This window comes from Castor canadensis, chromosome 10 (assembly GCF_047511655.1).
Source record: "Castor canadensis chromosome 10, mCasCan1.hap1v2, whole genome shotgun sequence".
NCBI lineage: Eukaryota > Metazoa > Chordata > Mammalia > Rodentia > Castoridae > Castor > Castor canadensis.
The window spans coordinates 100,066,342-100,210,520 of NC_133395.1; the positions used below are offsets into that span (position 1 = coordinate 100,066,342).

General features: G+C 39.3%; 1 protein-coding gene across 4 annotated transcripts; it reads right to left on the reverse strand.

The window, feature by feature from the left end:
- Window positions 1–15,377: 15,377 nt before the first annotated feature.
- On the reverse strand, window positions 15,378–115,297 carry Lrrc3b (leucine rich repeat containing 3B). Of its 4 annotated transcripts, XM_020184466.2 has the most exons (3): window positions 114,819–115,297; window positions 25,758–25,891; window positions 15,378–19,840 (listed from the first exon to the last, which is right to left on the reverse strand). In XM_020184466.2, exon 3 carries the CDS (start codon window positions 19,678–19,680, stop codon window positions 18,901–18,903), a length of 780 nt encoding a protein of 259 aa, XP_020040055.1. In that variant the 5' UTR covers window positions 19,681–19,840; window positions 25,758–25,891; window positions 114,819–115,297; the 3' UTR covers window positions 15,378–18,900. The 4 variants fall into 4 exon arrangements, with proteins under 4 accessions (XP_020040055.1, XP_020040053.1, XP_073899884.1 ...); XM_020184464.2 differs by lacking the exon at window positions 25,758–25,891; XM_074043783.1 differs by lacking the exons at window positions 25,758–25,891; window positions 114,819–115,297 and adding an exon at window positions 114,347–114,805.
- Window positions 115,298–144,179: the final 28,882 nt, after the last annotated feature.

The window sequence follows — 144,179 nt, forward strand, 5'->3', positions numbered from 1 at the left end:
TGCCACGAGAAGAGGAAGAGTAAGCACTTCAGCCCATGTTCAGTCATCTTTGGGGAATAGACATGAGCTTTAACTTTAAATAGACAAGAACAGGGCAGGGAATAAAAGGTTCAGTTAAACAGTCCTTGCTACAGGTTTGTTCTGGTGGTCAGGTTACTCATGTGGGGCCTGTTTAAACATTATCTCAGTCCTTGTTCCTCAAGTATTCCAGAGAAGCTGTTATTGCTATCATCACTTGAGAAGAGCTATCAGGTTCCCATGAGATGATTGCTCCTGCTCCAGGGTGCAACCTCATCATTATAAATAACTGTCCTCATTTAGAGGGGTGGTTTGTCCTATAAGACCCTACTGTTCTTTAGGGATAGTTTCAGTCCCTTGTCATAAAATGTCAGTGATCATTCTTGTCCATCCTTCATTTCAACGTGGCTGCAGGGAAGAATGACTCAGAGCTAAGGACAGCAGGTACAAAATGGAGACAGAGATTCAAGTTTTTATTCTGTTTTTGGTTAATTCCTGGCCTAAGTTAAGGAGTCAGTGCTTTTCAACAAACCATTTTAAATTACCATAACAAAGACTCTTAAATACAAATCACATATTCTTAATGCTTAGAAAACACTAGTCAATACTACCTAGAAACTTTAGAAATAAAGTTTCTAACTAAATGGAAGCATTACATGGTTCAGGGTTTTTTTTAGTGATTATGAAACATCAAGAGAAATTGATCAGACACAAACAGATTCTACTATTCATTGGACTAGAAGTGAAGTCTCTAATCCAAAATAGTAACTAGGAAACTGTGTGTAGATATGCATGTGTTGAACATCAATAGCCAGCAAAGCCAGTCTTAACAAATACAAGAAAATTGAAATAATCCCCTGCGTACTGTCTCACTACAACAGAATAAAACTAGAACTCAACAACAAAAGAAACAGCAGAAAATACTCAAACACCTGGAGATTGAACAACACATTTCTCCATGACCAGTGGGTCATCAAAGAAATAAGGGAGGAAATAAAAAAGTTCCTGGAATCTAATGAAAATGAATACACAGCTTATCAGAACCTATGAGACACAGCAAAGCCAATGCCAAGGGGAAAGTTTATACCTATGAGTGCTTACCTTAAAAACACAGAAAGATGTCAAATAAATGACCTAATTGTGCATCTGAAACTTCTCAAAAAACAAGAACACACTAAACCCAAAATCAGCAAAAGGAGAGACATAATAAAATTAAGGGCCAAAATCAACAAAACAGAGATCCCCCCCTCAAAAAAAAATACAAAGAATCAGCAAAACAAAAAGTTGTTTCTTTGAAAAGATAAATAAGATTGTAGACTCCTCACAAATCTGACTAAAATGAGGAGGGAAGAGACCTAAATTAATAAAATTAGAAACAAAAAACAGGGGATATCACATCAAACTCCAGCAAAATCCAGAAGATCATTAAGGAATAATTCAAAAACCTATATTCAAATAAATTGGAAAACACAGAAGAAATTGGTACATTTCTGCACACATATGACCACCAAAATTGAACCAAGATGATATGAATCACCTAAATAGATCCATAATAGGTAATGAAGTTGAAGCAGCAATAAAAAGTCTCCAAAAAAAGAAAAACGAGGACCTGATGGAGTCATTGCTGAATTCTACCAGACTTTTAAATAAGAACTACTACAAACATTCTATCAATGATATTTTAGTATCACACTGGGTACACTGCACTTTATAAATGTACATTCAGAATTGATAATGTTGCTGTTCAAAAGAAAGCTAAATGGGGCAAAATTACTCTCTTTCTTTTCACTAGAAATCCTTTGATTTAATTTGTGTGAAAGACTGTCTAGAAGGCTCACAAGCATTTCCTGCATGACAATATGAGCCTGTTCAGCTATATTTTTACTGCCTTCTTCTTGAAATACTGTGCAAGAAACATGTAGGATATTCTTAAGGGGGAGCACAGGTATTTACTCATCGCCCCCCCCCGCCCCCACTGTTAACTTCTTACTTTGTTCTCAATCTCCTTTCAGATCTTTTCAGAGTCAGCTTCATTCTTTACCTTCTTTAGAGAGCTACAAACAACTCTTCTGTCATACAATAAGTCATCTTTGCTTCACTTGCCATTTGGGTTTTGTCTCCTCAAAAACAGCATAATTTCCCTAAGTGTTGGGACCAATTTTATAATCTTTGCGTTCTTATTGTCTTAAGGCACATAGCAAATTTATTCAATTTGTTAATGTACATTAATGCAATCATTACTTCATTTAATGTATGTTTGTTGAGAGTCCTTCAAATATTGCAATGGGTCTCACTTAAAATTAGAAATTTAAAGAAGCCTGAATTTTTTTTCTCATTTACAGCCATTATCCTACTACACTATTTCTCCACCCAGCTTTCTACAGGAATTCACTGAAAATGGAAAACTGTGCTCTGAAGCCTTAGCCCCTGAGGTCAGGAGAATTTAACAGAACCCAGAAAAAGCAGTTTGTCATTTATCTGTCCTCCAGACTCCTGCCCCCAGCCTGGCTAACCCTCTATATGTATGCTTCTTAGCTTTTGCTCTGCCTGAATGATCCTTCTATAAATTGTAACATTTCTGTGAGTGTGAGAAGGCAAATTAGCTGCCTTTCCTATGTGGTCAATCTGCAAATAAAGATTTTTCTTTTCAGCCAGGGATGGTGGCACACAATTGTAATCTCAGCACTCAGGAGGTAGAGGCAAGAAGATCACAATTCAAGGCCAGCCTAAGCTAGACAGAAAGACCCTGTCTCAATAACAAAACAAATTCATTCTCCTTTTTATATTGTTTTTCTCTTTCTCCCAATGTAGGTAGACAACCAAATTCCATTGGTTGGGAACCCCAGGGTTAAGCCTCTAGCTAGGGCCCTAAAACAATGAGGCATCATTGCTGAGTGCTGGGAAGGAAACTGAACAAAACAGTTACTACATCTGGTTCCAAGCTGAAACTTCAGGAAGATGTATTCCTCAGGAAGTAGTTGAAACCAGTGACTAATTATGAGATATGTCCATTTCGCCCTCAAAGGTCCTCTTTGAGCTCAAGATTCTCCTCATCTACTTGGGCCATATATCCAACTCACAGGCCAGGAAGCCGCCAAGATGCTGACACATAGCCAATAACTTTGACCTATCCCTGGGATGATCCCATAATACCACAGCAGGATGAAAACCTCTAAAGATGTTGAAAGCATTGTGGTTATTCCTGGACCTGACTTTTTTTTTATCATTCCTGTTTCCTTGACTTTGTGGACCATGTCAAACAGGAATCATATTGTCCAATAGCCTGTTGATTTTTCCACAGTTGTGGCCTTGACTCATCTCCCTGAGTCCTAGGATCAAATGTGAATTCTGGGTAACCAAAGGCAGCAGCTGATAACCTTCTGCTTTGAGGAAAGTCAACTGTAAGTTGATCTCAGAGAAATATTAGGATTTATTTTTCTTGAAAATTATAACATCATTTACATTTGTTGTTGGTATGTTTAGGTATTTGCTTGGCCCATCCTTCCTCACCTCATTATTAAGAGAGGGATTCCTTTGTTAGCATCATGTGGGTGCCAAACACACAGCACCTTACCCTGGAAAGATGAATGGACAACCATATTGGTCACATCTACTTATATCCCTGGGAAGGAGAACACCACACACTAGAGAGACACAGGTGTTGCATTCAGGACCAGGGTTAACAGCTAGCAGCTATGGGAGGCAGCTTTACCTGTGGTACCAGGAGGATGATGTGCCCCTGGTTGACGTGGGAGGATATGATTAGGTGTTTTTGAATAACTCTGCAAGCTGGTAAGAAACTGAAGCTTGCTCCCAGAGATTAAAAAAAAGAACTATGCCTGGTCTCCATAATGAGGAAGGTTGCTTAGCTAAGGGATTATATACATGGAAGTAGGAACAGAGAAATTTGTAGTAGACCATTTGTGTTCCTTACAGTTGCACCAGGTGTCAAAAGAGCACATAATACTGAACTTTAATTTGGGCTCTTATATAGCAGTACTGTAGTATGCATTTTGCATGCATTATCTCATTTAAACTTCTTAATAATTTCACTAGAGAGTTATTACTGCCTCTCATCTTATAGTCAATAAAACTGGAGTTCAGAGAATTTAAGTCACCACAGTAAACTTTCCTGTAAATGGAAAATCCAAGATTTGAACCTGGATATCTCACTGTACATGTCTCTGCTGTGACATGTACAGTGAAGCAGAGTGTGATGTCCTCTTTGTGAATCATACCAAACCACATTTTCAATCAGCAATACATTTTAATGTTCTTTTATTAGCATATATGCAAAATGAAGGGCTTCATTGGAACATTTACATACATGTGTAATGTACTTTGAGCATATTCTCCTCTCCCACCATTGCCCTCTTATAGCCCCCTTTCCCATCTGTCTGGTCTCCTTCCTCTTCCCAAATAGTCCCATTTTCTACTTTCATATCCTTTAAAAAAAACTGTATTCTGTGTATGAAAGAAAACATGGTATTTGTCTTTCTGAGTCTGGCTGATTTTGCTTAATATGATGATTTTATCCATTCTTCTGAAAAATGACTTAATTTTGTTCTTTATGGCTAAATAATATCCCACTGTGTATAACACCACATTTTCTTCTTCTACTCATCTGTTAGTGGGCACTGAGGCTGATTCCATAACTTGGTTATTGTGAATAGTGGCACAATAAATGCACCTTCCTTCAGGTCTATATCCTGGAGTGGTATAGCTGGATCATATGATAGTTATAGTTTAGCTTTTTGAGGAATCTCATACTTATTTCTGTAGTGGCTGCACTAATTTGCATTCCCATCAACAAGGCAAGGTTTCCTACCACCTCCTCACCGACATTCGTTTTCTTGATGACAGTCATTGTGACTGAGAGAAATGGAATCCCAATGTAGTTTTGGTTGTATTTCCTTAATGCCTAAAGATGTTAAACATTTTCCCCATATATTTAGTGGCCACTTAACAATGCATTTTAACACAAGAATGTGTCAAAAAATGGGAAAGTGGGGTAGAAATTCTTGATGGTATTGCCACTTACTTAATGTGCTTTCAGTGAGCTGCATTGCCTGATGGGAAGCCCGTGGGTACAGCATTTGGGCAAAGGGATGGTAATCTTGCAAAACTTCAACAAATTAAATTTCTTTAGGTTATGAGTCTTTTGGGCTTTATCAAGTTTTCAGGCCAATCTCAGGGAGCCATTAAAGTGGATTAAAATGTAGATATGTTCTAATCAAACTCATTTATGGCAATTTTCAGAAATGAGCTGAATGCGAACTGCTATTTCATGCCTACTATCATTTATGTCTGACGTCAAAATCAGACTGAACACAAGAAGGGCATTTTGATATTGATGAAGGGTTTTCCCAAAGAATTTTATAAAGGAAGAGTGTTATTTTTGTCTATGAAAATCACAAACATAATCTATTTCCTCTTAAAATAAGGTGATTGTACCCTCCAGGCTCAGATGCAATAGTACTAATTACCTTTTCCTTGTTGATATTGGGACTGTTCACTCATAGCATCGGGCAGAATCCTTAACTGCACTCTTGTTCATTCCCAGACGCATGTTAGGCTTATTTGTTATGGATTACTGTAGTTGTTATTGTAGCCACAACACTGCTTAACAAGCAGCCTAAACATCTCAGTGGCTTAAAGGAGGACGCAGTTATTTTTCTTGTTTACTGTTCTGACAGTCAACATTGGTGTCTGTTGCCAATGGTCAGTTCAGGGATTCAGAAGGTCTGTGTATGGGTCTCTGACCACCCTTAAATCAGTGGCTACCCAAGATGTGCTTTTTTCATGACAAATAGTGGACCCACAGGAGGGAGAGAAGAAGCTGATTGTGCTAACGTTCAGTCTCTGCCCTGTGGGACTTCAGTCTCGAGGGAGGCACGGCAAATCCTCAGGCAGGCACTGGCTTAAGGAATGATGGACAGTCACTATGGGGGCATTTGTTTTCCTCCTATCAGATCTTTAATTGTGCCCCTGGTTCTTCTTTCTGTATTTTTACCTCTATGTCTATATAAAATCACTGTAAAGAGCTATATGAAAAGATACTTTAAATTGTCACTTCATGTAGGCAAGAATAGACCCTAGGAAAAAGAAAACTAAAATTATACAGGGATTAGTTCATCTCCAAAGTATATGTTTTCTCAGCTTTTGATTTCTTTTTTGGGATGAATCACAATGCCATATTTTGGATATATCTGTCTTGTTTAGGAAAAAGTTGGAAACTAAATTTATTGCATGTTTTCTCAAAGAAAAGCACATATGTTATGGCTAATGCAGCCAATTTATCACAGAACAGAGCAAAGTGAGCATTTATGAATTGGGTTCAGCATGCACCTCAGTGTGAAACATTTTGATTCATTGTCTTAAGTGAAACTTTTACCTTTACTATAAACATTGACTCTTAAAATGGTTGGTGGGTATTTAGCACTGGCAGTGTGCTGCAATATGGGTGAAAATTCACGCACTTTCTAAATTGTTTAGTTCATTACTTATGATAAACAAGAGTTCCTATCCAATCATAACAGCTTGGTTAAAACATACATAATTAACTATGATGGAGACCAATGTCCCTTAATTCACAAAACATCCACCAGCTGCTCTTCCCAGTGACGAGGACATCTAAGTCCAGACTTACAGCACATTTTGGCTCAAGGTGAGATAGCAAAATACACTGTGCATCAGAGATGGAGGTCATGGCCCCCATTGTGCCTTATGAACATAGAGAACTTGTTGGTACACTAAACGTTTTAGGAGATATAGGTCAAAAAGGTATCAATGTGTGATTTTAGGCTTCAATGAATTAACCCCTAGTGTTGATAGTCACATTGATGAAATGCTGGCATGGAGCAGCATTGTGAAGCTGTGGTTTGCTGATGTGGCCTCTGGAGTCAGATTGTTTGAATTCAAATCCTTGTCCTATCATCTGAAGAAGGTATAGCCATAGGTGAGTTTAGTATCATTTCCTCAACTGTAAAAAATGTGGGTTGTAATAGTATCTACTTGAGAAAGTTGTGAAGAGGAAGGAAGGAGAGAAGGAAGGAAGGAAGGAAGGAAGGAAGGAAGGAAGGAAGGAAGGAAGGAAAAGGGCTTTGCATGTACCTAGCACATTGTAATTGCTTAATAAATGTAATCATCCAAAACTGGCCCTTTTCACTATTTTGAAATGTGTGTTGATACATGCAACACAAAAGTGCCCTGGAAAGTATTTTATTATATCAAGTCTTCAAAACAATGTATTCTATTTTATTTTGACAATCAGACATCAACCCTTCAGAATTTAACATTTTTTATTATTTTTAGATTCCATGTGAGACATGTGACGTCATCTCAATCACTCTGGAAAGAATATTTATTTGCTTTCATCTGTCCCTAAAGAACATCTCTTCTGGTGAATTCACAGCATAACATCACAAGCCCTAAGCTCCTGAACAAAAAGTGTCCAAGGTTTCTAAGAAACAGGTGCATACATGTCTGGACCTGTGGAAGGAAAAAGAAAGGCAGAGATTCTAGCTGATGACAACTTTCAGGTCTAGGATTAAACAAGAAATTTAATAATATTTAATGACATGAGCTCAGTCGTTTTTCTGCAAGGTGACAAGTAGTGGTTATGATTAGAGCCTTCATTAAAAGAGGTCTTCAAGTTCATGGACTGGCAGAATTAATATTGTGAAAATAACTATACTGCCTTAGGAGTATGCAGATTCAATGCAATCCTCACCAAAATCTCAACAGTGTTCTTCACAGAAATAGAAAAATTAGTCAAAACTCTATGGAAGCATAAAAGACTGTGAATAGCCAAAACAATTCCGACCAAAGGAGCAATGCTGACTTCAAATTATACTACATAGCCATAGTCACATGGTACTGGCACAAAGACATCCACACAGACCAATGGAATGGAATCAAAGATCCAGAAATAAACCCAAACAACTAAGCCATCTGATCTTTGACAAAGGAACCAACAACATATCTGGGAAAAGGGACAGTTTCTTCAACAAAGGGTATTGCAAAAACTGTATCCACATCTATAAGACTGAAAATGATCCCTATCTCTCACCCTGGGCCAAAATCAATTCAAAATGGATCAAAGATATAAATATAAGATCTTAAACTTTGAAACTACCATTGGAAAACATAAAGAAAACACTTGAAGATATTGGCATAGGCAATTGCTTTCTAAATAGGACTCCAATTGCTCAGAATATGAGTAAGAACAGACAAATGGGATTATATCAAATAAAAAAAGCTTCTGTACATCAAGTGAAATGATTTCCAGAATCAAGAGACAACCCAAAGAATCAGAGAAATTCTTTGTGAGCTATTCATTGGACAAACAATTAATATCTAGAATATATAAATAGCTCAAAAAATTAAACACTAAAAACCAAATAATGCAATTAATAAATGGACAAATAAATTGAACAGACAGTTCTCAAAGGAAAAAAGTGCAAATGGCTAATAAATATATGAAGACATGTTCAACATCATTATCCATAAAGGAACTATAAACCAAAACAACACTGAGATTCCATCCCACCACAGTAATAATGGTTATTATCAAGAAAACAAATGCTGGTGAGGATGTGGGGAAAGAAGAAATAGAAACACTGTTAGTGGGAATGAAAATTTGTACAACCACTATGGAAATAAGTATGGATGGTCCTCAAGAAACTAAAGCTAGAGCTACCATATGATACTGCACTCTTGGGCATACAGCTGAAGGAATGTAAATCAACATACAGTCACATTTAGAGCAGCACTATTTGCAATAGTCAAGATACGAAACTAACCTATGTGCCCAGCAACCAATGAGTGGATGAAGAAAATGTGCTACATAAAAACAATGGAGTATAAGTCACCCATAAAGAAGAATGAAATTAGGTCATTTGTAGGAAAATGGATAGAACTAGAGATCATCATGTTAAGTAAGATAAGCTCAGCTCAGAAAGACAAACATTATGGTTTTGCTCATATGGGGAATGTAGACTTAAAATAGTAATAATATGTGATGATTGTAAAATGAAGAACTGTTGGCAAGGGGCAGAGAATGTGAAGAGGATGAAAGAAGAGGGTGACAGGGAGTGAATATTATAGAAGTACATTATATAACTGTATGAACATTGCATAATGAAACACTAAAACCTGTTAAAAAGGAGGAAGAGGGAGCATGGTTAAAAAAGAATAATATAGATGGGATGAATCTGATCGAAGTATACAATGAAATCTCTGCACAATTAATTTGTGCTAAGAAAATCTCTTTTTTTTTTTTAAAAAAAGAGATCTTCATGTAAAATTAACCCCATGCTTTTCTGACAACCACAAGGAAAGATTTAAGACCATTTCATCCATGTTGTCATTTAAATCAAACTTATTTTTGGCTAGATCAGGTTGAGCTTGACAGTGAAACCATGTTGCATGGATAGAACAATTAAGCTAGCTTTGTGAAGCCTCATCAGTTCCAGGTAGTATCATCTCCTACTTGGAACTCTGAATTTAGAGGATCTTGCAGGGCAGGAGTCACAGTTGAATTGAAGATAGGACAAGTAAGAACCTAGTGGGTTATGAGGATAGAGACAAGAGACCATTCTGGAAAACTGGAGAAGTTTGAACAAGAAGGGAAAAAAATTGGGGGGTGGTGGGCACTAAGGATTGAACCCAGGGCCTCATCCATGCTAGGAAAGCACACTACCACTTAAGCCACACCCCAACCCTTTTGCTTGTATTTTCTTTTTGAGATAAGGTCTCACTGCTAACTTTGCCCAGGCTAGCCTTGAATTTGTAATCCTCCTGCTTCATCCTTCAGAGCATTTGGGATTGCAGATGTGCACCAACCACCATGCTCAGATGGCATGAACATTATTGAGGGACTGTTTGCAATAGCCAAGAAATGGAAACAAACTAAGAGTCTATCAACTGACAATGGATAAAGAAAATGTGGCATATATACACAATAGTATACTCTTTGGCCATAAGAAAGAATGAAATCTTGTCATTTGCAACAACATGGATGGAGCTAGTGACCATTATTTTAAGTGAAATGAATCAGACACAGAAAGACAAGTAGCACATGATCTCACTCATTCATGGAATATAAAAAGCTTGATTTCATAGAAGTTGAGTAGACTATTGGGTACCATAGAGAGTGAGAGGAGAGATGCACGGGAAAATGTTGATCACTGTGTGTTAAGTTTTACTTAGATGGGAGTCAGAAGTTCTGGTGTGCTATTGCACAGAAGGGTAACTATGGAAAATAATAGTAGAATATATTTCAAATAGCCAGAAGGAAGGATTTTGAATGTTTCACTACAAAGAAGTGATCCGTATTTGTGGAGATGATGTTATTATTCTGATTTTAGCATTACATAATATACACATGTATCAAAACATCACCAGGTGACTCATAATTATCTACATTATTTAGGGCTTAATCTATCAGTCAAAAAATACATGTATATTTTTAAAAAGAGGAAAAGGCAATGAAATTAAATATATCTGAACAACATGCATAATATATTCTTTTATATGAAATTTTATAAACCTAGGTACACAGGGAGAGGTGGAGAAGAAAATTAGAAACAGAGTGGTTATTTATGAGTGGTGAATCTTGAAGAAATTTATACTTTCTTCCTCATGTTCTCTGATACTGCTCTGTTTTGACATGATTCCTTATCTTCAGGTATTTGAACTTTTTTTTATTGTGGAAACAAAAGAAAACACTGGGTCACTTGTGGGTCCCATGATAAGTGGATGTGGCACAATGTACTTTTCTAAAAGGCTTCCCATGGTCTCTGGATTCCAAGTTCCCTGTCTGCAGAAGTCTGTGTGTGTTTTGCTGGCAGAACCTGGCTCCTGGTAGCTGAGCAGAGGCAGCTAAGCCAGTCCTAATTACAGTGTTTCTGTTGCTCTTTGAGGGGTGAGAGACAAGAACTTCATTTACAATCTTGGCCAGAGTCCTTAAAGCCCCTAATCAGAGAGGTGATCATTGGAGTTGTAACCTGAGCTAGTCTACTGTGAAAATTGCTGGAAAGGAATTGATAAAACCTTTTCATTTTAAAGTCCTGGTTTATAAGGACAACTATTTTAGTGGGATCCTTGGGATTTTTTAGCTCTGAGGAAAATTTCTAATGAATCTGGGACAGAAGATGGAACAAGAATTTGGAAGTAGTTAAATATGGGGCATACAGATAATTATATCATCCTTCCAATTAAGATATTTTATTACCTATGCCCATTTTCCCCCTTTAAAATAGTTCTCTGGAAATGAAGCCAGTAAAATCTGATCATACGTTCATTTAGTCTCTTTTTTCCCATAGATATACACAAAAGCCCTCATTTCTCAGTTACTATACTTCTCAGCAGAAATCATTCCTAGAAGAGGCAGATCTACTTCAAAAACAAAGTTGTTCCAGAGAGCTAAGGGCAACACAGAAAGATCCAGGTATGGTACCCAAAGTGTGATGGCACTTCCTTAATTTTTCCTATATTCCCTCCCAATAAGGCCTCCAAACTGCTGTTTAGTCATCAGCTTGCTAGGCCTGTCATCACAAAATGCCACAGATTGTGTGACTTAAGCAGAAACTCATTTTCTCACAGTGCTGGCGTCTAGAAGTGCCAGATCAAGGTGTTGGTAGTTTTGGTTTCTTCTGAGGTCTCTCTCCTACAAATGACCACCTCGTCACTAAGTCCCCATATGATCTTCCCTCTGTGTATTCCCAATGTCTCTCTGTGTGGCCTTCTCTTCTTAAAAGGATGCAAGTCAGATTGGACTATAGTCTAGCCTAATGGCTTCATTTTAACTTAATTATCTCTTTAAAGTTCCTGTGTCCAAATATAGTCACATTCTGAGGTACCAAAGTTAGGACATTAATAGTGAACTGTAGAGGGTCACAGTTTAGCTGGCAACATATGGCATCATTATGAAGAACAAAGTGAGAAAACAAAAAATAAAGCAGCTCAAATATTTCTTGTTGTCTTATAATATTAGAAACAATGGCTAACCATTTTTTTATGGTGATAAAGTTACATCAATTACAATGTCAAAGAAGTCTTCATCAGCACAGGATGGCCTACTGATAAGTGTTACTATCTTGACTGGTCATCCTCAATCTCCACAGAAGGAGAGGACTAGTGGAAAATCCAGAGGCCTGAGCCCAACCTCCAGAGATTCCAGTTCAGAAGATAAGGGTAAAGCATAGGTAATCAGTATTTTTCAAAAGGTAAAAATCATGTAGGTAAAATCTTCAAGTATCTTTGTTTGGGTCCCTTCCATAGTCAGATGCTGAGGTCAGGATTTGAGTGCAGAGTTGATATGGAAGGTAAATGAAACACCAGTAAATGAGTGGAGACAAGGGAAGAGAGATAGCAAAACTAGACCTCATGAATTCCCTTACCTTGATAGGTGAGAAAATCTTCATCCTCGTGGGGGTACTACAAAATAGGGCAGGATTCATGCTTCTGAAAATGAGGGAGTTAAGTGCTTAAATTCTAAGTTCTCAGTTGTCATTGGTTGAGGAATGTTCCTTGAAAGTGGAAAGGTCCTGGCATCCCCAACCTGTGGCAAAGTATAACTGGTATCCAGAGAATGTCCTCAGGCAACTGCATACAGGAAGAGCAGCAATTTGACCAGGGCATTTAGAAATGGTTGGAGTGAGGGCCCAATTGATGGCCATTGAGCAATCCATTGACTCCATCTTCACTACCATCCCTGGAGCAACTTTGGAACCTGTGATCATCGTTCTCATGGTTAACATGGTTGAGAGCTGTCTACACATCTTCCCCACCCAAGACTCTAACTTATTTCTCGTATATATGATAGTCAGAGTTGGGCATAAGAGATGGATGTGAAAAGGGAGCAGACCTCTGTTGTCCCCAAAAACCAGGTCCTGCCAACTAGCTGAGTGAGCTAAGGCTTGTCTTATTCTTCAGAATCTCACCACCCTCTTGTGGTAGTTATGAAAATGTCTTTCCTTATCATCTACTACTTATCATCAATATGAGAAATCATAAAATTAAAGATGATGCTTAAGTAGACCGTGTGACATGGGAGGACCAAAGAGCCTTGCAGATGGCTGACCTGGCTCCAAACAGCATACTAGCTTGGTTGGCTCTGTTCTGGGTCTAAGTTTCCTCATTTGTAAAATGGGGAAATTGCAATATCTACTTGCAAATAAATGTTGTGAGAAGTAGGGAAAGGCAGAACAGAACCTGGCACGGGGCTAAGAAAATGATGACTATTTTTAGGGTAAGGTGGAATTACTTGCCATAGCTGTGATTTATACATAGATTCCTTAGTCTGCATTTTAACATGAAGACAGAGGTCTTGCCAAATATAAATTGATGAAAATGTCATTCTCAGTCTTGCTTGTCCCCTACAGCCTTCCTTCAGGTAGTACATCACCAAAAATTTCTTTATTTCTCCTTACATACTCTTCTGTTGTCATGGTTGTCTGTGGGATAAAAGACTGAGAGAAAGTCAAAGACTTTCATATACTTTCTTTCAGAAGAAATGTAAACCATCCCAATGAGGCTGGATTTGTGCAAGTTAGCCCCATCCTATTCCTGATGGGCGATTTTATTTGAAAATCTGTTCAACAATAAATGGTATTAGCTCAATGAATAGTTTGATAATCTTAAACCAACAGCCAGATTTCAGATTGCCTTCCATTTCACAAATTCTTCTCTAAAAGAAAAACATTAAGAAAACCAAAAAAAAAAAAAAAAAAAAAACCCACAAGGTTTTGGTTCCAACCCTTGAGAAAACAACATGTACTCATTTGAGGCCTAGCTTCAAAGGTCAGATCCAGGGAATGTGTGGATACCTGGACACCTGCAAAGAAATGAAGCAGATGTATTGACTCTTTTCTGAAGTAGTGAGTAAAATGCAGAACATTTGTCAGCCTTAGAACGAACACAGTCATGTCATTGATCAACTCAGCTACTCTCAGTGGCAAGTACATATGTTTTCACTGAACTTGAGGACAGCTTTAAAAGTACATCTACTAATTTCCACAGAAATCTGAAGCCTAGGTCATTGCTAGAGCAAATTACTGACAGGTACACTTTGTTTTCAGTATTCCCACTAACCCTTTTCCTGATGATTTCAGAATTCAGTTATCCATATTTCATAAATATAAATGTGGACACAGATATGTATGTGTGCTTCAAATGATTCACACTGAGTTTGGTACTTTTAATGTTAAGGAAGCTATAGACATAAAAATCAGTGACTTTCTTTTTTACCGTCACTTGTTCATGAAATCATGGCATTCTATGTCTATCTTGTGGCCTGAGGAGTATCAGTCTCCTGAGTTGGAAGGAAAAGGTCTTGGCCCTCAAGGAGTGTCTCAGTTGAGTCTGTGTGACCTAGCAGTCATTTGGTGCATTCTCACCATCCATGTTGAGTGTGGGCCAATGCAGAATGAAGAATGCAGGTCTTTCTTTACCCTGAATTCTGACTCACCTAAATAGATTTGGGAAAGAATTAGGGAAAGCAATTACAAATGTGTGTAACTGAGTTTGCCTCTGGTTTGCTTTCTCGAGGTCAGATGCAGCTAACTGGATGAATCAATGATATCTTTTTAAGAAGCCAGGCTGAAAAGAGCACTGGACATAGATAACAGCATCAGTTACGGGGCGTCCTTCTCTGCCAGCAGATCTGCACTGCAGTGGACCACCGTGGTAATGTCCTTACTTAAGGAAACAGTGCTAATCAACTCCCTCTCCAGGAAGCTGCACAAGGATCATTTTGTCCCTCTCTCCCCTGGGAAGCCAGGCCATGCAAAACATTGAAAGAGTTATCTGGAAGATCTTGTAAAGGCAAACAGATCCCCTCATTTTATTTTGAAGGAACAAGAGTGTCTTTTAGAATCATAGGTATTCTTTATGATGACTCTGTGGCATTGCAGGAGTCTTTTGAGTTCTTAAAGAAACTTTCTGATAGACACTGACATTATCATGGAGTATATTTGTTCTGTTTTCTGTTTCTTTGGTGATTGTGAAATAATTTATCAGGAGAGGCAATTGGTATCCTGAAAAGGACATTGGATAGGAAATAGGGACACATAAATGTGAATCCCCAAGCTATCAAGGATTTCAACTTCAACATATGTAAAATAAGTGGGTGAGATCATCCTTCCTCTGTCCTCAGCATTCTAAGAGCTCACATATCTGCTGTAACCTGACCATTTAATCAAGCAGAATTTCCCATCCCCCACCTCTGCCAGCTACAGGAGAAGCATCCTGTATGAACTGAAAGTCTTCAGTCAACAGGGATAACTTATCCATATCCCAGACTGCCTTATTCTTGCTGATGTCAGAACAAGAACTACTGTAGGGAATCAAAGAAGGACTTAGAAAAGAAATGTGCACCTGGCAGTTTTGGTATGCCAATGCATTACACTTTGCCCAAATGTTATTGAAAACTAAATCTTCCATTACATAGCTTTTTATCACTTTCTAAAAAATGTTCCAGTTGGGTTGGTATATTTTATAATTTTTCTTGCTTCAGAGATAAGCACACTGTCAAAGATTACACTAAAAAATTCAGGTTTTTTTTTTTTTTTTAATTTTAAAAGGTCGAGGTTAAAGGAGAGGAATGCCAATGGAGCAGTTTGAGAAAAAGTGCTTATTTGAAATATTCTAGAAATAAGAAGGTATGTGCCTCAGATCATGAGATGATAGTTAATTTCAAAAACTTTCCAGTCCTAAAATAGGTAGCTCGCCCTGAACATAAATATCTGCAAGCGTTTGGAAAATGAAGAAGCAAGCTGGGATTGGCACTGGAGGCTGCCTGTTGGGGATTTCACTCTATATATGAACATTTCTCTCCACTCCCCGGCACCACACACTATTGCCTAGTGGAGTAGAATATCCTTACAAGCAAGCAGGAAGATCATTTCCTCTCAGATCTGGTAACAAATGGACCCAGGAATGTATTTTTATTTGATTTTATGTACCAATGTTCAAATTCAATTAATACCAACATAAATTAGTTTTTTTTAAAGCACTGAGGGTATTGTTAAATGATATTCTACATATAGAATTCAGGGAGAGGAATAATTATGAACCTATAACCCACCTCTCAGCTCCATGAACATGGAAAATTACAAACTAAATACGTAGATATTTAATTTTCTTACATCTGAACAAGAATGTGACTATCCTTACAAACTTCTCAGAGATTTTTCCTTTAGATGTACTTCAACTTTACTAATCCAATTGTCCATTAGGAAAATAAGCATTTTTTGGAGTCAGGATTATGATATACAGCCCATGATGACCTTGAATTTACAATCCCCAAGGATATAAAGATTATTTTGGGAGGAACAGCCTAGACTGCATCATCTGATTTGTGAAAGATATTCTCAGCTGAATGTGACTCATACACTCAAACACAATATATTTCATTTTTAAGGCATTGTGTTAGTAAAGACTTAATTTTCCTGTTTTTTTGAGGGGGAGAGAAGTATACTCAGTTGAGTTAGGTGTCTTCCTATGGTAGTACTTACAGAGCTGTATTACAATGCTGTCCTCCAGGGGGCGTCAGATCTTCAGCAAAGTCCCAACTTCGCTGGAAGACACTCAAATCCAGTCAGCAAAAGCAAACAGTATGGCTTACTTCTGACTGGGATGCAGGAATTCTAGGACCCATATCCCAAATTTCACATTTCGGAGTTACCACAGGCTTTTGCACTAGACTTAACAGTTCTTAGTATGGTTAAAGTGGGTGTGAAAACACAGTGGTCCTGGTTGCATGCCATGAGCCTAGCATAGTCACTTTGTTCTGCATGTCTTGCTATAGGTCTTGGACAGCCCAATATCTCCAGTAAACATTAGCTAGACTACTGAAACAGATCAGAACCCTAGATCCTTCCAAGGGTGGAAATGTGATTCCTGGAGTTCCAAAGATAATTTCAGGTCAGAGAAGGTTGAAGAAGACTGTGTCTCAAAAGGTGGCCGAGGACCCTTCTTTCCTACATAAGCCTCACAAAGGTCTGTTTTTGCTATTATTTTGAAATGAGTTTGCAAACTCGTGGGTGTGAGGAACTTTATGTAGCAAAACCTGTGACTGTAAGGCAGTACCGTGCACTGGCTCCAAGGCCCAGAGTTTCTAGAGTTCAATGACCTAGTGCAGTATCTACTGAAGATTTTATAAGCTCTCAAATCCTGAATCAATTACTTCACTCTGTGTCTCTGATTCCTCATCTTTTCTTCTTTCTAATTTTTTTTATTGTTGTGTTGGGTGGGGGTACATTGTGGCATTCATAAATGTTCTTACAATATATCAGACATATCATATTTGTGATTTCTCATCTTCAAAAGCTATCCTATAGTTGTAAGAATTAATTAAGACAATCCAAAGAAAGTGCCAGGTGCATGATATTTGATATCATAACAAATTACTGTAATTTTTTAGCCTGGAACAAAGACCCCTGCCTTATGGTGCCAGCCTTTTCTCTCACTTCTCTGAATAGTCCCCTTCATCCTATGTACCTCCCTATACCTTTATCCTTTTGCTCCCCTGATTCTATCTTTTTTGGCCTACACCCTCATCTCATGAGATTCCTCCTAAATTCTGAGGATTATATGTATGGCATCATAAAACAAACAAATAAACAAACAAACCCATCATTCCTGACTCCAAGAGCCAAATGTGATTTCCCCTGCTCTGACTAATGACAGGGACACAATATCTTCATTGCATGGTAGGTTCGCAGGTGTATACATTTTTTCAAAACTCACAGAACTATATATTTAATGTGAGCACATTTTTAAATATGTATGTTATACTTCTATATACCTACTCAGTAGGGCTATAGATTAGATCAGTTTTTGGAGACAGAAAGACATGGTTCAAATTTAAGTTCTGCTACTTTCTACTTGATAAGTCATTGAATCTCTCTCATGTGTAGTCTTTCTTCACATAAATGGGGGTGGCAGTCACTTTCTCCTCTGGTAGTGAGAGTTTAGAGACAATAATAGTATCAAATTCCTCACACAGTGCTTTTTCATAGTTGAAACTACCTGATTATTAAGTCCTTCCTTTCTAGCATAGCTATTTCTGTATTTGATACACACCCCTGTCCACCAGAAAGCAAACTTGAGGATATAGCATGTCATCTTTTTCTTTTCTGTTGTGTCTAGCATAGAGTAGAAGCATAGTAAGTATTTGGTCTTTATAGCTAAATGTACTTATTTTTGGTGGGGACTGGTGTTTGTACTCAGGGCTTTGTACTTACAAAGCAGATCTCTACCATTTGAGCCACAACTCCTAAATGTACCTATTTTGAAGAGCAAATGCCAAAAGGCATTCCAGTATGAACATCTGCAGGATGCCATACTTTTTTAACCATGTAGGTTGGCTAGAGCTCAGTATTTTATAGTCTGGAAGATACTTAACTTGATCAGTTATTCTACCATGGCTCCCCAATGTGCAAGAAGTCTTAACACACCTTTCATCGGATAGTCATTTAGACTCATAGGGTTGTCTGTTTTTCTCTAAAGTAACTAAAATGATGATACTATTTTCTTGACCAATAAGTCACTCCATTTTCCATGGTCAAAGTTAAGCTTTTATTTGGTTTTAAATTAAAAAAATAAATTTCATTATTAAATAGTGAGATGGGACTAACTAATGTTTAGACAGTAGCTTACTTAGGGATATACCATCAGGGGCACAATGAAGGGGGTAGATCACTAAACTAAAATTATTTGTTATGTTGGAGTGTTTGTTAAAAGTTCAATAATGGCATATTTCAAAAGAAACTGAAATACAAAGTTTTAAATGTTTACAACGAATGGAAGAAGTAAACCACTTTTTCTACTGAAATTGCAAACTACTTTCTTTCCCAGTGCCAGTCAGTTTAGACATTATACCACAGTGCTAATGTCATCAGGTTCATCTGCTTTCTTTTGCCTGCTTGGCAGGGATTTCAAGTATTCAAGGTGTCTCCGGGCATCCTCCTGATTTTGCCTTACATAATAGACCACATATGAGATCACCATGGTGAACCAGCCAAACATGGTGACAAGCATGGCATAATCAGTAGTTTTTTTAGGGAGGTTACAAAGGTCAGCATCGTTGGCAGCATTGAGGAATGGCCTTCCTGCGTGCTCATCCAACACGGAGGTCTTACAGATCACGTTGTGGGCCGTCTCGTGATTGGATGCCATGCTCCTCAGAACTTGCTGTAGAGTACAGTCACAGTGCCAGGGGTTGTTGGCAATTCTGGCCCTGGCCTTCAAGTTGTTGAAGGCATTTTTGTGCACGCTTTGAATCCTGTTGTCTGACAAGTCCAGAGTCTGCAAGGTTTCAGCTACTCCTTTGAAGGCATGCTCATCAATAAACTCAATGCCATTTTTGGACAGGTTGAGAACTCTCAGTTGATGGAGGTCCTTAAAAATCTCATTGGGGATAGATGTAATCTGATTGGAGTCCAGATACAGCAAGACTGTTTCAGGAGGAAGATCCCTAGGTATTTCCTTGAGATTTGCATTGCTACAGGTGACATTTAAACCCCCAGAGGAAGAACAAAGACAGCCCTTGGGACACATACTGGCAGAATGAAAGCACAGTATCATAAGAACAAAACTTTGTAGGAGGAGACACATGGAGAGGGAACGGGTTAACCACAGGTCTACCAGATTCATGCTGGAATGTCAGCATAATCCTAAGTCCATTCCTCATTTACTCCAACAAGTGTGGCAATGGTTCCAGCTCTGTCCACACCATTGATTTCCTTCTTGTGGGGTTTAAAAGGGTACAGCTAGCACATGTGTGTCTTCATTATTCCTGTCCTTGCTTGGGAACCTAAAGGAAAGGGAAACAGATGTAATTAGCTCGTTTGCAAAGGGAAATACACTGCAATTAAAAGTGCTCTCAGGTGTCTGGCATTCAACGCAGGCAGGAAGGTTACTTATGCAGGTAATTTCCATCGACACCACTGGGAGTTACCTGTGTAGTGGGAATCTCCTGCTTAATTCCCAGGTGCTGGGGAGAGGACTGACAATAAAAGCCTTAGTTTCCAAATTCTGTCATTTTGTTTTGAGTTGAGTAGAATCACAGCAAATAGTCCCTATTTCTCTCATCTCTTCTATTTCTCTCCTGGACCCATTCTTAATTCTACACCAACAAAACTTAATTATGTCTTTCACTGTTCCTATAGTAACAAATGCATTAATGCAAAATTTAGCCCTGCACTTGGGCAGCAATGAGAAATACTATTGATATTTCATGGTTAATGACCATAGAATGTCTGTCATGGCTTCTGAATAGATGCCCAATTTGAAGCATTGTTTCTAAAGAAGCATCTTAACTTGAATAAAGAATTGATCAAATGCTTTCCAATTTTCACCACAAGAGGTTGCTGGGAGCAGACAAACAAGAACCTCCAGGAGAGTTTCTTACCTTGTGACTTCCTGAGATTATATTATACCTGAGAGATTGCTTGCAACTGAATTTCCAAAGTATTCTCTATTTTCTATTTCCCTTATCCAACAGATCTTAAATATGATACACACTTATATGAAAAGGATTGAGAAATATTAGTCTGTAAGACTTTCCCAGTAAACTACTTTTTCTTTCCTGTATATACAGATTACAGGGAGAAATATGTTTCTATCTAATTACAAAATCAAGTGATACAAATAAGATAAAAAGCTTACTCAACAGCAGAGACAGAGATGAGAGTATAGATTAACACTCATAGCTACCCTCTGATGTAGAGAGGACAGGCACAGTTTTGGGACCAGTTCACAGAGTAAGACAGTGGATCTCAGAGAGATTATGTGATTTGTTCAAGGTCAAACACCTTGTAGGTGTGCAGACAGGAATCCAGCCAAAGTCTTTGCTCTGACTCATTAATCTCACAACTTTTTCCACTACTCCCACAGCTCTCTTCCAATCCCATCTGCTCTATGAGCACAGTCAGGATGCAGTGAGCACTGCTTTCTGTGACTTCCAAGGCTATTGTGCTGTAGCTTAATCCCTCTTGTTGTGAATCTTGTTTCTTTTCCAGAGGACCCCACAGAGATCAGTTGAGCATTGAGGGACACTTTACATGGTAGAAAGAATCCATGCATAATTTCATAACTTTCCCTCCCAGGATCTGAGAAACCAGGAGAGCATTCGCTTCTGGTATAGCAGTGAGCATGGAACAACTTTCTGCATGAGCAACAAATGACTTTCTGCAAACTTCACTTTCATAAAGATCCCAGATGGATAAATACAGAGGGAAATGACTCCAAATGTTACCAAACTTGCAGAAGGGATGATTAATGTGAGCTGAAAACATAATGAACTGGGTTGTTAATCATGGAAAAAAAATGAGATTAACAACAGCAGAATGGAGTGGATGTGCTTTTGGAATCCTGTATCCCTTAAATGCCAGAAAATGCTAAAGAAGGACCCCTAGGCTTACAAAGCCATCCATCAGTAGCTAATTTCATTTGCAATAAAGTGTCCTGTCTTTCCATGTTTTCCTTCAAAATTACATTGTATGACATTTGGGGTTCTTTCGTAATTATCTAGATGGGAGAGACAAAATAAACAGGAATAGAGAGAAGCACAGAGAAAGAAAGGATGTGCAGGAGGACAATCCAAAGGATTCCAGGAGGAGGACACAAGAAGGACATTGGAGATAGGACACATGGATTTGGTTGGAATTAAAAGGAGGCCACATCAACTGCATGGCTTCCATTAGCCAAATATGTGCAACTAACATAAAATCTGCTAAAAAAAACAAAAAAAAAGGCAGGGAACAGCATCTGGAGGGTACTTTACACTTTTCCTGAGATTATTTTTAAAGCTTTTTGGTAGACGTGTTCACTATTTCAAACTATAGTTTTTGTGAAGGCCGGGGCTTGTTTGTGCCTCGTGTAGAAACAACAGTAAACAATTTAAAAGTAGCTCATGTAACAGCTTTGATCCTTGTTAACAGTATGCTCTGGGTAAGTTATTCGACCTTTCTAGGTCTTATTATCCTTACCTTTGAATAGACATTATAAAAATACCTAATATGAAGGTCAATTTGAGAAATCTATGAGATAATCCACATCTAAGTAGGAAGAGCTCAATGCTTGCCATCTATAGTTCTCTTTATTATCCCTGGAAACATGTCCAACATCTACTACAGTACTTGTTATGTTGTGAGAGCTAGACAAATGCCTGTTACATGAATGAAGCAATGCAATATTGAAATGTCTAGCTGTGCTTTTTCTTCCTCACGGTGACTATTTTTATTGCTTCGTTTAATGGAAGCACAAATGTAGCATAAACATAGTTAGATGATTAAATGTCTTGTCCATATTGCCTGCCAATGTGGTGGACTTTGCAAGTATGGGTGCTAGGAGATGGAAGAAAGAATAGCTCTCTCTCTCCCTCTGTCTCTCTCTTTCTCTCTCTCTCTCTATATATTCATCATCTTCACCCCCATTAGCTTCTCCCTCTCCCACCAATCCCCCCCACAGGCAGTACTCTTTTTACACTCATGGTTCATTATCATCATTATCATTTTAGGTCTAGGTTCAGCATATGAGCGAAAACATGTGCCATTTGGCTTTTTGAACTTGGCTTATCTCATTCAGTATGACGATCTCCAATTCCATCCATTTTTCTGAAAACAGCAAAATTTTCTTCTTCTTTATGGCTGAATAATACTTCATTTCCTAACCTATTTTGAATCAAGTTTGCAACAAACACCAAGCAGCAAACAAATGCCACGGTGCTTGAGACAAATGGCTTCCTTAATGCCTTAAGAATGAGTAAGAAGGGCCTGGGTCAGTGACTGTGGTGAGGGCAACAACAACAGCAGTTACTGTCTGTCCTTAGAAAAGGAAACGAACTCACTAAAGGGACAAACCAGGTTAAGCAGCATCTTTCCTAGCTCCCAACTCCCTCCCTGCAGCCCTCAGCTCACTGGACCATTTTGTCTCTATCCACAAGTTCCCTCCAAATGTGGCAAACAGGAAGTCATGGTATTCCTGAATGTGATGTGTAGGTGTGTGTGGCCTGTGTTCCCAAAGAGGACCATTTCATCCCCAGAATCATGTCACGCTTACATTTTCCTGCCATGCAGATTTATGAGCTGTAGCAATTAATACTAGGATCAAACGCTGTTTCCAGAATGAAGAAGTAAAAGGGTAATTAGCAGTGAGAAGAAAGCTCATGCAGTGGGTGACTAACAACTCTACTTTACTTCCTATTTCCTTTTTCTCATGAAAGGGGTTTAACCCAAAAAGTCATCAACCATTCTTAGATAACCGAATATGCCAATTCAGGAAACCAGGTACACCAATTTCATTCTGTACAACTGCTTTGCTACTAGACAGGATGATTTAATTAAAAACCAAAAAATAGCAAAACAAGAAAGCCTTTTAACTCAACACAAAATTCATACCAATGGGGGGAAAACTTCATACATCTAATTATATAAATTTAAAATTTCTGTATGGCAAAAGTAAGGCAGCATACACAAAGTCAAAAGACAGATGACAAAACATAGGGACTTTTTCCTTCGCTTTGTTCTTTAGACAGGGTCTTACTGTGCAGCCCAGGCTGGCCTCAAACTGGTGACCCTCCTGCCTCTGCTTCCCAGGTGCTGGGATCACAGCCATGTACAACCATGCCTGGCTTATTCGTTTCAATATCGAGAAAGTTCATACAAAGGAAGAAGAAACTGATCCAAGAACAAAATTGGACAGAAAAAACAAAATATAAAACAATGTATATAATGTACATGATGTATATAAAATAATCTGAAAAAGATTCTTGATCTAAAAAAATCCCCCAAAACTAAAGCAAAAAAGACCGGGGTCATGGTTCAAATGATAGACTACCTGTCTAGCAAGCACAGGCCTTGGTGTTCAAACCCCAGGACTGTCAAAAATAAATAAACAAATAAAAATAAAATTATGAAGAATATTTACTGTCAATAAGCATGGGAAGAACCAAATATTCTCAGATACTTGATGAGCAGATAGATTGGTGCACTGTTTTTTTTTGGGTTTTTTTTTTTAATGAGGCATTTAGGAATATCTCTTAAAATTTTTTCAAAGCAGCTTGAAAAAGGGTATTTGCAGTATAATCACATTGCATACAACTTTTAAAAAAGAGGTAAACATGCAAGTATAGGTATATAATCAATATGCTTATATATACATATAAATTTTCCAAAAGGATTTATCAGAAGGTATTAATACTGGTTAACCGAGTGAGTAGTGGCATGAAGAAGTTGTCAGGGGAGAAGAGAGTATATTATTTACTTCTGTATGGTTTTCAGTTCTATGGCCTAATTGTGAGTTATATTTTATTATTATAATAACAATTAAAACGACAATAACCCAAACAGCCCATGAACTAGCGGAAAATCAACCCCAAATTTATGCCTCAGAAAGTTCATCCCATGAAAGAGTTGTACAATGGTGGCCTAAGTAGTATAGACAAATGAGGATACAATGAATTTTAAAAAGCAGAACATTTTTCAAATGGAAGACAAGATAAATAACAATGTTTAACAGCAAAAGTCTGACCCATAACCTACAGCCATCAGCCCAGGAAGTCAAACCACCGCTGCTGGGGCAATCAGCTCAAATCTTCCAGGAATGATCAATAAATGACAATATCTCTAATTTTTTGCCCCTGTTTCCAATTCAGGGCCAAGCAGAGAAAGCCAAATGTGCACGCCTAAGTAATTGCATAGGTCACCCTGCTTCTGGTTGGCTCACCATCAGCCTCCCAGGCGCCAACAGCCTCCAATCAGGGCACACCTGGAGCCTTCCTGCTTTTCTACTATAAAGTGTTTATACCTCCTTACCTGTCTTGTAGTCTGCCAAATGCAAGGGCTGGGGATGACTCCCTTGCTATAGAAAACACTGAATAGATAATCTTTGTTCATTCTCATTTGTATGGTTTTCAGTTATCAAACCTAAAGTTGATAAACTTGATATTTTCAAAGCAGTATTTCCAAAATCAGTTTCATTAACTGGTTACAGAAATTACACACTGATTTATTTGTATGATTAGGTTTTCTATAAACCAAGTATGGATTATAATAAACTATCAATCTGTATAATTCCTGACCAAGAAAAATCAGGGAAATTGAGTTGGAATCTAAATGATTCAGGTGAGGACACTGAACAGGTGATCCTCCCACTGCTGTTCTTTGGGGTCGTGTCTGTTGATGTGACTCCTTTGCTCACATGTTTAACACTGAGCCTTGCCATGAATTTTAGTTCTACATTTCCATTCACAACCACCTGCCACAATTTCATCAGGCTTCACACTGGACATAGCTAAAAGTAAAACCACAATATTCACCCTTCAGCTCCATCCAGTGACCTCCTCCTCCACCTACTCTTTCTCTTGATTTCTGAAAAGTCTTCATTTCCATTCTCTCTTCCACTACACCCTTGCTTTGCAGTATCAGTGCCTCTTTTCACTTCACACCTCCATCATTCTTTTTTGCATGAGAGCAGAAACCTTCTTCCTGGACTGCCTGGGTGAGATTTGTTCTGCTTCCATTCTCATAATGCCAGGTTAAAATAGCCCTCGGTGCATGTCATCACTGAGAGGAAAGCTTTAATGACCCTGACTGGTTGTGACAACCTCCTCTAATCACATCTTCTGCCACACTCCTTTACACAGACATAGAAACTTGAGCTCTGTAAGCACAAGTCAAAGTGCAAAGCTGATAATGAATGACACATCATCCCACAAATATGAAATTTACCAGAAACGATCCACATGGATGATCTCCACAACATGGAGTAGATTTCCTGATCTCAAATCAAATTTTGAAGACCACTGAGTGATTTGATGGCCCACTAATAACAGCAGCTGTGATCATTCAGTAAAGGTACAAACCTGTAAAGCAGAAAGATACAGGAGGAATTGGGGAATTCTTACTTTTAAAGGGAACATAGTCTGGTGTTAGAGCCAAATTGTTCAAGGCAGGGAGTTTCTGAAATCTCCCTTTTGTAAAATCTTCACCTCTACCATATTACCATTTTCTACTTGAAAGATATCACTTTATCTTCCATATTATCAGACCCTAGATACAGGATCAGTGTCTTACCCATTTTTATATTCTACATTGCCCATGATAAGAATTTAATAAACATATATTAAAATGAATTAGGATCCAGTCTCACTTCCTCATAAAACAGCTGTCACTTCCTTGGAATGTATTACATGCCAGGCATTTACAAAGAGATGACCCCATGTAACAGGATGCTAAACTAAAGTTCTGAGTAGTTTCTAATTAAATGGATGTAGAACTCACAAATGAAGAATTAAGTTAAGCTAATGTATGATGCTTTGCTGGCATGTGTTCTGGGAATTTTGGTCTTTCCTTGACTACTTTGAGAATTAGAAGGGCCTTGAGCTAGAAATTCCATCACTTCCCCATGAAGAGAATTTATCACATGACCTCTGGAGCTGGGGTGGAATGCAGAATGTCCCAGAATAAGAACCAGGTCAACCTGATGTTTGGAGGTAACATTGGGTCACATTTTGATATGGGAGCAAGCTTGCACCCCCATGCTATACAAATAAGAATGAGAAACTACTTCTTCTGAGTCAGTTATGGTCACCAAGTGGAAAGAGGTCCACGAAGGGAGAGGTTCCAATAGGATTCCTTGGTAGGGCAGAGGGACTCCAGCAACAAGAAATGAAGGATAGGTACTTAGGGTTGGAGAAGTGGCCATGTGGAAGCCATATACTAGCAGAGCCAGTGAGCTGTGCCCCCATAGAGGAGGCTGTGACGTGAAGGAGTCTCAGGAGAAAAGCACCAGGCCCTGAGATCATGAGTCCTCCCATTCTATTGTCCCTCCAAGAACAGCTGACACCCAGTTATGCTGATCTGTAAGTGACAGGGAATGGAGCTGCCTGCCATTACTCTGTCTCTTTGAGCCTAAAACAAAAGAAAGGGGGGAATAATTGAATATTAATAAAAGTCAGTCTTTTGGTTAATCTTTTGGACTAGATCTTTAAATGGCCATATGTAATTTTTAATTTTTGTTTAAATTAATTGAGCTTATGACTATAAAATAGTGGTAGGGCAATGTCTCATTTTGGACTAAGCACAAAACTGTTAGACTGAATGATGCTTTCATTCAGGAGCCAGAGGAGGACAATCAATGCAATAGAGATTAAGGGAACAGTGGAGGGGAGAAGTGAAGTTGCATTTTATTGTGGCAACAAAGATACCAGCTCACACAACCCTCACTGCAGTCATATAGGGAGCAACTGTGACCCTGGTACAGAGGAAGAAAGTAGAGTGAGACCTACCCATGGTAACAGCTACTCAGTGACAGAAACAAGAGCTCAAAGTCAAGTCCCTTGGCCTCCAGGGTACATGTGGGGAAACATGGTGACATTCACCATTTTACAGATATGTTCCTTTTCTCCTTCTCAAGGGACTCCACTGAAACGGGGAACAAGCACCTTACACTGAGGTAATTGTTGCATATTGTAAAGAGAGATGAATGGTGTAAGAGGGGAGAGGAAAAAAGGATGAAGAACAATTGTAAATCAAAAGCTCTAAAATTAAGCAGTTGCTTAGCATTTGTGAGCTACCTGAGATGCTTGTCAGCAAGTTCATGAATATACTCACATTTGATTATGTCTTAAAAAATTCACATGCTGGACATAATCCATCCTATTTCAGTACACTAGAGGAGCTCATACAATGAGACGCCTCAAAGTCACACAACTGGTTAGCAGAATGGAACTTATATCCCAGATGTCTCCCAGAATACTTCCGTTCAACATGCATAGGTTCATGCATCTTTTTTCTTGTCACTTTTTGATATGAAGAGTCTGCAAATGTAAGTGCTGAGTTTTAAATGCCAAATCACTCTCTACAGACCTCCTCCTACAAAGTTGGGACAGTCCAGAAGGTTGCCCCCCTTTCACCTGTTAGAATCTGTTAAAGTCCACTACAATAGAAACTTTCATATAAGAATGGCATGAAATCTATTTGTTCCAGATCTCAGTCAGTTCAAATACTGCTTTTTCTCTTTTAAAACCTATTTCACAGAACAAACCATAATACACTGGAAAAAATGAACTCTTCTGAACACATTGCCTCCTTCCTACACGATCTAGTACTCATAGGTCTCCAGGGTGGATTAAAAAGTTTTTCCTACCCATGAGTTCACTGGAAAAAACAAACAAATTAAATTTAAAACCCTCTTCTTTTAACATATTGTTCGTCTCTCTGTGGGTCAGAGCACAGGATAAAGCTATCACCATGTCTTGGCTAACATCCATAATTATTATGCAACATGCTGCAAGTTTATATGGAGATTTAGTGAGAATCCATCCATCTTAGTTTCTTTCTGCTTCTCTATTACTGTTTCCTAGCAGGTGCCTATGACATTTACAACAGTGAGAGCTTTGCAAATTTTTTAAGAAATATAATCTATATAAATTCAGCTCCCAAAGATTCACCAAAATCCAAGAAACTTGAAATATGCCTTTAGAAAGCTTAAACTTATGCTGACTAAATTTAGTTGTACAGCTGTGTTGGATGAGTGACAGTTTTCATTTGGTGGTACGAGGGTTTAAACTAAGGGCATCTTACCTGCTAGGCAGGTGCTCTACCACTTGAACCACACCACTAGTCCTTTCTTTTTTGCTGTAGTTATTTCTCAGTTAGGGTGTCTCAATTTTGCCAGGGAGGATTTTGGAAAGCAATCCTTTCAAGCTTCACCTCCTGAGTAGCTGAGCCTACAGTTGTGAGTCACTGTACCTGGTCAGTTGAGTGACTTTTAGTTATCATTTGCTCTTGAAAAGACTTATCCTACTTAACCTCGCATTACTTTTCTTACACTGGACGCTGTGATAATAGTCACTGGCCTGGTAAATGCAGCACAGGATTGAGATCCAATATCAAATCTAGAATTTGGATTCAAATATCAGATTCCTAAGGAAAGAACTCCAGTAATTTGGTGAATCACTCATATTTCCATGCTTTTGCTGCCCCAGGATTAACTCAATACATCAATGATAATGCTGATTCTAGTCAAAAGAAATGATCAGGCTAATCTAGAATCAGAGGCATTTCACAGAGTGACTGATACAGACTCTTTGAAAAGATATTGAAAGAAGTTGAAAAAACAGAATAAAAAACAAAGCAAAATGAAATACAAAAAACCAGACTTTAATCTACTTCTAGATTAAAGAAAAAGAGATGTTACAGCTAAAGACAATGGAAGAGATGAGCTTCCAATCTTTAAAAAATGCTAAAAAGGAGACATTATTGGAAGAACTGGGAAAATTTGAATATAGACTTCATGTTAGATATTATGACATCAAATTTCAATTTGGGGGGCTTTATTATGATATGAGAATGATAGAGATAGTTATTATTCTTAGGAGATACATGCTGAAGTATTTGGGGATGAGTTGTCATAACAACTACAACTTTCAAATTGGCAAAAACAAACTGCATCTGTTTATATGTAGAAAGAGAGACCGAAGCTTAGTAATTGGTAAAGGGGAAGTTATGGGAATACAAGAATGTGTTGCAAAAAATTTTCAACTTGTCTGTCTCAGGAATCCCAGCTACAGTACACATTACCTCTTTATAGCTACCCAAAAGGAAACCCAAGATGAAATAAGCAGCAGCTCTCTGTGATTGCATTTCATGAACTAAAACAAGGACTGGCATGTCACTGTATGAGACATGTGCAGGTGACCTTGGTTTTAATTGGAGAACACAGTGAGATCATGGCTTGGTCACCTAATAACCATGTAACCTCTCCACCACACAGTTTTACTTATCTGAACATGGGATAATAGTGGCTCCACTCTCATAGGTTTTGATGAGTTTTGGAATAACACATGCAGAATACGCAGAGTAGCTTATGCCTCATGAACTCTCAGAAAGAGATACAATTCCTGTCAGATCCACTATACACATCACTGCTGTCATCTCACACTTGGTGCTCTTTTCTATGAAAATATAGTGCCTATGGAGTACTACTCACTTCCTCTCCTCCATTCCTATAGTCCCTTCTTCTATGTTTTTCTAAAGAGCAATTTTAATTTTCATTTATCATTAACTTTTCCATATTATTGCAAGAAAGATATGACTGGCCCATATTCAGTGATTTAGCTACAGCAGAATCGTGGAATGGTAAAGAAAATACAGCATACAATAAGCAAAGAGATGGAGAAGACTTTCCCAATGGTTATATTTTTGGGTACCTACTATGTGCAAAGCACTGGACCAAATCTTTTAATTTTGCCCCACAATGTCTCATACCCAATGTTTCCCTATATCTGATTTAGATGATAAGATGTGGGACTTTTGAGCTGATTATACTTAGACGAAATATTTGACTTTTGGGGATACTGGGATGTAATGAGTATGAATCTACCAAAGGGTAGATTGTGTTCTACCAAAAATGGCCACCAACATATCTGGGTCCTAATCCCTGGAATCGATTAATTTTACTTTTTATGTAAAAAGAGTCTTTGTAGGATGTGATTAAGTTAGAAATCTGGAGAATGATCATCTTGGGTTGTCTAGGTAAGCCTTAAATGTCTTTATAGGAAGAAGGCAGATTCAGCATATAAAATAAGAAAATATAAGCTACAAACTGGAATGATGTAGCCCCAAGTCAAGAAATGCCGGCAGTCACTAAAAGCTGGAAGTAGCAAGGAATGGATTCTCCCTTATGGTCTTTTGAGAAAGTGGGTCCCTTGAAAAGTTTTTTCAAAAATAGACTTTTGCCCATTGAAACCAATTTCAGACTTCTGCCTCTGGAACTGTAAGAGAATAGATGTGTTTCATTTTAAACATGAAATCTGTGGCAATTTATTACATCAACCATAGGAAACTAATACAATCATAAGAGGAAAAAAGAACTTGAAGACATTTCTATCCCCTTATATAGGTTAAGAGCTTTTGCTATAGTTAAGTAATTGGCTTAGCTCTGCATTTCCTGGCAACCAAAGGAAGAAAACAAAAATTTCAAGTTATAAAATGGTTATTTTCTAATACAGCAAAAGATGATTAATTATTAGCAGAGGTAGAAATTTTCAAATTTCAGAATCTTTAAAAGACCCTGGGAAAAGACTACTCTTTAACATAATGGAAGGTATATTTAACAAGTCACCATTGATGTAAATATATTCTTCTTTGAGTTTAGGCCTAAGAGAAAAATCACTGATCCAGTTTATAAACCACAAAAAGCCATTCTGAGGATGTTTATAGAGATACAGGATAAAGTCAGGAAGGGGTAGAAAATGAGTCAGAGCATGGTAGTTAGTATGTCCCTTACAGTCAGGGGGTCCACAGAATTGACTTCACAGACAAAAACACATGTGACTGAAAAGTGGTACTGTAGCAACTGTGCTGGGCAACTGGTCCAGACTGGAGTTGTCCAGGCAAAATGAGGCATGGGATCATCTCACAGGCAGCATCCTTAAGAGTTAGGCAGATATACTCAACTCAATGAGATGCCATCGTAAAAGATTCTGTCAATACCTTACTCAACTCAATGGGATGCCATCGTAAAAGATTCTGTCAATACCTGACTGAGACAAAAACAGACCTCTGTGCAGAATTCATAGTCTTCCTACGCATCAAAAGAGATTAGCTTCTGTGGACAATCAACATACAATTTTACAAATAGTATTAAACGGATAGAATTTCTTTCATTTTTCCTCTTGTACTGAAGTTGAACTCAGGGCTTCACATATGCTAGGCAAGCACTCCCACTTGAGCAACACCCTAGGTCCTGCTTTTGGCTTGCTTTTCACATAGGGTCCCATGCTTTTTGCCTGGGGCAGGCCTTGAACTCTGAACCCCCTACAGCCACCTCCTAAGCAGCAGGCATATGCCATCATGTCCAGCCTTAAAATTTCTTTTTAAATTAAGAAGTCTGTTCAGAATTCAAACACATAACAAATAAAATGTTTTATTCTTCTAGGTATGTACACACTTATCATTTTACAATTTTCATTTTAGCATACATAGCAATTTTGTGTATCTGGTTTTTTTCCAAGTTTCTAAACATCCATGACTTGTTAGAGACCCAGTAAATGGAATTATATACTATATCTATTTATGCATTATTCCCTGGTTAGATATTTTGGTTGTCTCCCATTTTTTGCTATCATTAATGATATAGAATTGAGATAATACCATTCATGGTTTATATCATTGAAAGAATAACTGGATGGCATTTGGGCAATGACTTAAACCGAGAGAACTATTTATATCTGTCTACTTTGTATGGAATTTGTGTCCACAACATGAAAAGTAAACTACAGAGCTGGGCAGGTTCATGGGGAAGTGGCAGCTTCAGGAGACTGAACACTCTCTCCTGGTTCAGCCAGTGTGGGCCTTGGTCATAATGGCTAACATCTGATGGGGACCATGACTAAGTTCTTTCCTTCCTTGTTAGACGAGAGCACAGCAGAAAGTCAGGGTCCTACTTATTTTATCAAAAATTTGTATTAAAGAAGCATGTTTATTTATAGCTCTTGTAATATTTTTCTGGCAATAGTCTATTGTTTTTCCCAAGAATAGTCACCAGGGGAAAATGATGTGATTTCCATGAAAAACTATGCAAAGACTTTGCATATGTGTATAAGATTTTTATCTTCTTGGAGACATTATTTATTATAGCAAAAGAGAAAAATGGTTTGAAAAAGCTAGAATTAATCTAAATATTCATCAAGGAATTCATAAGTCAATGTTACATCAATACAAAGAATGAAGCAATCTTTAAGTCCAGATAAAAAATGTCAAATATATATCACTACTGAAAAATTTTCAGGTATGCCAACAGAAGAAACACACGCACACACACATACTGGCAAGAGCTTTAAAGTGTTGTGGAAAAACACTAAAAACTTGACGATGGTTCTGAGACTAATTGTATACGGGAAATTTTTATTTGTATCTTATATTGTTTCCCACTGTTGCAGTTCTTTTTTGTCATAAACATGACCATAGTATGAAAGAGGTTGGGAGAAGGCATTGTCTGATAGCTTAATCTATGGAACAATGGGTGATGCAAAAGCTTATGAAACATGGTACCTCCCCTTACCAGTGAGCCACCCTGGGCAATTGTTTAAACTTTCTGAATCTAAGCAAAGTGAATAGGACACAATGATAGCCCTGAAGCTGGGTAAAACAAGGATCAGATCTCAGTTCTGATACAAGCTGGGGACCTTGGGCAAGCCAATGGACTGCTCTGAATCTCAGTTTCCTCAACTATGAAAACGAATAATGCTTATTTCATGGGTTTCTGATATGGTCTGCTAATTTTTGTCTCACAGGAGATGCTTGACAAGTATTACTGACTGAATATATGTGCAAAAAGGCATCAGAGCAGTTTTGGGATTTTCCAAGGGTCTACAGAAAGCTAGGTATTTGAGAATTCTACTAAATGACATCCTGAAATCATGCAAATCTGATAAACACTGTATTGAGAAACACAGGGAACATTAACTTGTTAAAGTTTCTGAGAATTTTCAGCAAATTCACTATTAACTAAGAATTCCCAAATAAACATGCCCCTTGCATTATTATTACATTGTAACCATCCACAGAAATTCAGATTGAATTGAACATCAATTAAATCCTCTGCCGCAAATACTCCTAGTTATCTCCCCTCACTGTACCAAAATATTCTGGAGGACTATGAGGTGACAAGTTTTGCAAAATAGAATTCCAGCTGCATTTGAGTACTACCAAGCTACATAATAGTACCATAGAGAAACACCCAGCACCAACTGATGGCTCTGCAGGTAAAGATTTAAAAAAATTATAGTCCATAGCCATCCTTAAGGGTCATTTTTTGTTTAATTAAAGTAATATCTGTTGATTAAATCCATTCGTGCCTTTACGTAAATGAAAACAAATGGACCATTGTTTGAATTTTAAACTTTCCTATTTCCTCATTTTCAGTCAACACTTCAACTTTTGAAGAAATAACTTAGTAATATAACTCTTGAAGTCCTAAAAAACCATATAAAATGGTGTGCTTAAAAAGAGACTTTGGAGCTGGGAGCTGAGACTCACACCTGTAATCCTAGCTACTCAGGTGGCAGAAATCAGTAGGATTGCAATTCGAAGTAACCCTGGGCAAATAGTTTGCAAGACCATATCTTGAAAAAAAACCATCACAAAAAAAGGGTTGGTGGAGTGGCTCAAGGTGTAGGCCCTGAGTTCAAACCCCAGAACCATACACACACACACACACAAAGAGGCTTTGGAATTTTGTCTAACTTTGTTATTCAACTAATTACTAGTTAGGACTTACTAGCTACAAGCAATTGAGTTATTTCAATTGAATTATTAGTTTTTTGATTTGGGGGGGCATGTTACTTACATATTCAATATTACCAGACTTCAATATTTTCATGTGTAAAATGAATATAATAATTCCTATTTCACATGATTTGATAGATTGTTTCCAATAATGACTTCTCTTTTCCCTCATCCAATGCTCTTTTGAAATGTGACCTTTAATCTCCTCCCATCAAGATGTCCACTTTCTACAGGGACAATAACAACACCAACGGCAATGATGGGAAGACAGAAAAAACAGGGAAACCAGTTTCCCCACAGCAAGAAATTAGTACAGGAACCAGAGGGAAATGAAGAAAACAGATACTCAGATCCAGACTCCAACAAAATGAAGATAAACTATGCCAAAGGACCCAATGAAGCCCACAAGAATTACTTAAAAGAAGAAATCCTACAGGCAATCAATGAGAATTTTATAGAGATGATACTGGATATAATCAACCAAAATGTACAGGAGACACTCAAGAAATTCCAAGACAACAAAAATAGAGAATTTGAAGATGTCCACTTTCCTACTCCTTAAATTAGACTGGCTTAGACTTGCTTTAACAATACCACTAGGTGAAATGACATTATGCCAATTATGTGTGTGTGTGTGTGTGTGTGTGTGTGGTGTGTTGTGTACGTGTGTGTGTGGTCTGTGGTGTGTGTGTGTGTGGTGGGTGGTGTATGTGTGTGTGTGTGGTGTGTGGTGTATGTGTGTGTGTGTGTGTGTGGTGCATGTGTGGTGTATGTGTGGTGTGTGTGTGTGTGTGTGTGTGTGGTGTGGTGTGTGGTGTATGTGTGTGTGTGTGGTGTGTGGTGTGTGGTGTGTGTGTGGTGTGTGGTGTATGTGTGTGTGTGTGGTGTGTGGTGTGTGTGGTGTGTGTGGTGTGTGGTGTATGTGTGTGTGTGTGGTGTGTGGTGTATATGTGTGTGTGTGGTGTGTGGTGTGTGTGGTATGTGTGGTGTGTGTGTGGTATATGTGTGTGTGTGTGTGTGTGGTGTGTGTGTGGTGTGTGGTGTGTGTGTGTGTGTGTGGTGTGTGGTATGTGGTGTGTGTGTGTGGTATATGTGTGTGTGTGTGTGGTGTGTGGTGTGTGTGGTGTGTGTGTGTGGTGTGTGGTGTGTGTGGTGTGTGTGTGTGTGGCGTGTGTGTGTGTGTGGTATGTGTGTGTGTGTGGTGTGTGGTGTGTGTGGTGTGTGGTGTGTGGTGTGTGTGTGTGTGTGGTGTGTGGTATGTGGTGTGTGTGTGTGGTATATGTGTGTGTGTGTGTGGTGTGTGGTGTGTGTGGTGTGTGTGTGTGGCGTGTGTGTGTGTGTGGTATGTGTGTGTGTGTGGTGTGTGGTGTGTGTGGTGTGTGGTGTGTGTGGTATGTGTGGTGTGTGTGTGGTATATGTGTGTGTGTGTGTGTGTGTGGTGTGTGGTGTGTGGTGTGTGTGTGTGTGGTGTGTGGTATGTGGTGTGTGTGTGTGTGTGGTATGTGTGTGTGTGTGGTGTGTGGTGTGTGGTGTGTGTGGTGTGTGGTGTGTGTGTGTGTGGTGTGTGTGTGTGTGGTGTGTGTGTGTGTGGTGTGTGTGGTATATGTGTGTGATGTGTGGTGTGTGGTGTATGTGTGTGTGTGTGGTGTGTGTGGCCTAGTCAGGTATTCTTTTTTAAAAATGTTTTTATTAGCTTATGATAGTTATATGAGGGGCTTATTGTGACATTTCCGTATATACATATATTGTACCCAGGTTTGGTTTATCCCCTTCATTATTCTCCTTGTTCCCTTTCTCACCTTCTTAAAATGACTTCAACAGGTTTCAATGCTCCATATTCACACATGTGTAGAAAGCACTTCAACCATATTAACCCTCCTTTACCGTCTTCATTTACCCTCCCCTCCTGCTGTTATCCTCCCCTTAACATGACTGTGTTACATTCCTGTCCTTCATTATTTTAGTGTCTGTTTGTTGTTCAGTGGGGTTTTGCCTTGGTATTTTACCTGCAAACATACCATACTTTAATCAGCCTATCCCTTTCTACTCTTCCTCACCCTTTCCCCCTACCCTGTATTGTTCAGCAGTTTTCAGTGCATTTTGTTGTGTATTGTTTCTACACAGATGTGATGTATTTCAGTATTATTTACTTTCTATCATTCTTTTCATCTTTTCCTCCTCCCTTAGTCTCTTTTAAGTCTCACTTTGGAAACACATTATGTACATATGTCTATGTGTGTACTTATATATATATATACGAAAATGCTTATGTTTGTATTTGGATCTATCTTCCACATATGAGGGAAAACATGTGACCTTTGTCTTTCTGAACCTGGCTAACTTCACTTAACATCATGTTCTCCAGTTCCATCCATTTACTTACAAACAACAGAATTTCATTCTTCTTTATGGCTGAATAATATTTCACTGTGTATATTCAAGGCCCTTCCACAGTGCCTTGCATGTCCCCTCTTTTCCTTTCCATGTAAAGAAGCCTGAGCTAACCTGCTGAATGAGGAGAAACCACATAAAGGAGAGGACAACTGTCCCAGCTAAAGTAGCCCAGTTTAAGCCTGGCATACTCTAGACATATGAGAGAGCCGAGCCTGGGTCATTACAGCCAGTTATGCAACCAGTAGTTGACCAGACTAATGCGTAAGTCCAGCCAAGACCAGAAGAGAACCACATAAATGATCACAAATTTATGACTAACAACAAATGCCCCATAAATTGGGGATTCTTTATTATGTAGCTAAAACTGATTGATATGCATCACTATTTAAAAACTAAATAAGTTAATATACTTATGTTTCTTATCATAGGCCTGGTTGATATTTATTTAACACATAAAAACTAGCAATGAATAAAAGAATATGCTTCATAATAAAAGTAGAGACCTCATTCAAAAATGTTGTAATTGCTCAAAGATGAAGGGCATCAGCAGTTTCATTTTCATTAGAAATCAAATTATTTAACTCAATTTGTTGACCATCACAGTCAATAATATCCCGTTGTTATGGTAACCTCCAGGCAGCCCAGAAAAGCTGGTCCACAGATGAAAGATACTTATGCAATTCTAAGGTCAAATCTAAACAACAAATTTAAATACTATTTGCTCATGTATCCCCAGTATCTAGCCCAGTGTCTGGTGTGGAATCAGGGCTCTACTGGTGTGGCCCATTGGTTAAGAAATCATACTGACACTCAGGAATCAGACTGAGAGCAACTGTCCACACACCACTCTGCTGGTGGATATGGTTTCTCTCTCTCTCTTTTTTTTTAAACTGGACCAGAGAAACCTCCAGTCCACAAAAGACTATCTGAAGTGCTAAAAATTGACACACAGGACTGTGAGCCCTATAAGAGCCTAATGAGTCCCAGACTGTGAAGAAAGGGAACAATCACTGCTGTTGCCCTCTGACCTGAGTCCTTCTGATGCCAGAGAGAGGTATCTATAATCCATTTAGGTTATTTCCTGAGGAAATACCACATAGTCCATCTCAGCTTGCAGGCATCTGATTGTACCCCCCCAGGAAAGTTTTTTGGCCTAATAAACTTAGTGAACTCTCACACCTTGCCTGGTAGGGGAGGGGCGCCTTGGCTCAAGGCTCAGCCATGAAAGACAGCATGGGTGTAGGCCAGCCACACCTGAGCCCTGACTGTGGGTAATAATAAGTCATTCAACTACCTCTGAGAAGCCTAGTAGCCAGCTGAAACTGACTGCCTTCTAAGAGAAAAGTTTTTGGCCAAATAACCTGAGATACAGCTCCCAGATGTGGTCACTGATTTCTGCTCATCCATCCACCCCCAACCCCAGACTACCTGGGAAAATCTGCAGACCCAAGCAAGCTGAACCTGACAGCCCCCTTAAGAGAAGTCCATGGCTAAACAAAGTGGAGCCTACCAAACCAGCTTGAGGAGGAGGAGCACCACCAACTGTCACTCAGCCCAGCATATCTATCCTAAGCTGGGACAGGGACCCAGAGAAAGCCCCTGTCTAAAGGGACACAGGCTTGAATAGTGGGGTGGTCAGCACCTGGAGGGGACCCAAAAAAGCTGCAGACTAAAACTTGAGGACCAGAAATTGGAAGGGAGAATCCAGTGTACTCATGAACACAGGATACCCACTCCTTTCCATAACAAAGAAGAAGTTTGGATTTAAATTTTTTTATCCATTTTTCTTTTCCATTTTGTTGAAGTTTCAATTTGTCTATCCTTCTTTGATTGTTTTCCTTCTTTTTTCATTTTCTTTTCTCTCTTTTCCTTATCTTCCCTCTCCTCCTCCCTTTTCCCCCTCTCAACCTATCTTTACCTTATAAATTGTTCAATGAGTGGTTTATTGTACTCCTCCTTGTATTGCTCCCATTCTTTTTATCCTTCCACAATCCTTGACAATAGCATCCTCCTCCACAATGACTGACCTCCACCTCTACATGCATTATGGTCTTATTCCATCAACTCTCACATCTCTTCTCCCCTTCCTCTCTCCTCTTTCTTCTCCCTCTTCCCTATCCTCTTTCTTCCTAATCTCCCCTTATGTTCCCATTATTTTTACTACCTAAGTTTTAATCTCTATGCAAAACACTTTTATTTCACCAACACCTCTCTGTTTATAGACAACATAACCAGGGGTTGTATATTTCATGTAAAAAACTGGTTTTGCAGTGAATTTGTTATTGCTATGTTATACCTCCAGATCTGTGAACAGAAATGAGACAACAATCTAGCCAACAACCATTGTAGCCATCACATAGAAATTAAGTCAAGGGAAAGATTTCAAGTAACTAAAACTCCCAACCAACCAATTGACAAAACATGAGCAAATCACAAAATAGAAGCATGGGAAACAGAAGAAGACAAGGGAATACAACTCTTCAAAAGGTAAACTACACAATAGAGGATCTGATAGAAGGAAATGAAACCTCAATTTCTAAGTTCAAAAGAATGATAATAACAATGTTTGAGGAGTTTAAAGAAGACATACAAAATCAAGTGAGTGAATTCCTAGAGAATACATATAAAAAAGCTTGAGAAGGCACAGAAACAACTAAATGAACTCAAAGAGGATACAAATAAACATTAGTGTGAAATCAATGAGAATACAAAACAAAGAGATAAATGAAATAAAGAAGACAAGATGTGAAGGAGGAGTTTAAAAAGATACAGAAAGTCTCAAAAAAAAAAAACCCACAAAAACAAATGGAAACCCTGGAAATAAAAAGCTCCTTAAGATAAATAAAAATACAGTTGAAAGCCACTCCAGTAGACTGGAACAAGAGGAAGACAGACTTTCAAAATGTGAAGACAAAATAGGTATAATGGAAAAATAGATGAACACATAAAGCAATGAAGAATTATGAAAGAATAAGCAAGAACTCTGTGACTGAGTTAAAAGACCAAACCTACAAACCATGGTCATTGGAGAAGGAGAAGAGGTATAAGTGAAAGGCGTAGGAAACATATTCAATAAAAAAATAGCAGAAAACTTCCCAAATATTGATAAAGAGATGTCCATCCTGGTACAGGAGGCCTTTAGTACACCAAACAGACATGACCAAAATAGAACCTATCCACAGACTGTTATAGTTAGAACAATAAGCACAGGGAACAAGGAAAGAATATTGAAGACTATAAAGGAAAAAGGTAAAAAAAACATATAAAGGTAAACCCACCAAAATAATAGATTTTTCCCTTAAAAGAAAGAAGGACCTGGAATGAAGTATACCAAACATTGAAACAGAATACTCTACCCAGCAAAGCTATTGTTCATAATTGAAGGAGAAATAAAAACCTTTCATGATAAATAGAAATTAAAACAATATATGACCACTAATCCAGCACTCCAGAAGATATTCAAAGGAAAAGAAGAAAATAAACATAGTCATGAAAGGATGAGAACAATTAAATATCAGGAGATAAGCAGATAAGCAATTGTAAAGTAGTAAAGAATCAATTTCACACACACAGCAATGCACAAACATACACACACAAACACACACCAAAAGCAACAAAATGGCAGAAATTACCACATATCTCTCAATATTAATATAGAATGTTAAAGGTCTCAACCTCCCCATCAAAAGACATAGATTGGCAAGCTGGATTAAAAAGGAAGACCTAATAATTTTTGTTACAAAAAACCCATCTCACTGTCAGAAACAAATATTGGCTTAGGGTAAAAGCATGGAAAATGATTTTGCAAGTAAATAGCCCTTGAACATGGGCAAAAGAACTTACAGCTATATCAGATATAGTAGACATCAAATTTCAATTAGTCAGAAGAGGCAAAGAAGGTCATTTCATACTAATAAAAGGAATAATACATGAAAAGGAAACAACTTTTATATGCCCAATGTTGGCATATCCAACTTCATTAAACAAACACTACTGGACATAAGAAAAACACAGATAGACTCCAATCCAAAGACACTGGGAAACTTCAATATTCCACTGTTACCAATAGATAAGCCATCCAAACCAAAAAATTAACAAAAAAAACCCTTCAGAATTAAACAACACCATAGGCCAAATGGAATTAACAGACATCTGCCAAGTATTTCATCCAGCAGTAGCACAATACACATTCTTCTCCATAGCCCATGGAACTTTCTCCAAAATAGATCATAGTTTAGGACACAAAGCAAGTCTTAACAAATATAAGAAAACTGAAATAATCCCTTGCATACTGTCTGACCACAACGGAATAAAACTAGAACTCAATGACAAAAGAACCAGCAGAAAATTCTCAAACACCTGCAGACTGAATAGGACCAGTAGGTCATTGAAGAAATAAGGGAGGGAATCAAAAAGTTCCTAGAATCTAATGAAAATGAAAACACAACCTATGACAACCTATGGGATACAGAAGAGGTAATTCTAAAGGAAAAGTTTATAACTATGAGTGCCTACATTAAAAACACAGAGTGATCACAGATAAGTGACCTAATGCTGTATCTCAAACTCCTAGAAAAATAAGAACAAGCCAAACCCAAAACCAGAACGAAGAGAGATATTATAAAAATAAGGGCCCAAATCAAGGAAATAAAAAGTTAGTACTTTGAAAAGACAAATAAGATTGATAAACTCTTAGAGAACCTAACTAAAATGAGGAGAGGAAAAACCTAAATTTTTCCTAGTACAACCACTTTGGAAAACAATATGGAGTCTTCTTGAAAAACTAAACATAGATCTGCCATTTGATCCAGCAATCCCACTCCTAGGGATATATACCCAAAGGAATGTGACTCAGGTTATTACAAAGGCACCTGTACACCCATGTTTGTTGCAGCACTATTCACAATAGCCAAGTTATGAAAACAGCCAAGATGCCCCACTATTGATGAATGGATTAAGAAAATGTGGTATTTATACACAATGGAATTTAATTCATCCACAAAAAGAATGAAATTTTGTCATTCTCAAGTAAGTGTATGGAACTGGAGAACATCACCTTAAGCAAAGTTAGCCAGGCTAAGAAAACCAAAAATTGCATTTTCTTTCTCATATGTAGATTATAGACATAATTCAAATGCAGTAATATTATTAGGCATAGGTCACACTCTAAGGGGAGAATGCACAAGGGAGGAAGAGGGAAAGGAAAGGAAACCTAAAACTTGAATGTGGTTGATGTGCTCACTGTAGAGGAGCAAATATAATAATCTTAGGCCACTATGGGAAGGAAACCAAGAAGTAGTAAAGAGGTCTAGCAGAGATGAACCAATGTGGGTTGCAATACACAAATGCATGGAAGCAACACTAGGAATCTCTCTGTATAGCTATCTTTACCTCAAACTAGGAAAAATGCTATGTCTTTCATATTATCTCTTATGTTTTCTGTTCATTAAAATCAGAAAACAAGAGGGCAGAACAGGGAAAAATGGCCCAAACAATGTATGCACATATGAATAAATGAATAATAAAAAAAAAGATGGCAGAACAGGTTCTACCCAGAAGGGGCGGGGGTGGGGTGGGAAAGGGCAGGAGGTGGTCCAAAAAATGTATACACATGTAAGTAAATGTAAAAATAATTAAAAAGAAATGAAGATGAGGATATCACCACAAATACCAATGAAATCCAGAGGATCATTAGGGAATACTTTCTATATTCAAATAAATTGGAAAATCTAGAAGAAATGAATAAATTTCTAGACATATATGACTAACCAAAAATGAACCAAGAGGATATAAATCATCTGAATAGATCTATAGCAAGTAATGAAATTGAAACAGCAATAGTCTCTCAAAAAAGAAAAGCCCAGGATCTGATGGATTAACTGCTTAATTTACCAGACCCTTAAAGAAGAACTAATTTCAACACTCCTCAAATTTTCCATGAAATACAAAGGGAAGAACACTGCCATCCTCATTCTATGAAGCCAATAGTAAGCTCATCCCCAAACTGAACAAGACACAATAAAAAAGAGAATTGAAGACTAGTCTTTTCAATGAGCATAGATGCAAAAATTCTCAATAAAAAACTGGCAGACTGAATTCAACAACATATCAAAAAGATCATGCACCACAATCAAGTCAGTTTCATTCCACGGATGCAGGGTGGCTCAACATTCACAAATCAATGAACAGCATATAAATATGAGGTAAGGACAAAAGCCACATAATCATCTCAATGCATGCAGAAAAAGCTTTTCACAAAATATGACATCCTTTCTTAATAAAAGCCCAAATGAAACCAGGAATAAGAGGAATGTACTTCAACAAAAAAAGGCTATATATGACAAACCTATAGACAATATCATACTATATGGGGAAAATCTGAAACTATTTCCCCTAGAGTCATGAATGAGACAAAGGTGTTCAGTTTGTCCACTCGGATTCAATAGTTTTGGAATTCCTCGCCAGAGAAGTAAAACAGGAAGAAGAAATAAAAAGAATTTGAACAGGAAAAAAAGAAGTCAAACTAGAGGGCTTTGCAAATGGCATAATCTTATACCTAAAAGAACTGAAAACCTCCACCAAATATCTTCTGGACATCATAAATACCTTCAACAAAGCAGCAGGATACAAAATCAATATACAAAAACCAGGAGCTTTTTTATATATCAAGAATGAACAGAAAGAATTTAGAAAGACAATTCCATTTATAGTAACTTGAAGAAAAACTAGAGATAAACTTAACAAAGGAAGCAAAAGACCTCTACAATGAAAACTATAAACCACTGAAGAAAGAAATTGAAAAAGATATCAGAAGATGGAAATATCTCCCATGCTCATGGGTTGTCAGAATTAATATTGTGAAAATGGCTATATTACTAAAAGAATCTACATCAAAATTCTTATGACATTCCTCACAGAAGTTGAAAAATCAACCCTAAGTTCAAATTGAAGCCCAAAAGACCACAAATATCCAACACTAAGGAAAAGGAACAAAGATGTAGATATCACAATACCCAACTTTAAACTATGCTCCAGAGCCATACCCATAAAAACAGCATGGTGTAGTACAAAAACAGACACACAAACCAATGGAACAGAATAGAAGACCTAGACAAAAATCCACACAGTTATAGACTAAACTAAAACATCCACTAGAGAAAAGACAACCTCTTCAACAAATGTTGCTGAGAAAACTGAACATCTGCATGTGGAAAACTGAAACTCAACCCATGTTTTTCACCCTGCACGAATATCAATTAAAAGTGAATCAAAGAACTTAATGTAAGCCCTGAATCTTTGAAACTACTGCAGGAAAGAGTAGGGAATACACTAGAACATATAGGTACAAGCAGTAACTTCCTAAATAGAACTCCAATGATTAAGCAACTAAGAGAAAGGATTGAAAAAATAGGACTACACGAAATGAAAAAGCTTCTGCACAGCAAAGGAAATAGTCACCAGACTGAAGCAGCAGCCCACAGAAAGGGAGAAAGTCTTTGCCAGCTATACACTAACAAGGAATTAATAATCAAAATTTATAGGGAGCTCAAAAACTAAACTCCCACAGTGTCAATAACTAATGAAGAAATGGGCAAATCAACTGAACAGAGCTTTTTCAAAGGAAGCAGTACAAATGGCAAAAAACACATGAAGAAATGCTCAACATCCCTGGCCATAAAGGAAATGCAAACCACAACCACGTTAAGATTCCACCTCACTCCTGTTAGAATGACTACCATCAAGAACTCAAAAAACAACAAATGTTGGCAAGGATGCAGTGAAAAAAGGTATAGTATGGAGGGTCCCCATAAAACTAAAAATAGAGCTGCCATATGACCTAGCAGTATCACTCCTAGGGATATACCCAAAGGAATGTAAATCAGGTTATGATAAAGACACTTGCACACTCATGTTTATTGTAGCATTATTCACAATAGCTAAGCTATGGAAGTCGTCAAGATGGCCCACTACTGATAAAAGGATTAAGAAAATATGGTAATTATATACAATGGAATTTTAATCAGCCATAAAGAAGAATGAAATTTTGTTGTTCATGGATAAATGGATAGAACTGGAGAACATCCTCTTAAGTGAAGTTATCCAGGTTCAGAAAGACAAAAGTCACATGTTATCTCTTACATGTGAAAGACAGATTCAATACAAATACATGTATTATTATATATACATATATATACTCATATATACACACACAGAAATATATACAGGACATGTTTTTAAAAAGTGGGACTGTTAGAGGAGACTAGGCATGGAAGAAAAGAAGGTAAGAATCACAGAGAGTGAATAATAATGAAATACATCATATCTGTGTAGAAATAAGACATCACAAAAGACACTGAAAACTGGTGAACAATACCGGGTAAGGGGAAAGTGGTAAGGAAGGGTAGTGGAGAGGGATAGACCGATTTAAGCACAATATATTTATAGGCAAAATACCAAGGCAAAATCTCCACTGAACAAAGAACAGACACTAAACAATGAAGGACAAGAAGGTAAAGCAAGTCATGTAAAGAGGAGGGCACTAGTGGGAGGGGAGGGTAAATGAAGAGGGTAAAGGAGGGTGAATATGGCTGATGTGTGCTTTCTATGTATGTGTGAATATGAAACATGGAAACCCTCTTGGAGTTATTTTTAAGAAGGAGATTGGGGTAGGAGAAAGAATAATGGAGGGGATGAACCAAAATAGGGTATAATATATGTATATTATATACATATATAAATGTTACAATTAAAACCTCTATATACTGACTACAAACCTCACTTCCTTTGATGACCTTGACTATTTTCATAACCTTGACTTTCCTTGATTTCTCCAGCTATAAAATGAGCATGACAGCAGCCCTTACTTCTACTTTTTATAGTAAGAATAATGTGAGATGATTTAGTTAAGGTACCTAGAATAAAACCTGGTACAAGTCAGTGCACAATAGATGTAAGCTATTTCTCTTTGTTGAATATTTTTTGTTTCCAACCTACTCTTGGCAACAGAGCCCATGTGGCAGTCCTGAGCATGTGTGTGTGCTTGTTGCCTCTCTCTAGCTCTCAGGAGCTGTCTGCAAACACAAACATCAGAGAAAACTACAAAGGAAGCAAAGGTTCCAGGAATTGAGTGAAGAATTTAAATGCCAGGTCTTGGCAATCCTTTCGATACAGAACTGAAGTAAGTAATGTTTTATTAGTTCAGACATTATGTGGATAGACTGGGGTTCTCATCCAGTGTTCTGTCTGTACAGGGCTCCTATTAAATGGAGCCAGTCTCCACTCCCCATACCAGAAGAGAGGGACCCCAGAGAGTTCTCTTCTCACCCCTACTTTAGTTTGGTCTTTTGCCCCCCAATAATCCTGTCCAGAGCTGTGGCCTCACATAAATTCTAACTAAAGTACCCAGGCTGATGACCTGAGACTGGTGTCTGGTCCTGATTTCAATTAGGGATGAGTAGAGAAATTATTTTTCTCAGCTTTATCCTTCCATCCAATGTTCTTCCTAGTCAGTGATTCAAAAATCTGGCTAGAGTTAATGAAGTGAGCAAAGGACCTGGAGTGGAGAATGATTATACAGATAATATATAAAATGAAAAGCCAAATAGTCACGAGTCATCTCATAATTGAAACAAGCCTTTGGACTCTCATAATTTTTCCTTTCCAGAACCACTGTCCAGCAAAGCAAGTGGAATTGCTATCCCTCCAATCTGTTAGCAGAAGCCCGTGTGGTCTAAGTCATCCCCAATCTTCATGGAATTTGCTTTTGATTTCAGATTTAGATTTTTCATTCTGTTAAACATCCTAATGTGCTTTTAAAAATTTCATCTTCTCCATGAGCACATGGGGGATCATGTGAGGTCAATATTTTCCTCGTTACTTCATCTTGTGATACCTATTTCTCAACTACACTGAAGTGCACCTTAAAGGAGACAAAATACGGAACTAGCTAACTGTGACGTCATACAAAGGTCTTGCCTGAGTGCTATGGATAGAAATTCAACTCTAACAGTGGGGTTACCAGGCAGGAAGCAGCCTGTTTACCTAGTCAGTGCAATGGATCAATGCCATTGTCAATTCTCTGATTTCTACCTGAGCCCTTTACCTTCTCAGTTGGACACAGTTTTTTTTTTTTTCAACCAAAGGAAATCTGCCATTCACAATAAAAAAATCTCACATATCAGAAAAGGAAATAACAACTGCAATTATGGCCTGTCTTTTCTGTCCTGTGCAGTTCATCAATTTCCATAGGGGAAAAAATGGAGGCCTGAGTTGGTTTGATTCTCCTTCAGGAATTACCCGGAAAAATTAACAGCTACCTGGGGATTTAGCTTTTGTCAACAACAAACCAAATAAAACTTTCCAAGCCCATTTAATTGTCTACATGACGCAGTAAGACTTCTCCTACCTCCCTGTTCAGACATAACATGCCAGTTTAATAAATCTGAATTGGTACTCTGCATCCTTGGATTTACTGTCTTGAGGAACCAACCAGTAGGTGAGATAATAAAAAGAGCAGGAATCTGTCCTGGAGGATCTGAGAAAGTCAAGCAGAAGAGAAAGTCATTTCCAGAAAGAGATACTATAAATTCCAATCTTGTCTCTAAATGCTTGCAGGACTTTTAAAAAGTAGACTATCATCATGTTGACACTCAGTCACAAGTCTCATTGCCCATGGGATAGTTTCAGGAATTATATATATATCTAAATAGCTACCTTATTAAGTCAATTTTGATACACAGTGAACTCAATACTCGGGATGTGTTTGGCCAATGGAAACATAGCAGAGCTTCTGAGGAACCTCACAGCCTGCTCAGGTGATGGCAGGACTCCTACCCTCACCAGTGCAGGTAGAGCACTTCTCAACTGCATGTAGTTCACACAGAAATGGAGGCAGGGCAGGAGAGAGAACCACTCACTATGAGCTGATCCTTATGCAATTAAGTTCAACATAAAAAGAGAGTCTCTCACTAGGAAAATGGAGAAGGCAGCATCCAATTCATGAACGTTGACATCTGGCCAGATCAGGAGGATGATGAATTGCTCACTCAGAGCTACCCAGAGTGTTTCTAGTCAGCAGAAGACCAGGCTCTGTGAGGGGTAGCCATTGTTCAACACCTCAGGACTGGTCCTGGGGTCTCAATGCACTGTCACTGTCAAACCTGTCACTCTAGCCTGCTTACAAGTCTCACAAACACATAGTCAAAGATAAAGGTAAAATATTTATGGAGAGCAAATGTGCCTGCATTTCCCTCTCTGCCTCCACTTTGTCTCAGGTTTGAAAGGAAAGTCAATCATCCTACACCTTTAGGAAGATGGACCATCTGAGCTCCTTGTGCTCAGCTGCTGGACCCCAAAAGTCAGGTGTACATCTGGGTTATAGGCACAAAGCTTGCCCCAGTGACACAAACAGCTGGCCCTTGTCCTATAATGGGGAAACAGAGGCTCATATGAAGAGCTGACTCTCTTACTTTCCAGGCAGTAGATTCTTGGATGGAGGTCCTGGCAAATCTGTCCACAGCAAGCAATAATAATCTACAGCAGAGGCTGTGCTTATCCTTTTATAGCCAGAATTAGGAGGGGGCACTGTTTTCCAGGTAGTGATTATGGGGGTAGGATTTGGACATTCATTATTCTTCGCTGGTACTGACAAATATTCTCTGACCAAGCTGAACTTTTTCCCTGGCACAAAGAAGCAACATTATTCTTTCTGAGGTTCTTTATTTATTTATTTATTTTCCAACTTGTAAGGGTAGTTCTTTTTTTTATTATTTCTTTTATTCATATGTGCATACAATGTTTGGGTCATTTCTCTCCCTTCCCCCCACCCCCTCCCTCTCCCCCCCAACCCCTCACTACCAGGCAGAAACTATTTTGCCCTTATCTCTAATTTTGTTGAAGAGAGAGTATAAGCAATAATAGGAAGGACCAAGGGTTTTTGCTACTTGAGATAAGGGATAGCTATACAGGGAGTTGACTCACATTAATTTCCTGTGCATGTGTGTTACCTTCTAGGTTAATTCTTCTTGATCTGACCTTTTCTCTAGTTCCTGGTCCCCTTCTCCTATTGGCCTCAGTTGCTTTTAAGGTATCTGCTTTAGTTTTTCTGCATTAAGGGCAACAAATGCTATCTAGTTTTTTGGGTGTCTTACCTATCCTCACCCCTCCCTTGTGTGCTCTCGCCTCATCATGTGACCAAAGTTCAGTCCCGTTATTGTGTTTGCCCTTGATCTAATGTCCGCATATGAGGGAGAACATACGATCTTTGGTCTTCTGAGCCTGGCTAACTGAGGTTCTTTATTTAAAACATATGCTTGGGCCTGGCATGATGAGTCACATCTGTAATCCCAGCTATTTTGGAAGATCATGGTTCAAAACCAACCTGGGCAAAAAAAATTAGGAGATCCTGTCTCAACAAACAAGTCAGAAGTGATAGTGTTTGCATGTATTCCCATTTACACAGGAGTCACTAGGAGGATCACAGACTGAGGCTGGTCCAAGGCAAAAATGTGACCTTATCTGAACAACTAAAGCAAATGAGAAATGGGGAGTATTGCTCAAGTGATAAAGCACCTGTGTAGCAAGTGTAAGACCCTACCCTGAGTTCAAACACCAGTGCAAGCCAAAAACAAAACAAAATGGAATGCCTCTTCTCTGTTGACCAGAAAAGGACAAATGACATGACAGCTAGAAAAAAAGCTATGGGTATACTCATCTCCTTGCTATTAATCTGCTTTCCATATTATGTCTTCCTAGGCATGCCAGAAATACCTCAGCCTCTCTCTGTGATGACCAAGATAGAAGTTTTAAGGAGATACCTTGGCAAGAAGAAATTTGAAAAAGATCTTTCTGATGGCTACTGGTGAAATGTCTCCTTGTTCGGTGGCTCTGTCCAGTGGCCACTGTGGAATGAAATAAGGCTGTGAGAGCTGGCAGAGTTAAGGCTAATTCTAGCCTATTTGAGGTATGGATTATCCTTGATTATCCTTTCCTTTCCATCTGTCTCCTCCATCCTGGGTCATTTTCACCAGCACCAGAGGGAAGGCAGAGGAAATGAAGAGAGAGATGCAATTCAAATGAATCAATTCTGCCACTTGTTAGCAGCTCAGCTCACAAGTGTACAAGGGGGAGGAGGCTGTAGCTCTTCTGTGGGTTTCAATTCTCCCTGCTATTCTTGTCCCCTGTGCTGCCAGGCAATATCGAGTGGGCTGTATGGAAATGATCTGTAGGATGGAAAAAGAAAGGCGGGGTGCTCTCTCTAGCAGTAGCTTCTTCAAAGAAAAGACAAAGGAATTACGTGCTCAGGGGCAGCATGCCACATAGAGCAGCCCAAATTTTCTTAAACAAATTCATGTTTGGAGGCATACTATCCCATCAGGATTAGAGGAAAAGGAATGTAAAACCATATTTAGAGTAATTATAATGCAGAGACTGTGCTGAGTGTCATAGCAGGAAAAGAAGGGGGTCTCCTTAAAAGACCACAGACAGCAAGAACAGAGGCAAGTGGTATATTAAAATACCAGTGGGTAATGCACAGACAAAAATACATAAAATCATTATTACCACTGTCTCTGACACTGGTAGAATGGTGGGTTGGGGTGGAAAGAACCTGGGGCAGACAGTGCCTTCTTTTTTCTGAGCTCATGGACTACGATCACCAATTTTCTAGACTGCTGTGTCTGTAGTAGTAGACACCTTGAGGCACTACCTGGGTACCCCTGCAATGAAAGGCTGTCTTAGCCACTGAGAAGGATGGTGGCAGAGAGTTTACAGGTATTGGCTACATAGGAAATTGTCTCTGGCTGAGAACCACTTTGCCTTCAGGGACAGTTCACCTCTAACGATGGCCATTGGAGAAGAGAAAGATCTGGCCATCTCAGCCTAGTCTGGGGCATCTCGGAAGGCTGATTCCTAGATCCTGAGCTGCCTCCAGGATAGGCTGAGGCTGCTGTTGGGTCTGCATCATAGCTTTCCTTCTCAATAGCTGCAACCCTCCTAACTCATTCACAAATATCAATCTCAAGGACCATCGGTAATAAACTCTAGCATGCCAAACCTCATTTCAGAGCGTTCTCCCCTAGAATCTCAATATGCTCACCTGACAGTTGATTTGCTCATCCTGCCTGGGATGTATAGGTCATCATTTTTGTCTGAGATGAAGATTAACTTTTATGTATGAGGTTGGTATATACCACAAGAAGGTTATGCAACACAATGAAAAAGCAATGCGAGTTGGAGAGGTAGAGGATGCAGAGAAAAAGGCTTTTGTGATCCAAATGGGAATTGAGTAAAAACACTGGACTTCAAATGTTAAAAGTATCAACGTTGATGTTACCATAAGGAACATGATTATTAAGAAGTAATGAGTATATCATTCATGAAATACTTACGCACCCATCATAGGCTCAAGTATTGGGAATAGGACAGAGAAGGGGACAGACATGGAGTTTATTAGGAGAAGGTAAGAGGCATAATCTCGGAATGTACTATGCTGTGATTGAGTCTCTTAATGAACAAGTAACCTTTTCCAGCTAAGCCTAAGAACATGGTGCGTTCTATTTGAGGGATCTGTCATTAATACAGTCTTAGAGAATGCTTGCCACCAAGGAAAGGTCAAAACTCAGAGGCAAAACTAAGTTATGCTCTGCCTCTGTACCACTGAACAGCATTAAACACAGCATTTTAGACTCCAGGTCTGCAAGGAGGAAAGTAGGAAACTGCTTGAGAAGGAACACTCATGATGCCAAGATCTTTCTGAATTCTAGAAATTTCCATCAATGGAAGTACTTAAGAAAATTAACATGTGGTCATAAAATAGAAAAGTACAAAGCTGTCTTTAAAACTTAGGTATATAATTTTATACTACATACAAACATTTGTATGTGTATGCATATACCTTCTCTCCTCTCTCCTCCATCACCACACTTAAGTTGCCCTTGTTCTTGCAAAGAGGAAGTTACCAACACCAGCTCATATCTGAAGATGTCTTAGAATTACCATGCTCCTTTATAGAGGTCAGGTCATTATCATAGCACTTCTTCTGGGGAATGGTAAATTGCCCTTTGTGACTCTCTTTGAAGTTAGATGTGGCCATATGATCTCTTTGGCTAATGAATTCTGAGCAGAATTTATGTAAGCTTTAAGTCTCTCCTCAAAGTCACCCCCACCTTCCACAGTTACTTGGTAAGTAACTAGGAAGCACAGATCTCCTTGTTGGCACATGCTGGACACTTCACGTGAATGAGAAATAAGATTTTGTCCTTTCAAGCCTCTGGAATCTAGGGCTTGTTCATTACTGCAGCAGTATTACTATTATTACTATTACAGTTGAGTATCCTTCTACAGATAAAGGAAAGAAGGTTCAAAGAAGTCTAATGTCTTATCCATGGACACATGCTAGTAAGACGAGCACTAGTTTGACAAGTAGGGATTGAGGGAAGTAGGCCATTTTAAGAAACATGAGTGCCAAGCAAAATCAAGACAACAAAGAAATGTCTATCTGACATTGTTAAGGGTTCCAAGATGTGTGGACATGGAACAACAGAGCTGCTGCTGGTAAGCTCGGTGTTCATTCTAAACTTGCTAAATGTGATACAGAGTCAGAGCTATGCCTGACTTTGAATGTTTGTCCCCTTCAAAACTCAAGTTGAAACTTAACTGCCATGGTCACTTTGTTAAGATGAGGGACCTTGCAGCCATGTGTAGACCATGAGGGCTACCCTTCTGGCTAAGAGTAATACCATTATAAAAGCACAAGTGTGGCCCCTTTTGCCTCTTTGCCCTTCTGCTTTCCACCACCTGGTGATGCAGCCCAAAAGCTCTCACCAGATGCCAACACCCTGATCTTGGACTTCCCAGCCTCCACAAACATGAGGAATATATTTCTGTTCATTATAAATTACCTAGGTATTTTGTAGCAACACAAAACAGACTGTTAAGTCATTTGCTCACTAAGACTGTCAGTAAGAGAGCTGAAGCAATGGACCAGAAATTGTCAAGAACAGACCGAAAAAAAGTCAGCCCACATTCAGCACAAACCATGGTCAAGGCCAGGACACTCAAGGTTTTCTAAGCAACCTGCCTGATTCCTGATGCTGCTTGGTTCTTTAAATGCCATAGATTGAGACTGACTTGATTTCATGAGAACAAGCTAAACAAACCAGTTCCATTAAAATCTGCTTTTATCTTTGGTTCTTTGGTCACTCTCACAAAATGCAAAGACCTTACAGAGAGGGCTAAAATGCTCCCAAGTTTCTTTTCAAAAAAGGAGGGGGATAAGTCTTCCCAGAAATTGTACAGCCAGCCATGTTCTTGAGTGAATAAGTTGAGCAAATCATCTAAATTGGCTGATTCACTGGCAGAAATGGGACAAGTCCACAGCAGAGAATTCAGCCTGAAGGATCCCAAGAAAATATTGAAAGGAACAGGCCCTGTGGACTAAGGATCAGACTCTGTCAGATATCAATATATCTATACCAAGATTAATCTGACAAAGTGCTGTAAAGAACAGAAATTCTGCTGCAGATATCTCAGAAAAAGTGGGCACCCCAGCTCTCCCCAAACAATCATGGATGGATGAAGGTGATACAGAGTGGTAATTTAACAAGGCTGTTACCTCAGACTAGAGAAATGATGACCAATGAGCTGGACAGAGTGCCAGAAGTGGTCCTTTGTTGAATAGGTAGTATTTTAGGAATGGCATCTGGGCTGCTTCAATGGCTATAAGCCTTAGGCACCAGTCTACTTTGACCCTTCCACCTCCATGTTGGACCAGGACTCTAAAATGGCTGTTTAATCCCTGGTGGGGCCTGCCCATGAACCTCGGACCCCTTCTTCATTGCCCTGGACCTTGCTAGGGCTTATGTGCTAGGCTTGAACTGATGAACCCTCAGGAACCATGACACTGCAGTTGCTCCAATCTACCTTTGCCAACATTTGGAGAGTTCAGCAACTGTCACCACAATTTGCCCAACAGATCAGACCACCATGGTTTCAAAATGTCACCCCCTAGCAAGCCAGTGTTTCCTATGACCCCACAGCTGTGATTCCCTGGCTGGGGCAGGGAAACTCCACCTAACTTCTCAATCTACTTCCTTTCCCAAATAGTGCCCTAGAAGCCCTACAACCAAGCCTGACTAGAGTACCAGAGATCTCAAAGCCAGGTGTGGTAACACATGTCTGTAATCCCAGCTTTCAGGAGGCAGAGGCAGAAGGATCATGAGTTCAAGGTCAGCCTGGTCCATATAGGGAGACTCTAGTGGGAGTGGGGAGGGTAAAGGAAGAAGACTAAGGTGACGGTATATGGTTGATGGACTTCAAATACCAATATGACACAGAACTAAATAGCCTCTTGCAATTCCTTTAAGTGGGGGGAGAGAGGGGCTGAGGGGGAGAGATGATGGAGACAATGTAAATAATGTACAATATAAGTCTAACAGGAATTGTCACTATGAATCCCCCCTGTATAATGAATCTATCCTAATAAAAATTTATAATAATAAAAATAAAAAATAAAATAAATAAAAATGAGAAAAAAAGCTAAAGAAAACCCAAATAAACAAACAAGAAAAAGGAGAAGTGATTTCAGAATTGAGCTGCGTAGGTTTAACTGGTATAAAACAAATGGAGATGGGGTTTCTTTTGCATGTCATTCTCAGGCTCTGCAGAATGCCTGTGTAGAGAAACACAGGGTGTAAATTAGCAGATCCCATTCTTGCATTGTTTTGGGCAAACAAAATGGAAAAGTAAAACAAGAAATAGAGAGCTAATTGACAGAGAAGGAAAAGCAGTGATCTTTTGACACTTCATGTGCTGTGGTTGAATGCTGCACACATTATTAGTGGGGAGGGAAAGGACTGTCCCACTGGGCTAATACCACCCCCCAAGTAGAAAACCTTGAAGGCAGGAGCTGTAGGAAGACCAGTGGTGCTTCACAGTGAACAGCAGACACCTCAGAATGGAGCTTTTTTTTTTTTTATAATAATGGCTCATTTATTCTGTACAACTTGTTTGCAATTACAGACCCTATTTTTTAATATTATTGTTGTACTGGGGGTAGATTGTAACAATTATAAAAGTTCTTACAATATATCATAGTTGAATTCACCCCACCATCATTCTCCTTTATCCCCCCTCCCATTCCTGGAATAGTTTCAACAGGTCTCATTTTTCCATTTTCATGCATGAATACATAATATTCACCCTCCTACACCTTTTCCTTACATTCCCCTCTCCTCACTGGTATCAACCCCCAAACAAGACCTCTATTACCTTCCTGTCCTGTCTTTTTTGAAAAAAGACAGTTTTGTTTGTTTAAGACAGCTACACAGGGAGTTTTACTGTGACATTTCCATGTATACATGTATTATAACCCAAATAAGTTTATCCCTTCCATTTTTCTCTTTCCTACTTTAGTCCCCTTCTTATGGTGATTTCAATAGGTTTAAAAATTCTATATTCATTCTTGTATAGAAACCACATTAACCATATTCACTTCCAGCTGAGCATTTTGTTTTTGTCCAGGCTGGGGACTGTCTTTCCAGAGGCATTTGGCCAAGAAACATATTTTTCCATCTCAATGTCAGAGCTTCCTGGAGGGAAAGGGGAGTTAAATAGCTCTTCCCAGCAGGAGCAAAGGCAAAAGGAAATATAGATTCTCAGTAAACCAGGTGACTTGACAAAGGGAAAACAATGTTCTCTTCTACAGATGACAAAGATAGTGTGTATGCATGGGAGTGTGCAGGAAGGGCAAATGAACTTGAGCTTGTTAGGGAAAGGGTGCAAGAATGAGTGACAAGCTGTGTGTAGGGTCTCAGTCTTGGCAAGGTGTAAGAAAATCAAAAAGAACATGAAATAATATTTGGACAAGAAGAGGTGCTATCTATAAAGATATTGCCAAGGCCTGAGTGATAAGAAGTTTGGGTTAAATAGCTTGGCTACGGTGAATAATGTTAATTAGCAAATCTGGTAAACATTGCATATAGTGGCTTATTATGTTAATCACTCTGTTTAAATATTCAGTTCAATAGCCTTTACTCATTTCAGGAATACTTTATTTATACCAAGTTCATCAACCATCTGGTTACTCCCATCATACCAGACAGTGGTTGTCATTAACAACAATGTAGTGATAAGAATATTGAAATTGTAGTGGTTGACATTTACTTAGCTCTTATTGCACACAGCATATCAACCTTCTGCACCTTCAGATGAGGAAATCAGAGTTAGGTTGTGAATGCAGCCTGACCTGGATCTTTGATGCAGATCTGCCAATCCAAGAGTTGGATCCCCTAAACATTATGGAAAAAAATGATGGTGAAAAAAATGATGGTATAGGAGAGTGAATAGGTAGAAATATTATGTACTCATGTCTAAAACTGGAAAAATGAGACCAGTTGAAATTGCTCTAAGGTGAGGGAAGGGAGATAAAGAAGAATGATGGAGGGGATGAATTGAACTAAGATATATTGTAAGCACCTTTGTAAATGTCAAAATGTGCCCCCAGTACAACAATATGATAATAAAAAACATAAAAAGAAATAATGAGGTTTCCGTCTAACCCTCCCTGGGAGACTGTGAGAAGGAGCGGTTTCATATTCTACCAATCCATTCTCATAAATACATCTAATTTAGCCTTAGTTTTCAAATCAATTGCCCTATTGCAACTACATATTCAATAGTACAAGCTTTTTTCCCACAAAATCTATACCTATAATTATGTTTGTTAATAAAATTTAGTGTGATCCCAAAAGATTGGCATCATGCTTTGTTTAAATGAACTTCCATAAACACAAACAGAACAATAAAAAAATCCAAGCAAATACCAATGAGAACAGAAACTACATATTAATTATCTCATCTCAAACCTTTCCTTCCTTCTGTTTTTACTCCCTCAAAAGCTATTTTTTAAAGTCTGATCTAGACTGCAGTAGCTATATTGTCTTTTGCAGTACATAAGTGAGGAAAATAAATTTCTGAGATAATGAAAAAAACAAGTTTCTCTTCTTTAATATTACCATTCATTTTTAGTTTCCAAAACAAAATCCTGAGGTTAACAACAAAATAGGAAAGATAAAGCTACCTTTCCAGATAAGGATGGTGCTGTGCAGTATTTATGTTTTAGGATATGTCAAAATAATATATTATATTTTTTTTTTGGTTTTGGATATTTTTAAAATTTGATCAAGGCACATTATGTTCACATATAGAAATATCACAATGAAACCACTTAGTACAATTAATATGCACAAATAATTTTTTTAAAAAAAGAACTGAAACTATTATTTCATAGATTGGATTGTACCCATACCACCTATAAAATATGTTTTGCCCATTTTTCATTTTACTTTTTTATTATTGTGTTATTGTTGTATTGGGGGTACACTGTGACATTTACAAAAGTTCTCACAATATATCATAGTTGAATTCACCTCCTCCCTTCATTCTCCTTTATCTCCCCTTCCCCCATTCCTGGAATAGTTTGCACAGGCCTCATTTTTCCATTTTCATACATGTGTACATAGTATTTCTACCATTTTTGCCCTCCTTCACTCTTTCCTTATACCCTAATCCCTCAACTGGTGCTAATCCCCAGCAGGACCTGCTTTATCTTTCTGTTCTCCTTTTTTTTTTTGCCAGTATTGAGTTCTTTACTTTATTCCTCATATGAGTTTGTTCTCTGATGATTTGATTCATATACCAAAAGCATATTCTACTTAGTCACAGATTTCAAATTAAACAGTTTCTCTTGTAACATTTTTTTATTCGTTTATTCATATGTGCATACATTGTTTGGGCCATTTCTCTCCTCTACCTCCCCGCCCTCTCTCTCTCCCCCCAATCCCCCCTTGCTTCCAGGCAGAATCTGTTCTGCCCTTATCTCTAATTTTGTTGAAGAGAAAATATAAGCAATCATAAGAAAGACAAAGTGTTTTTCTAGTTGAGATAAGGATAGCTATACATTGCTTCCATGTACAAATGTGTTATATCCCAAGTTGATTCATCTCCAACTGACCTTTTCAACAGTTCCTGATCCCCTTCTCATATTGACCTCTGTCACTTTAAGGTTTCAGTATTAGTTCCTCTGCAATCTGTTCTCTGTTTTTGAAAAAAGACTTTTTTTTTTGTTTAAGATATCTATTCAGGGAATTTCACTGTGACATTTCCATGTATATATGTATGTATTATAACCCGAATTGGTTCATTCCCTCTACTTTTCTCCTTTCTACCTTAGTCATCTTATGGTACTTTTCCACATGTTTAAAAATTCTATATTCACAACAAAAGTTGTTGAAGATCAAAGAGAAAACCCAGCTACACCTACCAAAGTCAATGGCTGACAAGTTTTTGCACACTACTCCTAGGTATTTGGCATTCTGAGGCATGGTACAGAGGCCACTTGTTTGGTCAGTTCTGCAGTGCAAAGTGAAAAATCATGTCTGTGACATAGGTGACAAAGAGGCTTTGGTGAGTGTGGCATTTCTGAGTTCCCTTCCAGCAAGTAGATGAGCATCAAAATCATGTCTCCAAGGTGCATGAGAAATTCACTCTCTGCCTATGGCATTAGACTTCACTCCAGACAAATTCCAACAAAGCTTCTTTTTGCTAGATTTGTGAAGCAAAAGCATGAGCAAGTCACTTCCTAAACAGTTTGCGACAAATATGCTTGGATTCCCAAGCATACTTAGAAGCTTTAGGAACATGCATTTAAGGTTTTCTTCCCTGATGAATGTTTTTAACCAGGACTTGGGACAATAATCACAGTTGATCGGCGTCTTTGGATGAACACAAGAAATAAAATTTTTGACATGGCAGGAAACCAAAGGTGCAGACCCTTGTGAACATTTTTCTGAGGATTAAGTTCAGCTAATGCTAAAGCTCTGTGCATCCTTGTCTTGGTTAGAGAAATCAATAAAAAATGGCTTTAATCATCAGGCAGGCAGATTTGACATATCTTTCATAAAAACAAAATTGCCCTCTTAGGGGTGAATCTGCCAGTCATCAACTATGTAACTTTCCTCTCTTGCTCAGTTTTCACATCTATAAAACAGAGACAATAATTGTCCTTACCTCACGGTTTTCTGGTTATTTGCTTTTACAATCATTACACTAGCTTTCCATTTTGACTTGTCTGGAGGAATAAGGACAATGGTAAAATGGAAGAGACTCTCATGCCAGGTGGGAACATGTGACACTTCATCTCATGGGACAGAAAATAGGTTGCAGAGCAGTGGGTCTTCTGGGTGTCACTTCTTCCCTGACTTCTGGCACACACAACACAGAAGCTACCTATGTTAATCTAATAATGCACCTGGAAACAATGAAGAATGGATTTGCAGGCTGTTTGCCACAGGTAGGTGGTAGCTGGTGTCTGGTTTCTAAATTGCAACCTTCATTGATAAGACTTCTGGGCTGGGCTTGGCTTATCTGGTCCAGGAGGGATAGAGATAGAAAAAGAGCTGGAGCTTTTAAGTAAGGGATACTAGATGAAGTTCAGAGATGACTTTGTGCCTTTTGAGTAGAGAAAAAAGACAGGCATAAGCACAGAGTGTGTTCAATAGACCTAGAAGGAAAGAACGTGGCCATGAGACACAGCACCCCACTCTGTAGTCAGCACAATACCTCATTATGTCTTGTAAGTGCAGAACAACTCTCTCTGAAATGGCATATCCATCTTCAATTATCAGTTATTTATTTGGAGCCTACTATGTGCCAGATACTGACTTAGGAGCTGTGACTGCAGAAAAGAACTCAGCAGAGAGCCCCCGGCCCATGACAGTGACAGGACATGACACAAGATGGCCTTCACATTTCCATGTGACAGCTGAGTCCTGTGACTAATTACTAGTGACACAGTCATCATGAGAGGAAGAAAGAACCCAAGGCTCACTGGCCTGCAGTCCTGGCTTGGTGATGTGATTTTAGGCTGATGACATAACTGCTCTGATGCTGTGCACTTATCCACAAAATGAAAGTGACAGCGTGTGCTCCCTCCTAAGTCTTCTTTAGTCTTTACCTGCTCTTTTAAATATAGAAAGAAACTATTTTCTTGTTCTGGCAAAAATGTTGAGGAGAATAATTTGTATAGGGTACTGAATGCTGCCTAAAACACTTCTTTTTTGACACTGAGGTTTAAACTCAGGGCTTTGTGCTTGCTAGGCAAGTGTTCTACCACTTTAGCCATGCCACCAGCGCTTCTTGTTTTAGTTATTTTTCAGATAAGGTCTTGCACTTTTTGTCCAGTCTAGTCTTGGGCTGTGATCCTCCTACCTACACCTCCTGCATAGCTGGAATTACAGATGCGCACCCACCACTCCCAGCTTACTTGTTGAGATAACGGCTCACTAACTTTTTGCCTGGGCTGGCCTTTAACTATGATCCTTCCAATCTCCACCTCTCGTGTAGCTGGGATTATAGATATAAACCTCATAGTTCTTTTTCTTTTTTTTTACTAGAAAAGATTATCCACTATTACATTCCACAGATCACCCAAGAACTCTGAGCTGTTTAAGAAATTCTCTAATGATGACTGGCAACAGTGGTCTACACCTGTAATCCCAGCTGCTTGGAAGGCATAGTTCAAGAGGATTGTGCTTCAAGGCCAGTCTGAGCAAAAATTTCTGGAGATCCCATCTCAACCAATAAAAGGTGAGTATGATGGTGTCTGCCTGATCCCAGCTACATGGGAAGCACATACAGGAAGGTCATGGTCCAGGCTGACCTGGCAAAAATGCAAGATCCTATTCATAAAAAATTAAGGCAAAAGGGCTGGGAAGGTGATGCAAGTGGCAGCACACTTGCTTAGCAAGTAGAAGACCCTGAATTCAAATCCTAGTACCTCTGAAAAAAATTCCCAATTGTGTTAACTAACACTGTGCCAATTCATAACCAGATCACCGAAGTGGTTGTTCCTTTTCTACTGTTAGTGCAGAGTGAAAAGGATAATAAGTAACACTTTATAAGCTGATACTAAAATTCATTAAGGAGTTTCCAAATAAGAAGCTTTTGTGTTACTTTGTAACTTCAGCAAATAGGAGACTTGTGGGAATTGAAAGAATAGAACTTCAGGTGGGGAGGAGAACCCGGAACAAGATGCTTCTTTCCACTTGAAATGAAAAACAAGACCTGGGAAAAAGGTTTATGTTAAAAATTAAATATAGTGAAAAATATAAATCCCAGAATTCCAGGCAGTCTGGATTTTGCTATTTTTTAGTTTCCTTGGTCTTTAATTCCTTTGTCCAAAAATCAAGCACAGCATGGAAGGAGATAGTGATAAAAACTTACTCAGGGTGAATTTGTCTTAATCACCCTGAGGTGGACAGCTGATTCATCCTGGACTCTCCCTCAGCCAGCTTCCCCATATTCCTTTCTGTGATTGGACTCCACTTCACTTGAGACCCAAAGGTCAGAGATAGGGCAGTGGGGACCAGGAGAGCTGGACAGTGTCTCTGCCCATGTGGTGGGCTTTTGTTTGCTGTCCTCCTTGGCCTGTGGCCCCACATTCTCAGCATCACTTCCAAGAGTCTTAGAAATGGAGACTCTCCATTTCTGCAGCACTGCTTAGGCCTCCTCTAGGGGCAGAAAGAAGAGAGCAAAGAGCTCTAGAAGATGGGTGATAGCTGATGGCAAAATGAAGCTTAAGGCTTCCACCTTCTCCTTTGTGTGGCATCACTTTCCTTCCCCCACCTCAGCCCTTACACTGTCCTCTCCCATTCATTCATTTCTCATTCAGCAAATATTTTCATTAAGAGTCCCCAATGTTCAGACACTGTTCTCAATATAGCAGTGAACATGACAGACCAGGTCCCTGCCTTTGTAAAGCTTCATATTCTGGGGGAAGACCACAGGTCAGGCCAATGACAAATACATATATAAATCACTTAATGTCAGAAAGCAACCATTATAAAGCAGAATAAGAGGATGGAGTGCATGGTGATGATGGTGCTACTTCAGATAGGAGCACTGGGTTGGAAGACTCATTGCCAAGGGAGTAAATGATCTATAAAGATCATGAGGGGAACAGTGTTCTGGGGAGGAGAAACAGCATATGCTACAGCCCTGAGATAACTCTGCTTCTTTGAAGAAGAGTGAACACTCTAGTGTGGTTAAGCATAGTGGGCAGGGGCACAATGATAGAGAGGAGTTTGGAAAGAAGTCATGGAGGTCCTCAAAAACCTTGATAGAGGGCTTGGATCTTATTCTAAACATGAGATGATCTAATTTGCACTTAGAAATACTCACTGTGGTTGCTGGCCCACACCAAGACCACCCACCATGGCTTTCCTGCAGAAGCACTGTTTCATGGTGACAGACAATACAACACAAGGAGTCTATGTCTCCCTGTTCAAATATTTGAATGAGTGGATACCCAAGACAAGTAATCTTGTGCTCTATTCACCGAGATATTTTGTTACCACTATATTTGGATTTGTTGCAGGATGACAGGTCTGTGGTCAACAGTCTACTCAACTATCACCAGAAGATTCCAATTTTCACATTTTTTTCTAATAAGAAATAACAGGAAAAGAACACACTTTTTTCTCATGGAAAGAATTCATAAACTTTTTCAGAGAAAGCTCTTATTTACTCTTTACTTTCCAAAGGCTTTTGTGCTAACCTACATCAGAATATGAATTAGGTATTAGACATCTTCCAAAGGCATTTATGTCTAGTCTTGTGAATCTACAATTTTCTGTCACTTATTGTGGTCTTGTCCCAGTGTTTCTTCTAGAACCAGCATCCTACTACTCGTGACTTTGAGAGTTTGCTGGCTCTTAGGTACTAATATTTTACATAGAAAACAACTGATTCATAGGGCACCAATACAGACCATTAATTCTACAACCTGGGTAAATGTTTACACATTTCACCAAGAAGGCCCTTGAACTTTCATATACACCTAGAGTAACTTGGCTATTCACCCATCATATTGGCAGTTCCATATTGGTTACTAATGAGAATACATGGCGTGTTTTCATGATGTGTAGTTTCTTTGGCACCTTGTCATTGCCATGTTTTCATAAACCAGTATCTTTCAAATTTCTGGAGCTTTGGTACTGGGGTGCTCCAGGGAACCCCCAACCACTGGCCCATTATCCACATTGCTTTAACTCATACAGACCATCTCTCCCTCACATTCTCCCTCCCATACACTCCAGACTGGGCTAGAGGTGTGGTGGAAGAGCCCACCCCCTGCAGGCCATGACAGAGCCTCCCAACCAGAGTTGTGACCTCTGCCAGTCTCCGTGTGTGGAAGATGATGGGAAGTGTGGTGTCTGCAGCTCACAGCTCACAGCACTGGGAGTGAAATATTTTCCTTATCATTCCCATTCCCACTCTCTACAGGAAAACATGGCTTCCTGGTATGACTAGTATATTTTTGTGCAGTATTGTACAGTTTTCATAATCCTTCACATGCATTACTTTCTTGGACTGTTAACTCCCCCTGTGAGGAAGGAGGGTAGGTTTGCATTTCCATATAGGCCATAGGGAGACAGATGACTCAATTTGTGAGCGGTCCATGATAGAGCTAAAATGAGAAGGTGCTCTCTGATTTCAAAACTAGGTTATAACCCTTAGACTAGTGCCATTTGTATTTGACAGTGACACCTCACCCAACTCCTGCTTTGCACTGTTGTTCTAAAGCACAAACACCTCCATCTTACACTTCCATCCAGAAAGTATCTGGAGTGAAGCCTGCACTTCCATTGTAGAAACCACACTGCTAGACTCACAATCATGGACAAAATTTAGGAAAAAAATAAACCAATGATTGAGATTAGGTTGCCACATTATATTTTGTCAGTCACCATTATTTCATAAAAAGAGTGACATGCTTTCCTACAAAGAATAGGAAAGGACACATCTTAGAATAGCAGCCAGTTTTTCCCATGAAACAAACACTATTGCATTTATATCATCTTATTTTAGATGATGTAAAAACCCAAATTATGTTCTCTTAACTGGGATGTGTATACAATTGATTAACTGATAAAAGTCTGTCATCTGAGTTTGTGTATATATACATATATTCAGAGATATGTATATACATATATACATGATATATACATATATGCGATATATATGATATATATGTAGATATATATACATATATATATACACACACACATATTAAGCAATGCAAGAAAAAAAAAACTAGTTGTTCCAATTAACTTCTTTTTATATCAATACCATTGTCAAACCTCCAGTTTCACACAGTTTGACAAAAATGGAAACAAAACTCACCGGGGGTTCTTCACACAGCTTGGAATATTCTGGGTAAACTGAAGAAGTTGAGAATTAATTGTTTCCATGTACCAGCCGCTTTCCTACCCTCTCTCTGGAGTGCCAGGGAAACAGTGGGTTGTTGGCAGACCGTATGTCTAGCTGAAGGTAGCAAGTGCTGTAGGAAGAGCAGTATGGCACCTAGATCCACTGCTGAGAGCCAGGTAGAATTCTTTGACTAAGTCAGAGTCCTCTGATAAAGGCTTTCCAGACACTGACCTACAGACCTGAGGTTAAGAATAGTGTACATGGTCTGTCTGAATGCATCCATTTTGTTTTAGGAAAATGATCAAGTTCCCACCTATGATATCTACCCATCTGTACATGTATCTATTTACATGCTACAAATCAAGTGGGAAGAACCATGTGGAGAAAACACTACTAACATATGCAGAACACAAAGGTCTAAGACTAGAAAACTGGAGAATGGTTTCTTGTCCTCTCTGTCTGTCTTTCCTCAAATGAAGTCATGGAACATCAACACAGGAGTACAATATAAAACTACTTTTGATCCATTTTTAATCATTTCTAAGCACATACTACTTGAGAACATTCAGGAAGAAACTTGGCCAGGCCATAATCTATCTTGATACCCAGGTGTTGAGCTGGGTGACTTCACTGGAAAGAAAACCTGGGAAAAGAAGCAGGTTGTGGGCTGGAGCAGGTTAAGCAAGGGGCAAAGATGGGGTCACTTTTAGAAATGCTTAGTGTGAGGTGCATGTGGGATTTCCGGATTGTGATGTGTAGGACTAGCAGGTATATGCAGTCATCTGAAATATTTACCTCACAGATTTACTGAATATCAAAGACTATGCTAAGTGTAAGGTTAAGAAAGATCGTAGGCCTTGCTTCCATGGAGAACTGAGATTTTAACAGCAACAATGTCTGGGCAACTAGCAGAATGTTTTTATTCTTTGAGAAAACTTGTTTTGAAATACAAAATTTGGAAATTGTAAAGAGCATCCTTCATTCATTTTTTATAAGAAAACAAGATCAGAAGCCAAGTTCAAAGTCATTTGCATAATGTCAATATTTTGTTTTATTTTGATCTGGCTAAATTAGTCAAAAGCTTAAATTTTATTTTAGTCTATTTAATTTCTTTTGTTTTCACATTCATAAGTAAATGCTTTGCTTTTGTCCTATGACAGCATGAAAAAATATTTACTAAATATTGTAATTAACCTGTTGGCTTGGACCTCCCACAGACCACAGACAGGATCTTCTCCACTAATTTACTCTGAGAGGTCCTGAGAGTGCTGCATCATTAACCCCAAAACTAAAGTCAGTCACCTGTCTCTCCTATAAAATGCAGAGAATCCTTGCGTTATAAATTTTTGTGGCTTGAATGACTTCTATCAAATCATGGAATTGGCTTAGTTCCAAACGCCTCATTTAGATTAAGGGAAGCAGAAGAGGGAAAGAAAATGTTAGCAAATGAAAAATATTCTCTCTTCAACAAAATTAGAGATAAGGGCAAAATAGTTTCTGCTGGGTATTGAGGGGGGGGAGAGGGAGGGGGTGGAGTGGGTGGCAAGGGAGGGGGTGGGGGCAGGGGGGAGAAATGACCCAAGCCTTGTATGCACATATAACAAAAAAATACAAAAAAAAAAGAAAAATATTGAAACAACTCACCTTCATATGAACATAAAATAATGTGCTATACTGTAAGCTGTTGAATATTAGGGGAATAGGATGATAGAGAAAGAGTAAAGAATGGGGTGGGAGGTGGAGTTAATTTGATTAAAGCACAATACATACAGGCCTGAAGTATCAAGGCAAAATTCCCTTGTACTATCAATATATACTTTAAAAAACGAAGGGGAGGAGGGTAAAACAGGTCTTTTCTGGGGGGTATCAGTGGGAGGGAGGTAAGCATAAGAAAAAGGGGAATGAAGGTGAATATTGTGGATGTATTTTGTACTCATACATGAAAATAGAAGAATGAAACCTGTTGAAATTGTTCTAAGAAGTGGGGAGAGGGAGTGGGAACAATGAGGGAGTAAACATAACTAAGATACATTGTAAGCACATATGTAAATATCACGCTGTATCCCCCCACAACTATTATATGTTAACAAAAATTTTACAAATCTCTTCCCATTTGTTATTTATTTATTATTTATAATCTATACCTGGTCAAGGGGTAAGATTGGGGTTTCCTACAGCCTGCCTGACTTTTCCAATGTGGTCCACAACGTACTGACCAATTTTAGGAAGAAGAAACTCACAGTAGTGAAGTGGAAAGGGTGTCACTCTCTAACACTTGTGGTGCACTGAGAAACCTCTCCTAGAGCTGGCTGACTTGTCCAGACTTCTGATGGAATCCAGGAGGCTGTTGTCCCCATGGGCTGGGGATAGGTATGGGGGAAATCTCAGAGATGTGGCAGTTGGGACCTCACAGGGCATACAACATGGAAGAAAGAAGAGCAGCCAGAAAGACCCCAACTGGGAAGCAAGACCCCGGGGACTGTTCCACTCCTCTTCCAAGGGACTGGAGCCACTAAATACTCTGTCCTGTTTTGTAGGCTGAGAATGAGACAGAAAGTGCTTGCTTCCTTCCCATCCCACTGCACTGCCCCGTTTTCTAAAACTGCTCCTCAAACTCTCCCAGAGCAGCACAGAAAACCTAATAGAAGTGCATTTTCACTGTTTTGTGGCAGAGTTCAGACACCATCTTTCCTTTGGGTCTACACATCACCCAGTACCCTCTCTCATTAGCATAGTTGGGTTTTCATCTCACAAAAGCATCTTGAAAGGGACATACTGCAGTCAGCATGGCTTGACGTGAAAACCTTAGGATAAGAAAAATAAAGTCTCAGAAGCATAGCTTCACATTTTACATGTTCTTATGTTTTAAGAAAATGACTTGTGACGAACATAAAACCAATTTATGAAGAATCTGATTTTTCTTGATTTGACATTTGTGCAAAAGAGATTGCTTGCCACTGCAACAGACTATTGCTAAGACTAGTCAAGAGTAATCCCTAAGATTGATTTCACAGCAGCAATGCTGGCATTTGCCTAGGCTAAGATTCAAATCCCAGACACTATGAGGATGGGCTAGTGGGGTGGAACTCTGGAACAGTGAGTGACCCAAGACACCACCCAGACTCCTCATCTCCCAGGCAGCCCCACTGGTCTTGTTATCTTGTTCAAGCGCTCTGGTGGAATACTAAAAATACTGTTTTTATCCAAAAATGTCTCTCCCTCCTCCACTAAAAAAAAAAAAACTTTTTATAGAGTTGTTACTGAACGAAGGTGTTCTAGAAGGACTTGGAAACATTTTATTAGAAATGTGTTTCAAAAATACAAAAGGGGAAAAGAACACTATATTTGGGACTGAAGTTATACTTGATGGAAACTGGATAATAAATTTGAGATTTTAGGGTAAATAATAAAAATTCCGTACCATTGGACTGAATGGGTAGGAGGCTGTGAGCAGACTGAATATGAACCATCAGGAAGTGGAGGTAGAATTAACATTCTCCCCAGAGTTATCACCCAAGTGAAAGGGCTCTCTTTTTTGATGCCTTACAATTAACTTGAAGTTATTGAGAGAAATTTTCCTATATCTGCACTGTAAATGACTCTTATCAAATAGTTAAGAACTGATCCAACAACTGAAGTCAAAATAGTAAGAATTTAGGCTGACAACAGTATATGGCCTGTTGCACCCTATAAATACGTGCCACCTGCAGTCCCTAGGATATTATGTGATTAAAAGGGAGTCCCCTCTCTCTTCCTTGATATCTCACTTCTGCTTTACATTTTTGAAAACCAAAATTATTCTCTTCTAAATACATATGTCTTCCAAAAATTGCTCAGTTTTAACTTTCTTCTTTTAAGAAAAGTTCTCTCTGTATTGCCCAGGTTGACATTGAATTTACAATCCTCCTGCCTCAAACTTCTGAGTGCTATGATTACAAGCATATTCTTCCATCTCTAGCTCTCAATTTGAATCTTAAGGATTGCATTTTAAAAGACTAACATTGCTTTAAGACATATATAGATAGATAGATACAAATATATAATATTATATATTGTTTACAATATAGAGAGTAATAATATTTACTTACAATATATTGTATACTGCATATGCATTCATTATAAGCAACATAATATATACACATTTATGTGTGTATGTGTTTGATATTTGTATATCTAATATTATTCCTGTGAACTGAAACATAAAAAAGGAACAGCTGAGTTGCTTCATCAGCAAGCAGGTGTTTTGGGGGAGATGGATAAGTACTTTCATTGGTGGACAACAATGTATTTCAAGTGATTGAAGCCTGGACCTGAGGGTGAGAGTGGGTGTTCAGAATATGGTGTTTTTTGAAGTCTTTAAAATGCATTTAAAATGACCTTAGCAGCGAGTCCTTATTACTTTACTAGGTTTTCAATTTTCTGTTGACTAAATAGATATTATACTTAAAATCTATAACATTTTAATTCTTGGCCCTTTTGGTAGTTTTCTATCAAGGAAAGATGTCAATGTCAAGTTTGCAAATGTAAAATAAGGAACTCTAGGAAGAAACCCGAAGGGCTGAATGTTTTATGGTTAAAATAATCTGCTTTATATCCTGAATGAGCTTCACACTGTGAACTTCAAAGTCTCCATCTGCAAAATGAGTCTAGTCTTGATCACTGTATGTATAAAATTTATTTTTGTAAGATCCGTATGAGGGTAGGTTGTGCCCACCCCTCTCATTATGCAAGAAGCATATGTGCAATGAACATGCATTTAATGAAAGAACTAGAACACCAAAATTCTCCTTAATAGTTCTTTGTGTGTAATAATAAAGCCATTAACAGTTATTGAGCTTTTGTTATGTACCTAACACCATTCTTTCTATGTAGATCATTGCTAATGTAGTAATTATGATTAGCTCTACATTATGCTTGAGAAAATTGAGACACAAAGAGGTCAAGCAACTTGCTCAAGGTTACATAGTGAGTACAACTGGAGATTCCTATCTTGACTCATTACTTGTATATAAAAAAGAAATGACTTTTGCCTTTAGCTTGTTAATAAAACCTTTGATGTGGTAATAATTTTTGACATTTTTATAGTATATATGGTATTGCATGGAACTTGCAAACAACCTGGAAATATCATTTGTTCCATTTTATAGATTAAAAAACCCAAGGCTCAGAAAATAAGATGTAAATGGCAGAGTAGATAAGAATTCAAGTCTTCAGAGTCATACCACAATGAATATTTCGCTCTATCACCAACCTCTTTTGCAAGTAATGTGTTGGCAATAATGGCGCTGATAGGTTTCAGTTCTTACTGCACCCTTAAGCTTCTGTTTTCCAGGGTCACAGTCCTGCCTCAAGTCTAGCTTGAATTCTCCTTCTGCCCCAACCTCCAATCAGCATGAACCATAAGATCCTAACCAATCAGATCATGCCGAGTCTCACTGAGGGGTATTTAAGCCCCTGCCCCTCTCTCTCCCTCTCTCCCTCTCTCTCTCTCTCTCCCTCTCTCTCTCTCTCTCTCTCTCTTTCTCTCTCTCTCTCTCTCTCTTTCTCAGCTCTCTCCCTCTCCTACCCAGCAATAAAGAATCTCTTGGCCAGATCACTCCTCTCCACGTGGTCACTTTGGGGGCCTATATTTCTAGCACAATGTACTAGTAGGAAGGTGGTAGGTCTGAAAAACAAATACCTTACTTTGGGAAATACTACCAAATGTGTTTCTTTCTGAGAGATTGCTTCAGGTCTCTCATTGCTGAAAGGCAAAGGGATGAAAGGACTACCCTTTGTGACTAAACATCCACCAGGAAATTTGCCTCTTTTCCTAAATCATCCTCATGTCTTCCCCTGTGATGAAAGACCTAGATTAACTAACAGCATACACAGGATAAAAATGAATGGAACAAAGGAGAGAAATGATTAGAATGAGATATTAAGCTGATAGCAAGCTCAATCAGGTCCAGAAAGCATCAGGAATATTAATTCAAATAACTTTAAAAAGAAAAAAAATAGGAGGGCAGAGAAAGGAGAAAGTCATTTTATTAAGCTCAAGGAAAAGTAATTAAAATTGAAAGTAATGAGATGGGTAAGGACGACCCCTAAGGAAACAAACTGGATTGAACCAGACTTACAGAAAATCTATGAAATCATCTTTCCCCAGCACACTATAAGAGAACTAAGATTCAACTTTGGCAAAAGAAAAGTAATGAAGTGTGAAATAGTTTTATTTTTTAATGGCAAATAGGAAACCTCTTATTTTCCTAATTAATGGTTTACTCTCTTCAGACAGGACAGATTTTTTTTTTTTTTACTAAGAGAGTAAATCTTAAAGAATTAAAATCAAGCAATTAGTGAATATTGGTATTCAGCTCTCAGCATCATCCTTGTACAAGAAGGTAGTAATCATTCTCTCATTTTAATACTCATAAATTCAGAGAATTTTTTTGCTCTGAAGAATCAAATATTTTATTTCCTGCATATAGCTAAGCAGTTCAGGTTTGTTCATCCAACTGTGGAAGAAGGACCACCCAATAATGTGAGTTTCTTTCTCCTTATGGAAAGGAGTCGAATGGGGAAATCAAAGGGAAAGGATACATTATGGCAGCAACTAGCCTGGTCTCCAGTGTGCTGTGGAAACAGCAATGACTTGCCAAGTCACTTAGTGGTCCATCTCATTTTCCCTTTCACCTTTACAAACACAAGGACCATTTGTAACATCAGCACATTCATGGATCTATCATAAAATAGTTGAGCTCATTTTTTTTCTTTTTCTTTTTTTTTTGGTAGGATTTGAGCTCAAGGCTTCATGCTTGTTAGACAACTGCTTTATGACTTGACCCATGCCTCCAGTCCACATTTATTTGAGGTTCACTGAGTGAAAAAAACATCGCAACAGTTACTCTAGATTCAACAGAACATTGAATGAATTGTCCTTGACTAATCTCAATGAATAGCATCTTTCATGTTTACACAACGACCATGTGTCTGTCATATTAGTTCATCTAGCCTACCGCCAATGTTTGATACATGTATGGACTCCAGGACATGTGTAAATAATCCATGATTACCCAAGGCTCTTTAGCTACCAGATGGGAACTATTGAACCATTTCTCTTCTATTAAGACTATGTAGTATAAAGTAGACTTTTAAAAGACATTCCTAGATGTTACCCTACATAATTTTAGTCTTATATGAATTGAAAAAGAGGATCATTCATTGAAATAGTAACTATTCATTGCAGACTGTCTGGTTTAAGGTGTTCATTTGCTTTGGCGCTTTCCAATTTTTCAGCAATAATTATGTATCTTTTCTGTAGAGAAAACAACAAAAAAATTAACAAAAGATTCCAATGCCACTAGATCAGGAAGATCCTAGCAGTACTCTATATACTTAAAGATCCAAGTTCTTGGGAAATGTCCCCAGGAGTTGCTTTCTCCTACAAAATGACACAGAAACTATAGAGAACCAAATGTGCATTCCAGTGCTATGGCACTCCATAAAAGCTGAGATTTTGGCCAACTACCAAATGTCCTTTACAAAAGTCACCCTGTAATACTTCTCGAAGTCTTCCTATGTCTCCCTCATTGAACAGTAGAGCAATTTAATGGCCCAAATACTTTCTGATTCTGCACCACTAACCTCTCTGGCCTTGTGCCCAACCACTCCTTAAATAACCAACTCTGGTTCTGTCATGGTCTTTACAGCCATAGTGTTCGTGACCTCTTAGAAGAGACTCTTTGTTTCTCAGAGCACATTCTATGGAACAAGGAACAAAGGCTGTCCAATTCTCTTACCAGGAATAATTTATGCAAGGAAAAACAACTTAATACTCTATACATTCCCAACCTAGATTACAAAGACAGCAACCCATTTTAAACTATTTAACTGCAACCCAGATATACTCCTATTATCTAATTATTTGAAAATTGTATCACTAAAATATTGTTTACAAAAACATTAAGGATAGGTCCAAAACAATGTTGATTTTAAAAAAACCCAATATTGATGGTGCACAGAAAATTTTTGATAATCCAATTATCTGTGTCTGTAAGTTCAGGAGGAATAATATGACACTGTTGAGAGTGGTAGCAACCACTATTAATGCATTAGTGTCTAGTCTCATCCTCTTTATGGATACAAGACATTCTAAGGCTGTTAGGCACATCACCACATACAATGAAGATCCTGTTTCCCAGCTCTTGCGTAGTTAGGAGTGCCCATGTGATCAAGGTTTTACCAATGACATAGAAAGAGGAAACATTGTGTGGCACTTCCAGAAAATCTCTTAAGAGAGAAGACATACTCTTCTCTTGCTCTGTCTGGCTTAAGAAATGCAGATGTGATGACCAAAGTTTTATCCTTGTTACCACAAATCTAAAGTACTCTTTTGGACTCAGGGTTCTAGTGGCTATCGGCTATCTGCCATCTTGGTTTGTCCCTTCTGTATTATATGGATGGTGGGGGCCATATTCTAGGGAGGGCAGAAGGGGTATAGATCTTTAAATAATTTCTGTAGCTCCCATCCTAGCACTGCACTGCATTTCCTAAACTGTCCTCAGGAAAGAAAAGAATAGAGAATTAACTTTTTTAAGTCTGTATGTGCAGGCCAATTTTTTACAGCTGTTTGTATTCACTGTGAAACTTAATCTTAAAGGATATATGGATCTTTACATGATAATCACACATTATAGCAGAATACAGAATTCAAGCCTGTAATACTCAATAATGCACTAATCCAGTAGGTGAATATCAAGTGTTAGTAATCCTTAGGGATTCACTTAGAAAGCTAGCATCTTCATCAAATCTCCCCAGGGTTGGGAGGTCACTTTGAGTGTAGGCACTTTTTCATGAAAATAAGCCTTTAGTAACCATGAAAAAAATCACAGAGAAGCAACTCACTCTGTTAAAGTGCCCAGGCATTACTGCAAAACCATGAGTTCTTATTTCTAACTGTTGTGGTAGCAAAAGTAATTAGCATTACCTCTCTTTTTAGCCAGAATCCCTGTCTTTGATGAAAATGTCATAGTTGACATATTCCTATTAAGAAAGCGAATGTATGCTACAAAGTACCAGACTAGTATTTCCCAAAACTGTCAAAGTCATGACAAGAAAAGGAAAGATTGAGAAAGTGTCAGAAGCCACAGGGGATAAGTTTGAAATGGGAAAAGATGAGAACTAAATGTAATATGGATACTGAAAAAGATCCTGGAAAAGTAAGACACATCAGTGGGGAAATTCATCATAGTTGTATAATATTTGGAGTTCAGCTGAGAGTAAACACAGCATTGGCATCTAAATTGTGACAAGCGCACCAGACTAATATAAGCCATGGACAGCAGGGGACACTCAATAGGACACACAGAGAATCTCTGTTCTGTCATTTCAACTTCTCCGCACATGTAACTGAATTCTAAATTTTTAATTTATTTTGAAATTAGCAATATATATAGACAAATAGTTAAGAGGACTGGTTTACATAACAGGTATAGCTCAGTGGGCTCATAATAGGAACACAATAAACGGTAATGTCCTCCCTTCCAAGAAAATACTTAAAATCCCACTAACTTTTAATGTTTTCTGTTAGATAAATTCTTTGATATGTACTTCTTCTGTTTTGGCATTGCTAAAAATCCCATTCTCTCTTCTTCCTCAAATCAATTTTATTACAGGAGTTCCATACATACATAATAGACTTTTAATAGTTCTATCTTCAGAGTCAGCTCCAGCCCACATAGCACAATATCCCAGAGAAACCCATTCTCATAATAAATATTCATAAATTTGGAAATGGTTATGTGTTTCCTTCTCCTTTTATTCTCTACCATTAATAATCTGCTTGTCTTCAAATTTTCCTCACATTTTCTCTTCTTTCTTCCTTGAAGAAATTTAACATTCTTGACTAAATGTAGTCAAGTTCCCAGAAAGGCATCCCACAGTAAGCTTCTTAAGGACAAAGGTCTTTTCTCCTTACTCCTTACTCTTCTCCTTTCCATGTTTTATAGAGAGTAGGTACTTGGTATGTTTCTGTTAAGTTGATTTTGAATTAATAAACAAAAAATATAATAAAAGGACTCTTTCATAATTTATGAATGATTTATTACTTTTGCAAACATTCCAGTATAATGTCAGATTTAATTACAGCACTAAACTTTCAGCTCTCTCATATTTATTTCAAAGACTAAGTTGGACAGATTTTCCAGTACATGAGCTACTCTGGTGAACATCAGATGCCTCTGGGAGCTCCACAAACTCTTTAAACAAGCAGTAGGAATTCCATGAAGGAAGCTTTCTTAGGGAAAAATAAAAACATGCCTAAGGATTAGCTGGAATACCCACAATTGCCAAAAGGTTATTCACTTATTTGCAAATAATACCTTGTAAGTAAACAAAATAATTTTTGTTCTAGGTCTTTTCCTGTTCCTTTAGCTATTTTTAGTATCTGATTATTTATTTTTTATACTATATGTTTTACAGTATGTTGCCTCAACTCTGTCTTCTATACTTGTCAATACTGAACTCCACTCCTTTCTGCCTAAATAACATTTTGAAGTTTGTTTTGGTGCAGTACGATGAAAAAAAACACACAAAAAAGTCAGCTGGGAAGAAAAACACATCAACAACACAAAACAACAGTGCCTCCAAGGAGTATTTTTAGCAGAACTGAATGTAGAAGCAAGGAAGAGAATATAGATGATAAGAAAAACATGGTTTAGTATATGTAGGTTTAAATCTCAAAAGTCAAGTCTGATTTACAAGTCAAATCTGGAGTTCAGCCAGTCCTTCAAACTTGTAATAAGATTAGGACTAGAAGAAGCTGGTGATGCTGAACCCACAATCTTGGGTCTCTTGCTGATTTCCACATACACCAGATTCTGGTGTGTGTTCATTTCCTGCTGCCTGCACCCATATCTTAATTGGAGGAAGGAACTCAGGCAGCCATAACAGTTTTTGTTTAAACCAATACTTTGTTGGCATTACCTGGAGACTTGCTGGAAATATAAACTCTTGGATGCTACTCTGGATCTATTGGGTCAGAAACTCTAGTAACAAGACCCAAGAGAATGGACGTTATTAAGCTTTCCAAGGTCTCAATTTTGAGACCCACTGATGTACACATATGAAAAGCTAAGTGACTGGGAGTTTATATGTTTGGAGAAGGCAGCCTTTAGCCAATGAGGATGAATGTGAGAGTATCAACACTCTGGTTACCTCCTTCTTGTTGGGACTGATCAGAGATAGCAGCTAACTGTTTCTAGACCTCCTTGCAGAATTTAATCAAAAGTATCTTCCGTAGGACTCTTGGTGGCACAATTTTCTTGGTCTCCTTTTTACTTCCCTGTCTCACTCTCCTGTTCTCCTGCCACTGTTTCATAGGACCACTTCCTAATAAATGCATTTCATATGCATCTTCAGCTCAGGGTTTGCTTCTAGAAGACTAACCAAAAACACTTCCTTTGGGAAAAATTCAAACTTCCTGTTATGGTCTGACAACCTAGTATCAGCAATAGCTACTAGACTTTAAGTACTACACTTTAGGCTGGGGTTAACAAGATAAATATGACTCTCTCTGCCCTCAGAGAACTTAAAGTTAGTCGCAGAAGTGGTAGAGGCAGAAATGTGACTGAATCTTGAAATTCTCAATGGTGGTAGGAAAACATTTTGCCGAAAGTTCCCCAACTGAAATTCAGTGAAATATCACTGAACAGAAATTCCTTAAAATTTCTGAACATTTGTCCAAACTGCTGGAAATAGAATAAAGTATTCCAGCAAAAACCATGAACCAAAACATGAGAGTAAGGAACAGAGAAAAACCAAGAACATCTTGGTATTGATATGCTGCTAAATTCAAAATGGAGAGGAGAAGGTAAACACAGTGAAAAATGGGAATGTTCTGTCTTTTTTAATGGAAAGTTCTAAAACACAAGAAAACTCCGTCATTCTAGTAGTGTGGGCATCTGCTAACAGGATTTAAGCATGAGAGTTACATGTTTGAATGTGCTCTTAGAAAAATTCTATGGGCCAGATGTGGTACATACACCTATAATCCCAGCACTCAGGAGGCAGAGGCAGGGGGGATCGGAGTTCTAGGACAGCCTGAGCTACATAGTGAGACTCTGTGTAAAAAATCCAAGGGATGGGTTTGTAGCTTAGTACAAGTAGCATGTATAAAGCCCTGGGTTTGATACCTGGTGAGAGAGAGAAAGAAAGAGAAGGAAGGAAGGAAGGAAGGAAGGAAGGAAGGAAGGAAGGAAGGAAGGAAGGAAGGAAAGAAGGAAAAGACCTAAAGGCTGTGGTAATCATTCAAGAAAAACATAATCGAGCCTGAGTGAGAGAAGCATATGGAACCCAGGAATTGTTTAAGAGCTGAAATTGGCAAGATTTTGACTGAATAAATGTACTACTGAATGACAGGGAAGTACAAAGCAAAGAATGAATCCAGCTCTCTGGATTGAGGAATGCAATTAACTTAGAGTCAAAATTATTTCCATTTTGCCAACTCAGAGTGAGGACTAAAACAGTCATGCTGAGAATTGCTCTCCTACCTTGGGGAAGCTAGATAGAGCTGTAATTCTAAAACAACACAGTCCATGGGAAAGTTTATCAGCATTGAAAGAGGCAAGGCCATTTTGATTAGCAAATACAGAATTGCCTGATTAACAGAAACACTGGACACAATTAATACATAAGCCCTTTCATTTAAACACACCTTGTGAATGATTAAATAAAAATTTATGAAATTTTTAAGTAATTAATAAAATTCTAAGTTTTAAGAGAATGAGACATAGAGACATGCAAAAGTTTACTAGAAGAGTACACAGTAAAATGAAGATGTATTTGTGTGTTGGTGGAGAAGTGAAAACGTAATCATTGTGAGTGTTCAACAGGGAAAATTGCAAAATGAATCCCACAAGTCACTGTATGGGCAGAGAAAACACAATACTTAACTTTGGTTAATAAGAATTACTGTGAAGTGCTCACCTTTCTCAAAGACAGACCTCAGTCCAGCCAAAAGCTGGATGCAAAAAGAAGATGCCTGTGTAAATGATTAGGAAAAGGTTTTCACGGGTGCTACTTGTCCTAGGAGGACTTACTGTGCAACCCAGTAATCCCTAGACCTCAAACCTGATGTGTTAGGGGCAAAAGTGACAGAACCAACAGCCCTCTTCTGTTAGCCTCCTAACTCCTGGAAAGGCCCCATGAGTGACACAGAGGTACATCTGTTGCATGTCTCCTTCCCTCAATGCTCCACTGGACTCCAAATCCTTGGTACCCTAAATAAAAGAACACCAACAGGGAAAATATAGTCCAGTTTCAGGTTTTCCTAAAAACAGTGGAGATGTCAATTTCTTTTATCATCCCCTAACCAACCTGAGAAAAGACTGCTTTGAACGCTGAAAAGTGGCTAGGTTAGTAGGAGCAAGAGGCTGGAATCAAGAGACACCTCATCTTAGTTACATACTCAAATCCCAGATTGAAGGAAGCACGGGTGAAGGAATCATGGGGCAAAACAGGCAGGCAGACAGATACACCACACCACACACACACACACCACACACACACCACACATACACACCACACACACACACACACACACACACACACACACACACACGACATTATCTATCTGTCTATCTATCTGGATAGCAGTCAAGCAGAATGGACTGTGCTGTAACTTCAGGGGGTTGGGAGAGGGTGGCAAATAGTTTAGAAAAGGGGCAAGGGCTGCCAGGTAAACAGGGAGTAGGAGGGAAGTAAGGAGTGAATGGGATCCTTTAAGGGGACAGAGTGGCAAAAGCTATTAATTACTTCTAATTTCACAACTGTACGTTCATACTGCTTCATATCATATGGTATGCAAGCAAGAATACTTTTCTTACATTAAAATGATCAAATCCCCAAATATGGAGCACAGTGGGGCATGACACAGAGTCTAAAGACTGTAAATGAATTTAATTGACCATAATGGTCTAAGGAAAAAAAGATAGAGCAGGCTAGCAAGCATTAGTAGTCAAAAAAAAAAATCACTCAATTATCTAACTCAAGAGAAGGACACAGAGGACTGTCACTGAAAGGTCTAAAATTCACATAAATAGTGGTGAGTTAGCAGGACTAATTTTTTTTTCATTTTTCTTTTATTATTCATATGTGCATACAAGGCTTGGTTCATTTCTCCCCCCTGCCCCCACCCCCTCCCTTACCACCCACTCCGCCCCCTCCCTCTCCCCTCCCCCAATACCCAGCAGAAACTATTTTGCCCTTATTTCTAATTTTGTTGTAGAGAGAGTATAACCAATAATAGGAAGGAACAAGGGTTTTTGCTGGTTGAGATAAGGATAACTATACAGGGCATTGACTCACTAGCAGGACTAATTTTAAGAACAGATAAGTGGAGCTGTTGTTAAGGATGCCAACATTTCTCAGAGAGCTTCAGGACTCTAGCCTCAGGGGTTACTAGGAGTTAGTGAGGGAGCATGGAGACCAGAACCTGTAATTCTGAGAACACAGGTATCGATGCAAGTTTTATGAGTAACTGCTCTTCATTCTGCACCATTCTATGATTTCCTGAACTTCCAGCTTTTGAAAGCCTCTTCAGAGACCAACTTTGAGCATTGAACTTGAGCTGGAGAAATCTATGAAAATCAAGAAATGCAGTTCAAGAAATGCAGTGAGAAGTTGAGGTTAAGGTCAGGCAAGATGGCAGATCAGAAGTTTCCTCTGTACGACTCTGTGAATGCGAAGAGTCAGGGAGTCAGAGCAATGTAGGAGAGATTACATTTCAGAGACCGAAAGAAAGGAAGAATATCGGGAATCACAAAAGAGGTAAAGGACAGCTAAAAAACATGTAGAAACAGAAAGGAAAACAGGAAACAGTATGCAGCTCCCTGCTGGCTCCCCAGGGAGCCAAAACCACAAGGACATGGTAAGCCAGGCAAATCTTGTGATGACAGATGGGTAGTCCTGGCTCTAGCATAAATCCTCAGTTCTCTGGACCAGTAGACTTAGCTCTAGCACAAGCCCACGGTTCTCATAAACCTTAAATAAATGGGGGATTGGTGTGACAGTGGTTCCTCCTATGTGGCAAGCCAGAATTGTAGAAGAAAGGTATTTTCTCACTCTCCAAGTCTTGCAGTGAGTCCTGTTGCCAGTCACTATCATTAGGTGGTCCTATTGTTTGAGATTGAGCTACTGTGGGGACTGGAAAACATAGGTAAGGATTTTCTGAATAGAATTTTAATAGCCCAGGAAATAAGAACCAGAATTGACAAATGGAATTTCATCAAATTAAAAAGCTCAGCACAGTAAAAGAAACAATCACCAGAGTGAAAAGACAACCTACAGAATGGAAGAAAATCTTTGCCAAATGTTCATGTAATAGTGAATTAATATCCAACATATATATACATAGAGGGGAACACTGTATACATATATAAAAAGACCACAATGAAATCCTTTTCTACAATTCATATATCTAACAAAAAGAGAAATAAATAAAAAATCAAACATCAAAATAACAATCCAATCAATAAATGTGAAAATGAATTGAACAGACTGTTCTCAAAAGAAGTATAAATGGCCATACGTGAAAAAATGTTCAACATCTTTAGCCATCAGGAAAATCCACATCAAACTTACATTGAAATTCCTCATCATCTCAGTCAGAATGACTCTCATCAAGAAAACAGCAAATGCTGGCAAGGGTCTCTAGGGATGGGAGGTAGAACTGTTCTTATTTACTCCTGGTGGGAATGGAAATTAATTCAGACACTATGGAAACCAGTATGGAGGTTTCTCATAAAATGAAAAATAGGAATTTGATAGATCCAGCCATACTACTCCTGAGTATATGCTCAAAAGAAGAAAAGTAATCTTACTATAGAGACCCCCACACATCCATGTTTATAGGAGCACTATTCATAAGAGACAAATTATGTAATTAGCCTAGGTGCCTAGCAAGGGATGAATGGATAAAGAAAATGTGGTATACATACACAGTGAAGTTTTACTCAACCATTGAGAAGAATAAGTTATGTCATTTGTTGGCAAAGGGATAGAACTGGAGATATCATGTGGTAAGAAGCCAGTCCCACAAAAATAAGCATTACATGAGCATGCTTTCTCTCATTTGTTCAAGCTAGGGGAAAACAAAAAAACAAGGTCATGAAAGTAAAGGTGGGTAATGGGGGGGGAACTAGCAGGAGGTGATATGGGATGCTAATATGGTTGATATGTGCATGTGTGGAAATTTCATGGTGAAATCTTTTAGTATGTACAATTTAATCACAGTAACTTTAAAAAGAAATGCAGTGTGAGAAACCAATGGCAGCTGCATAAGCTAAGGTGCAACTCTAATGACTTTTGGATATTTGGCATGGGGTAACATTAGTATGCACACGGATGATCATGGGGCAGTTTCCATGACAGCAATGATGGGGGAAATGTTTCACACTGTGAACTTAGTTAAACTACAAGGTACCCACTGAATGCTACTTATACAGCCATTGTAATGATGTTTATACAGATGGAAATAAAGATTGAAAACCATTTAAGTACAGTGAAAAGGGAAGATATAAAATTATCTGTGAAATATGATCACAACTAACAACAAAACACCTTGCAACAGACAAATCACCAAAATATTAACAGTAATTAGGTTGGAAAATGAGATTTAAGTGACCTTTCTTCATTTATTGATTTATTAGCATTTTTCCAATTTACTTTAAGCAAGCATAGAGTAACAATATGAGCTGAAAATAAGTGAGCTTTGGATGAAGTGTGGGCACTTAGACTATCTTCAGATTTCAGTAGATAATAAATATCTATTTCAGTAGATAATAAATAACATATGTTTGAGATAGGGTCTTGCTATATGGCCTAGGCTGGTCTTGAACTCATAAGCCTTCCGTCTCAGCCGCATTTATTGGCACAAATGTGGTCTTAAGAGAGAAATCTTGGTCTGTATATTGAGAGCCATATACTATATTCCACTGGCATAGGACCTTTCCTTAAACAAAGGCTGTGTGTGTGTGTGTGTGTGTGTGTGTGTGTGTGTACAAGGAAGGGATGTCAGTCAATGATATACACACCTATGAGGTCAACATTTCTATTACTGGTTTGAAAGGCACTCATAACACATTCAAGATGTTTTTTATTGCTCAATTTTCCAAGAAAAGTGACTAATATTCAGGTATAGAGAATGAGAGTGATTATTGGAGGGATTATGATGCCACACAGATTAGGTCAATGATAACATTATCTAAAACTTAACTTTTACACTGACATTTTAAAATCTTATGTAAAAATATTTACCATATGCTACACACTGATTGGGTAATCTCTAGTACAGCCCTGGAGACAGGTATGGTTATTATCTCCATTGTAAGGATAAAGAAATAGAGAGTTGAACAAAATAGGTAACTAACTCATGGTTATATAGTTAAGAACTAAAAAGGGCAGGATTTGAGCTGAGTGCTCTCTGACCTCTACATCTTTGACCTTTTAGCTGCATTTTTTACACCCAAGATATACATATAACCACCTCAGAAGTTAGTAGTCTTCAAAGACCATCCTCCTTTGCCAACATTTGCTCTACAACAATACCATAAAAGGGAAGCAATGGTCTGCTCTGGAAGACACAGATGTATACATTAACTATCCTATGCTACACTGGCATTTCAGAAACCTAAATGGACACTATTAGAGAAGACACACTTAAAGGAAATGATGCGTTGTCTGATGGCTCTTCTCTTATTAAATCAGCTTTAACATGTCATGTATGTATTTCTACTCCATCTTTGCTCAGTTTTGAATTTGATAATTTACTTAAGAGAAGTAATGATATCTAACATTAATATTTACTCTGAAAGAATTATCATGGTCTGTGACCTAAAAGAAAACAAATTCCTACCTTCCTAAATGCAACAAAATAATAGACTAAACTTGTGGTTTAAATAGTCTTGCTTTTCACCATAGTTTTTTGATCATGAGAAAAGAAAATTAATCTATGATCAGGAGACACCTCTACCAGACATAGCACCAGAAGGAAAATCAGTGGTCCTCCCTTCCTAACTCACATCCTCAATGCCCTGATTATCATAACCCACATTCTGTGTGGTCCTCCTTGTCATAATCCATGTCTTCAGTTGTTCTTCTAGTCATAACCCACATTCTCCTGTAGACTTTCATTGTCCTAATTTACATCCTCCAGCTACCTTAGTTCTTATGTCAGACAGAGTAGTTCAGTTATGAGGGGACCTTTGTATTATCTCCTGTTCACATTTGGAGAGAGAAAAAATAGTGCTGCTGAAAGATTGCTACACTAAAAAGTGAGAACTTTTACACAATGAGAAACTTGCTGGGATGAGGCAAGGCAGCAAGAAAAAGCAAGGGCTAAGTTTGAGTGCAAAATTCTATGGTGAAACTGCACCTAAGAGCTAAATAGAGGAATCATTTCTATCTAGATGGGCTATCACTTCATAGAAAATTATATAGGGAATAATCTTTCACAATGTATGAATGAACAACGTCAGCTCATGGATCTTTTATTGGTTTTTAGCTGCTACAGAACATTCTATTCTCAGAAAACCTAAACGAAGTAAATCCAAAAAGATTTTTTTTTGTTGTTTTTCATTACAGGGCCTGAGGTAAAATTGTTCCTCATGAAGAAGTAGAAAAAAATGTAGAAATAGAGATGAAAGAAAGAAAGTTGAATATTTAAGCAATTCTATTCAAATTATCCCAACTGTAGTCAAATATATTATTTACATAGTTTGAATCTATGTATGTTTGTATATTGGTTATATAATCTCACACAAATAATTTTATTACAACTTCCCAACAACCATCAGAGGTTTCCAGAGTATCAGTAAGTCCATTTAAAGTTGGCAGAACAGGGCCAGGAAGACTAAGGATTTATTCAGGACAAAAGCCAGTGGAAGCACCTGAACTTGAAACATTTATATGTGAGTCTGTGAGTGTCACCTGTAAGGCTGGGAAACCATGGTAACAGCGTGGACTCTGCAGCCAACCTGCCAGATCCAAAATCTGAGCTCTGCTGATGTACGGAGTATACCTAACCTTTTTGTAACTCAGTTGCTTTATCCATAAACTGGAGAAAGAGTAGTATGCACTTCTTAGGATTATTGTGAGGATTAAATGAGTCAAATATTTGCAAAAATCCTGGTAACCAGTAAGCACCATATTTGTGTGTGTGTGCATATGCACAGATACTTGGTTCTACTTCCTGTTTTTCATATAAGGATACATTTGTGAAGTTGTATTCCCAGCATTCATATTTGGAATCTCTGAACTCCCAAGGCGCTATGCAAAATCATTAGCAACTTAGCATCTGATCCCAACCCAGTTCTTTCACGGTCTGGATTCCCATCCATACCTCTCCTTACTATTAACCTTACCTCTGGTAGGTGATTTGGTGTAGCCATACCTGCATCACCAGTCAGATGGAATAGGATCTGTTAATTGCTTTCTCACTGTCTACACAGATGCAATCTTAGGTGCAGGGCTGCCTAAATTACAGCAACTCACACTGACCTAGAGTAAGTACTTGGTAAAAATACTATAGGTTGGAAAAACAAAAGGTTCCACTTTCCTCCTGACTGCATTTCCTTATTGCCATAAGTGCAGTCTGGTTACTGTCCTTATCATAGAGACCACATCTTGAAAACTGTTAGTATAAAGAACAAAACCTCCGAAAGATGGGGACCTGCCTCACCACTCTTCCCTCCACCTCAGTGCGTGGTGCTGCACTGGCAGCGGCATGGGAAACTTGATAGAAATGCCAAATCCCAGGCCCCATCCTACATCTATTGCACCAGAACCTGCATTTACAGAAGATTCCTCTGAGCATGAACATTTAGAGACGCAGAGTTGCCTCTCTGCAGGGACTTTATTTGTAAATTTTCTCTCACTGGAGGAGTCTCTAAGAATGATGGTCACTAGTTATTTAACGGTAGTGAAATCAAGATTATCTCAGTTGGATAGTCAGTACTATAATACAATGCAGCAACCATTCTGGAAGCAAAGGCTGCTAATCCCTTTGATTTTTCTCTCATCTCCTTATTTACTTATTAAAGCTTAAAAAGGCAAATGCAGCCTTACCTGCAACAACCCAGGAAAATATGAGTGAGTCATCCCACTGCACTGTTCAGAAGAACAGGCTATGCCTGTCAATTCATAGCTGGGTGAGCCCAGAAATGAATGAAAACCCAGGCCAGGCTGAAATGCAGCTCAGAAGTCACCCTCGAGGATAGTGAGCACTTTGGCTGGAATTAAGGAGTTTCAAGAGATTCCAACAAGGAAAAAGAAGAGCAAAAGGAAAATAACTTAATGAATCACTCTAATTCTGGAACTACTCAAGGCATGAAAGCAGGGATGATTTGCTTAAATGACTAATACCATCAATTCAGAGAAGTGACGGAGCAAATACAAAAGGTGGACTGTGATCACTCAGGATAATCTTTACCCCCGTAAAGACACATGAAAGCTCTCAGAGCTCTACATTCCTTCCTAGGGAAGTTAGTTACCACAGTATGCCAGCCACCTGGACAATTCTGTCATTGGCCAGAAAGCGGATTTTAAAACCGATTGTAATTCAATCATCAGTAAGTCACAAACTACAGTAGACGATACACTAGGGCTTTCAAATATGGAGGTGATTCAGGCTGTGCTCTCCTGGAGGAGTTTACAGCCACTCATGATGAGTGGTATTTAAGAGTAAATATTTCAGTTCTATAGCAAATTTACTATTTCCGTGCATTAAATACGCTTCTTCATTCAGGAGAGGCTGAAACCAGCTGGGAGACTGGTGTTCAGAAAGCAACTTTCCAGGCCTAGGAAAGGTTAAGCAGAAGGTCCTGATGATATTAAAAACTTTCACATCTCTGTGGCATTGCAATTGATTTGTATACTCTGGACCATATAAAAAAGGTGAGGTGAGCACATTTTCTCCTGAATTAACAGAAAAAGATTTGCAGCTCAGAGAGCTTGAATGACTGAGTGATGCTTGCCCAGCTATGAAGTGACAGAACAAAGGATTTAACTCAGATTTCCTCTCCCAACCTAGGTCTGTGTCTACTCTCCCATGCTAAGCCCTATGTTACTTTACAAAGCATGCTACATATCATATTTCACTCCAGTTTTGATCTTAAATTACCTGTGTAGTAAAAAGCAACAGGACTATTTGATTTTGATTTTCAGATGGAGAAACTTAAGTGACTCTAGCAATGGGGTCGTCAGAGCTGAAACTTTTATCTTCAGATTCCTAGTCTTGGGCATTTCTCTGGTATGGATATTTTCTTAAATCCATTCTGTTTTCTTCTTGGGTAGCTGGTTTTACTATATTTCACAGTCTGCCTTGCAATAGGTGCAGCCATATTACTGAATTCTGACCAATGGAAGGGGAGTGCAAGAAATGTGAGCCTCTTCTAGAGCTAGTTTGTAAACTCCTCCCATTCACTACCTCTACACCTTTTGGTCTCTTGGCTGGCTGGCATGGAAATAACAATGGCAACCTTAGAAGCCATGTGTATTGAAGATAACAGGGCCACATGGTCAGCCTCATTCCCTGAATGACAAAATGGAGCAAAGTCACCTTCACCTCCCACTTCACTATAAATCTCAAAGTGCCCTGTACAATCCTGTGACTAAGAAATAAACTGAGGCTGTGTTGAGTCATTACACATCTGGGCTAATTTGTCTTAGACTCTCTTAGAGCAACGCCCATGCCAGTCTCTTTAGGATAGCAGCAGCACCAGCACCAGCTGCAGGAGCAACAGCAAAAAACCTTGCTCTGCTTCACTGAGATATCAATTCCATACCTGCAGTAATTCTTCAGGGCACTCATAAATCATTGAGCCAAAATCATCTGGGGGAAACGAACAGCCAGAGAAGTAGATGAGGTCAGGCTTTGCAGTCAAACAAGCCTCAGTTTGAAGTCTATCTCTGCCATGTATTAGTTATGCACAGTCTGGCTTGTCCCCTAGCCTTTCTAAGTCTTGGTTTCCTCCTCTGTAAAAGGGAGAGTTAGGCTAATTTACATTGAAAGCAAACACATTATTCTTGGGATTGGCAAACTACCAGGAGTGCCCTTTCTTCAGGAAGACTAAGAGGGAATGAATAGATCTGAGAGTCCTTTGTGATTGTGATTTTTGCTTTTCCCAGCCTCATCCCTTTAGGTGTGTTGGCATTCAAGTTGACATGTGGCAGACTTTGGTCACATTTGGGGGGCAACACTGACAAAATGTAAAGTACAAAGGAGTCTCTGGACAGAGATTGAGCTTGTCTGTCTCTGAGCTGGCTCATTTCCATTCCCTCTTCTTCATCCTCTGAGTGGCCATCCTGCTGAGTGATGCCTTCACTTCAACACCATTGGCAAATCTCCAAACCCAAACTCAGAATCTGTAGTGTGAATATCTAAGAAATCACTTTGCTTTGTTTTTATGGTATCGATTGCTAAGGTTAAGTCTCCATTTATTAAAGAGGCTACTAGTTTTCCACTGAGGGAGTTACATAAGTATTTGATAGACAAGTAGGTAGATAGATATCTTTTATAAATAGATCTAAGTAAAAATAAGTAAGTCCATTTAAAGGAATATATTAAGACATTCTACACAAAAGTCATGGAGATAGAAAGGTAATGGCTTAAGTTAGGAATGCCATTCTAAAGTCTTATTAGCTTCCTCATGGGACATAGGTTTATAATTTCTGCTTTCTGTCAGATACTGTTTACACACTGGTGCTATGTGCATTAGAAAACAAACAAACAAAAAACTTCTTTCTCTGGTGGATAATTCTGCCTATGAAATTACCCATAAGAGTTCATTAACTTGGCATCCAAGCCCCTTTACAACCTGTTCCAACATGCTGGGAAATTCTCTCCTGTTATTCCTTTGTGCCACCAGGCAATGGCTGAAAAAAACTCTGCCCTGTTCCACTATGCTTTTTCTTTCTGTTTTTGCCTCTGCTGTCCTTTCTGACTAGATGGTCCCCCTTATAGCCTGCCACAGAAGTCTTTGCTATTTATCTTTTCTTGGAAGCACTCTTAGGGCATATAGGTATTTGTCATCAGCATTTGTTATACCATGCCTTATTTTATAGCTGTGTGTCAGAACCACCAGGAAAAGATTTAAAAACTACTGATGCCTTAGTCCCATCTTGGAAATTCTGGTTGAATTTGTATAGAGGGCAGCCTGGGACTTGGCTCTTTTCATAGTTCTCAAAGAGTCTTGGGTGTAGCAAAGGAACATCTGAGAGCCACAAATGATCTTCTATAAGCCTTGCTATTGGGAAGTCATCTCCTGTTGTTTGCTTCTCTTGCTGTGGTTAGAATGGCAACAGAGAAATACTCAAGCATCTATCTCAGTATTTTTCTAAATCCATCCTGGTCTTGTTCTAAATCTAACCATGATTTAAATCATGATTCTATTGCATGTTTGTACAGGTTACTAGAAACAGACCACCAGGAATAGGAAAACATTGCATTTGGACTGCTTCCCCTAGCTAGGATATGAATCTTGCAGGCTATTTTAAGTCATTAATTAGTCATGGGAAGAAAGAGCCATCTGGTGTCACCAGGTATGGACACACTAAGCTTTCACTCCAATATTCCTATAGCACAATTCACTTTTTTATACACTAAATGGTGATTTAGATGAAAACTGTCTTCAGTGTGGTGTCTTTCTTTCTGGCCATGCACACTACTACAGGACACATACCTGGGTATGCTCTGTTTCTCTAAAACAAAGAGCTCAAAGTGAGTTTAATGAGTGAATATGACTCATGGGAAAAACCTAACACCTGACCCTGTAATCACAAGAATGATTTAATTGCCTAAAACACCCAGAATGATCCAGAGTTGTCAAAAATCTTGGTCAGACTTCAGGTTGTCTTACTTTTGTTTAAAGGACAGTGTTGGCTTTCTTTCCTGTGAGTTCTTCCCTTTGACAGTTTACATGTTTTGTTTTATACTCCATCTCTCTCAGCCTCCCAGAGGCTCAGAGCAGTGAGAAATGGCATGTCAGCGGCTCCTAAACCATTATTAATGACAGGCCAATTTCTGCAACATCTGAACTCACATGTAGATCCAGTCTTTCTGAGGTCTTCATTCCTCTGCCTGGAGAAAAATGACAGGAATTCTAGGCTTTGTGGAGAAGGTGTTCAGAAGAGGCCTGGCTGATGTGACGTAGCTGAATTGAATGGCAGAGAGAAGCAACTCATTTTCCTAGTATTAATTCCCATGAACACTTTCTTCTTCACTTTTTCCTTTTTCACACCTTTATCTATTTATTTTTCATCCAATCTTTCATGCACTTTTATTTTCTCATCCTTAGCATCTTCCCTGATATTTCATTCACTTTTTTTTATCCTACAAACTCCATCTCAGGTTTTGGGGCCACAGAGGGGATGTTGTCATCCCCACACCTTCATTGTCCCAGGTAATGTAATGTTGCTGGTGACAGGGGAAACAATTCTCTCCTGAAATAGATTGCAGTACATAGAAGATATAGGCATCCACCATCATACAAGTGTGCATGGATATGACTAAGAACAATAAAGGAAGAATCCAAAGAAAAAGTTCAAATATTTTTAGTTTGGTAAAATTTAGGGAGATACTTTGTTCACTTTCCTCAGTCCTTACTGCTGTTATAATTTTGGTAATAGAATTTTTAAAAAGTATGCACTTTAAATAAAGCTGACTTAAAATCTCTGAAACTCTGGAAATGGCTTTAAAAAAAAAGAAAAAAAAGTTAGTGAGCTTCAGGGGCATGTGATCCATCGAGTGAGACAGAAAATAAGGAGACCCTCTGCAGAGGCATGCTTAGTATCTGGCCTAGGACAGTGGTCACATCCTTAGGGGAGGATTCCCATGCTTCCTGCCCCAGAGGGTAGCCTCCTTTCCATGCAAGCTGGCATGGTTCTGCCCCTCTGCAGCCTTGAATTTTCCTCCCCAGCTTGATGCCAGTCTCTTGGCTTCTCTCTTCTGCCCTGCTTCACAGCTGTGAAGTGACATCTAACACTTCCCTGTAGCATATGCTGGCAGGTGCAGGTGCCAAAGCAGGGAGCCTGTGAGAAGTGGGGAGAGGATCCCACATCAGGCAGAGCTCTCCTTGCGCTAGCCCCAGCTGCCTCTCCTCTCCTTTCCAGCTCAGAAACCTGGCAGCCCCAGATGATCAGTGGTGCTTCCACAGGCACATACCACATTCTTGGTGCTTGCAGAAGTCAGACATCCTCTCAGCCATCTGTTTTCCTCCATTTCACAAGAAGTGCTGTGGGATCAGGGCCTTGTACCCATATCTCCCTCCCCTTGTCACTGCCTAGCACAAGCAGGGAATGCAGCAAAGCATCAGGAGCCTGTAATAGTTAAGAGTCAGGCTCTGAAGCTCATCCTGGGGTCAAATCCAACCTCTGGTACTGCTAGTGTCAGGACCTGGAAAGTTCTAGTGTAATAAGTGGTCATTTTCTTATCTATAAAATAGCTAGTCTTAACAATTCGCTGAAACAATACACATTAAAGGATCTAACTATAGCAAACTCTTAATATATGGCCATTTTTTTGTTACAGTCACCCTCTGAATTAGGTTTGTAGGCTGAACAAACAAGTAGGATATAGAAGCAATTTTCCACCTGCTTCAAAGGAACCATGTTCTTTAGATTAAGAAAATGGTACTTGTATGACCCACTGGAAGTTCAGCTTCAGTCTCCCTACCTCTGATGAGCTCCAGAGAGAAGAGACCAGATAGAAGGTTGCTTTGGGTCTCTGATAAAGGGATATTTGAGTAGAACCTTCTTGGCAGGACGTTGTTGTTCAGTAAAGCTCACATGATGCACGGGACTTGCTACTATACATGACTCTCAGGAAAATTGTCTTTAACATGTGGCACAGTGATTTACAAAGATAACCACACAATAGAACAAGCATAATTCAGGTGCGAAGTAAAATATGCATTCACCTAATTGCATCATGTTCTTCCCAGCACCCAAATGTTAGGCACAAATGGAAATCATGAGTTCATAGAGAACAACAAAATTATTTTAAATCCTAGTCCATTTCTTCATTTTTACAATCACTGTGCTCTCATTGTTTCTTTCAAATCAATTTTTTGGTTTTGTTTTTGAGACAAGATTTGGTTATATAGCTTTGAACTCATGATTCTTCTGTCTCTGCATCATGAATACTGGGATTATAGGTGTGCCCCACCGTGCCCAGCCCAAAATAACTTTTATTTTATTTATTTATATTGTTATTGTTATATGGGGGGGTACATTGTGACATTTACAAAAGTGCTTACAATATAGCTTAATTGAATTCACCCCCTCCATCATTCTCCTTTATCTCCCCTCCCCCCATTCCTGGAACAGTTTCAGCAGGTCTCATTTTCCATTTTCATACATGAGTACCTAATATTTCCACCATATTCACCCTCCTACATGCTTTCTTTATATCCCCACCAACTAGTACCAACTCCTAGATGGACCTGTTTTATCTTCTTGTCCTCTGTCTTTGAAAAAAAGACATATTTGTTTGCATATTTCTACAGAGAGTTTCACTATGACACTTCCATGTATATTTGTGTTATATCCCAAATTGGTTAATCCCTCCATTTTTCTCCTTTCTACCTCAGTCCCTGTCTTTTGTGATCTCAACAGGCTTAAAAATTCTGTATTCATTCTTGTATAGAAAGTACATCCAAATGCAGGAATATAAGAAATACATGACTCTGATAGAGGTTGGAGACAGGACGATGCCTGAAGTAAAAAGGATCAGAGCTGCTATATTCCTCTTATGGAGTGGATAACTGAGACCCTCTCTCAGTGTGCGCAACTTGGACCTTTCAGAATTAACTTCCACATAGAATACAGTGTTTATTACACAGCAACAACAATAATAATGTGTTCATTTGGACCTTACATATATTATTAAGACATACTTTGGGGGGAAAGAGTGTTTTATCACTGCCATTGTATAGAAATACCACTGTTTAAGGATAAGAAGCAGAACCCTCATTGACAGTTCTGAGCACTCCATGTAGGTGTGACCTGTATCAGGGTGTGATGTTCCCATTGCCTGCATAACATATGCTACTGGTTGGGGGAGCTGAGTGACCCCCACCCTCATTTCCACATGGAGTATGATCCCTCTTCTCAAATATGCCCCGTTCTCTCCCTCACGGACCTTTCAGACCTTGGGAGACAGTATCCCAGAACCTGGAAATAAAGCAGTTGACACAATCACTGGAGCAGACAACAGCTTTTACTAAGTCCCAACAGTGTGTATGATGACCAGCTAAGCAATGAATGTGAAAACACATGCAAAAAAAGACATGGACTTGGATCCTAGGTTTTTTGTAATCAAGGTTGAAAGCTAAAACATAAACAAAATCTACAACTTAAAAAGGCAAAAAACAGCTGGGAGCCATGGTTCACATCTGCAGTCCTAGCTGCTAAGGAGGCAGAAATCAGGAGGATGGAAATTCAAGGCTATCCTGGGCAGTAAGGGTGGGCACAGCAGTATGCACCTGTCATCCCAACCAGGAGGATTTTGGTCCAGGCTAGCCCAAGCATAAATACAAGACCCTATTCATAAAATAGCTACAGCAAAAAGAGCTCGGTATGGCTCAAGTGGTAGAGCACCTGCCTTGCAAGTGCAACATCTTGAGTTCAATCTCCAGTATCATCAAAAACAGGGCAGAAAACATAGAGCAAAAATATTCAAGAGACAAATTTATTCAACAGAGGGATGGATTACTTTCACCAGGGAGGTCAATGAAAGTGTTAGGCTTTCTCCGGGGTCTCAAAAGAAATACCAAGGGACAAGAAAAGAGATAAGAAAAAGTTCCAAGGGGAACAGAGAAGTCAGAGTACATTAACAAGGAAAGCAGTACTTTGCATGATGTTCAAATGAACATATAGTCACAAGAGATAGAATGGGTCTATAAGGTAGCCTTCTGTGCCAGGTCAGGAAATTTGGCATTATAGATAGCTGTAACCAAATGCTTTGAACAGGAAGTAATTAGATTATTGCAATATTTTATGAAGGTGGATCTGGTGGCAATTAGAGGTGTGAGGTAAGGGCAGAGGGCAAAGGAGGAGAAAGTTTAGACAAGGCATAAAAGAATAAAGAGATCCGAATTGAGGAAACCCATCTTTGAATCTGATGGAAATATATCATTCAAACAAGGGGTCAAACACCACAAGATTGAAATGCAGAGTTTGAATTTGTTTTTAACTTAAGGAGTAAGAGGAGAAGGGTCTAGCAAAAACTAGTCACACAGCTGACATCCACAGAAGTGCTTTTTATCTTATTGATATTTCCAAAGATTCCAAAAGAAACTGGACAGAAAAGAAATCAGAGGAGCAAAGCATGTGTTTGAGCACTAGAACTCAAATCCTAGTTTCTCCACCCTCACCAACAAGCAAAAGAATCATTTGTGATGTTCTAGGAGAATTCTGTCTGGTGGTTGCCCTGCCTGGACAGTTTAGCCTCAAGTCAGAGGAGACAGAAGAAAAGGGCACTTTGAGGAATTAAAAATCTAGCCCTTATTTCACATTCTGTGGCTTGAAAATATAAATAGCTTCTATGTTAAGTACTTTTTAAAAGCTCTGCTTTAGTTCATCCTCTGAGAGAGCTGTATCTAAGAGACTTCACTTAATTTGTGACTTCTAGGGCACTTAATCTGCTTCTTCTATTTAAATAAAGCTCCCCTACAAAAATCTACAGCACCCCAAAAGAGAAAAAAGCCCTATTCTTCTTTGTGAGTTACCTGAAGTGGGAAATGCAAGCACTGAGAGTTTAAGATAGCAGTATATTTATTATCATTATTCTCAGTAATTTGCTTATTTATTTGCATAGTTGATGTAACAAATTTGGTACTTCAATCGCTCATTACCCATTCTTCAAGCTGCTCAAATTAAAAATTTTAAATGCTACAGCTAAAATATTATAAATCAAGCATCAGAATCCTTGTGGCATGCATATTTTCCCAGTGGATTGAGCAACAGCAAAAGATTTCCTGGCAGTTTAACAAAGAGACCCTGCATCCTAGGCAGTGTGCACTGGATTCTGGTTGTCTGGGGAGGAAGAGAAGAAAACAGGCTGGATGCAAAAATCCTTGTACATCAAGAATCGGGGAGTATCCATTTTTAAAGCCCAAAGTGAGTGATTTCTCCCAGATTCAAGATTTAGTTTCCTTTCCTTAGACATTTTAATTTCCCACTGTAACAAAAAAAATCTCTTTTCATTTCTTGTAAAAATGAGGCAAGTGGGATGTGCATGTGTGGAAAGGCACAGCACCATTATCTACAAGATGACAGGAAAGGTAGAGGGGCTTCCACCAAATGAGATCAGCACCAGTTGCTGCCTGATTCAGTTTCTATCAGGATGATTTTCACACTTCTAAAAAAATGCATCTTTCTAAAAACATCATGAATAATGGATTGAGATTTCTGAAATTCCCTTGCTTTCCCTCCACAATTTAAATCAAGTTCTTTCAAAGCCAACATACTGCATGTTGATTGAAGCCAGGCAAGGTTATAAATAGCAAAGGTTGAAAATTTTTCACAAAAGTAAGTAGTTGAAGAAAAACTACTCACACCATACACAGGGTGGGATGTGCTCATCATGAGCCCTGTCCTTTGTCACCACACTATTGTCTTGAAGGAGTACAATAAACCAATGGTCATGACACATCGTGCATGCTTCCAAATTCAACTCTCTGCATATGTTTCTATCTTCCCCCAAATGGGAGACATGTTGTATTTTCTCAAGTCAAACTTGGTGCAGGGAAGCTGTGTGTAACTTATATGCTAAATACAGCCTTACTCTCAACATTGTTTACATGCTGTTTGCTCTGTATACAGTATGAGATGGAAGCTCATATCTGTGAACTGTTGGCTGAGTGGCAAGTTCCAAGCTGGAGAATTTTACCCCTTGCTTTCAAATGTATGCAAGTTTCATTTGAAATTGTCACCAATGAGCTGAATCTAGAGTTAAATGTGTCAGAAACCCATGGTCTCTGAAGTGATGTGCATTCCTATAAGAATGAGGGGGACACGAGGCAGAAGCAAGGGAAACGGGTTCTTCGTGGACAAGGTGCCAAAAATTTAGAAAAGTACTATTTGCATAGTGTTTCAGAATCTCCAAAATACTCTCAGAAACCTTGTGTTAGATTACCCATTTCTTGCAGAGTTCCAAATAACTTCCATCCAATAAGTATTTATTGATCAACTAGCATGTTCCCGGTGCTGGTATACAGGGGAAAAAAGAACAATTATCAAGGTCCTTGCTCCCACAGAACTCAGAGTTGAGAAGGAGAGACAGACAATAGCCACAAAACAGACATACATCATCAGGATAGTGAGAGACACCAGAAAGAAAACCCAACCGGGGAAAGTGTTAGAGGGAGACAGAAGTAGGAAAGCTTCTTTTCACAGTGACATTTGAGCTGAGAACTGAAAGAAGTGAGCAGCAGGGCTGGGGTGAGCAGTCTGAGGAAAGGACCTATCAAGAGGAGGAAGTGTAAGTTTAGCAGTCCTGTAGCAGGAATGTGCCTGGTGTGTTCTGTACACAGAAAGAAGGCCACCATTGCTGAACTGAGGCAGAGAATGGTCAGAGAATGCTGGAGTGGTGTCGAGGGAATACCCACGAGGGTGCAAAGGAGGAGAAGGAGGAAGTCAGACTCATATTTGTTAAGTGATTACAATGGAGTAATTGTGGGACTGGGACTCGAACCAGGTTCTCTGATGACCAACCCTGTCTACCTTGTGCTACTTCATGTTGCCTTGCCCTCTCCCTGTCGTCTGGAGTCAGCTTTGGCTTTCCTCGATGGGAACAGGGAACACAGGAGGACGAGTGACATTCTATGTCTTACATTGGGTTCTATTTACCTAACAACCTATCTCCTAAGTGATTCTTGCATGATGTTCACCTTTTGCCTGAATTTTAAAAAGCTGTAATCCCCAATACTCAGAACATTGCCTTGGCTTCCTGTCCTTAATGGTGTCGGACTGAAGAATCAGCTGACTGGCTGTACACCTTGGGGTAAAAGCCAGCACTGCAGATAGAATACAATTATTAGAGGAAACTGAAAATAAAAAGATAAAAACACATTTTTATGTTTTTATTTATATTTCACTCCATTTGGAAATTAATCCAAATGGTCTTGTTCAGTGTTGCAAGGAGAATGAAAAAAATCTGTCCCCTTCCCCCTTTCTTTCAGCAAGTTTGAATGCTCTCTTTCTCTCACTGCTTCTACATGAACCAAAATTGCTTTAGAAACCTGTCATACTGAATTAGCACAAGCAGATAGTAATTCAGAGGGGTGCCAAGATAGCATTGTTGAAAATTGCTGGTTGGAAGGCTTCCTATAGCACTATTCAGGGGCTCTAACTCACTTTCATCTCCATGAGTCAGTATGAGCAAGGGATGGAATTTCCGTGGGTTTTGATTAAACATCTTTAAAAGCTGCTTATACAAATGAGAGGGTCTGCACTGTGAATGTTCCAGGAAACAGAATCCATATTCATCAGCAACAGGGAGGAACCAGCACAGAGCCTTGGGTCAGCCCCATCTTAGAATGGACCATAACCAGAAACACAGACTTGGACTGTGTTGGCTCAACAGAACAGTCAGGTTTCAGAAGACCCTTGATCTTGATATTAAGGAGAATTCAAAAGGCTAGGAGAATTAAGAATAAATAGCAGAGACACGGAAAACAAAACACTCTTCCTCCTGATTCCATCAAAAAACCTGCTCATGATTGTCCTCTGTCATGTTACCTTCAAAATTTGTTTTTCCTTTATAAGAAAAAACGTTTGACAATGTTTGAAATTTCTGCACTCATTCAATTACTTGTATGGCTACTTTCTGTACTTCACACTCCAGAATGTAACCTCTGTGAGAAGTAGGATTTGATCCATTTAACCACCAGCCCCAAGGACCAATGGCTATAGTATAATAGGCACTCAAGAAGTATTTATTGAAGGAATTTCAAATTCCCACAAAAATCACATATATCTCATTGGAGGCCATTCTGTGTGTAGTAGCATTGTTGGATTGGCTGTTACATTAAAGTCTATGAGAGCTAGAATCCAGGCAATCACCATGAACTATCCTCAACAGTGCTTACCAGAGCCTGTGTTTATGTTTCATGGCAGGAATCCTGTCTCTGGATTGCTGTAAAGCAATTGCAGGTCTCTGCACAATGCAGACATGCTCCTTTGTAGGATCAAGAAAAATTCTATCCATCTTTTCAGCACCTGTTCTTTGGCCTAAAGGATAAAAAAATTATATTTATCTCAAACTCACCTAACTAAAAAATCTAATATTTTTCTCCAACTTTATTTTTAAGATATGTAAATCTTAGCTTACAGAAATATTACAATAATTACAAGATGAACACTCTGAAATTGGCTAACTGTTCCTATTCTGTTGTGTCTGCTTTCTTTCTACATGTATATGAGTATGCAAGAATGTATGAGTCTGTGTATGTGTGTATGTCCATGCATATGCATGTATGTGTATGTGTTTGCAGATCTATGTTTGTATATAGAGGCATATGTGTGCATGTGTATGTATTATCTACACATATATGTATATATGGGCATGATATGTGTGACAGTATATTTTGGCTAAACTATTTGAATAACAGTTGTAAACACTGCTGCACTTCATCCTCAAATACTCATGCGTGAATCTCCTAAGGCCAAGAACATTATCTCACACTGAAATTATCACACATAGGAAATCTAAAATTTATAACTATCTTATGTTCTAATAAGCAGTTCATTTCCTTCAATGTTCCAAAATTGGTTTTATCGTTTTTTGTTTTTATCTAGGTCCATCAAGGATCACACATTATATTTAGTTGACATGCTTTTTTAGTCTTTAATTTAGAATGGTTCCCAAGTCCTGCTTTTCTTTCTTTTCTTTTATGACATTGACATTTTCTGCAGAGTCCAGTGCCAGTTGTTTTACATAATTTCTTCTCATTTTAATTTGCCTGCTTGTTTCCCTTAATTACATCAAGGTTAAAGTCTAACATTCTAAGTACTAAACATAACCAATGTGAAGTAGACATGAAATAACTCAGGTACCCAAAAGGGCTTTTTAGGCTGGATTATCAAACCAATAAAAAATAAAAATACTTCTGACAGTGTCACATGTTACCTGATAAGGTGGTCTCTTCTGCATTTGTTGAAACAAAAGCCTCATAGCATGAGTGAGTTAATGCCTCACACATGTCAGTCCTTCAATACTATCTTCAAGATTTTTGCTACATCAAGTTCTATCTGTATTTAGTACTCATGCAATCTATTTCTTTAAGTCAATTATTGAAACTTTCTTTTCCTAAAAATAATATCTTTATAAATGGTTTTACTGTGCTTACTATATTTTTCTAATACTTATCAAAATATGTATAAATACAAAAATTGTACATATCTGAAGCCACCTCGCCTACCAAAATGATGTGCTTTGGGGAGCACCAAGCAGACTATGGTCACATTTTGGGGGGGGTGCACGTGCATCATGTGAAGATGTGTCTGCTCAGACTTAGCTGGCAAAAAAGGCCTTCTCAAGAAATGTGGAAAAAGGAACGTGCCAAGGTTGCCATGCCAAACTGAGAACAACATCTAAACAAATACCAAGACCCGCAACTCCTGAGACACAGGGCTGCTATTTATATTTCTCTGACATCACATTATTTCCTCATTCATTTCCAAGTTACTCCATGGACAAGATGGAAAAGAGGCTCAGGAAATGCTACTCAGGCAAACTGTGACGGTGATGGAATCCCTGTGTCCTCCAGATCTTTCTATGTGGCCTGTCACAGGATTCCTCCACATTTCACAAACAAGAAGCCTAAGCCAAGAGACCCTTGGTGTATTGTCCAAGATCACACAGCTAGTGAGAAGACACTAACAGCTATATCCCTGACTCCCGATGCCCAGGCCAGCTCCTTTCTTCACACAAAGCTCAGCCCTGAACTGATGAAGTCACTCATAGATGAAACCATAAATGTAGCTAGGACATGTGACTGTGTGTGTAGTTTTAAACATATGTGCAAAACCACACAGCATACACATACACATATGGTATATGTATAACATGTAGACATATATGTATATAAAAACACATAACCATTCTGGCTTCCCAAGTCCCTCCCACATGCTCTTAAAACCCAGATGTGTCAATTCAAAGGAGAAGGGTATCCTACTGCAAATCTCACATCTGTGCTGCTCAACCAGGCAACCTTTTTTCCACATCTCTGCTCATGTGCACCATACTACCTGAGCCAGGCCTCACTTGAATGCTTCTACTAACTCTGCCCATCCTAACTCCTGCCTATCTGTGATCATGCTATTAAAAAGCCAGTCATTGTTCCAGGGCTAGACTTCCCCTTTCCTTTCCAATTCAGGTCAAAGTTGCCGAAGCAGGACACCTCCCTGGCTCACGGAAGGTTGAGACACACTCCACACCTGCACTAACAACTAGCACGTATCCAGCTTTCCATTGGTCAGGGTGTTTTCTGAGACTCTTCCCCCTCCCCCATCTCATGTCCTATTGGTTACCAAATTCTTGATCTTTTATCTTGTTGGTTTCCCTCCCATTCATCTTCTTCCCTGTGAATACTCCCTGGGGTGTGCCTGCATCTTTCTGGTACCCCTGCCAAAGTGCCTATCTGCTATGCCACCTCCACACAACATCAGCAGCTCTGAAAGGAGAAATCAGGACTCCAGGAGGTCCCCAGACCCTCTCAGGGGTTTCTGACAATGAGATCATTTCCACAATGTTATTGAGATGTGACTGACCTTTTCTATTCCTGTTCTCTCACAAGCATACAGTGGAGTTTCCCAACATGGAATGTAAAACAGAGTGCATGCAGAAGCAGATCTAAGAGTCCAACTGTCTTCTACTATGCCAGGCATAAAAGAAATGTGCAGAAATGTACCACAATCATATCTATCTTTGCAGTATATTATTTTTTGAAAATATACTTTCACAAAAAAGTGTTTTAAGTTAACATGTATTAAGTTTGTTATTGTTATTTTTAATGAGTTTTTAAGCAGTTTTACATTAATGAATTTTAATTTCTATTATGATTAATATGGATACACTCAGCATACATAAGCAAAACATTTAGGGATCCTCTAATTGTTGAGTGTCTAAGAGATTTCTGACACTAAAAAAGTTTGAGAACCACTCCTCATACGGGTATCTGAGTGATTTTTTAAGAGAACACACATTTTATGAAGTTGTTGCTCCATTTATCCACTGATATGCAGAGAATACTATCCAAAATATTTAACAGAGCCCTCAAGGCCACTCACTGCAGGTTTGCCTCTTTACAGTGAGCAACAGTTTTACTGCCTCACTCCTCTCCCCAGCACGCTCTGTGCTCCATTGATCCACCTCCAGCATAGGTCTCTAAGCCAACTGCAGTGGTTCTGTATTGTGCGTACTTAGGTACGTGGACATGTTTCCCAGAATTCTATTCCTGTGGAGTTCTACTTGAGAGAAATCTGCCTGAGGTGTGGAAACACTAACACTGATGTGTGGGCTTGCCTTGTTGCTGAGGGCAAAGGTGGACCCATATCTCAGCTCCCATTGTGTCTCTACCCTCATATTCTGAGTTTTTGTGTAACTCCAGCTCAAATGGCTCCTATTTCTTTACACCACCTGAGCTGCTGGAGCACAGGTCCAAGTTCATGGCCACAGATTCTAGGTTGCCCTGGATGGCTTCTTATCAGGTTGTGTGATGTCTTCCCTTCTGATCCCTTCTACCCTAGAGCAACTTCAGGTCCACCACCAGCAGTACAGACCATAACCTCTGGGGATCTCTCACAGCTCCCTAATGTTCCTCCACCTGGGCCCTGCCAGACTTTTGCATTCTGAGCATCCCATACAAATGTGGAGTGTACAATTCAGCAATAAATTCATCATTCCATTGTCATTTGTTGGGGTCTGCTTCCCTGCTCACACCTTGATTCATATTAAGTCTGATGTTCTTTTCTGACTGTCTGGCAGAACACCAATTTTATCCTTCCCATATCAACTCAGAGCACCCACAGCCACTCTTAATGCATTTTACCAACTCACAATCCAACTGAATATGACGCTCATCTTCCTCACTACACCCAGCATCCTATGCGGCATAGCACTTGCAATACTAGATGAGCTCAGTTTTCCACTGGACTTTCTCTCCTTTCTAGGTCTGCATGTTCTCTGAGATCAGACACAAGGGCTCACAAACCCTGTTTATATATCCCTTATCTCATTGTTAAATGACCTGAACAGAAAGAAGGCAGAATATGACATTGTGGATTTCTAAATGTTAGGAATGGGGAAGAAAGATGAATGAGAAATGATGGGATAAAGAATTTCAGCCTGGCATGGTAGCACATGCCTCTAATCCCAGGAGTAGGGGACTGAGGCAGAAGGATCTGAAGTTTGAGGCCAGCCTGGTCTACATAGCAGGACTTTATCTCCAAAGCTGGGATCATGCATAAAGCAATGGTGGGTTTTGTTTTTGTTTTGGTTTTTTGTTTTTTACTTCATTACACTTCTGAACTACTTAGGGATTTTGTCCGAAATGCACATTCCTGATCCAATACTTTCAGGTATTCTGATTTAGAAGGCTTGGGGAAAGGCCTAGAGCTCCTGTTTAACAAGACACAGGGTACTCTCATGAGGGATTCCTATGCACACACCATTAGAACCACTGTCAAAAAGAATGAGAGGACAGATGCTTAAAGAAAGGGTTCTTAAATTCTTAAATCACTTAGAGGAAAGGGTTGTGGGGAGCAAGGGAGAATTTAAAAATTCATGTTTTGGGGAACCAGTCAAAATTAGGAGCAGAGTTTCCTGTTTTCACCTAAGCATCTGACCTGGAATAGGAGCACAGCTTCCAGTCTTAATCTAGGAATCTCACTTGGAGTAGGAGTACTCCTGCCTTCACCCAGGTATCTAACCTGAGACAGGAACACAGCTTCCTGCCTTCATCTAGACATCTGACCTGAGATAAAAGCATCGTTTTTAGGTTTTCATCTGCATATCTACACACCCCTCAAGCCTTCTGCTTACAAAGCAGAGACCACAGGGTGCCCTGTATGTCAATAATGAATACATACTAACAAGGAAAGGCCCTTTTGGCAGGCCATAGGAAAGTACTCTAAAGAGTTAATGGAAGGTTTTGGTAAAATACTTGGTTAATAGGAAGACTGAAAGGATAACAGAAACTGAAATGACAAGCATGTCTCCAATCTTTTCAGAGAAGTTAAAGTCCTAAGGATCCCTCCCCAATTATTTCCCCACATAATTTAAACCTTTACTGTCATTAGCCACAGATGGTTGAGCTAGTTTGAATGAGGAGCTAATAATACTTAATTTTACTTTATTGTGATTAATCTAAATTTAAAAATCAGTGTTCAATTTCCCATTATTGGAAAATATTTAAATATGTTGGAAACAACTTGTATACATTAACATTTTCTTCAACTGTAAGTTTTATGAAACCTAAATAAAGACCAAATATTTCTAGTGATAATTCAGTGTCCAATGTATAAAGACTTGGTATGAATAAAATTCAGTAAATTGTATTTTGATTTTATGTTGAAATTTTTGCATATGCTGGGATAACATTTTGTTGAAATTAATTTTATCTTTTTCTTTTTACATATTTAATGTAGCTGTTGGAAGAAACATTAAACACATGAGTGGCAACTCTGCATTTCTATTGAACAGAGCAGTACAATTCAAGGCTGTACGGTGAGTATTGCTACCAAGTATTTTTGAAACAATTTTAGAACATTTCTTTAGAGAGGGAAATAAGTGTCCCTCTCTAGGTAGTCACTCCAGGAGACTATAAGCTGATTGTAAGGATACTATCACTTTGGAAATGCAATCCTATCTGGAGCTCATCTCTACCCAGCCCCAGCTGTGAAGGACCAGCCTACAAGGTAGCTGATGGATCTTATCTGAAAAGAAGTCTTTTGACTTTAAATCTCAGTCTGGTATCAAAATACCTTCATCACCGTCTACATTCTGTATCTTTACTTCAAATGACTTTGGCATATTCCAAACACTGACCCACCCCAAAAGACTTTCCCAAAGAACACTGAGTCTGGCAGTATAGCTCAGTGGTAGAATACTTAACAGCACACACAAGGTCATATTGGTTCAGTCCCCAGTATGAACCACGAAGCTTTAAAACAAGCTGATGAGAATAGTCAAAACATTTTTTCTCAAAGACAGCCCAACACTATTTTGAAGAAAGGAAACAGCAACTGTCTCCAATGAGACCAATTATGAAGCTATCTACATCTTTAGGCTGAATTCTGGCATGTTTGTTTAAACAATTACCAAGCAGAAAATGGCATTTCTTTAGAATCTTTAAGTCTCAGATGTCTGACATGGTTGTCATTGTCCATGTCATGAGGTAGAGAGATTCATACCTTGAGATAGATTTTTAATTAGGGATCATAGTTCCTTAAGTAACCATCACTAGAATGCAGGAGGATCTTTCCTGATTTCTTTTCCATTGAACTTGAACTGGAATTTAGCATTTCCTTCTATTTTAAAGGCAGGAGACAAGCTACATTACTACCATCAGTTCCTGTGGCATCACCAATACAAGTCACAACTTCTTTTTCATATGACAATGTAGTTGTTCAAGAAATCCCGAGATATCATTCATAAATACCATGACTTTAGAATCATGGTAGTTAATTCCTCCTGACTATAACCCTCATAACACATTGAGATAATAACTGGCCAGCTCCTCATCTGGTAGTCATCCAGCCCTGAGATCCAACTTCTCACCCTGTGACCTGGACACCTTCCTGTCTATAGTTGTTTTCATTGATTGATGAAGTCAATCATTTAAATTAGTTGCATTTAAATTGGACAGCTTAAATGAGAATTAATTCTTCATTAGCATTGTCCTCTGAAATCAGATGCATGTGAACTATAAATCTAACCCAAGAAAATTCAAACACATCCATCTGATGGTGAAGCAAACCACTGAGGTGTGTTATTTAAGGTAATGTTTTTATTACTGATGATATATTAAGCAATATCATAGGTCATGCAGAATGTTGTAAGATCAGCGTGCTTTGTATTATTTTGCTCTTTGTAATCCTATGTACTTTATCTTTTACATTTAAAAATACTCTTCTGAAAAAGTGTACACTGACTCCAACAGACTGCCAAAAGAACCTATAACAGGCACAATGCTAAAAATCCCTGCTCATCACACTTTATGACTAACCCAGGACCCTCAATGTCCATGTACTGCTACTGGAGAAGCTTGTCAAACCCATATGTAAACCCTGCCCACAGTCATACTCAGGCTCCTCACTGTACTGACAATCTAGTAGAAAGGAGATTTTGCCATTGCTGTCAGCACAATGAAAAGTAGAGGAAAGTTAAAGCAACATGACTTTTTAAAGAAATAATGGTGTACAGTTTTACCTGAAGAAGACTTAAAGGCTGATGGCAACTTTCAGGTTGGGAAGCAAACAGTAATTTCCTAGTAATTCAATAAATTACCACCAATTTTTCTAGGAACCAGTTGGCTCCTCAACCCCCAATAGGAAAAGTGTATCATCTTACCTGTTATTACTGAAACCATTCCCTCAGTTACTGGAGTACAGTATGAATGCCTAGTTAGAAACATGGCAACACTCTCCAATTAAAAAGAAAGTTACATGTGTTTATGCAGTAAAGCCAGGCTAGGGAGAAGAAAGTGGCACATATTGGAGGCTCATACTTTTTAGCACTGTTGCCCAACAGTTAAAAACACCACTGGCATAAAAGCAGCACTATTGCTTTTAGCAATCTTGCTCTTTTTTTCTTAAACACCAAAAAATGAGATTCAGCCCACCATTTAATAATGTCAATACATTTTCGTCATTACACAACTGGCATGCCAACTGTTACCTAAGCACTTCCGACGCTTCAAACCCACGCCCACATGTTCTGAACTCATCTGCATCCAGAAAGAATAAAGATAAATCACAAACTGAGGAACTCTCTTCTCCATTCTCAAGAAGCAAAAGCCATGAAGAGAGCTCCCAGTAGTGTCTGAGGCATTTCTTAGAATAAGAATGAATTCTAAAGCCACATTTTGTCAGGAAAATCCCACTCTTCTATGCCAGCCTGCCCATTGTGGCTTTCACATTAAGAAGAACCTCAAAAGTCCTGACCAATAACAAGACTCTATGATTTTTGTAGAAAAGAAGAGCTTTGTTTGTTCTTTTACTAAACTCAAGTTAATTAGGTTTGGCCAGTTGGCATCTAAACTCAGAATCTCTTTATTGAAAATAATTCTAGAAGTCCTGATGAAACTGTAAATGCTTAGAGACACTCACTTGCTTGCATGCTGGGTAAATAGGAATGCACACTGGCTGTATTTATTTTACTATCATTATGTCTCCATGGGGTGAGTGAGCCACTAAGAAAGTACAGGCTGTTGTACTTATTCATATATATATATGTGTGTGTGTGTGTGTGTATATATATATATATCCCTAAAATAATTTGCTTTTCTTTTATCTCAAACTATGATTTCATGATTATAGGAAGTCTTCAACATTGGAATAAATTGTTTCCAAACTATCCAAATTGTATGTTTCTCATTTCTTTTCTCCAAATTCAAAGCCCCCTAGGTCCTCAGGACAGAGGTGGCATAAGATCTATAGTGGAGTCCCACAGGTGTGCTTTTATAAGATGGCTATCCCTACATTAAGGCCTGCCTGCTTCTTTGCAACTCTTTATGGCCACATCCAATCAGGCAGCACAAAATAAAGACAACACCACGGTTTAAGGAATGATCTTAAGTCTGAAATTTTCAGAGCTGCATTTACAAACTGCTCTCAACAAGGCCCAGTGCAGCAGACTGGCAGCACACCTACCTCTTGTCTGTACAGAAGCCAAAGTCCACCAAGCTCATTCCTTTTACCAGAAATAATTTGACTTTGTAGCATTTGATAAAAGCCTTCATGATCAGAACCAGTCTGGAATGGAAGGGAATCAAGAGGGGAATTACACAAATGCAAGCGCAGATTTGACACAAGGCTAACACTTGGTCCTTTACAGACAATCCTTCCTCCATCTCTAAGGAACAATCAGCACAGACCATGGAGCGCAGCTTTTCCCTGGTGCCCTGAATCCTTACAGAATCAATCATTAACTCTTAGCTGGATTTCTGACGTGCTGACTTCCAAAATGGAATGTCAAACACACCTACTTTTCTCTCCCCCATCTATTGTTAAAATTAATGAGGCACGTGAGGACATTTTAGGTATCTTTGGGTGACTTAAACTGTGCTGGGGCTGTACTATGTGGCTTTGCCACAGCACACCATGGCCTACAGATAACACCAGCCCTTGTCAAGCTCTTTGCAAGAGCTTTTATTCTCACAGTAAGGTACAGAGGACAAGAAATATGATAGACATGTGGCAGAACACTGAGACTCAGAGAGTTAAGGGACCCTAGCCTGTGGTCACACAGTTAATGACAGAATCACATTTCAAATTAGGAATTTGATTGCATATCTTAGCATTTTTAAACAAGCTTTGGAACCTAGAACTCTATTCTTCTGTAGGAGGCTGAATATAGCCTGCAGATGTGTTATGTTGTTGCTATTATTGTTTTATTTTGTTTTGATTTTATGAATCCTACCATTAAACATCAGGAGCTTCCACATAAAATCTAGACTTCTGATTTTTTATTTTTTTGGAAAAGCCAATGCTCAGACCTACACTGAGGCAGGCAACAGAAAAAAAAAAGAAAAAGACAAACACTAAAAGACAGTTGCAGTTTACTTCCTGGAGACTTGCTATAACTGAAAGCTGACCAAATACCTATTCTCCCTGTGGGATCACAGGTTCATGTTCACACATCCTAACAACCATTCCTCTGGTCCCTTTCCTTTTTGTCTTGCCAGTTTGGTGGTACATGTGACTATCTTTCAGGATACAGTTCACATGCCACTGGCTCCCTGAAGTCAGTTTTGAAAACCCTGGAATAATGAACCAGACTTCATTCAGAGCTCTCAAACATTTTCTTGTTCTTATTTTGATAACTTCTTTTCATACCTGCATATTCAGGGCTGGGCACACAGTAAGTGATCAGTAACGATTTGCTCAATACTAATATCAATGACAAGTAATATTTATCATATACCAGGCACAGTTAAAAGCACATTATACATGTTCATTAATTTACACATTCCAACTTCCTATTACTATACTCATTTCACCTAGAGAAAACTGAGCCATATTAAGGTTAGGAAATTTTCCCACACTTACTTAGCTACTAAATGGCAGAAGAGGAATTATAGCTTAGTCTGGTACCTCTGGGTAGATGGCTTGGTGGAAAATTGATAGAAAGAAGGGAAAAAGAGAAAAGAAAGAGATCAGGAGGGAGAGGTAAACTGTCAGGAACAGGATGACAAACTCCTTAAGTTGCAAAGACTTCAAGTCATTTGGTAGGGCAGGGATGTGGTGTGGGTGGAAATTTTACAACTAGATTTCTGGGGGGAAACCCTGTTTTTCAGTGTCTGTGATGTAAATACTCTTACTATGGCTGATTTCAGTTTATCAGGATAGAGCTAGAGAAAGGAAATAGGGCCAATAGCAATTTGGAACCAATACCAACTCAGTAGGACTTACAGGATTACAAAGAAAATGACAGTGAAGAAGCAGGAAGAAATCAGGCAATTGAGACCACACTAAGGATGATCTGACTTAAAGGCTTTGAGTAGAGAGTGATATGGTCGTATGGCTTGACAGAGTTGACTACAAGATGAGAACACAGTTACCTTTTAGGACATCAACCCCCCTCCCTTTATCTTCTCTACAACCTGCCTGCATGACAGTTATCCATCATTCTACCCTTTTCTTACCTGGCCCCTTTACCAGTCAGCTCTCCTTCCCTTTTTAACCCTCTAACCTCATCCTCTTATTCTAGGGTCTCAGAAGTACTCCAAATATCACTGATCCTCAGGATCATACAGTGTCCATCTACCATTGTTAGATCTGTGCCATTTAAGGGCTAAAATGCATAAGCAAACACGTAAGTCTGTACCAGCATAAACAGGAAAGCCATCATACAAAATATAAATCAAACAGTGCTGGATACATCCTTGACCTTGCAGATCATACAGCTGGTAGGGGCTTTTGAAAACATTTAGTCCTCAATCATCTTCTCTCACTGGGAAAGTAGAGCTTGGGCAATGGATATAACCAGCCCACTACTGGATTAGAGTAAACACTAAACCAGGTTACTTGATGGCCAGGCCAGTCAAGTAGTCTATACACATATAACAAAGATGTTTTCTGAGCTGTTGCCTCCTCCTGCTAAGTCAAAGCGTTTCTGAGGAGAGTGTTTTCTACTAAGCAAGTTCTATTTCACCGTTAGAACAGATAAAAACATGCTGATCTCAAGAGCAGAGCCATTTTGTCATCTCCCCCAAAATGGGACAATGAGAGCCATCTGTTAGGAAACATCCCATGACCATGTTTCCTCTCCATCATTCAGTTTAAGAATCCTTCAGGTCCTGCACTTTTCCCCTGGGTCTCTACCCACCTGCTTGCACCCAGACCATTTCCTGATAGCTAGGAAGTGGGCAGGAAAAGGAAGTAAACCATTCAGAACCATTGTAGAAGCTCAGCTGAAAAGAAAAAAATGCTGGAGGGGAAGTTACAATTTTTGACTGGAATATAATGTAGCCTGATAATTCTCCCTCACTCAAGGTGATATTGGCCAATGCTACAGGGATCCTAGCCAAGGGTGCCACTGGGAACTAAAATGCAAGCCAATGCTTATTCACCCAGGTTCCACAAGGCTACTTGCTGCTCATGGGAAGTCCACTTTTCAGTTCTTACAAAGGCATTCCATAGCCTGGAGGTGGCCCTCACATGGGACCTTCTTTCAGCTAAAAGTCATCTGTACTTCCCAAGCCCTTGATCTCTATGAATTGGGCAGATAAAGTCAATTCCTTGGTGCAGAGAAGTGAAAATTGGTCTAGGAAGGAAGTACCCTGATAGTTAAAGCAGCTAGGAGGACCCTATATTATAATTTGCCCAGGCTCATCCCCAATTACACTTGCTGCCTTGGAGGGAATAACTAAGGCCCCTTTAATTTTCCAAAGTGTTCCTGTGGTAAGTGACAAAATATTTGGTCACCCAGTCTAGAGCTCTTGTGGTTGTAAGACTTCCAAGGCATAATCTAAGACATCCATCCACAAGCTCGAATGGAAAAAAAAGTCAAAACGTTTTTCATTAGCCTTAAATAGCAATGAGGCATTTCCTTCTGTTAAGAGTGCCAGCCATAGATCTCAAAGGCAGTAGCAGAACCAATGGTTTCATCGCCAATATAAATCAAATGTTTTCAAATCTCAATATAGTTGCTACAGTTATGCATGTAGGCTCATCCCTACTTTAAAATTATGGGAGTCATTAGCCCCATCACTAGAGTTTGTGGTACATGCATGCTATAAGAGTTACATACATTAGTAACAATGGTTTCTTTTATAACTAGATATTACCAAAATTTGTTTGATTATAATTATAATCTTATGGGTTATATTTTATATATTTAACACACAAATATTTTTTGTATTGTATTTATGTGTAATTCTGGGGTCCCTAGGCTTCACCAGATTGCCAAATGGCACCAAGGGCAAATAACAGTCAGAGCCCTGGGGCTGGTGATTGAGAAGGTACATTAATGAGGTGTTCTGGGATATGAGAAAGAGGCCAGGCCCTCTGGCTGAGAAGCTAGTCTGCTTGGAGTTGAGCTGGACAATTAGGAATTATTTAGTAATTCTCTTTACTTGCATATTATTTCTTTTTCAGGTTTATTATTCCCATTCTCTTTCTTTGCCTCCCCTTGTTCTTTTTTTTTTCCCCTTTGTCCTTAGATTTGGCAGTGCTATCAGCTATTTCTTAGTCTTCTTGTGCAAATTGCTGGGCTTTCTTCCTTTGAATGGTTACAATTCTCTTATGACCACTCTTACTCCTCCTCTCTCTTACCAACTCTCCTCTGCTGCTTTTCTGCTGCCTCTTGCTTGGCTTTCCTGATCTGACTGGCCACAGGCCATCTCTCCTTCATAGGTTCTGTAGCAGAATTTTTGGGCACTGATAGTTTACACTACACTTTCCATTTTGGAATAATATTCATCATATTTATAGGAGGTATTTCTGAAACACAATTGGAAAAACAGACTTTATACCCCAATAAATGACCACATAATATTCCATAACAGGAGGATAACACTGACACCCCGAGCATAAATATACTTTGTAAAAAGAGTGGAAAGTATCTTTCTTGATAATCCCTGAATAATTATCCCTGATAATCCTCATGTCCAGAGGATATCAGCAGGCTAAACCAGGACTTCTGAGTATACAGGGTCCACTGTAACACAAAGCAGTATACTGCTTAGTCACTACTAACAAGGAAGCCCTCATAAACAGGTCTGGACAATGACTGCTTCTCCAAATCAGAGCTGGAAAATAAGAAGACTGGGGGAGAGCCAATAAAGGACCTCATGAACTTGGTGCCTTCCTGTTGGACAAGTATACAAGTGCACTGGATCTTTAGCCCTGCCCTCATTGGGGGAACTATCTGTCCTGAAAAGTAGTCTCTCCCAGGAAAGGTACTGAATACTTACTCTGTCAATGACCTAAAAAAGGAAGAAAGAAAGAAGGGGAGGGAGGTATAAGGAAATAGAAGGAAAGAAGGAAGGTAGGAGGAAAGTGAAGAGGGAAAAATTGGAAATTAACCTATATTTGAAAACATATTACTTTGTCATACTTTGTTAAGAATGGCTGGATGTATTTTTGATATTTGTTTCAAATTTTGTCCTGATAAAAGGTACTAAAACACTTTTAGAAAAACTGCCTGAAAATATGGTGATATTTACCTTGGACAAGTATCAATATAAAATATAGTTTAGAGAGCTCAGGATAAAATGAAATCACAAATTTCATAACCTTTCCTAATCTGTTCATTTATCTTCTTAAAGAATAAAACTTTTCTTATTGGGAATGGTTCTTATTTCTGTATTTATTCATTCATTTTTAGAGAATTATATGGCCCTTACATTACCTTACCCCTTTGGGGAAGACTATCAGCTCCTGAAAAGATTCCATATTCCATTCTCACATGAGATGGCCATTTCATAGGCTGCTGAGATGTGTTAAGTCGCTATGTTTTTACAAAGTGTATGGAAGAATATACTCTTATTTCATATATAAGCACTTCCATCCTGATTCTAACCATTTGTCAAACAAAGCTCAAAGTTATAATCTAAAGATAAAATAAATATTGTACTAAGTGTATCAGTCATATAGATTATTCAAAGCTAAATGTGGAAAGCCAGGTGGAACAACACACACACACCCCTATAAGCCCAGCACTCAGGAGGCTGAAATAGGAGAATGGTGAGTTTGAGGTCAGCCAGAGATACAAAGAGAGATCCTGCTTCAAAAATGAAACAAAACAAAAAATTCTAAATATGGATTAAGGTATTATATATTTATTTAAAATAAAATCCATGAGGGCAAAGCTTCTTATGTTCTTCATTGTCTTGTTTTTTTCTTTGTAGTTTGCAACATTTTCTTCAAACTCTTTCCACAGAATCTTATTATTCGGTTTTGCTTGTTATGAAATATTCAGTATAGGTCAGATGCTCTGGATCTCAATTGTGTTTGATTTTTAAATATCCAACCCAGAATGAAAATTGTAACTTAAGAGTATATGTACATAAACTTATTCATTCAATGTGCTCTAAATAAAACATTTTCATTTTCCATGTTGCTCGATATTACTTGTCATTCTGAAAGTCAACAAACTAATATTTATACGACTTAAAACAAATACACGTGAGAGAATTGTGCCATAGAGGTGCCATGTGAGCCATTGATCTCACACCACACAGGAGCCACAGGAAAATAAGAGTGAGGTGGTGGCCACGTGAGTAGTGCTAATGCCCCACCTCCCCTGAAAAGCTCAAAACTGGAAACCAGGGTGCAGGGTCAGGTTCAGATGGACCCATTTCTCCACACTTGGTCACACTAGATTTCAAGCTTTATCTTTTTTCTTAGCTCCTGTAATCTAAGTAAATTTATGTCCCCACCTTCAGCTAGTTTCCCTTTTGGGGTGATAGGATGTTTAATAATTCTCCATGAAGAGTGTGGTAGATGTGCAAAACTTTTTTCCTACTTACATAAGAAATAAGATTCATTTCTAATGAATTCTCTAGAAAGAGAATGCCTCCCCTTGAGAAATTGGCAGTTCTGGGATTCTGATCAGCAGAGGGTGAGGAAGAGGGGGGAAGAAGGGAAAGAGGAGCAAATCCTGGAGTGTGCCCACTTGCTACAGGTATTTGTGTCACAACAGGACTCCACACCAGCCAGCCTCATCTCCTCACAGAACACGGTTCCCACCTTTTCTTTCTCCATCTCAGTTACTGCCCAGGACCTCTGACTTGGTGTGCATTAGGGATGGAAATCCTGTTCCAGGTGTCATGAAAGCCACCAAGTTTCTACTGTTTGCTTATCACTCTTGCCTTCTTGATATGAATCTGAAGCACGGATTTTCCCCATTCCCTGGCTTGTTTCCTCCAATTGACTTTTTCTTGGTTTGCCTCCAAGAGGAGGACAACTCTGGTACCATGACTTCATAGAAAAGACATGGGGTGTGCCTAGAAACCAGAATTCTATCCTACAAGAATGCTTAGAGATGTATGAAATCCCTAAGTGGCTGGAGAAAGAGCCCTCTGTGGAAGGGGCTCAGTGGGTGAGCAAATGGTGAGAAACATTTTTCCCATTTCTGAATCCCAGGTATGCCCACTAAGAATACTCTGTTTTATTTGAGAATTACACCCGTACAAAAGCTTACCTGAAAGGCCAGAGATCCAGGAGAAATCATACCAACATATTTCATAGCATCAAAAACATTTTCCCCCTGATATGCTACGTTTTTTCATATTTTCATAAATACTTGTGAGTAGGGCAGGTCAGAACTACTCAAGCTGATAGAAAGACTTTGCTGAAATTGTTGGTAATCCATTTACCAACAATTAAAACAATTAAAAGATAGCATGGTTGGTTAACTTCTGTTGATTTGAAGGCTTATAAATATTATACTGCAATCTTTTGCAAAACAGGCACATTTGTGGTGGCTTGTCCATTATATGATACTGATTTTTTCTGCTGATGGTGATTGAGAAGCATTTATGAAAAAAAAAAACAATCTTCTTCAAACAAACAAGTCTTTTTTACCTAATTAATTTTAAGATTCTGTAAAAAAAAAAAAAGCAAAAGTGAACATAATCTATTATGTATAAGCATAGTTTGTTTAACCTAGGTTCAAAGAAACATAGCCCTGTAGATTTGTATCTTTCTTTCAAGTTCCCAAGGGACATGCTCTGATGTGTTTCTGTGAAGAGGCCAGGTGACAAGCATCAAGAAAGAAAGGGGCTGTGGGGTGTTAGAAACTCACTCCTGCGGGATGAGGGGTTGGGATGGGCTCCTACCTCAAGCATCCAGGTAATTCAGAAGTTGCATTCTGTCATCAGCCAGACCTGGCTTGCAAGGATGTGGCTTTTGCACTCAGGAGCTGTTCCAAGACCCTGGGTGCAGAGGGAAACCCCATGCAGGATCCTTGGGACTCTGGAGCTTTCCCTGGGCAAGGCAGAAAGCAAGGGGCTCCAGAATGGGAGTGACTGCCATCAGGATTCCTTCCTGGATCCCTGAGGAGTCCAAGTCTCTTCTGGAAGAATCTGATCAAAGGGTCCAGAAAATGGACTGCCTGAATTCTGCTTTGTCCCAGCTAGTACAGGAGAGCAGGAAGCAAGGTAGAGAAGGCTGTGCTCCTAGGAACCTGCACGTGAGAGGTCTGGCCGGGGAGGACCTGAGAACTGTACCCAGTCCTAGACCAACACAACCTCCAAATGCTTCCCCTATGCGGCATGTAGGAACCAGAGACAAGACTCAGCCAAGACACCTCTTGGAGAGGGGCGTGTACCTCTTCCAGGAGAGAAAGGTTAAGTGAAGTGCTTCCCAGCCTTAGCATCCAAGTGAGTTAGTTCCCCACCAGGAAAGGGGGAGGGCTTGGGTGCTAAAAAGGAAGAGGCTGCCCCTTCTGGGCAACAGCAAACTCAGTTCCATCCTGCTCCCGCAAATGGTCTTGCGCTAGGGATTGTTGGGGTGCAAAGGAGGAAAAAGCCTCGCCTTCCTGCATCCCACCAAAGCCTCTGGAACAAACAGAGAGATCTACCTGGGGCTGCAAGGTGGATGCACCCACCTGTGCCCGAGGTCCCGGGTCTGGAAGCTGGGTCTCGCCTCATCCGTTGCCCACACCCCCTTGCTCTGCGTTTCCCCACACGCCCTCCAGCTATGCTCCACTCCGATCCTCCCAGGCACAGCACACTGCTCCCCCACTCCCTTGCTCCGCCCAGGTGCAATTTGTGGAGCAGCAGCGGGGAGAAGGTGGCTCCCACTGCAGCCTCCGCCCCTGCACTCTCTACCAACCGGTTGGGACCCCTGCCTAGTTGCTGGGCCTGGAAACCCTATCCTCTGCCTCCACACACACCCTACTCCACACACACGCATGCCCCTAAGGGCCCACAGTCTCCTTCCCTAGGGCTGTGGAGATCGTCTTGACAGCCAAGTGCTGGCAGGGAAGGTGGGCGTGGGTCTACCCACCCCACTGCGGAGATGAAGGGGTGTAGAAGCAAGAGGCTGCCAAAGAAGAGAGGGGGCTATGTTCCTCTTGGAGCCTGGGAAAGCATCCTTGGTCCATGGTCTGACCATTCAGTCACCACCCAAGATGCCAACGCATTCAGATTATAGCGGGGAGGATTGTTTGCTCATGGGGAGGTAGAAGGCAGAAGCCTGCCTTCGCAAATAGCCCGGGGCCCCGGAATTCCAAGGGTATATTCCACCTCTGCACCTTTCAGGTGCCCAGCCCCCCTCTGTATTTACACACCCGGGCCAGCGCCCTCCGGACTTTTTTCTCTCCTCCTCCTCCTCCTCCTCAAATGACCGCTCAGAGCTGTCCCCTCGCCTTCACTAGCAGAGACTTTCCATCCCCCTCCTCCGTCAGCAGATCTACCCCTACCCTCTGCTTCCTCCCGCACCCCCACCAGCAAGCTTTCTCTTCCCGAACCACTTACTTCACCCACCCAGATCTGCACTTGCAGTTCCCCAGGCGCACAACCGAAAGCCACTCCAACGGTTTTATTATCGAGTTGGGGGTGGCGCTCACACAAGTGGACTGACCCCCACCACTTTGGATAGAGCCCCAGGAGTGGCCCACAGCTTTCCCCCACGTCCCACCTCTCCTATTTCACCTTCTCTGTTCCTACCCAGCTTCTATAGGCAGGATGAGCACTGCTGGGTCCCCAACCCTCGCCTCGGGAACAGGAGCTGCGGGGAGTGAAAAGTCGACTGGTTCTAAGGACATACAGAGAGAAATGGGCAGATGCAATGGCAAGGGGAGCTGGGGGAAGGGCGCACGCGAGAACTAAACGTGCTACTTGCACCGCACGGGGATAAGCACCGCGCAGGCGGGGGTGGGGGGGTGTCATAAAAGTTTGCAGACTATTGCATGGCAGCGGCTGCACAGGAGCAAAGAGGGTGACACCCCTCGCCAAGCGGGGTCTCTCCAAGGGTCTGTGCCAATGGGACCAGGGCGATTAGACAGACAAGGCTCAGAACTGGAGCAATACTTCTCCCCTACTTATTCACAGAGGGACGGCCTAAACACCCGATCAGAGAGCTGATCCCGCGCTCTGCGAAAAGCAACAGGCGGCTGCACCTTACCTTGCGCCAGTCCCGGGCTGGGATGGCTGCTCCATCCTCGTGGCGCAGGGAGGAGGCGTTTGGTGCGTATGCCTAGGGGTGTGCGCGCTGCCAGGGCTGCAGCGGCCGCCACCTCCAACCCGCTGCAAGCTGGGCTGCCCACTCCTGCCCCGGCCGCCCGGCCAGGCTCTGCTCCCCTGCGACCACGGCGGCGGCGGCGTTGGTGCGCGGTGTCAGGGGCGCGCGGGACGCAGGCGGTGCGTGGCGTCTTTGGGCGCCGCCACCGAACGAGGGTGCGGCCCGGGCGGCAGCGTGGGGCACGACTGGGCTCTTGCTGATGCGGCGGCCGCTGCAGACCCTGCGCTGGGCGTCGGAACCTCGCAGGAGGAGGAGACAAAGACGCGAGAGAGGCAAAAAGCCACTCGCCCAAATGCAGCCGGCTGTGTCACCGGAGGGGAATCGCCTCCAAACCTGGGCAAGGGATGAAGGAGGAGGGGCGAGGCTGCTGAGGACTAGAAAAGCAGCCGGGAGCGAACGTGACCGAGCTCTGCTGTAGTCTAGCCAGCGCTGCTAGCTCGCCTTCGAGCTGGGGGTCCGGAATAGAGGGGGTGGGGGTGGGGGTGGGAGGCATGTTTGCTGCAGGAGGTAAGCGGGGAGGAAAATCAGTTCTCTCCGCTGCTCTCGGGTTCCTTCCTCACATTCCACTACACAGTTCCACTTGCTGGTGCTATGGCCCCATTCATTCTCCCGTTTTTCTAACTACTGAGACCAGAGCTAAATAAATTATGCTGACAGAAGCAAAACGTAGTAGTGGGTCGGTTGTCTTCAACTGGGGTGAGCAGGGATTTGTTTAAAGTCAGTTCAACAAATGATTGTCTATCGGGTGCCTAACACTGTACTAGGCTGTGGTACGGGAAGGTAAAATAGGACTCCCTCCCTCTCCTACCCCGTACCCTGCCCCAGACTCCAATGTCAGATCTCAGGATGAGTTGTTGAAGGCCAAATTTTATGAATTGAGCTGTGGCCCCCTAAATCCTGATCTCCAGTTTCCCTAAGAAAGTGTGTGTGTGTGTGTGTGTGTGTGTGTGTGTGTGTGTGTGTGTTAAAAAGAAGGGAGATTACTGGTTTCAGTGATGTTCTTATTTCATGATTTCAATTATTTATCATATCTGCACCAGAAACCAATTTAGGACAGAGGGACTTCATTCGCCAGCCTCAACAAATACCACCTTCTTTCCAAAGCGCTTCCCCACTCTCTAGCCCCTACCCCAGACAGAATTAATATTTCTATTCTCTTTTTTGTCATAGAGTTTCACTTGCCAACCGCTTATAGAACTTACATATTTATAGATTTCCATTACTTCACTCACCTATGAGTAACCCCTCTTTTTGTTCCCACTGCAACATCCAACAGTGTTTTGTATCTAATGAGTACTCAAGGAATAAGGAATACATATCCTGTTGAAGGTCATTTTCTCTTTCGAGAACAGATAAATCCCAGAGTCCCTAGAATTAAAGGGACTCCTGTGATGAAACCCTGAAGAATTCCTGAAGGAAGAGGAGACATGGTTGCATCCATACAGCCCCTTTGCAGGAAATGTAAATCTATTTTATTCATTTTTGTTTCTAGTTAATCTTCTCCCATTGACCACCTCAATTCTAGTTTCTGAATTCCCAAAGGCAAAAGAAAACCAAGCTGTGAGCAACTGCAGCGAGCAAGAGTTACACATTCAGCTGCCAACACCTAGAGCAAACCCATTCCAGGTGGAGAAGGACCAAAAAATCTTTATCATTTTGTGACCTGTGTCAAGTATGTTGAAAGCCAGCCAAAATTTCCTCATTTCCTATGAGGTTCTCTTATTTTGTATGCATTTTAGAATAAGTTAGGCAGTATTTGATTGCTGAAAGGTGAAGAAATGTGCCTGGTGGTTCAGGGATAGTTTAAATCATTGTGTTTTCTATCCCACCTCCTATGAATTACAGGAGTAAATCCCCAAATCAGGGATGCACTAGGAGCAAGCCACATAATATAGGATATTAGACTAAATGGTTCCTAAGTAGCTTTTATTTCTAAGACTTTATAAGGTTGTTATTTGAAGGTTTATGGCCTCAAGTTTTATGTTTTTAACTTTTCCATTTTTAAAAAATGAGATTTTAGGACCCAGACATAAATATTTATGGGTAGCAGACATGTAATTTGGCATTTGTTCAGAGGGAAGTTTGGCATTATTATTGAAAGTATAGAAATTTTTCAGGCCATTGTGCTAGTGACTCTAATTCTAAAAGTTCCCCCTTAGGAAATAATTAAGGATGTGCAACACGATTTATCTCCAAGGATATTCATTGAAGTGGTGTTTAAACTAGTGGAAGATTGAAAGGAAGTTAAACCAAACTCAAAAGTCTAACAAGAGAGAAATGGTTAAAGACTTTACAATTTTTTAGAATGGAATTTTAGTACAGAATGTTGTTATAAGTGACTATTGTCATTTGTTCTCATTTTATTCTATTTTTTAGAAAACAAATTAAATGTTTTATTTAAATGATTGTCTTCTCTTTTTATTATCATACTGCTCTCATTTTAATTGAAAATGTTCAGATGCACAAGATGACACATAAAATAATAAAAAATGATATGTGGTTGGAAATATCTGGTTTTAAAAAAAGGCATTTCTATTTGCCAGCCACATGATCTCTGACCTGACTCTCCACTTCTTCAGGTAGGTGATTGGATTGATGTTATTACATCCTAGTGTTGTGCTTCCAATGCAGTAGTACTTGAGAAGCACTTAATACACTTAATAATAGTCCATAATACATAGTAAAATCTCAATATGGTTTTCTCTGGTAATCATTAAATGCCTAAAAGTGACTTTAAAGTATAATGTATCTCATTAAAAATAGAGACTTATATGTACAATAATATATATTTCAGTATTAACAGTGGTTATCACTATTGTGACTGGGATCTTGAGTGTCTTATAAAATAACTTATAGTAGAAATCATGTAGCAAAAAGCAGAATTTCTTTTTAACTTAGTTGTATTTTAATTAAAATAAAAAATAATTTGTAACCATTGACACAGGAAACCTCCAGACTTACTTGGGGCTTTCTGTTTTAGTTGATTCATCAACATGACTTGCTGACTGTTGGTAGTCACCCATGCTATAAAAAGGATAAATGACAGGGCATAGAGTTTGTCACCTCTGATATAAACTTAGATTTGTTTTGTAGCAACAAGAAGTTAAGTCCAGCTCAGCAAAATATAGTGTTTAATTTGAAGAGCTGATTGGTTGTTAGCTCTGCCTTGTCTCCACAGCCAATTTTAAAAAAGGAGAAAGGAAGCATCAGAAGCTATATTTGTAACTTTTGATTAGTGAACTAGAGAAGGAAGCCAAGCGTTGAAGGGTCAGACGACTTATTGACCTTTACCTACCTCTTTAGCCCTCTGGGTTGGAAGAAGAACTTTTGTAAAAGTTGTCCTTCTCTATTAGAAATATTTCAGAAACGTACAGGGGAATATGAATTACTGATGTTTTCTATTTAACTTCTTTTCGAAATAGAAGTGGGTCATTTTAAAATCAATTTGTTCCAGAAAAATTTGCATGTAAAAGAAATTCCTTCAATTTAGAATTGTTTTCTCCATTTGAAACTACAGAATGGAAATGAGTTTCTCTGAACCCTATTCTGAGATCTGAGTAGCTGGGGTGCCTGAAACCCTATTGTCTAATGAATGAAAAGGGATCAAGACATGAAGATGTTATTACCACATATCCTGTGTGGAAGGAGTTCCAGTTAATAACAAACTTTCTCTAGAGTTTGTGGTCTAAAAATAACGCCAATCACTTATGCAGTCTGGATCGGAATTTGGACAAGGCTCACTGAGGAAGGCTCTTCTTTGCCCCACTCAGGGTCCTCTGGGAACTCCTGACTTAGAGCTAGAGCACACATTTCCCACCTGACTCACTCACAAGCCTGGCTCACTAGGATGGCAGCTGGTTGAGAGTTCATCAGAAACCCAGGGTCTAAGACCTAAGTCTCTCCAGCCAGGGATCTCTGTAACCATCTCTCCACGGGTTCTCATCATCTTCCTAATTGCATAGTGGTTGGGTTCACCAAGACAACCCCCAAATCAATCAGATGTTCCCCAGGAAATGAATACCTGAATGGCTTAGTAATGTCAGTTACACAAGTTTATCTGGTCTTTATACTATAATTTAAATTTTAATACAGAACTTATTAGGAACATGAACTAGAGAACTATATTCATTTGAATGAGGTAGGCAAATGGATCAAATTTTCTTCCATTTATGGACACAAGTTCAAGAACCAGAGAACTAGTCAGTTAAATGTATTAACAATATTTTCCATATACTTTAAAAATTTAATGATTACTCCCATGAATTCCTTTTTGTGGTTTTTAAAGACCTCTGCAATTTATCTCCCTCTAGAATTTAGCTACCCCTAGCCCAATCCTGTAACTTCCTCTAGCCTTTCATCAATCAGTTTATGTGCCATGATTATTGAAAAGATGAATAATTCAATACCCCTTGCCTTCCCAGCTCAATTGTTCCATCTCCAAAATGGCTATATTGCTCGTGAGCCACTCCACTGGGGAACTAATTAAGTCTCTGAAACCAGAAAATATTTTGAAATTCCACAGTATTTTAGAAACTCTCATGGAAATTAATATGTGCAATAAAGACATTATTATTACTTCCCTGACACATAAATGGTGAGCAATCCCTTTTTAATGTGTTTGTTTTGAATATACTCCACAAATTTGCAGAAACTAATGTATTCTTGGCTCACTTCCATTAATGGACACCTTGTGAAGACTGAATATGACATGGCCTCTTCTAGCTATGTTGTTTTCTCATATCCCCAGCTTTTAGAGCATGCTTCTTACCAGAAAGGTGACCATGACATGATAATCAGCCTTTTGGGGCTTCTGTTTCTTAATGGTAATGTGGATAGGAGTGGGATTCTAGGAATGTCTGCCATATAATATTGTCATATACACCCATAAATCTGCATGGCCCAACAAAACACCCTTGTCCAAAGCTGGAATTATCTGAATCTCTTCTCTGGGAATATTATATGAGAAAACTGGGGGGATTTGGTTAGCCTCTCTAGTGGCCAAAGCTGCAAATGGGAATCATTTGAGCCATGAGCAGGGTCTGTCTTCCACATGGAGAAACCACATTGCACAGTGAGCAATAAAGCCATACACTGGGAGAATGGTAGAGAGTGATTTCTAGAGGGACTGCATCCTTTGTTCCAGGTCTTTGGAAGTCCAGCCATGACTCTGTTTTCCTCTACAGCTTTTTATTTATCTTCTTGTTTCAACAAATTCACCTTTCTGCTTACAGTAGTGCACATTTGACTCCTGTCACTTGAGACTAAAAACTCTTCTCACTAATGGAACATTGAAGAAAGATTTGAAAAATGCCTCCCAGAAAATGTTTGATTAAAGGGTGGGGAGAGAGCATGTGAGGATGCTTTGATATGAGGCTTGTTTACATCTTTCAAAGTTAAAAGCTCAGTAAGCAACTAAATGGAACCTAATTTTTTCAGGCCATTAAAACAGGACTGCATATGTAAAAACAGGATTCCAGTGTTTGTGATTTACTAGAATATATGTGTCATGAGGGTAGACACGTGGACCTTTTGCCAATAAACTTCAACAATTGGAATAGAATTCTGCACATAGTATGAATTTAATGTGTATTTATTTAATGGATTGATGTGTATGTTATACTTCTTCCTTGCTTCCAGTGGAAATATGAAAAACTACTTGTTTTTTGGAACTCACTACAAATCAGCCACTATTTTGACATGTCATAGAAATTGCATTTAATTTCCTATCAGATCTTGAGTGGTAGGCATGGAGCAACTACGGGTTGAACTTGTTCTCATAAACACAAGTTCTATATTTGACATATTTGAACCCAGAATCGTCTGTCTCCGAACTGTTAGTTCTCAGTTATCATGATCACGTTAACATATTTCTCTATACGGCAGAGTTGGCTCTAGGGTAGAGTTGGCTGGTATTTTGCTTCGTTTGTGATTCCAGATCTCTATCAGTGGTTTAATGAACACAGAATTAGTCCCCATTTATAGGTGAAAGTGGGAGTTTGTGGTGCTGCCTCCTGTATCCCCTGGCGGTGTCTATTTGGAAAGTCTCGTGGTCAGGGCAGATCATTCTTCCCCTTGCCTTTTATGAGGAAACTTCACAATACACTTCCCCTATAAGTGCCAGGGCTCTCCCAAACACTTTCATATCACCATTTTCAACCTCATAGCTTCCAACTGTAAGCTCCTATTATGTGTCTGGTCTCTGGAGGAATATCTTGAAAATTCTGGGCATGAGAATTGATGGATACATATCCCACACTTGGCTCCTCTCTAGTATGACTCTAAGTCACGTTCTACACCATCTCCCGGAAGTCCCCAGTCTGACTAAGTCCTCATTATCCATAACACAAACTGGCTCAAAAGTGGACCCCTTATTGATTTCCTTCCTTCTATTCCTCACTACCCTAAACCTCTGCCAGAACTTTCCAAATAAACTACTTGAATTCATAACTTTACCCTAAGGATCTGCTTCTTGGATAACCTAAACAGAGGCATTTTTTTGGTTCATTTATTCTTGATCTCTAAGGAGATGGTCAAATTACCTGATTGATGAGTTTAAAAGAAGAAATTCATCATTATGTATTACATCCCTCTCTTTAGGAGAGAGTAAGTTTATAGGATGTACAAGTTCAGACTGCTCTCTATCATGCTAGGCTTCCCTTCTGGGAAAATCTTTGAAGTGATGTATTAGGACATTTCCAGGTCCTTGCAGACCTAAAGTCACATTTTCCAAAAAAAAAAAAGCAACATACTGGACATTTGGATTTCCATCAACATTGGGTCCACGTGACTCATGATGGCCAAAAGGTAGAAATAATCCAAATATCTACCAACTGAGATATAGAAAAAATATGTTATATCCACACAGTGGAATATTATTTGGTCATAGAAAGGATTAACATTAATTCAGCAATTCAAAATAGCTGGTAGAGATTATTTTTAAGTTCTCAGCATAAAGAAATGATAAATGTCTTGAGCTGAGAGATACACTAGTCACCCTAATCTAACCATTATTATTGAACACAAGCATTGAAATGTCACACTGTACCCCATAAATATGTACAATTACAATGAGTAAATTAAAAATAGAAATATAGCATTGGGGGCAAGGCTCAAGTGGTAGAGTGTTTGCCTAGCACGTGTAAGGCCCTGAGCTCAGTATCCAGAGCTGTGAAAAAAAAAGAAAAAACAATTAAAAGCAATGAAATGCTAACACATGCTCCAGCATGAATGAACCTTGAAAACATTATGATTGGTGAAAGAAACCACTTCCCAAAGACTGCATATTATATAATTCTATTCATCTGAAACAACCAGAACAGAACAGGGAAATCCAGACAGAAAGTAGATTAGTGACTGCTTGGGCTGACATGCATTGAGTTTCCTTTACAGGTGATGAAATGTTCTAAAATTGTATGGCGTAAATATACTAAATCTTACTGAAGATATACTTTGAGTAGGCGAATTATATGGTATGTGAATTATATTCAATAGAGCTATTAAAGTTAGGCCTACATGATAACACAGAATGTTAACATTAATGGAAGTTAGGTGAAAGATACATGAGAATTCTGTACTATCTTTGCTATTCTCTCTTTCCCTGTTTTCTCTCTTTCTAACTAAAATAGGGACCCAGGTGCGTACATCAGGATGACCTTTGTGTCTGGGGTATTCCATTTCTTCCTAAGATTTTCTTTATCCTCTGGGTCTTCCTACTACTTTTCAGACATGAGAATTCAGCTCACAAGATCTTGTCAGAGTTTCAGTAGTGGGGTTAACATTCTTATTACTACCATTTAAAAAACAAAATGAGCCAGCACAGTTTGTGATACCAGAGGTTTATAAGAAAAAGAAGGCAGGGTGACTTTAATAGTTGATAGTGAAGTCATCCTACTCAGAAATTATTTATTCTTGTTTCTATTGTACCCCATTGTGGCTATTCTCATCCTTAGTGGGTTTTATGGAAATGGTACAATTCTACCATACCCACATGTAAGCCACGAACTGATGAAGCAGGCTTTCCTTTCCTCCCTCAGCAGCGCTGAGGGAAGCCAACACAGTATTTCTGCTACTTGGTCTGGAGTCAGTTCTGTATTTAATTATGGGGTTGATTTCCTTCTTTTGTATTAAAGTTTTCTCCACCCACTGGGGGTGTTTTAGGGATTTGACAAGGAAGCTATCCTGATCATCCCCATTTCATTGTAAGAGGCCAAGGGCATTAGGGAAATGCCCTTTCTGGAGAGGAGGCTGGAGTTTCAGTTCTTTCTCTAAACTTAAGGGACAAAGGAAGCCAGAGACAAGCCATCCAATCCCCCAGGCTTCAGTGTTTTCTGCTGTAAAATGAGAGAATTGGCCTAATTCATCTCTAAAGTTCCTCTCAGGTTTGACATTCTCCAAAATGCAGGCATTTTCTTCAAGTTTACTGACAAGGAGTTGCCAAACACCAGAGGAGTGCTGATGTGTTGTTAGCTAATATTATCTCTCATCTGTTTGCAGATTCTTGCTGGGAAACCATCACTGGGAGCAATTCGGGTATTCTGATGTTTGCTCTGAGGAACAGCCTCAGGAACACAGGAAGAGGGCGTGATGGGCAGGTGTCCTTCTGTTAGGACACCAACACAGACACAGAACTACCAACCAGAGGCAGGTCTCAGCTCCCGAAGATGAGTATTACATAAGTGCAATTCTACTTTTTGTGTTAACCTTTGCTGAGGTAATTACCTTCATTCTATTTTCAGTGTGTTTTTGGTCATGCTACATGGCCTACTGACAGTTGTTTAATAAAAATAGAGATCATATCCATGAATAAAGTGCAATATTCACACATGGCTAATGTTGGGCTTCTATCAGTCACTGTCCTCAGTTTCTCAAGAGTTGATCAGGATTGAGATGGTGTTGTATTTGATAGACTGTTGAGTACATCTGGCATACACTTCTGTACACAAGGAGCCAGGCAACAATTTCAGCAAAGAGGAAACTTTTCTAAATGAAGACACCTGAAAGTTACAGTTTTCTCTTTACAAACTATGTCTTCACCCTTAAGTCACAGTCACCCTTTCTTTCCACCACGAAATGAAACCAAGCTTAGTTCCTAGACCTTTCTCTAATGGTCCATACCACACCATGTCTGCCCTTCTCCGCACTCTGTCTTAATTCAGAACATTATCATTTCTTATCTGAATACTGAAATACACTCCAAACAAGTCTCTCTATCCTTGGCTCTCCTTTTATCACCCCCCATCATTTCTTTATACAGTAGTTTATAACCTGTAAAGTGACTGTGACATATCCTGCTCAAAATTATTCAATGGTTCATAATAAAATTTGAACTTCATTACACAGCCCATAAGTCTCATTGTAATCCTGTCACCCTGTTGTACTATTCTTGTCCTCTTTCATTCTCCCCTCTTTTGGTCCAGCTAGATTTAGATACTTATAGTTCCCCTAAATTCATCAGACTCTTGTCCTTCTTACCGGAATACTTTCTGGTTTGTACAACTTATGAAGGCAATTTCTCCTTATTTTTTAGACATCTCTCATCTAGCACCTTCTGGAGTTGCTTTCCTAACTCTCCTAGAAACCAAAGGACCACTTCTTTCCTATACTCAGTGTTACATCTATAAACTTCCAATATGATGATCATTAAAGTAGCATTGTCATGAACTCAAGCACAATTATCTAAAGGCTAACACCATGTGTTGCATCTTCCTCTCCTTAGCACTAAACCAGATAAGGAATGCTTAATAAATGCCCAAGCAAGAGAAAGGAAAGTGCATTTATGAAGCACCTAAGTCAGGTTCCATGCTGTGACAGCATGTCAGGTTCCATGCTGTGACTTTCACTAACACTCTCATATTTGGAGGTGAGGAAAGAAAAGAAGGAGTTTATGAGCTGGGTCTGGTAGAATAATAAAAGTAATGAAAGGATGAGAAGATATATTAATAATAAAAACATGCACATTAAAAAGTCAAGCCAGGAAATATGCTGTTGTCTATGGAAATTAATAAATCATGGGAGAAAAGGAATACTAAGGGTGATATTAAGGAAATAAGAACTTTTAACTTCAGTTGACTCTTAGTCCTGCAGGGAGCAGGATGGCCCCAGAGTCCTCACTATGAGAGTCTCCTGGCATATTTGAGGACTGCCTTGATGACCAAGCATCTAGCATATGGAGTGGATCAGAAAGTGCAGAAGTTCCAAATCAGAAGGAGTCCAGTAATTAATCACTCTCCGTGAGCTGGAGAGATATTGAAAGGAATTCTTAAACATACACTTTTGTACCCATAGAATTTGATCATAGGTTTTGACAAAATTATTCTCTAATTCTCCTAAATATCCAAGACTTTGACTTTGACTTTGACATTTAGTGAGGAGTGTTGGCAGTGAGGCTGGAGAAGTAGCAGAGATGAGGTCATAATGAGACGTGAAGAGTATACTGCAGAGATAGTATTTTATCATGGAGGACATGAAGGCTATTGTAGAATTTCGAACAAGGTATGCCTCAGTGACACTCCCCGGGTAGAAGTCTCTGGCTGCCGTATTGAAGATGAATGGAAGGTGTGAATAGCAGGTTGGGGACAGTGAGACCATTGCCTCTTACAGTACTCTAGGTGAGAAATGTCAATGTTCCCAATTAAGAAAAGAGAGGCGGGCATGGTGAGCATGGCAAGACCAATAAGGGGAGATAGTTTTCAGGTAAGTTAAGATATCTGACCTTATCCAAATGACCCATGCTGGTATGAGTTCTACTTTCCCTTCTTAATGCTTAGTTACTGAGGCATCTCTTGCCTTTCACAATTCTCACGGTCAATAGAATCCTAGCCCCACTGTGGCAGGCATAGTTCATTGCCCTTCCAGTGACTGTTATCTTTGCCAACATTCTTTCTATAGTGCCCATATCTCACTATAGATTCTGAAAATCTGCTGTCCTAGCTGCCCTCACAGTGGAAGGATGGGCATCAGCTATAATCCCAGTCAATGGGCTTAAAGGGAAGTTCCCTAGGAGGTTTCTAGTAGAGGCTTTTCTCCCTATACAAGCATCACAAGAGGAAAAATGTTCTTCTACTAGGCATATGCTTTTCCATATCTATGTACAATATTAGAGTCAGTACCGCCATCTCAAGACCATGAGGGAAAAGTCCTAAAAACAAAAGCTAGTATGTCAAGAGTGGAGGAGTGGAAGGAAAGAAAGAGTCTGGGCCCTTTTTTGATGCCACTTGAGCTGTTGAACCAGCCTCATACTCATCCACATCTACACTTTTTTTATAGGAAATAGTGCACACTTATTTTTAAAGTTCTTGCTACTCAAGGGATGGTCAGGGGACCAACTTTATCCACATGACCTAGAACTTGTTAGTACTTCAGAACCCTGAGTATTATGCCAGGAAGATTGAATCAGAATCTGCACCTTAACCAGATCCCCAACATCAGCTGTTAATTGGGTTTTCTTTTATTTGCAGTTGGAAGAATTCTAATTAATAACCACTGTATGCATCATTCCTTTTACAAGTAGAATTAATTGTACCTTCTTTTGTTATTCTACAATACTTGACCACCCCCTCCATCACAAGATGTATTTTATTTTGTCATGTATATGTATAGTACATTTGAAATCAACCATGACAGTCTGACCCACACAACTTCATAAATTCCTTAAGGAATTTGTTTACTATTTCTATGTCTGTTCACTATTGTATTCCCCTTGTTACATACTATTAAGCTCCTTGAAAACAAGGAATTCAAATACTTGTTGAATGAAATAATAATTTGCCATTCTTTTGGCCAATGAAAATTTTAGAACTTCCAATAATTAGGTACAATGGATTCTAAGAACTGTGATGATTTGCCTTGGTCTATAGAGGTATGTTATTATCTTTTGCAACCACTTTTCTAGGTAGACCCCTGTTCCACAGAGCTTTCCAGAGTGGAGATGTTTTATAAATCATGGACCTTCTTTATGGTGGGCCACATCACTGCTCTCTTCCTAAAGCTTAACTGCTTTCTTGTCACTGGAATAATAGAAGCCACCTCAAGACTTTATGTCACAGAAGCAAGATCCAGCCTCTCAGGACCACTCTATACACAGAAGTGCTTAATTTAAAGCAATCAATGCCACAAGTCAATCCACCACATAGCATTAAGTACTGACCACTAACCAGAAAAGAAATCCCTGGCCTCCTAGAATTCAGGAAAAGTCAAAAAGTGACAGGCACATTCCAGCTGACTCTGCTTCCTTAAAAGGCTCTGGCAGTGGCCAAGCTTAGAGAAGCTAAAATGCTAGGATAAATATAGAAAATTGACTTAAGTTTTTCATTTAATAAAAAGCCTCCATAGATTTAAAAAAGTAGAAACCCTGCATATAGGTCATCCAAATAGAGGACACACACACACACACACACACAACTTTTTAGCCACCTTGTAACACATGCACAAGAATATAGAATTTTATTTGGCTTCCTAGATTATCATGGCTTTGTAATTGTGCCTTCACAGGCCCCCTGTAACTGTGCTAACCTGCCTCCTCAGTATCTGGCAAGGTACAGACATCGTAGGAGTAGCAAGGAAATCTCCAGTCCTGAGAAGAGATCTCCAGCTCCATTCTCACGGGGAGTGGGAAGTGTCCCCACATCAGCCTTTTCACCATGAATACCCCTCCATCTTAAATTTTGGAGTGGATAAGAAAAAAAATCATTTAATTGTTTGGAAGAAGTAGTTTTAAGACGTTCTTGGGAGTTATGTGAGGTAATTTAGAAGAAGTTGTTACTAAATCTTTCTGTTCATTGTGACTGTTTTATCTGGGCAAACATACTCAGAGACATTAATTAGGAGAAGGAACAGACATGATGTAGCAAAATAACCTCAGCAATGCCTACTGTAACTCAATGTTGTCAACTGAAAGCTGGACCAACTTGCCCAAGAAACAAAGCCAGCAATGAAACCACATATGGACGGCCATAGCCATATGCCCCAAATGTCCTTTGAAAACAGAAAGTTTCAGAAGCTGTTTCTGAATCTGAGAATGCCTAAGAGCAATTTTGCCTGTTCGGATTATTGGCCAGAGCTGGGCACAGTGGCTCTTGCCTGTAATCCCGCCTTCTCAGGAGACAAGATTGGGACAATTGTGATTTGAGGCCAGCCTGGGCAAAAAGTTAGTGAGACCTCATCTCAACCAATAAGCTGGGAGTGGTGGGGCACACCCACTCCAATCTTAGCTGAGCAGGAGGCAAAATAGAAAGCTCATGGTCCAGGCTAGTACAGGCCAAAAAACAAAACAAACAAACAAACAAAGACCCTGTTGGAAAAATAACTAAAAAAGGGAGAAGGGCTTAAGTGGTAGAGTGCCTGCCTAGCAACTGGAAGGCTCTGAGTTCAAATCCCAGTGCTGTTCCTTACACAAAAAAGTTTATGGTCTACATAAATCTAATTGATGGGGTCATTTTTTCATTCCCAGGAGAAAAACTAACTGTGTGTTTATATTAATAAGATACTGTTGAGGCCCTAGTTATTTAAAGTTCACTAGAAATAATTCTACAGAAAGATAGATTTGGCTAATTGACAGTTTCCAACGTGGTTCACAGATGATAACTACACATGGAAGCAATGGCGTCCTGAGACATTTATCGTGGCCATGGCCATTGTGACTTAGAGCAGTGATTCTTGGCCACTGGTGGCAGTTTTGCCCCCTGGGGAATATTGAACAATGCCCAGAGACTATTTTTTTGTTGTTATAGCAAGGCGTGGGGGAGGGGGGGAGGTACTACTTGCATTACCATGCACAAAACAGCTCCCCAATAAGAGCACCCAAGACTAGAAGCCCAGAGACAGAAGTCACTTTTAAATGTAAAGGCTTGTAAACCCCCCCATGCACACACAAACACAGAGATGACTAGAAGAGGATAATATAGCTTCCTATGCTATTTCTAACACTTTCTTATATAGAAAACCAAGAAGAGTAAATGCAGCAGAACCTTATGTTTTTCTCTGACCCTTCTCTTTCACTCACATATCACTTTCAGCATCAGTGGGTCCTGCCAACTCCACCCTCCAGCTATTACCCAAGCCATCGGCTTCCGTCCAGCTGCAGGGATATCTCTTAGCCCTGGAATCATTATTTTTAGCAGGAACCATCATATTAGCCTCTTAAACAATTTATCTTTTTCATTTCTCTACCTATTCAGTCTGTTTCCTGGCAGCCATATGACCTTAACAACATAAACCTGACCATGTCACACTCCTGTTGTAAAAGCTCACAGGGACTAACCCCATATTCCAGTGCATTGTGGAAAATGCTCTGATTGTTGTAATATATGGGGTGCTGTAGGCATGTGGTACCAGGGGAGCTGGGGAGCTAATTGTCCTGCAGTGGAGGGATGTGCAGACCAGATTCACCGAGCTATTTAGCACCTGTGGTTGAATGTAGAAACCTCATTTCCCACCCTGCTGTCCATCTTGCTGTAATCATTGACCTGAAAGCCCTAGGACCTGACACTTAGGTTTCACGAATTTATCACACACAGTTCATACTACAATTAATAAATTAAAAAGGCAGAAGAAGTTTCAAAAATAAATTTTAACTTTCCTCATGTGCATTCCACAGCAGAGCTGGTGCAGAACAGCTCTCGGTCAGTCCCATGTCATTGTCATCTGTGTTTAAATCATGGTGTGATCTGGCAAGTGTTTCCCTACCCTTAATTCTGTGAAAATACAGTATGTCTCCCAAAATGTAAGGTAAAAGTGAATGTGCTTAATTTTAGTGATAAAGTGACAATTTGAGATTTGTTGAAAGGCAGCATGTCTTTAGTGGAAGTTGGGCATTATAGAAAAAACAAATCAAGCATGTGTGTCCCCCATGGGGGCCTCCTTGGACCCACAGGCCCCTGGATACCAAGGGTCCACTGCAGTCTGTCTCTTCTTGAAATGTGAGCGTGCCCAGAGGAGAGAGAAAAGTCATAAACTCCCCTTTCACTTGGGGATTGCCCAAGTGACATTAGAAAAAATAAATCCCCCATTCCCCAAGGACTGTCTTAAGAACTAGTCTTATTTTAATTATTTGTGAGCATATCTATCTTTGTGGACTGAGCATTATAATAAATCAGGTTATTTCCCAAGTACTTCAAGAATCAGGATGAAAAAGTGAGCCCGTTCAATTAGTTCTATTCACATAAGATATAATTAGTAGTCTTATTAAGGGATACAAAATTTCACAGGCAGTTTTGTGCTGACAATGTTAAGAATATAAACTCTAAGAATGGTGAAGTAAGGAAAATTCCTCCCATTAACTTTGATGGGAGCTTGGTGTCTAACACAGCACAGTTGCCTGGGGGTCTGGTTTCAGGCCAAGGAGACAAATTTCTCTTCTCAGGGAAGTTTGAGTTTAGGGAGATAGCTCACAACAGCCCTTTCCTGAGTAAGCAGAACATGGTGTCATCTCTGCTAAATTTTCTGACCTCTGATTATCTCCCTCCATCCTCTCACTCCTGGGCTGGATCCTGGAGATGCAACAGAGCAAGGAGAGTGGTGGAGGAAGAAGCACCAGCATCACTATTGAATCCTGTGGGTCCTTTGTGCTTTGAGTAAGGACCCATAGACTCAGAGTCCACAGTGAGTGTTCTTAGAGGCTGCCCTCAGAAGGGGAGTGCAGGAAGCAGAAGAGGATAGGAGAAGAAACTTAAACCAAGATACAGTCTTTACCTGAATCTAGCTTCATTCTGAATCCATGGAGACCTCTGGGATATGATGTATACCACAGAATTGGTTCTCCAAAGGCAAGGAAATTGCCCTTTCATTCTTTTGTCACCCAGCCCTTGGCCTTTGATTGCTCAATAGGGTGACTGTCACTTCTCTGTTAAGGAGCTCCCATCTCTTGGAGGACAATTCCCCAGAAAAGGAGACCTTAGCAACCAACACTCATACTGGGGTCGGGGAGGAGAAGTGCCCCCATACTGTGATGAGGATTTGGATGAGGCACCAGCCACATTTGCCTCATGTCTGTCAGAATTTTAAAGATTCATGAATCACAGATATAGTTTCCTTTTTTAAAAACTATCCCAAAGCACTCTCTCTAAGAATCACTGCTTGGCACAGCCTTATTCGTAGTGGTCTTGAGCTCATGTCTGGCATCCTGAGTTTCTTCTAAGGGAATTCTACTACTGCAGGCAATGTCCACATGGTATTTGGAACACCAAATAACATTCTCTCCTCCTCTTTTGAAACATTCCAAGCATTTTACAAAGAATCATTTTACAAGACTCAGAGAACAGTGTGGATGAGGTTCAGAATAAATGGTAAACATCTGAGGCAGAGATTAAAAAGAGTTCATTTTATTAGCAACTTTGAATAATAATTAAATAAAACCATTTCAGCAAGTCCTTCAGAAATCTTATTTACATTTATATTCTTTTCATTTATTTTTATTTAGGTCTCTGAAGTAGGACGCTATAGCCCAGGGTTTCTCAACCACAGCACTATTTGCATTTTGGGATAAATTTGGGTACCCTGTGGGCATTGTAAGGTATTTAGCAGAATCTGGCTTCTACCCACTATATGTTAGTGTCCTGCACCACCTCTTCCCTCTTTAATTATCAAATGTCCCCTGTAGGGCAAAACCACGCCTAGTTGAGAACCACCTATAAAGATAAAGGAACCCAGTACTGTCTTTTTAGCCACAGCAGAGCCAGTCACTAGTTATGTGTCTTGAGATATTCTAAGCCTTGATTTGTTCATCCTTGAAATGGATATAGTGTTTACCATACAGGATAGTTAAATGACTTAAGTAGATAACATTGATATAGCCTAGGATTGGTACACTAGTCTGGTTAATTTCTTCTCTTTCCCTCTAGACTAAAATACATTCCAGAGTGGTTTGCATTCTTATGGATAGAATAGGGATTATAAAGGACTATTTTATACAAAGTAGAACATGAAGCATAGTTTAACTTCACAGAGCTCATATTGATAGAGACAAAATTAATTCCTTCTAATTGAAAAACATGTCACTCCTACTTTTCCCTTTGACCTTTTTTTTCTTTGAGGGAAGCACATTGGGCATTTAAAATAACTCACATTTTCTGAATGCTGAAATATATACCAAATTCTGTTCTAAGAAATTATAAAGATTATCTACTGAATAGATAAATAGTAGAAATCCCCAGTTTACAGATGAGAAACAGGATCTAGAGAGAAGTTATACTATTTATCAAAAATAACAGAAAGTAGTGGACTTGGAATTTATACCAAAATAGTCTACAGAGAAGTGGAAGAGGTATGTCAGGATCTACAAAGACAATTAGTGGTTTAGAAAGAGAAATACACAAGAGAAGCAGCCACTATGAGTTGACAACCCTTTTTGGTCTGCCTATAATATCCAGTCTTAGAGATACAATCCTTCCTTGCATTGGACCTTAAAGGCCCTAAGCATGGAAGAATTGAAGTTTCCTTTCACTGCACCCACATGACAGATACAATTGAAATCAAAACACTAAAAGAAGCTGAGTGCTTGTGGTTCACACCTGTAATCCTAGCTACTTGGGAGGTTGAGATCGGGAGGATTGAAGTTCAAGGCTAGCACAGGCAAATAGTTCGTGAAACCTATCTTCAAAATAACTAGAACAAAATGGACTGGAGGTATGACTTAGGTGATAGAGTGCATGCTTTGCAAGCATGAAGCCCTGAGTTCAAACCCAGGTTCCAACCTCCCCCACACACAAAAAACAACACTAAAAGACAGGAGACAAATTTACAAAACCATAGGAGAGTTCTCTTCAGTCCATTATGAGTAGCTTGACAATATTGTTTGAAACAACAAATATTATATCAGCTCAAATATATAGTCTCCTGTCTTGCTTGTCTATTCATTATCCAGTACTAACAACTCTGGGTTCTTTCATTCTTCTGCAAATGAAATTTTAATATTGAAATGGAAGGTTCATGACCTTGAATTGGAAATCGGCCTCCTCTCTGCTGACCTTGGTTGGTGCCTTTATTTGGACCTGCCATGTCCTTTTTCACCCAGAGCAGGTAGTAGCACATTTTTCTGTATAGGGCCACAGGAGGCTTTGTGAACCATGTGTCTCTACCACAGCTACTCAATTCTGCCAGAAATTCAAAAGCAGCCAGAAGCAGTACATAAGCAAACTGACATGGCTGTGCTCCAATAATATTTTATGTATAAAAACAGGCAATGGGCAAGACTTGTCCCATGAACAGTGGTATGTTGACCTGTGAATCACGGTCCTCTTCTCTGTGTCCACTTAACACCACCCTCAGTTCTCTCAGCTTTCAACCCAGCACTTTGCTTACAGTTAGAATATATTGTCACCAAGTAGGGGTATATTTTTTGGTCTTGTGATCCAAAAGGCAGGGCTTCCCTAGAAGTGCTTATCCCATCATGCGTGTCAAATGAACAATTCTTTATAAAAATGGAAAAACACAACAAATGCTCCAATTATATTACTAATTACATACTTACTAAAGTTGAGTTATGATTAAAAGAAACATTTCTGGAGAATGGTACCTAGAATAAGTGTTTAAGATTGCAAAACTATTTAGTAGCAGATCTAAGAATAGAACAGATCTCCTAAGCCACTTTCTGATACTCTTTGCTGTACCATTTTACCTTTTCCCTCTGATCCTGTTTCCCCTGGGGTCTGAGTGAAACACTTCATTCATTCTGTGTCTCTGAGGTTAGTGTGAGAGGCACTGATGTCTGGGCTTTTTGGAGATAGCAAAAGGGTCGCTTCACCTGATGGTGGCTAAAAGTAATGACTTATAATTAAATAACAGAATCCAATGATCTGTCTCAACTCTTACTATCTTTGACTAATATATTTTATTTGACATTTTCTTTGTTATAACCATCCCTCCCTTCTAGAAATTTCCTTCCTTTCTGGTTTCTAGGTTCTTCTTCCTTTCACAGTAGTTCATTCTTAACTTCACTACTGGATATTTTTCACATAAATTCTGATGTTTCCCAAGGTCCCGTTCTCAGGTCTTTTCTTTTTGCTCAAGTTTTCTCAGATAGCTCTTATCCATTCCCATGGCCTTGACATCATTGACTTGCTAATGAATGCAATATATAGATCATCTCTTTCCTGAGATCCACATTCCTTATTCAACCAACTACAATCAGTTCTGCTATAATGTGACTTACACATTCTAACATTATGCAAAATTGTGCAATAGAAACAACAAGAGTTTGGAGAAAATGAAATTAGAGGAAATACAATCACAAACCCCATTAGTAACTGCAATGGACTGAATGTATACACTCAAAATTCATATGTCAAAACCCTGACCCCCTAAAATATTAGAAAGCAAGGCCTTTGTGAGGTAATTACATAATGCAAATAGAACCCTCGTGAATGGAAGAGACTCCAGAGATATTTTTCACCATTTCCACTGTGTGAGATTACAATGAGGAGATGGCTATCACTGAAGAAGTGGCTCTCACCAAACACTGAACCTGCAGGTTCCTTGATCTTGCACTGCCTAGCCTCCAGAACTGTGAAGAATAAATTCTTGTGATTTAAAAACTGTCCACTTTATTTATTCAGGCTGCTTAGTTATAGCAGCCTGAATAAACTAAGTCAATTATACATAGAAAAAATAGGAGCCTAATAAAAGAAATATCACAAATTTACATGTTAATTAATAAATACACAAATGCTACAATAAATACTCCACTTAACCTTGAAGTACACCCAAAGTTTGCTTGAAGAAATACACTTTAAAATGGTTGTACTCTGTGAGTTATGGTGAGATGGTTCTGTGAGATCAAGCAGAAAAATGTAATGTCAGCTGTGGTGGGTGTGGATAATAACACATGGTTGAACTGAGGTAAGGGTAAGTGTTTGGAATACACGTGTGACTTCTCATATTTTTGTAAACTTGGTTCAGCTGAGTGCCATTTTCTGCACTTTTCTGGCTTGTGAAATCAGACATAAGTAAATGCAAAGTTCTTCTTACACTAAAATTACTCCTTAATATGTTATTATCATTGAGATAAATTCAAGGTTTCACATTCAATTTTATGGTAGAATAGATGCCTCCCAGCATCTCAATGTCAACATATCAAACTATAATGTGTCCAAGAATATTTCTCTGCAAAGTCTTAACTTTTTCCACAATACTTTGTGATCCCATCAACAGCAACTCAACTGAGTCAAGAAGAAATCCTGACATGGCCTTTAACTGTTTCTCGCTCACCCATGGCATCCAATTAGTGGTGGATTAACTATTGTCACTGCCACCTCACAAATGTGTCTCCATTGCAGGAACTGCACAGGTTCAAACTTACCATTTTTTCTGCCAGGATTCTCACAAGGATCTCCTACTTGGTTTTCCTTTACCCATTCCTATCTCCCTGTACCTGATCTTCCATACACACAAAATAGAGATCTTTGTGGGAACAAACTTTCAAGAGTAAAGTCCCTGGATTGAAGTCCTCACCCTCATATGCTGCTCTCTGGATGATCTTGGGTGACAACCTCTCATACTTTGCAGCTTCCTCATGTAGAAAACAAGAATAATAATGAATCTGTGTTATAGGTTTTTTGTGGAGATAAAATGTATAGAATGCTCTGGGTCCAACATGTGTTTGATAAAAAAGCAGTGATGATCGATGTCATTATTATGATTCTCATTGTCATCATTAACACTTAATTATTCCAGGAGAGCTTCTCCAAGCTGAGCACTGAACTTGAAGCTCTTATCTCAGTTACTTTAACTCAGTGTAAGTGACACTTATTTAGTGCCTAATGCATCCAAAGTAGTACCAAGGGAGACACTCAGTTGAATCTAACTTCCAGTCCAAAACATATTGTGTATTAATATTTTCATTTTAAAGCAGTGTCATGATGGCTATAAATAAAGTTCAAAAAAAAAGAAAAAGGAAAAGAGATACATTCTACTGGAGGAATTAGGAAACCCTAGGGGAATCAGATTTGACTGGTCCTCAGGATAGGAAGGAACTTGAGAGAGAGAGAGTTATGAGGATAAGCTCTATTTTAGAACCCTCATGAGGCTTGGATGTGGCTGGTAGAGGGAAAGTTTAGAAAATGGCAGGTTTGTCTGTCATGGCTGGAGGGTGGTGTGCAGAACGGGAAGAGCTGGTATGAAACATGGATTACTGATGGGCTAGGTTAGGGTGAGGATGTTCACTGAAGCATGATAGCACAGAGTGAGATCAGCAAAATTCTTCCCTCACACTACAGAAAACAGAGCTCTGAAGCAGCCTTCATTCAGTGACTGACAGGGCCAGGTAGATCAATATCACTCCAGCATCCTTGCTCCTCTGGAGAGCTGCCTCTGAAGTGTGTCCACATGCCACCTGCAGAGTCCCCTGGAGGACTGACTCTACCTGAAAAATAAACTATATAGCACAAAGGGGTATGGAGACACGGCTCAAGTGGTAGAGAGCACTTGCCTAGCAAATGTGAAGCCCTGAGTTTAAAACCCAGTACTGTCAAATGAACAAACAAAACAAAACAAATGAGTCAGATAATATAATAATTAATGCTTATTCACTCTTCTAAGTGCTTTACACATTTTAACCCATCTAATTCTCAAATCACAGTAACCATCAACGTAGTAAACATCCAGGCATGGTGGCACATTCCTGAAATCACAGCCTTTGGGAAGCAAAAGCAAGAGAATGGAGAGCTTGAAGCCAGTCTCAGCTTCATAGTGAGATTAAGGCCAGCATGGACTACACAGTTAAGCTCTCTGTCAGAGAGACAACAAAACTAAACAAGGTGATAAACACGTTCCCATTTACAGACTAAGGAGAGCAAGGTGGCCTGGTACAGTGCTTAAGCCTATAATCTTCAAGCTTATAGTTCAAGTTACTCAGGAGGCAGAGATCAGGAAGATCACAGTTCAAAGCCAGCCCAGGCAAAAAGTTTGTGAGACCCCCATCTCAATCAATATCTGGGCTCAGTGGTACACATCTGTCATTTCAGCTATAAGGAGAAGCAAAAATAAGAGTATTGCAAACCAGGCAAGCCTGAGCATAAAGCAAGACCCTATCTCAAAAACAACCAAAGCAAAAAAGCCTGGGAGCATGGCTTAAGTGGTAGGGCCTAGCAACTGTGGGGATCTGAGTTCAATCCCCAGTACTGCCCCTCCCTCACTAAAAAAAAGAAAGAAAAAGAAAAATGAACAGCAGGGCATAAAAATTAACACACTTTCCATGGTTCATAGCTACACAGCCGCGCAGTAGAGAGCCAAGAATTTAGTTAGGTCAGGCAGTATGGCTCTAGAATTGATATAAATAATCAGATTCAGAAAGGTTAATTAACTTGCCAAAGGTCCCACAGGTGGCAGTGGCCAGGCCCATGCACTTTCCCTCTCTAACCAATAGCTCTTTTCTCCAAGTTCCCTTGAATGGACGCCGTCTCCCACTGGGTTCGCTGAAAGGACAGGCCTGGATATAACTCCTGGAGCCCCATCCATGGGTAGCTTGGCTCTCTCCAACCCACAGTCCTGCACTGAGAAGGAAAAACTGCACGCATCATTCTCTCAGCCTGGATATTTTCCAACGTGTGGAGCTGCATAACAAGGACAGCAGAGGCCTTATTTTCTACGTGCTCCTGATGCTGGATCTCAGTGAAAGGGTGTTGTTTGATAAATGTATGGGTCTTTAAAAGAAACAGTAGAAATAATAAGGTTTGGGCATTAAGAAAATGTCAGAGCCTCTGGTTTTCAGAATTCTCCACATCACTTCTAAGTCATTAGCTGTATCTGTAAGATGAAAACACTCAAGAATCATAACACACTGCAGTTGGATACCTGGTTCAAGTTGAGCTCTGTCATTTCTTAGTGGCATGAGTTTTGAATATTGTGCCACCATTCTGTCTGAGTCCAACTTTTTACAAAGTGAGGATAATAACAGTACTAGTTATACCAATCTAAGGGAAGAATCACAATGAGACAAGCATAGGAAAGATTTTGTGAATATTAAGATGCTATAATACACTAAGACATTGAAACATTGCAAAACAGGGTGAGTCTTTTAATTCTTCCAATATTAAATAATATAACACATATTCAAGGTGTATATTCAAGGTGCAGACCACAGAGTATGTAAACAAACAGAATTTCTTGCCACATATTCTAGTGTAGACAAAATAAACTATTCAGTTTGCTGGACAGTGACAAGTCCTACAGGGAAAAAAGCAAGGAACGACAGAGCAAGCATTGGGAGAAGAGTTGTGCTTCTAGACAGAATGACCAGGAAAGGCCTCACTAAATAGGGGACATTTGGATAAACACTAAGAGATGATAAGTTCAACGAGGATTAAAGACCTAAATAAACATAAGATCTGAAACTGTAAAACTCCTGGAAAAGAGCATAAGGGAAGTGTTCCCTGAAATTAGTCTTGGCAATGAATTTTTGGATCAAACACCAAAAGCACAGGCAAGAAAAGCAAGAATAAATAAGCACAAAAACACATCGAAGGAAACAGTCAACAAAATGAAAAGGTAATCTATGGAATGGGAGAAAGTATTTGCAAACCATATATCTGACAGAGAGCTTATTCCAAAATACATAAGGAACTTATATAACCCAACAGCAGGAAAACTTACTAAAAATGAGGAGAGATCTGAACATATAAAAATGGTCAATAGATATATGAAAAGGTGCTTACATCACTAATCATCAAATCCTCTTATGTGATAAATCTAAAAAAGGTGAACCATAGAAAGAGGGAAGGATGGTGGCTGCCAGGAGCTATAGGGTAGAGGAAGCAGGAAACTGGGTATTAAGAGTGCAAACTTCCGGGTATAGGATGCAGAAGTTCTGGAGCTCTGACGCACATGATGACATGATAACTCCAGCTAATAATAATGAATCATATTCTTCAAATTTGCTCAGAGAGTAAGTCTTGTAAGGATAAAAGGTAAGGATAGGAGGTGATGGGTAGGTTAATTAACTTTGTTTGAGAAATCATTTCACAGTATATTCATAAATCAACCATTGTGATGAATATATATATATATAATGTTTGTCCATAATCCCTTAGTAAATCTGGGGGAGAGGGGGAGGAGAGGAAATGAGAGTACAGGAATACCAAAAATGTATGACCCACTTTGGTAAGTATGACCCCAGTGGCTAGCCTAGCCTTCCCACATCTTCCTGAACTCCATGGCCTGTGACCCTTTGGGACAAGCAGAGTGCTCCCCAGGCCAGCCAACAGATAAGTGATTTCAGCGGGCCCTGATTCTGAGCATGCCACTATAAAACACTTTGAATCTAATAAATTCTTTTATAGGGAACCCAAGTTTGATAAATCTGGAAAAATAACCCAAAAACTTTGCATGAAATTGGCAGCGTGAGGAGGATCATTCTGCAAAGCCAGCAATCACTGCTAACTCTGAAGTTCCTGTTAGGGCTGTAATCATGAGGCAACCTTCACACACAGGGTGAACATGGAGCTGGCAGTTCCTCCCCATTGCTGTCTGCATAGGAAGGCTCTGCTTTTCTGTAAGCTGCTACTTACCATGAGAAAGCCAACAACATCCCTGGTGCTTTAAAATTGAGACTAGCTCAGCATCATCTCCAGCAACACAGAACCAGGAGGAGGTCAACATCCTAACACCAAAGCCAACAGCCACTTCAATAGCATAGAAGCACTAGAAAGTCAACAGCAACCCAGTTGTGATGGAACTTTCCTCAAGCTGGCCACAGAGCACTTCTGGACCACCTCAGGAGCATTAGACTTACAGTGCTCATCACTGCTGAAGCTCTGCATCGTAGATGTGGCAATCAAGAAGCAGAGCAGTGAGCTGAATTCCCAAGCAATACATTTGGCCTGAATTTTATTTAACAAGTGTTAGGTATAAGTTACCACACTTGACTGAAAAGTCAAAGCATGCATAAGACATTTAATGTGTCTTTGATGCCCTAAGATACATCCTTGCAGCTTAGAGATGACAGGAGAGCTCAGTGGAAGAGGACAAGACCAGGATTCTAACCTCATGCATGTCTATCCAGGGATTTGGGGTAAAAGACTAAAATCTTTGGATTTCAGTATTTCTTTCTGTACAAGAGGAAACTATGTCTTCATCTCTAATGGGGATTTCCTTAAGGATGAACAGTCCTCAAAGGAGAAAAGAAAAAGATGCCATTGAAATCTCTACCAGCAGGACATCTCAGGCCATCACGCAAATATCTTCTAAGTCTGGCTAGCAAGATAAGAATTTCTGTGGTGTTTATATAAATATAAGAATGAGTCAGCCACCGACTTTCTTCTCAATCACCTGGAAGTCAATATTTTTGCCTACTTCTCCCCATCTCACCTATGTTGTTCATGTGATTCCTTTTTATTTTCAGCAGAAACATAAAAAAGTTGGATTTATTAATGGGATGTTGGAAGTGTTTTGATATAGGTATACATTGTGCAATCTTTAAATCAGGTTCAATGAATCCATCTTTTTATCATCTCTCTCTCTCTCTCTCGATGGTTCTGGGCACTTGCTAGGCAGGCACTCTACCACTTAAGCCATGACCCTAGTCCTCATTTTTATGTGGTGAAAAGTTTCAAAATTTTTTCTTCTTATTTTTTGAATTGTACAGTTCATAATTATTATCTATAGTCACCATATCATAAAATAGCATCCCCTATCTAATTGTTACTCAGCACCCACTGACCTACCTTTCCTCATTCTTCCCCCTACCCCACTGTTCTCTGCCTCTGATAACCACCATTCTACTCTCAGCTTCTGTAAGATCAACACTTTTTAGATTCTACAAGTGAGTGAGATCATGTGCTACTTGTCCTTCTGTGCCTGGTTTATTCCACTTAACATAATAATCTCCAGTTCCATCCACGTAATTCCGAGTGACAGAATTTCATTCTTTGCTACAGCTGAATGGTATTCCATTCTGTATGTGTACTACAGTTTTTTTATCCATTGGTCAGTCAAAGGACACAAGGGTGTTTCCATTTCGTGGCTATTTTGAGCAATGCTGCAATGAATATGGAGGTACAAAGGCTTCTTCGACACACTGATCTCATTTCCTTTGGATACATACCCAGCAGTGGCATTGGTGGATCACACAGTAGTTTCATTTTTAATTTTTTGAATACTGTCCATACTGTTTTCCATAATGGCTACACAATGCTCATTGGATTCTTAATGCAATTAAGAATTAATTAATGTGCTTTTCCCAGGGCTTTAATAGAGTTATCTGTACACTAAATGCAGATAGAAAAGGGTTTTTAGTATTTAGATTTTATTGGCTATTTAAGTTAGTTTTGAATTAATGAAACTAAATTATGTGGCAACTCCAGTGCCAAGTGTGTTTACATGCATTTTTCCCCATGCAATCATAGCTCTAAGAGAGTCTTTTTATGAGTTGAACCTGTTGTTTTCAGATGAGAAACCTGGAGATCAGAGGTGAGGAACATGCTGAAGTCATGCAAATGAAAAGTCTGCTTGATTTACACTCCCTGAACCACCTATAAAGTAGCATTAGTTGACTATTGCTGTCGAATAGGTTACTCTAAAGCAGCATAAAATAACAAACCCTGATGAACTCACTCAACTCCTGAGGCTCAGGAATCCAAGAGTATCTCAGAGGAATGATGTTGGATGATTCTGGTTGAGGATATTTTATCTGCAGGCAAAATGTTGTTTAGGGCCATAGACATCCAACCTCTTCACTCAGAAGATCCATGGCCACTCTCATGAGCCAGGAAATTCTACTTAGTCTTCCTTACCACCTAGACCTGCCCATCAGGCAGCTGGCTTCACCAAAGGGAATGGGGGAAGAGGAGGGGAGAAGGAAGAGAGAGAGAGAGAGAGAGAACCAAGGTAGAAATCACAGGAGCATATAAACTAGATTAGGTTAGTTATAAACTAACCTAATCTTGGAAGTGATATGTCATCATTTCTGCCTTATACTGTATTTTTAACATTTTTATTAGTATATGATAGTTAAACAGGGGGTTTCATTGTGACATTTCCATATATACATATATTATATCCTGGTTTGATTTATCCCCTCCATTATTCTCCCTCCTACTCCATGTCTCTTCTTAAAATAACTTCAATAGGTTTCATTGTTCCATAATCATACATTTATAGAAAGTATATCAACCATACTCACCATTCTTTACCCTCTTCATTTACTATCCCTCTCCCACTAACATCCCCTCTTCTTAACATGAACTGTTTTGCTTCCTGTCTTTCATTGTTTATCTGTTTTTTGTTCAGTGGGGATTTTGCCTTAATATTTTAGCTGTAAATATATTGTGCTTGAATCATTCTAACACCTTACATTACTCTTCCTTACCTTTTTCCCCTTACCCTGTATTGTTCAACAGTTTTCAGTGTATATTGGCCACAAAAATCAAACCTAGTGCAACACAGGAGAGAACTATATATACAAGGGTGAGAATACTAGGTTGGAGGGGTTACTATGGGCCACTTTGGAGGCTGGCTACAATTACCTCCTAGACTCTTCTGCTATTGTTTAAAGGGTCTCAACAGACTCCTTGGTTCTAGGTCTCCTTATCACAACATATCAGAATGCAGAACACAGAGAACAACTGCTTTGCTTGTCTTCTACTTAATAAAAAGATCATGGAAAGGAGGGAAAGAAGGACCACATGAAATTAAGTATTTTTACATCCTTCACAGTACTTGAAAATTTTTTATTGGATGTACTTTCCTCCCTACCAGGACACACACATCCAGCCCCTGCCTTTTTTTATGAGAAAAGAGAGAAAGAGAGAAAGGAAATGCATTTCCAGACTCCCAGGACACAGACTAGCCAACAGGTTTAGTACTGTTTTTCTCATACCATGTCAGACCATTATCTAGCTTGGGAGCTGAGAAAACCTGATGGGGAGAGAACAGGAGAAATGAACCATAAATGTTGGAATTATTCCACAGCACCAACAAATAATAAACTCCTGCTGTTCCTCGCATAGATCTGTAACCACAATTGTACTTGTCCCTTTTAAAAATAGCAGCTGGAGTCTAGAGTAATTCTAAGACAGTAGAGTGTCATCTTCATTTTTAAACATGAGTAAGCTACACAGATGAAGCCTGTGGGGGCTGAAGCATTAGACAGAGACTCAGAGCAGAGAAGGGGCAGAGGCAAATTTTATCAGGAGTTCCAGAAAAAGGTTGTTTATTCATTCATTCCTTCAACTAACTTATGGGGTCCTTTATTATGAAGTAGGCAATAAGCATTTGAGAGAGATATGAAAATATATGAAGTACAGATCCTGCTCTCCAGAAATATGATGGTATGCATTGATTTTCATATATTTAATAGATTTATATAGTGTCAATAATTGAATAATTCATTCATGGTGTGTCAGGCACTGTGCTAGGCATTGGTATGGTAAAGATGAATAAAAATCTATTCTCCAGAGCCCACTGACTAGGGGTGAAGGATGAGCTCAGGACTGAGGGGGATGCGGATTGATAGGAGGAGAAAGAAAGGAAATGGCAAGGAGCAGAAAGCCTGATCTCCTTCAGTCTGCACATCCTCTCCATTTTCTCCTTCCCCACGCACTCCCTTTTGGTAGACCCAGAGAATGAATCCACCAGGGAAACTGAGGCTATAATGTGTATGTGACATGTATTCAAGGAGCTGTTCTACAAAGTATGGAGGGGAAATCTTATTTATAACAGAAGTAAAAAAAAAAACTGCTGTGTATTGTTATCACATTGTTTAACTCTAAACCCGCCTCCTGAGGAAGCTATTAAGATTGCTATTTTAAGATGAGTGCAGAGATATTAAGAGCAATTGGTAACTTTCTCTGTGTAACTATTAGTAATTGGAGAAGCTAGGTTTTGTACCTAGATCTATAGAAGCTAAGGCATGCCTGCTTCTAACTCCTGTCACACAGGGTATCTGAACTAAGGAGGTACTACATTTCAGATGAAAGGAGGCAGAAACAGTGAGAACTTCCCCCAGAGAAGTGGAACTTGAGTTGAGTATTAAATACAGAAGTGATTTCAGACACTGAAACTGTAAGGCAGGTCATTCTAGACCAAAAGATGTGGAAGGTTATGAGGGTGTAAGAGTAACAAAACTCCAAGGAAAATGTGGAAGCCTCAGTGAGGTCAAAGTATGGAGATGTGTTAGGAGGTATAGTTAGAGATGGCCAAGTTCAAGAAAGGTCATCTAGTCCCTCAACCAAGTGGAAATTCAGGCCAAGTCTCAGGGATAAGGGAAGGAGGACCTGAGGGAGTGGTGCCAGGTCCTACGATGTACCACAAGCAGGTCTA

Bases quoted from the DNA above. Each gene is read 5' to 3' on its own strand.
- Lrrc3b (XM_020184464.2), bottom strand. From the start codon at position 19,680: ATGAATCTGGTAGACCTGTGGTTAACCCGTTCCCTCTCCATGTGTCTC.